Source organism: Saccopteryx bilineata, chromosome 3 (genome assembly GCF_036850765.1).
Source record: "Saccopteryx bilineata isolate mSacBil1 chromosome 3, mSacBil1_pri_phased_curated, whole genome shotgun sequence".
In the NCBI taxonomy this organism is placed as follows: Eukaryota; Metazoa; Chordata; class Mammalia; order Chiroptera; family Emballonuridae; genus Saccopteryx; species Saccopteryx bilineata.
The window spans coordinates 42,248,414-42,392,592 of NC_089492.1; the positions used below are offsets into that span (position 1 = coordinate 42,248,414).

The 144,179-nt window shown below is 40.8% G+C and overlaps 1 protein-coding gene, 1 non-coding gene and 3 pseudogenes across 7 annotated transcripts; 1 reads left to right on the top strand and 4 right to left on the bottom strand.

The window, feature by feature from the left end:
• Positions 1 to 219: 219 nt before the first annotated feature.
• On the bottom strand, positions 220 to 747 carry LOC136329762 (gamma-2-syntrophin pseudogene; annotated as a pseudogene).
• Positions 748 to 9,467: 8,720 nt separating this feature from the next.
• On the bottom strand, positions 9,468 to 93,757 carry ESRP1 (epithelial splicing regulatory protein 1). Of its 6 annotated transcripts, none has more exons than XM_066266044.1 (16): positions 93,495 to 93,757; positions 92,844 to 92,972; positions 91,518 to 91,631; positions 88,013 to 88,127; positions 71,583 to 71,678; positions 71,392 to 71,446; positions 70,120 to 70,230; positions 69,868 to 70,000; positions 69,735 to 69,777; positions 66,342 to 66,643; positions 63,809 to 64,027; positions 61,046 to 61,232; positions 57,486 to 57,654; positions 22,828 to 22,978; positions 16,936 to 17,045; positions 9,468 to 10,946 (listed from the first exon to the last, which is right to left on the bottom strand). In XM_066266044.1, the coding sequence occupies exons 1-15, from the start codon at positions 93,624 to 93,626 to the stop codon at positions 16,971 to 16,973; spliced, it is 2,031 nt and encodes a 676-aa protein (XP_066122141.1). In that variant the 5' UTR covers positions 93,627 to 93,757; the 3' UTR covers positions 9,468 to 10,946; positions 16,936 to 16,970. The 6 variants fall into 6 exon arrangements, with proteins under 6 accessions (XP_066122141.1, XP_066122140.1, XP_066122144.1 ...); XM_066266043.1 differs by having other exon boundaries at positions 61,034 to 61,232; XM_066266047.1 differs by lacking the exon at positions 22,828 to 22,978 and having other exon boundaries at positions 61,034 to 61,232.
• LOC136328576 (UV excision repair protein RAD23 homolog B pseudogene) lies at positions 45,900 to 47,104 on the top strand (annotated as a pseudogene).
• Positions 93,758 to 98,862: 5,105 nt separating the features above from the next.
• TRNAP-GGG (transfer RNA proline (anticodon GGG)) lies at positions 98,863 to 98,938 on the bottom strand. The gene has a single exon. It is a non-coding gene; the product is annotated as a tRNA-Pro (tRNA).
• A 13,440-nt stretch (positions 98,939 to 112,378) lies between these two features.
• Positions 112,379 to 112,700, bottom strand: LOC136328507 (replication protein A 14 kDa subunit pseudogene; annotated as a pseudogene).
• Between the last annotated feature and the right edge of the window lie 31,479 nt (positions 112,701 to 144,179).

Here is a 144,179-nt window from a genome sequence, read left to right on the forward strand (position 1 = left end):
CCACCTTAAGTAGAGGACAGCTCTCAGGTCCTGGGATTCAAGTTCCTTGATCTCAATTTGTTTGGTGTTAAGATTTGGAAACAGCAGCTTGAATTGAGCTTATCCATCATCTGAAGATCCCTGAAGCTTGAGAGAAATTAAATCTCCAGAGGACATTCTTGGTCCTGCTGCTGAACTAGGTGAATCCCAAAGCAAAGTCCATTGTGAAACACAGCGTTTCTACTTGTCAGCTGCACATACATGTTTTGAATCCAGTTCTCTGAACTTCCTGTCGAAGGAGGGCTAGGAGGCGCCGCTGCTGTGGTCACTAGGTGGCCCCAGGAATCCTAGTGACAGCTTCAGAAATGGTGGTACATCCCTGAAATACTCAACAGCAGTGGTCACTTCATCGCCGGCATTTCTTAGATGATGCATCGCTTACTTGTGGGTTGAGCTTATTACATTAGTGCAATTAACGTGCAGAATGGCGTCTCCTCTGAACAACATCCCTGTTTGGTCAGCTGCATGGTCTTTGAATATTTTCAATATGACTACAGGGACTCTGTGCTCAGCGCCTCCCTTTGTAATCAGGCCCAAGCCATCAATGGGCTGTCCATGAAGTATAACAGTTCTGTGATTTGCATGGGGATTGCTTCCACTAAAACAGATGATATCCTGTCTCTGAATTGTTAGTACCTCTTTAGTCAGCTTCAGCTGGACGTCATAGGCATTTCCAGACACTTCGTGGTGCAACAATGCAATGACGGGTTACCTCCACACAGGCACCAGCAGGCGGCAGGCGGCAGGCAGAGGGCAGGGATCTATCACGGCTAATCGCAGACCAGCGAAGGCCCGAGCGTCCCGAGCTCCCCGACCTGGGACCTCAGCGCTGCGACCCAGCATGAGTATCCGAGGGCCCCTCAGGCGCCACAGGTGTCTACCTCTCCGATGCGGCATGTGCGCTGCTGGCAGCAGCCCTAAGGGGCCAAGAGCTCCCCAGAACATTTTCTTGAGTACAACTGGGGTTTTTTTATTTTATTTTTTTATTGATTTTTAGAGGGGGGGTAGAGAGAGAGAGAGAGAGAAAGAGAAAGAAAGAAAGAGAGAGAGAAAGAAAGAAAGAAAAAAAGAAAAAGAAAAAGAAAGAAAGAAAGAAAGAAAGAAAGAAAGAAAGAAAGAAAGAAAGAAAGAAAGAAAGAAAGAAAGAAAAGACGGAGGGAGGGAGGGAGGGAGGGAGGGAGGGAGGGAGGGAGGGAGGGAGGGAGGGAGGAAGGAAGGAAGGAAGGAAGGAAGGAAGGAAGGAAGGAAGGAAGGAAGGAAGGAAGGAAGGAAGGAAAGGAAGGAGCATCAACTCCCATATGTGCCTTGACCCGGCAAGCCCAAGGTTTTGAACTGGCAACCTCAGCATTCCAGGTTGACGCTTTATCCCACTGCGCCACCACAGGTCAGGCTACAACTGTTTTTAAGAGTTAAAATTCCTCTAGGAAGTTTTATTGAATGGCCTGATTGAGATTTTTCCCAGGCAAAGCCTCTACTTTACTAGACAGTTCACTGACTCTGTGCCAAGAATCCTTCCTCTCTGCTTTCAGAGAGAAGCCCTCAAAATATTTGTGAAATGTAATTGAGTTGAATTATACTAGAGTTCCCAGATAAAAATGTAAGACCCTATATTATAATGCCCCATGCAATATTTGGGCCATACTTATGCTAAAAATTGTTATTTATCTGAAATTCCCATTTAACTGAGAATCCTGATTTTGGTTTGGTTTGATTTTTTTTTGTTTTTGCTGTCAACCCAATTTATGGATTGAGAATGCCCCAGTGGAAACAAATTATTACTTTCAGGACTTCTGGGCAAGTGTAAATAACAGATTGAATTCTTTCTTATGACAGAAGGAAGGCAGTTAGGTAGCAGGTGGACACTGAGTACCCCAATTGTATTCAGAATCTGCCCTTTCCTTTTTCTTTTCTTTTTTTAAATTTTTTTTTAAAATTCATTTTAGACAGGAGAGGGAGAGACAGAGAGAGAGAGAGAGACAGAGAGAGAGAGAGAGAGAGGAGAGACAGAGAGAGAGAAGGGGGGGAGGAGCTGAAAGCATCAACTCCCATATGTGCCTTGACCAGGCAAGCCCAGGGTTTCGAACCGGCGACCTCAGCATTTCCAGGTCGACGCTTTATCCACTGCGCCACCACAGGTCAGGCTGCCCTTTCCTTTTTCTTCCTTCCTTCCTTCCTTCCTTCCTTCCTTCCTTCCTTCCTTTTCTTTCTTTCTTTCTTTCTTTCTTTCTTTCTTTCTTTCTTTCTTTCTTTCTTTCTTTCTTTCTTTCTTTCTTTCAAGAGGAAGGGAGACAGTGAGAAAAACTCCCACATATGCCCCCACCAAGATCCACCCTGTTTGGAGCAGACACTGGAATTAACTGAGCTATTTTTAGTGCCTAAGGCTGACTGGGTTGAGCCAGCCAGCTATCTTCAGCAGCCCCCATGCTTGAACCAATGAAGCCACTGGCTGGAGGAGGAGGCAAAAAGGGAAGAGAAGGGGTAGAGAAGCAGATGGTTGCTCATGTGTGCCCTGACAGGGAATTGAACCTGGGACATCCACACCCAAGCTGATGCTCTATCCACTGACCTAACAGGCCAGAGCCAGGTTATGCCCTTTCTAAAGTCCTGACACATAATAGGACTTCTGCTGTTCTCCCATCTTACATAAGGCTCAGGCTAGACCTGGAGGGGGCACAGTGCAGTCCTGAAGCTGCTGCTGAGCCATTCAGTCAACCAGCTGCCAGTGCAGATGATTTACCAGCCATATACAGACCAACCCTGCTGAGGACTAATCACACTTCCGAATTTTAAAAATATTTATTTTATTGATTTTAGAGAGAAAGGAAGGGGTAGGAAGTGAAAGAGAGAGAGGGGAAACAGGGACATCAATCAGTTCCTGTATATGCCCTGACCAGGGATCTAACTGGCAACCTCTGCACTTCTGGACGATGCTTTAACCATCCTAGCTATCCAGCCAGGACCCAAATTTTAGGTTTCTTATTTATTTATTTATCTATATATTTTAACTGAGAGGAGAGGAAATAGACCACTGCATGCACCCGACTGGGATCCAACCGGCTGCCCCATCTAGGGCTGATGCTCGAGTACCAAGCTGTTTTTAGCACCTGAGTCTGATGTACTTGGACCAACCAAGCTATCCTCAGAGCTCAAGGCCATGGTGGAACCAATCAAGCCACTAGCTGTAGGAGAAGGAGAGGGAGAGAAGGGGGAGAGAAGCAGATGATCACTTCTCCTGTGTGCTCTGAGCTGGGATCAAACCTGGGACATCCATATGCCAGGTAGATCTCTATCCACTGAGCCACTAGCCAGGGCAATTTTAAGTACCTTAAAAGCAAAAAAGCGGGTATGCAACAGAACTAAATGACAAGATAACCTGGAAATGTTTTCTTTGAATGTATGTACCCTGATTTATTGATGTCACCCCATTAAAATAAAAATTTATTTATAAAAAAAAAAAGAGCAAAAAAGCACAGTAATTTTTTTGGGGGGGATGTTTCCAACCCAAATTGTGAATTATCACTATAAAAATATATGTCTAACCATTTTAAAAATGTGTTTTAGAATGTAATATAAATAATACACAATTTAAAAAGCAATTTATAGCCCTGGCCGGTTGGCTCAGCGGTAGAGCGTCGGCCTAGCGTGTGGAGGACCGGGGTTCGATTCCCGGCCAGGGCACACAGGAGAAGCACCCATTTGCTTCTCCACCCCTCCTCCGCGCTTTCCTCTCTGTCTCTCTCTTCCCCTCCCGCAGCCAAGGCTCCACTGGAGCAAAGATGGCCCAGGCGCTGGGGATGGCTCTGTGGCCTCTGCCTCAGGCACTAGAGTGGCTCTGGTCGCAACATGGCGATGCCCAGGATGGACAGAGCATCGCCCCCTGGTGGGCAGAGCTTCGCCCCTGGTGGGCGTGCCGGGTGGATCCCGGTCGGGCGCATGTGGGAGTCTGTCTGACTGTCTCTCCCTGTTTCCAGCTTCAGAAAAATGAAAAAAAATAAATAAATAAAAAATAAAAAACAATTTATGTGTAAAGGGAATTGTTATGACTTTGGCTTTTTAATGTAGTAATGAAAAACTGTTCATTAATTATGACATGATTTAAATATAAATTTTTAAAATCCTGTTAGAATCCTGGATAAGCACTCTGAGAATAGGACCCTGAGAAACTATTCTACATATCCAGTAGATGGCAGGAGCTGAAATCATTATGCTTAGGTAAATTTCAACAAAATTTTCTTTGGATGTATACTTCAATGTAAAATGTGATTCTCTGAATTTGTACAGTACTTCAATGTAAAAAACATACCATTAATAACTATATTAACTAAAATTTTGAATATTTTTTATTTTTTTTATTTATTTATTTTTTTTTAATTTTTTTAAAATCTAAGGACTCTTTTAAATTTATTTATTTATTCATTTTAGAGAGGAGAGGGAGAGACAGAGAAGAGAAGGAGCTGGAAGCATCAACTCCCATATGTGCCTTGACCGGGCAAGCCCAGGGTTTCGAACCAGCAACCTCAGCATTTCCGGGTCGACGCTTTATCCACTGCGCCATCACAGGTCAGGCTGAATATTTTTTAAATAGTGCCAAAGAAAAACAAGTTTTGCTGTTTCGCAAAATTTAATTTTTTTTTTTTTTTTTAACAGACACAGAGAAGGATAGACAGGGACAGACAGACAGGAACGGAGAGATGAGAAGCATCAATCATTAGTTTATTAGTTTTTCGTTGTGCATTTCGACACCTTAGTTATTCATTGATAGCTTTCTCATATGTGCCTTGACTGTGGGCCTTCAGCAGACCGAGTGACCCCTTGCTCAAGCCAGCAACCTTGGGTCTAAGCAGGTGAGCTTTTTGCTTGAGCCAGATGAGCCCGCGCTCAAGCTGGCAACCTCGGGGTCTCGAACCTGGGTCCTCTGCATCCCAATCCGATGCTCTATCCACTGTGCCACCGCCTGGTCAGGTGCAAAATTTAAATTTATAAAAATTTAAGAAAGAAAACTATGGAATCACATTAGATTTCACCTGCAGGAATGAATATAAATTTATATTTTCAACAAATATTTATTGTATATGTTGCAAGCCCTGGCTAGTCACTAAGGATACAATGGGGAATAGATACTGTGGGTGCTAAAAAATTAACAATATATTTCTTTTTACTTTCTAAATTCTAGCTGTCTAATAATCAAATTAATAGGGACAGATTAACAGGAGAAAATCAAAATCTTAATATAGGTACGTGGGGAGTTCACATAGCATGAAAATTTCAAAGACAGCACAGTAACATTGGGTATATCTGACATTTTTGGACAAAGGAGAAGGCAGGGAATGGGGTATTAGGTTTCAGAAGTGAGAATGGCCAATTTACATTTATCTAAGGAAGAGCAGAACATACCTGGCAGGAAAATTCTGAGGCAACTCAGAAACAATGGGACACAGGGTTACCTCACTAACTGGCCCCTGCTTGAAGTCCTATTTACCATACTTACTTCAACTTAGGCTACTGTATACATTCAAAGATTTTAACCTTTCTAAAGCTGGTTTTTCTATCTGAATCTCTGGAGCAGGAAAACGGGGGAGTGCCAAAGGTTCTTTGAGTCTTGTTTCTTCATATATAGCTTGAAATCAATATTTCAAAAGGCAGCTTCTGTGTAGCAAACTTTGGTTCCATTCAATACATACACACTGCCCTGACTGGAGTTACAACATGGGGAGCTGATTACTGGGAAATCTTAATGAGTCTAGTGAGTCAGAAGAGGCCTTCCTCAGAAAAATATTTCTGGGTAGCAGTTAGTGTTGAGTAACAGAAAAAAAAGTGTTTCAGGAAGAGAATACAAAGACTAAAGCACACTGCTCCTGCAAAGAACTGGAAAAAGTACAAAAAATTTAAAATGTAGAGTCATGAAGCAAAGAGAGCCTTGAAAAAAGCTCAAGAGGTAGGTAGAAGGCAGCACATGAAATAATGAAATATGCCGTTAGGTGTGGATATTTTCCTACAGCAAATGAGAATCTTTAATAAAAAGATAGTAAGGCCTGACCAGGTGGCGGTGCAGTGGATAGAACGTCAGACTGGGACTTGGAGGACCCAGGTTTGAGACCCCGAGGTCGCCAGCTTGAGCGCGGGCTCATCTGGCTTGAGCAAAGCTCACCAGCTTGGACCCAAGGTCACTGGCTTGAGCAAGGGGTTACTCGGTCTGCTAAAGCTCCACGAGAAAGCAATCAATGAACAACTAGGGTGTTGCAATGAAGAACTGATGATTGATGCTTCTCATCTCTCTCCGTTCCTGTCTGTCTCTCCCTGTCTATCCCTCTCTCTGACTCTCTCTCTGTCTCTGTAAAAAAAAAAAAAAAGTAAGTTAAGAGCACATATTTATGTTGTGTTCTTATCACACACACACAGAGGGTGGGAAGAAATTTTTGGAGGTGATGAATGCTGTGGTGTTGATTTTAGTGAGGATTTCACTGGTATACAGTGGTCCTTCATTTATCGCGGGGGTTAGGTTCCAGAATTCCCGCGATAGGTGAAAATCTGCGAAGTAGTGACCTTATATTTACTTTATTATTTATATATATTTTAAGGCTTTATAAACCCTTTCTACACTCTTATAAACCTTTCCTACACTCTTATAAACACTTTCTATGCTCTTAAACACTTTCTACACTCTTAAACGTGTGTAATTTTAAGAACATATAAAATTCTATATGGGTGTTCACCAGTGAATGTACAGTAATATTCTTTTAATATGTTTTTTACTTACTTTCTGCAGTACCTACTATAATGGGTCAGGACGATTTATTTTTCAATTATGATTTTTTAAAATTTATTGTTTACAAAGATTCTAGTGTTGCCCCAAATGCATCCCCCCTCCCCCGTAATCCCCTCAACTTCTCCCTTGCCCCCTTCCCAACATCTTCCTCCCCCCATCCCTTCAGGTTTATCCCATCCTATCATCTCCTTTCCCTCTGTCCTCTTTTCCTCTGCTCCCTTTGATCCCTCCTCTGCATAATGATTTATTTAACCAATGCAACGCAATGCAATGCAATGCTTATTATTGTTGGGCATACATGTTCTCAGTGGGTTTTTTGGGTATTTTTCTGAAGTGAGAAGCGGGGAGGCAGAGAGACTCCCATATGCCCCAACCAGGATCCACCCAGCAAGCCCACTACGGGGTGATGCTCTGCCCATCTGGGGCATTGCTCCGTTGCAATAGAAGCCATTTCAGTGACTGAGATGAGGCCATGGAGCCATCCTGAGGGCCCGGCCAACTTGCTCCACTGGAGCCTTAGCTGCCGGAGGGGAAGAGGTAGATAAAGAGAGAGGAGGAGGAGGGATGAATAAGCAGATGGTTGCCTCTCCTGTTTACTCTGACCAGGAATCAAACCTGGCACATCCAAGAGCTGGGCCGACACTCTACCACTGAGCAACCAGCCAGGACCAGTTTTCATATACCTTCCAACTTAACGATTACCAGCTTGGGTTTTGACCCCAAATATCCCTCCACCTCTCACATGAAGGAATTATACTGTAATACATTGAAATAAAGACATTTGCCTTTTAACGTAGGTCTAAGTTAGGGAAAGTCAAGTAGTTCTCTTCTGAACCATTTTTTCCTAGGCCCACACCTTAGAATCTTGGCATTCAAGATCTCAAAATAAAGAAGGCAGTACATGTAGAACACTTTTCTCCCTAAGACACCCACTTATTCAGTGCTTTTACTCCTGAATTCCATCCTGGTAGCTTTCTGGTCCTCAAATTTAGATGATCTTTTATTTAGTCTTTGTCTCCTCATATTAGTACATGGACTAGAGAATGAATTTGAGCAGTTAGTGATTCAACATAATTTTTTATTTATTTTTTTACAGAGACAGTCAGACAGAGGGATAGATAGGGACAGACAGAGATGAGAAGCATCATCATCAGTTTTTCATTGCGACACCTTAGTTGTTCATTGACTGCTTTCTCATATGTGCCCCGACTGTGGGCCTTCAGCAGACCAAGTAACCCCTTGCTCAAGCCAGCGACCTTGGGTCCAAGCTGGTGAGCTTTGCTCAAACCAGATGAGCCCATGCTCAAGCTGGCGACCTCGGGGTCTCGACCTGGGTCCTCTGCATCCCAGTCCGCCGCTCTATCCACTACGCCACCGCCTGGTCAGACATGATTCGACTTTAAATACAAGACATTCATAAACAGAATATTCCACCAGTTCAGTCCTTTTCTTCTCATTGAGAGCATCACCCCCTATAGTGGCTCAATTTTAAACCTGACCCAAGCACTTGCTTTAAAATAACGCAACAGTGTGGAAAGCAAGTTCAGCCTGGAGTTCATAATTGCTGAAGCTGGGTAAAAATGCATGCTCATTAGTCTACTTTTGTATATATTTTTAAAAATTTCCCAAGAGCAGAGGAAAGCAGGAAGAAATTGTGTAATTGAAAGTCTTATATATTCTGATCCTCTACTATCATTTTCTTTCTTCACATCACCTTTACTCCACACCCTTCTGACTGCCTGTTTCTTTTCTGTCACAAGAAGAGTAGCTACCAAGGTACTATTTCAAAGAGCTTAACAGGAAAACCAGCTTAGCTCAGGCAACTTTTTGGTGATGGCAGGGAAGAGCATAGGCAACGTTCAATGCCTGTCAGACATCAAAGGAATGAGGAACATGGGTTAGTTCAGCTGGACTAGAGAACTCTACCACCACCCTACAGACGATGGCAGAGACCCAAAGCTGAAGTACAAAACTGAAAGCAATTATCCCATTTTGTAAATAACATTGGCAAGGACTGGGACTGAAAAACTTTCCTAGGTAAACTAAACTCTATTCAGAAAATGCTTAACAAGGGCAAATCAAGTAAACAGAAACATGGCAGACATTGAGAGAAATACATGTATACTTCCTGTACCTGTGGTTATAATTGAAATTCAGAATTAATACACTTGAGGTCTTTAACAAGATTATATATGTCAAATAAGTGATATAATATATATATGAAATGGGAGCGCTAAAGACTTAACCATCGTCCAGAAAGTGGATAGAATTTGGACTAGGCAATATTGGAGAACTGAGCATGGACAGTGGTTAGAAAAAAAAGGAGTATGTAGAATTCAGAAACACTACCTTTCTATATCTTATTAGTTTTATGAGGCTTAAATAAGTATCAAGTTGTCAAGCAAATAGAGCTCCAGTAAATGCAAGGATCAAATATTAATATCTCTGACTGCCATAATAGTTAGAAATGTCAGAGTTTCAAATAATTAACCCTCTAAGGATGGTTTGTATTGTATCTGGAGTGCATTTATCATTGATAGCTTTTACAAATATTTATTGTAAACTTCGGGAAAATTTTTACCACCTCAGGAAAAACGGCTTACCCATACCCTTTCACCATTATTATAGCTCTTCTAATAGCAAAAATGAATGGAAACATTGAGATTGAACAAGCAAGTTTTATTATCAAATGTAAATAGTCTACAAAAACTCAGTAGTATTGTAAATATTACTGTCTATCAAAGTCTTTCAGAGCTTTGGGCAGACAGAATCTTAAGGCATCAAGTATAAAGAACGTTTTTCTGGTCTTAAGTGCCAGTTATCACCAATTTTCACACAAAAAATTTTTTTTTCCGACTGCAGTTAAAGGGCCATTCCTGGTCAGCTGAAGAGGGAATGTTTGACTAACAAGTCAAAGTAACGCAAAGTAAAGAAAAATTAGCAGCCACATAAATCTGCATGGATTGCATTCAAGCTAAGGACAATATGAGTAACTTAAAGAATCGTGCACGAGTTAAATCAAATCCTGTTTTCCTCTTTGGAGTTACACGAGGCAGCAGTACTAGCTAGCTAGTGTCTAATATTGCACTTTTGTAGCTAGCATAAACACAGCTAAAAACATAGTGCTAAATACTGACAGCATAAGTACCTGCTCTAACCACATCAGAGTTTACCTCTCAGTCTAGCATGCTGACTGTAATCCAATGCTTTAAAATTTTTTAATTATTTGATAGTTAAGGCATGAGAGGTTTAAGGCTATTTTAATATATACAAGCATTCACTTCAGTTAGCGCATAGGTTTCTAGACTATACTGTTCAAATAGTCTCATTTTTGTCATATTTAAAACTATGGGGAGTTGAAGTCCAAACCATCAATAATGGGAAAAGTACAATATAAAATAATACATATAAAGCCACAATATTCAGTTACAGACCAAACTAGAAGTCACTAACTACACATAGCTGCTTCATTTTTGGTTTCATATTTTGGCCCCTAGTTCACTCTTATTTACAACTGGTACCTGATAAGAAAAATGATCCAACTCTTAAACTGTGTATGTTTTGTGGTGAGTGTGTATTTCTAATTTATCCCAAGGTGTTTTAATAATTGTTTCCATTGTTTCTTTTTAACTATAAGACATCATGATGGCCAAGAGACTGAGAAAGTATTAGTTTTATATCTAAAGTTTATGATTTAAGTATTCCAAGACCTTATTCTTGAATTACTTAGAGTGCATGATTGTGTAGAAAGTAGGATGCTGAAAAGACTGGGAACACACAAAAACGAAGCTTCAATAACAGAGTTCCTGGTGGAGATAGTAGACATAAGTGGAGTATTTTTCCCCCAAGACATAAAACTTAAGAAACACCTATGATGCCACATTGGCTGGAAGTAATGGAGATACCCAATTTCCAATTCACATTTTAAATGCAATCAGCAAGGAGCCAGGCATACTTCTTGCTATAAGGATTTGGCTTCACTGGCTCAAATTTTTCACTACACCAAAGATAGGGCACAGGCCCCTTGTCCAATCAAGTTTGCTGAAAATACTGCAGCCTGAGTGTAGACAAGCTTCCCCTGAAGTTGCTAGAAGTTGTCTTATGTCCGATTGTTTTAGGTTCACCATACATCTTTCAAACACTGGGGAAAAAAAAGAATAAAAAATATTATAGTCTCTAAATTTTTCAATTGTTAGCAGCTATAAAAAATGATTTTGAATTCTAAAAAGTCTAAAAGCCTTAAGGTAGTCCAAAATTTTGTTTTCCACAGTTGGCATTTACACAGCAAATTCTTGGGGAGTACAGCATTGGCAAATGACGGTTATGTGATAATTTGCATTTCAACAACTTCCTACCTTATAAATAGTATTATCATACTTAGAATAATATGTATGTTTACAGCTCCCCACTTGATTCAACTCCTTTGTGGAGAGACTATTTTATTCATTCTTTAGTCTAGGTCCCTAAGTTATCACAGCATTCCTCTGGTATTAGACATTTAATACCATTATTCAAATAAATAAAACCATTAAGAGATATTTAAAATTAAATTCCAATGTAAAAAATTTTCAAATAATTTCAAAACAAAAATATTTGAATCAGTAAGAAGCACTAAGGGAGGACATTGTAGCAAACATGAGCTCTACATGTCAATGACTAAGTTGATTAGCAAGTTTATGTGGGTTAACTTATTTCACCTTCACAACTACCCTATTAGATTAACATGTTTTCCCTATATTACAGATGAGAAAATTGAGGCACAGAGCAATTAAACCAATAATTGGCAGATTTAGAACCTAAACACAGTATTGGTTCCATAAAGCTATTTCATTTATACACCACAAAAAACCTTTAAAATAAAGACTGCACACTTGCCTGACCAGGCAGTAACACAGTGGGTAGAGCATCTGCCTGGGATGCTGAGGACCCAGGTTTGAAACCCCATGGTCTCCAGCTTGAGCACAGGCTCATCCAGCTTGAGCATGAGATCATAGACATGACCCCATGGTCTCTGACTTGTGCCCAAGGTCTCTGGCTTCAGCAAGGGGTCACTGGCTCAGCTTGAGCCTCACAGTGAAGAGACATATGAGAAAGCAATCAATGAACAACTAAGGTGCCACAACTATGAGTTGATGCTTCTCATCTCTCTTCTTGTCTGTCTGTCCCAGTCTCTCTCTAAAAAGGAGACAAAAAACCACACTATGCATACTTCCATATGTAAATAAAAAACAGGAATAAAAATAAAATAAAAAATAGTTCTGGCCCTGGCTGGTTGGCTCAATGGTAGAGCGTCATTGCAGCATGTGGATGCCCCGGGTTTGATTCCTGGCTACGGCACACAGGAGAAGTGCCAATCTGCTTCTCCAGCTTCTCTCTCTTCTCTTCTCCTCCTGCAGCCATGGCTCGATTGGAGCAAGTTGGCCCCAGGTGCTGAGAATGGCTCCATGGCCTCCACCTCAGGTGCTAAAAAATGGCTCCAGTTGCAATGGAGCAAGGGCCCCAGATGGGCAGAGCATCACCCCCTAGTGGGTTGCTGGGTGGATCCAGGATAGGGTGCATGGGAGAGTCTGTCTCTGCCTTTCTTCCTCTCACTTAAAAAAAAAAAAAAAAAAAAAAGGAATAAAAGAAGAAAAAAAAATTTCTTCAGAGTTCAGTCCTATTCATGTGGCCAGTTTGAAATAGTGGTCAGGATTAGATTTGCTTCAATAATGTATACAAAAATTGGTACAAATTTAGAAACAGGTAATTAAAAATAGTAAAATATTATTGCTAGAATTCACTTTTTATTTTAGGATGAGAACTTTTAATTTATTCATTTTTAAAAATAATTTTTACTTATTTATTCATTTTAGAGGGCGGGAGAGAGAGAGAGAGAGAGAGAGAGAGAGAGAGAGAGAGAAAGGGGAGGAGCAGGAAGCATCAATTCCCATATGTGCCTTTGCCTTGACCAGGCAAGCCTGGGGTTTCGAACCGGTGACCTCAGCTTTCCAGGTCGACGCTTTTACTCACTGCGCCACCACAGGTCAGGCCACTTTTTATTTTAAGCGAGAGAGAGAGAGAAACTGATTGGGACAGCCAGAAGGAAGATGTGAAGCATCAATTCTTCCTTGCAATACCTTACTTGTTCATTGTCTGTTTTCTCATATGTACCTTGAGATGGGGTGGCTACAGCTGAGCCAGTGACCTCTTGCTCAAGCCAGCAATATTGGGCTTCAAGCCAGCAACCCCTACTTCAAGCCGGCGACCTCAGGGTTTTGAACCTGGGTCCTCTGCATTCCAGGCCAACACTCTATCCACTGCACCTTTGCCTGGTCAGGCTAGAATTCATTTTTAAAATGTGGTTTACAAAGTGACTGTTATTTAGCACTTAGTGTAAAATACTCTGTGTTCAAGCTTCTCCTTCAATATTAAATACAGATAAGACTATCTCTACCAATGACCCAACAACACTATTGTCCAATATCTATTTTACCTTTCTTTTGGCACTAACACCTGAATTTTCTGTAAATAACTGTATCCTCACCCAATCTCAAGACCATAAAAAGGCAACTTTAACATTGAGCCCAACAAAAGACCCTGATATTGTTAGAGCCCTGAGTCTACCTAGCCATAGCGATTTCAGATATGTAATTAAGCCAGGTCAGAGGACCTCAATTTCTGGATTGCTTCTGGATTTGAAATGAAAGCATGTATGCTAAAAGTTGCTGCAGTTACCTCATAGAAAGAATTTAACTGAGAGTGAACCCTTGGATCCAGCCAAGTCAGTTAACCCTGGGCCTCTCAGTTACCAGTCAATGAAGACAACCTTCCACATTCCCAGCCCATATTTTTTTTCTTTTTTTTTCAGCCCATATTTTTATTATTCCAATAGGTACCGTTATCACTGTAGATACAGAGAATTATATCTTCACACTCTGTGAAAATGTGAAAAAAGTCAGAAGAAATTTTAAAAATTTAACCTTCCCAAACCTGATTTTTATCCCAGTAGTATCCAATGAAATTTTAGTGTTTAACAATAAAACTGCAGATTTGTAGCTGCTAGGGGGGAAAAAACCCTCAAACCCATGAAGTATAAAATGTTTTCTATTTCTCTTCAACTGCTGAAAAATAAACACTATTATGCAAGATAATTTTGAAGTTATAACTGCATATATTTATGAAATCTCTTTACAGTATGTCTTTTATTTTTAATTTTTAAAAAAGGTTTTATTTATTCATTTATTCATTTATTTATTTATTTTAGAGAAAGAGAGAAAGTGAGAGGGAGAGAAGGGGGGAGGAGCAGGTAGCATCAACTCCCATAGGTGCCTTGACCAGGCGAGCCCTGGGTTTCGAACTGGTGACCTCAGCATTCCAGGTCAATGCCTTATCCACTGTGCCACCACAGGTCAAGCCCTCAGTACTGTTAATGACACTTTATTTTTTTATTTTTTTATTTTTTATTTATTCATTTTAGAGAGGAGAGATAGATAGATAGATAGATAGAGAGAGAGAGAGAGAGAGAGAGAGAAAAGGAGGGAGGAGCAGAAAGCATCAACTCCCCATATGTGCCTTGACCAGGCAAGCTCAGGGCTTCGAACTGGCGACCTCATTGTTTCCAGGTCAACGCTTTATCCACTGCGCCACCACAGGTCAGGCAATGACACTTTAGTACAAAATAAAATATTATGTTTTAAGACATCATACTGGATCCTGACCCTAGTCATACTACAACACTGTATTGGCAACCCATTTTCAATGAAGCCACAGGGTCCTCAGTCATGAAAATATTAACAAAATTTGAAAATGACATGCCAGCAAGCCAATTTCAGCAAACCCAGTAATAAAAAGGAAGCCATACCAATTCCTGAACATATCCTTAACAACTCTAACTCTTGAGGAGCCTCACCCAGAATGCAGTGTCATTTCAGAAAAGGCTATATATATCAATAGAAAGGAAAAAAACCACAACTAATTTCAAAGAAACTTTATCAGGGTTCCTTCCTCTAGCTTTAGTTTTAGAACAGGAAAAGATATTTAACAAAAACCTTGCAGTCATTTCAGAATAAATCACATATACCTAAATGGACCTAAAAAATGCCATGTTCAGTGAAAACTAGTCATGAAAGGACGAATGTGGTGAATTCCTTATGAGGCACCTAGAATAGCCAAATCCTTAACAACTAGAAGAAGGGTAGTTCTGGGGGCTGAAGAAGAGGGAAATCAGAACTTACTGTTTAATGTCAACAGAGTTTGAGAAGATAAAGTTCTGGGGCTAGGTAGTGATGGTTACACAACAATATGAAATGTACTTAATGCCACTGATCTGTATACTTAAAATGGTGAAGTTTTATGCTATGTATGTAATTTTTATTTATTTATTTTTATTAAAAAAAATTTTTTTTTTGTATTTTTCTGAAGCTGGAAACGGGGAGAGACAGTCAGACTCCCGCATGCGCCCAACCGGGATCCACCTGGCACGCTCACCAGGGGGCGACGCTCTGCCCCTTCGGGGCGTCTCTCTGTTGCAACCAGAGCCACTCTAGCGCCTGGGGCAGTGGCTAAGGAGCCATCCCCAGCGCCCAGGCCATCTTTGCTCCAATGGAGCCTCGGCTGTGGGAGGGGAAGAGAGAGACAGAGAGGAAGGAGAGGGGAAGGGGTGGAGAAGCAGATGGGCGCCTCCCCTGTGTGCCCTGGCTGGAAATCGAACCCAGGACCTCTGCATGCCAGGCCGACGCTCTACCTCTGAGCCAACCGGCTAGGGCTTATGTATGTAATTTTTTAAAAAAAGGAAACTAAAAAAAAAAAGTATACCTAACTCAATAGAATTACCATATAACTCAGCGATTTCACTAATAGATATATACTCCCAAATTAAAAACAGGTACTTAAATATTTGTGCATAAATGCTAGTATCAGCACTATTCACAACAACCAGAAGGTAGAAAGAACACAAATAGTCCATTAGTTAATAAATGTATAAGCAAAAGGTGTTGTATTTGTACAATGGAATATTATTCAGGCATAAAAAGGAATAATGTAATTATAAATAATGCAACATAGATGATCCTCAAAAACATATTATATAACTCCATTTATATGAACTATCCAAAAGAGGCAATTCCACAGAGACAAGAAGCAGATTAGTTGCCAGGGTTTATAAGGAGGGAAAATTGGCAGCAAAAAATGTTTTAGAACTAGATAGAGATGTTGTACAATGTTGTAAATACACTAAATACCTCTGAATTGTATACTTTAAAATGATTAATTTTATGTTATATGACTTTTACTTCAATTAAAAAATAAAGCATTAGCTTGACCAGGCAGTGGCACAGTGGATAAAGCATTGGACTGTGATGCCTAAGACCCAGGTTCAAAATCCTGAGGTCGCCAGCTTGAGCACGGACTCACCTAGCTTGAGCAAGAGGTCAATCTCTCTCCTGGAGCCCTTCAGTCAAGGCACATATGAGAAAGCAATCACTGAACAATTTTTTTTCTTTTCTTTTTTTTTTAATTTTTATTTATTTATTTATTCTTTTTTTTTTTTTTTTTAGAGAGGAGAGGGAGAGACAGAGAGAGAGAGAGAGAGAGAGAAAGAGAGAGAGAAGGGGGGGAGGAGCTGGAAGCATCAACTCCCATACGTGCCTTGACCAGGCAAGCCCAGGGTTTTGAACTAGCGACCTCAGCATTTCCAGGTTGATGCTTTTATCCACTGCGCCACCACAGGTCAGGCGCAATCACTGAACAATTAAGGAGCTTCAACGAAGAAGTAATGATTCTTATCTCTCTCCCTTCATGTCTGTCTGTTCCTATCTGTCCCTCTCTCTGTCAAAAAAAAAAGGCATTAAAAAATAATAAAAATAAAAAGCATTCCTAACCTATAGTCCACACGAGCTATAGAAAGTAAATTCTCAAATGAAAAAGTTTCTCCTAATTTCAAATAACATATTATTACCTATAAATGTTGCTTAGACACTATCTATTTAGATAAAAACATTAACTGCAGTCTCTGTCCCTTACAGGATTTCTGACACGTTTACATTATACTAGAGAGGAAACCTGATTCCTAAAAAAAAAACAACCACTTTTAGCTTCTTGACCTCTATTTGTTCGGCCCTTTAGAATTTACCTTTGATATCATAGAGCCTTACCTTCTTTTCTGAGGGTGGTCTAACTGCTGGGGCCCTTAAAAACAAACCCATTCTTTGGGTAGAGTCCTGGCCTGGTCATTTGTGTGTACAAGTCCATCCTCAGTTGCATACTAAAATGCAAGTTAAAACAAACAGGATCAAAAGATGGACAAACTGTCACTATGGATGGTCAGTATTTCAACTGAATAGATCTACCAACATAATTATAGGACATTTAGAAGATAGAAAACAACTTCACACTGGTACAAGCCGTAATATAACTATTCATCCCAGGTCTTCCTTTGTTACTTAACATGTCTAAATAACCTTAAAAATCTTTTCTAGGAGGGAAGTTAGATTGGACACATGGGTAAAGAAAGGAACACCATACCACAACAAATACCACCAAACACTTCAGATCCTGTAACATTATAGTTTCCATGATACCACAGGGATCACTAGCTGTCAAATATCTGAGTACCAACTATTTGCAAGGTATTGTAAAATAAGCCCAATATGTCCAAAAAACCCTGTGAACTTTAAGTTGTATTAGATGTAATTGTAATACTGATCTAATCTTCCAGTAGGATAGCAAGTAAAAAGGCATAAAGCAGTGAAAGGCATAAAGAGATAATGATTAAAGTCAGTACTTTGAGGAGAAACAAAAACTAGCACTTATTGAAAGCACAAAATCACTGACAGTAAAAGATAGTGCAAAGAGCAAATGAAAAACTTAAAAGGTATTCTTTAAGGAGTATTGAAAGTCTACTTCAGAATAACAGACCTATCAACTAAGATATAAATACAAGTTTATTTTCATTACTGAATAAGATTCTCATTACCACATATTTTCATGATAGTTTGTCTTTATAAATTCAGTCCTTGTTCTATTAATCTCATTTATCAAAATCTCACTTATCACAATGGCCCAAACTCAGACACTTGAACTTTATAAACTGCAGATTCGCTAGCAGAAGCCATTCTCTGCATCTTGCTTAGGCCATCAGAATTCTTCCCTTTGTGGAAATCTTGCCCTTTCAGCTTTATAGACCCACCCCTAATGAAGTATGAAAAACTTAAGTTTGAATAATTTTATAGAAGGAATTTTGCTGAGAGTAGGGGGAAACATACATCCAAAAATTATATTAAAGATAACATGTATAGAGAATGACAGATACCACTATGAGAGTAAGTGATATGTATATACATACATACATACATACATATAAGACAAAATCAAACTATTGAGAGATTTTATTCTCTCAACCAATTATACCAAGGATTTGCTTAATATAAGTAAATTATATAATTACATAAAATGAATGATAAATAACCAGAAATCAAATGAAAACCTCCCTTTAAATCAACAACAGCAATAACATATACAGTGGGTAAAGATAATTAAGAAAAAAATAAGAAAGCTTTGAACCTTAGAGACAGTAGAGCTTTTATATAAGAGTGACATGAAATTAGGGTAGATACAAAATATTTTGAATGCATGCATTGTAACCACCTTAAAGCTCAAATTACTGAAGGAAGACACTGGAATAATTAAATATACCGAATTAAAAAACTGAAGTTTCTATATAATCCTACTTAATTGTGCCAGTTCATGAATATCAAGCACTTCAGAAATGAAAGCCAAATGCATTGAGATGAAATCATTTGGCATAACCTTTCTGCTTCAGATGATAACAGACAACTACCTCAACCATCAATGATTCACTAGAAGCTAAAGGAAGATAAACTGCTCCAGACTGAAGTTATTTTATCTCAGTTTAGAAGTACAGTATGTCAATCTTTTAGCCACAAATCTAGAAATAACCACTATTACTGGTTTGTTTTCTGTTTTTGTTTTTGGGAGGGGGGGTAGGGGAGACAGAAGGGAGAGAGATGGGAAGCATCAACTCGTAGTTGCATCACTTTAGTTGTTTGTGCTTCTAATATGTGCCTTGACAGGGTGTGAGGGCCTCATGTCAAGCCAGTGACCTTGGGCTTCAAGGCAGCAATGTTTGGGCTCAAGCCAGCAACCACACATTCAAGCTGGCAAGCCTGCACTCAAGCCAGTGATCAAGTGCCCCGAGTCCTTGCTCTATCCACTGCACCACCACCAGCCAGGCCTCGCTATTACTTGTTTGTAATAAAATAGCCAGAGCCTGACTAGGCAGTGGCACAGTGGATAAAGTGACAGCCTGGGATGCTGAGGACCCAGGTTTGAAACCTGAGGTCACTGGCTTGAGCCCAAAGGTTGCTGGCTTGAGCAAATGGTCACCGGCTCGGCTGAAGCCCCGGCCAAGGTACATATGAGGAAGCAATCGAAGAACATTAGAAGTCCTGCAGCAAGTTGTTGCTTTTCATCTCTCTCCCTTCCTGTCTGTCTCGGCTGTCTTCTGTCTGTCTTGCTAAAGAGAAAACAGAAAAAGAATACCCACAAAAGCCAAGAGCCAGGTGGGGCACTCTTCATAATAGCATCAATTTTGCTTAATCTCATGGCCAACTTATGTATATAACTACTTAAGACTATTCAGTGTGAACATAAAAGTTGATGAGTCAAAAGTAAAAGAGCCTTAGTCAGATAGCTTGGTTGGTTAAAGCATCACCCCAAAGCACAGAGATTGCTGATTCAGTCCCTGGTCAGGGCACATAGAAGAACAGATTGATGTTCCAGTCTCTCTCTCTTCCTTCCTCTCTCTCTAAACTCCATAAATAAAAATTAAGAAAAATAAATTAATTAATTCAGCTGACCACTAAAACCTAAAACTTTGCTTGTACTTTCTAGAATTAAAAAACAGTGGGGAGCCCTGGCCAATTGGCTCAGCGGTAGAGCGTCGGCCTGGCGTGCAGGAGTCCCGGGTTCGATTACCAGCCAGGGCACACAGGAGAAGCGCCCATCTGCTTCTCCACCCCTCCCCCTCTCCTTCCTCTCTGTCTCTCTCTTCCCCTCCCCCAGCCAAGGCTCCATTGGAGCAAAGATAGCCCAGGTGCTGGGGATGTCTCTGTGGCCTCTGCCTCAGGCGCTAGAATGGCTCTGGATGCAACAGAGCGACGCCCCAGAGGGGCAGAGCATCGCCCCCTGGTGGGCATGCCAGGTGGATCCCGGTCGGGCATATGGGGGAGTCTGTCTGACTGCCTCCCCGTTTCCAGCTTCGGAAAAATGAAAAAAAAATAAATAAATAAAAAAATAAAAGAAAAACAGTGGGGAAAAATAAAAAACTCAAATGTTTACTCCATGAGATTAAGCAACTTTTTAAATAGCCTTTGATAAAATTCCCCATTCTTTTCATAATCTAATGAATCAGATAGGAAGTTTAGGAAAGTAAAAAAAAAATTTTTCCCTCTGCAAGGGCTTCCAATAAGCCACTTAGTTGTTTAGGGAAGAAGCAAAGTATCTACTGATCTCTGAAAGAAATTATACTTCTGATAAGAATGTCTATCTTCACTTAGTTTTTCACTATCAGACATAGATTTTCTTCATTTGTCAGAAAATACTTTGTATGTTAAAAGCCCTCAACACCATTACAGTAACTTGGTAGATTTGGGGCATCCCCGGTGAGGTAATCTTAGTTGAGCTCCACAATTCTCCATTATTCATGGACACCAACCTTATAAACCCATTCTAATAGTGAACTAGCCTCTGCAGGCACAACCCTTAAAATGCCGTACTGAAAATAATCAAGGGCTATTTTAGAATTTAACAATTTTATGTATAAAGGATTCTCAACTCTAAAAGATTCAAGCAAAGTTCATCTCCAAGAAGAAAGACAATTTTTACGATTAGTGAAATTAGGACTGGGCTAGCTGGCTCTGTGGATAGAGCATCTGCCCAGCATGCAGACGTCCGGGGTTCAATCCATGGTCAGGGCACACATGAGAAGCGACTATCTGCTTCTCTTCTGCCCCGGGCACTGATGATAGTTCAGTTGATTGAACCATCAGCCCCAGATGGGGGTTGACTGGTGGATCCTGGTCAAGGTACATGTGGGAGTCTATCCTTTTCTCACTTAAAAAAATAAAAGGCTGTATGATAATGATTTTTAGATATTGCAAGAAAGAAGAGTTTGGGTTCTAGGTATTATGTGATTTGAGGACGGAAAGCTGTCTGCTCAAATGAGATGGCAATGAGGAGATTTTGCTCATTGTTAAAGAGCTTTTACCAAGAATAATTTTATTTTTAAGCTTAAATCAGAAAATAACAAGCACTGGTAGAAAAAAAATCGACAAAAGTAATTATCAGTTTCACAAGAATTAACTGCAGGCCCTGGCCGGTTGGCTCAGTGGTAGAGCGTCGGCCTAGCGTGCGGAGGACCCGGGTTCGATTCCCTGCCAGGGCACACAGGAGAAGCGCCCATTTGCTTCTCCACCCCTCCGCCGCGCTTTCCTCTCTGTCTCTCTCTTCCCCTCCCGCAGCCAGGGCTCCATTGGAGCGGAGATGGCCCGGGCGCTGGGGATGGCTCTGTGGCCTCTGCCTCGGGTGCTGGAGTGGCTCTGGTCGCAATATGGCGACGCCCAGGATGGGCAGAGCGTCGCCCCTGGTGGGCGTGCTGGGTGGATCCCGGTCGGGCGCATGCGGGAGTCTGTCTGACTGTCTCTCCCCGTTTCCAGCTTCAGAAAAATGAAAAAATTAAAAAAAAAAAAAAAAAAAAAGAATTAACTGCAGATCATTACCATAAAAGGCTCACTGACTATCCTACAGCTCATTGTAAGAAGTTACCATCTAAAGATTCACTGAGTCTCCTTTGTTCCTTCCTTTCCAGGATAGGCAGAGAGCACTCTGACTACTTTTTGGTTTTTTTCATTTTTCTGAAGCTGGAAACGGGGAGAGACAGTCAGACAGACTCCTGCATGCGCCCGACCGGGATCCACCCGGCACGCCCACCATGGGGTGACGCTCTGCCCACCAGGGGGCGATGCTCTGCCCATCCTGGATATCCTCATGTTGCGACCAGAGCCACTCTAGCGCCTGAGGCAGAGGCCACAGAGCCATCCCCAGCGCCGGGGCCATCTTTGCTCCAATGGAGCCTTGGCTGTGGGAGGGGAAGAGAGAGACAGAGAGGAAAGCGCGGCGGAGGGATGGAGAAGCAAATGGGCGCTTCTTCTGTGTGCCCTGGCCGGGAATCGAACCCGGGTCCTCCGCACGCTAGGCCTACGCTCTACCGCTGAGCCAACCGGCCAGGGCTCTGACTACTTTTTAAATACTCTACTCCAGTGGTCCCCGGTACCGGTCCGTGGGCCATTTGGTACTGGTCCGCAGAGAAAGAATAAATAACTTACATTATTTCCATTTTATTTATATTTAAGTCTGAACGATGTTTTGTTTTTAAAAAATGACCAGATTCCCTCTGTTACATCTGTCTAAGACTCACTCTTGACACTTATAAGTTTGACAATTATATTTAAAAATACCACAGTTTTTACGCCGGTCACATAATTTTATTTTGTGCATTTATCCGTCCCACCCTAAAGGCAGTCCATGAAAATATTTTCTGACATTAAACCAGTCCGTGGCCCAAAAAAGGTTGGGGACCACTGCTCTACTCTATATCAGCACTATGTTTAAGTATTTTTAGTCAAGAAATTGATTTTGAAGAAAACTCCTTAGGCAATCCTATTCTAGATGGAAAGATCCACATTGCTGTGTGTCCTGAAGAGCTTATCCAAAAGCACCAGTAGATGAAACAAACAATAAAAGTAGGATGGAAAAACACTAATATTGTCAAAGGGATGAGTTTGAAGTTAGCACTTCCACTAGACCTCTTGACTTCGACTCTGGTTCTTCTTGCCTCCATAAGCAATCTAGTAGCACCTGTACACACATGAGTTTCAGAAAAGCAGCTTATTTCCTGGCTGCATTCTTTAGGCAAATCAACTAAAGTATTAAGGGGACTGAATATTTTTCTTCTTCAAGCTACTGACCTGGTAACCTTGGAAGAAGTTAAGAATTTCCTTAACTCCAGTATTGTAGGCCAGGCCCTGCATTCTGACCACCGCGCCAGGCTGTGGAGGGACACTGCTAAGATTAGCAGCTGCAGGGAAGTAGCCAAGATTATTGGGCGAACCTGGGGGGCTAAAGGAAGAGAAAGTACAGTGAACCAATAGGAATAGACAATTTCAAATATTGACTCTAAAAACATTTGTTACTTAAGGAAACAGACTCTGTCAAGGTGATCTTAGAATTCTCAGGGTTTAGCCCTGGCCGGTTGGCTCAGCGGTAGAGCGTCGGCCTAGCGTGCGGAGGACCCGGGTTCGATTCCCGGCCAGGGCACACAGGAGAAGCGCCCATTTGCTTCTCCACCCCTCCGCCGCGCTTTCCTCTCTGTCTCTCTCTTCCCCTCCCGCAGCCAAGGCTCCATTGGAGCAAAGATGGCCCGGGCGCTGGGGATGGCTCTGTGGCCTCTGCCTCAGGCACTAGAGTGGCTCTGGTCGCAACATGGCGACGCCCAGGATGGGCAGAGCATCGCCCCCTGGTGGGCAGAGCGTCGCCCCTGGTGGGCGTGCCGGGTGGATCCCGGTCGGGCGCATACGGGAGTCTGTCTGACTGTCTCTCCCCGTTTCCAGCTTCAGAAAAATGAAAAAAAAAAAAAAAAAAAAAAAAAGAATTCTCAGGGTTCTTTCTCCCACGCCAGGTAAGAACACCACAGCTGTTCTGTCCCTCATTTTCAGAAAAGCCACAAGTTGAAAGGTAGAAGGGTTAATGCAGAGTTAAACACAGAGCTTTCCCCAAAGATCTGGTTCTCCCTTAGATACTTAGAAGGGACAGGAAGGAGAGAATAAAGCTTTCAAGGTCACTCAACCACAAAGCACCACTTCCAAAGCCCAGCTCATTGATGATTAACTGGCTAGTTATCAGGAATACTAACTTATGAAAAGGCACAAATACAAAGGACTAATAGGAACCATAGCCACGGAGAACCAAAGTATTTGAAGTGACTTCTCCAAGAAACGGACTGTTCTACCCGTGTACACAAGAAAAGAAAGAGGTGATGGTAGATATATTGAAAGAGATTCACAACAAATTAAAATCAATCATCAACAAAAGGGGGAAATCGATGCACAAGTCCCTGTCGGTATATCTACAGCAACTACCTCCAAGGAGCACAAACCAAGTGATTCCTAATTATTCTTTACATGGCAATTCAAATGATTACCATGTTGTAAAATTAGTTTCATTTTGTCCCTAACCCAATCTGGTTTCTACCACAATTAGTGGCCAGAACCCAATAACTGAAAATATAGGGAAAATTTCAAAACAAGTTATTAGCTTAAAGAGCAATAAAAAACTCATGGTTTTAAGTGTCCGTCAGTGGAGGAGTGAATTAAAGATTTGGTACATATATACTATGGAATACTACTCAGCCGTAAGAAATGATGACATCGGATCATTTACAACAACATGGATGGACCTTGATAACATTATACTGAGCGAAAAAGTAAATAAAAAAAACTAAGAACTATATGATTCCATACATAGGTGGGACATAAAAATGAGACTCAGAGACGTGGACAAGAGTGTGGGGGTTACTGGGCTTGGGGAGAAGAGGGACTGGCTTGGGGGAGGGGAGGGGCACAAAGAAAACCAGTTAGAAGGTGATGGAAGACAATTTGACTTTGGGTGATGGGAATGCAGCATAATAAAATGTCAAAATAAACTGGAGATGTTCTCTCTGAACATATGTACCCTGATTGATCAATGTCACCCCATTAAAATTGATTAAAAAAACCCTCATGGTTTTAGATTGTTTAGATTATTACCCCTTATAAATCTAAGTAGGTAATTATCCCATTTCAAAGACAAGTAAACACAAAATAGAAGGGACTAAAAAAATCTTTCAGATTACCTAACCTATACAATCCTAACAGATGAGTTAACAGAATGGTACCAGATGTGTATCTAGGTCCAGATTTCATTATTTTTTATTAGCACAGTAACCTTGAGCAGGTCACTTAATTACTCTGATTTCAATAACATCATTTGGTAATTAGGAATAATAACATTTTTTAAGTATCACAAAATTGTTCTTCAGATTCAATGATTAAACATACCAAATTATTCCATAAACCATATGTAATAATTCATATTTCACTTTGCTATTTCCATAACCATAACTCTATTTCATAATTTTTTTTTTCTAACTTTAAAAATTTTTTGATTTTAGGGAGGGAGAGCAATACATTCACTTGTTCCACTTATTGATGCATCCCTTGGTTTATTCTCTTTTTTTTTTGGTATTTTTCTGAAGTGAGAAGTGGGGGGAGGCAGACAGACTCCTACATGTATACAACCAGGATCCACCCAGCATGCCCACTAGGAGGCGATGCTTGGCCCATCTGGGGCATTGCTCCATTGCAACAAGAGCCATTCTAGCACCTGAAGTGGAGGCTATGCAGCCATCCTCAGTGCCCAGGCCAACTTTGCTCCAGTGAAGCCTTGGCTGCAGGAGGGGAAGAGAGAGACAGAGAGAAAGGAGAGGGGGAAGGGTAGAGAAGCAGATGGGTGCTTCTCCTGTGTGCCCTGGCTGGGAATAAAACCTGGGACTTCCATATACTGGGTCGACGCTCTACTGCTGAGTCAACTGGCCAGGGCCTTCTATTCCATAATTTTTAAAATATGGGAGCCTTGCCCTGGTCAGGTTGCTCAGTCGGTTAGATAGAGCATTGTCATTATAAGCCAAGGCTGTGGGTTTGATTCCCGGTCAGAGCACATACAAGAATCAACCAATGAATGCATAAAATAACGTCTCCTACCCTAAAATCAATAAAATAAAACAATAGGAGACAGAACATATTATTTGACATCATATTGCCCTTAACCTTTTTAGTTTCAAAAGCACTAATCCTCAACTTGTTCGCCTATTATAGTCACATGGAAAGAATTTTAAAGCTCCCTCTGAGGACAGCCTGTTTAGAGACTAAAACTCAATCTACATGCAACTGTGAGATCAGAGTGAATGCCCTTTAGGCCTGAGTAGGGCTTAGCCATCATTCAGCCACACCTCATTTTTATAGAGATGAAAACAGAAACCAAGAGTGAAATAATTTCCTAAAGGCCACACACCAAACCAAAAGAACCAGTCAGACCTCTCAACTTCTAGTTTAATACTTTCCTCCATACAACCACCATTCATTCAAAGATCAGATCTGCTCGTGTCAAATGTCTTATAAATACTAACTCTAATACTCAAAGGCCATGAAGACTTCGTGTATTTTATTATAAGTAACTCAGATATTCCAAACTGGATCTGAAAGTCAGTTCATTTCCATAGTATACATCTTACTTCCATGGTTCTGTCCTGGTATATTCTATTCCTCTGGCTAAAGATTGCCTAGAAATTAAATGTAGGTATATAGCAACTTCAAACTACAACCAAGATAGAATAAAAAGATAAAAGTTATTCAACTGGAAATTTAAGGTTATGAAAATTACATTACTATCTATAAGGTACATATATTCTAATGAAGTCTAAACACAACACAACTTGGATTCATATCTTTATACTATGTACTAGGATTACTTGCTGTATACAAGGCATATTAAAGAAAATTAAATAATCTGTATTAGTACCTAAAAGGGCATAAGAAAAAGGATTTTCTATTAACCTAAATTACAAGGTGTTTCATATTATTGAAATAATAATCAGCAAAATTAAAGTAATTTATGGAATAACAGGAAAGAGACAAGGTAAGCTTATATATACAGAAAATAAGAATTTACTAAAAAAATACTAGAACTAATAAGCCAATTCAGCAAGGTTATAAGATACAATACCAATACACAAAATAAATCAACTGCATTTCTATACACTATGATGAATTACCCCAAATGAAATAAAACAATTCCATTCACAATAGCATCAAAATAATACTTAGGAAAAAAATTTACCAATGCTTGTACACTGAAAACACAAAACATTGTTAACATCATCTCAATAAATGGAAAGGAAGTCCATGTTCATAAACTCTCTAAAATTGTAGAGATTTGATACAATAGTTATCAAAATCCCAACTGGTTTTATTGCAGAATCGATGAAATGGAACCTAAAACACACATGAAAGTAAAAAGCCAAGCACCCAGAAAAGACAAACTCTCTTAAAAAAAAAAAAGAAAGAAAGAAAGAGCCTGACCAGGTGGTGGCGCAGTGGATAGAGCGTCGGACTGGGATGCAGAGGACCCGGGTTCAAGACCACGAGGTCACCAGCTTGAGCGCGGACTCATCTGGTTTGAGGAAAAGCCCACCAGCTTGAACCCAAGGTCGCTGGTTCCAGCAAGGGGTTACTTGGTCTGCTGAAGGTCCGTGGTCAAGGTACATATGAGAAAGCAATCAATGAACAACTAAGGTGTTGCAACGCGCAATGAAAAACTAATGATTGATGCTTCTCATCTCTCTCCGTTCCTGTCTCTCTGTCCCTGTCTATCACTCTCTCTGACTCACTCTCTGTCTCTGTAAAAAAAAAATAAATAAATAATTTTTTAAAAAAGGACTTAACATTGTGGAAATTCCAAACTTACTATAAGATTACAATAATCTCCAGGGGTCTCAAACTCAACTCAGCATGTGGGCCACAAAGCAAGATCACAGCCGTTTGGCGGCAGCACTAGGTCTACAAAAGGCAACTGTTATGCAACACTTTTATCACTGCAGTTGAAAAAAAAAAAAAAAATCAGTACAACAAGCACAATCGTACATGCAGTTTACTCAGTGTCACAAAACGACCAGAAACTGTAGTTCGCATCACAACTGCTGTTAACTAAGCTAATATCTAGCTAGGATCCTAGAGAAATGAAAAATACAAGTAGGCCCCTAGGCTTACTTAATTTTATCCAAAATATTTTGAACTTCATGGATTAGTCTGCGGGCTGCACAAAATTGTTCAGCGGGCCGCATGCGGCCCGCGGGCTGCGAGTTTGAGACCCCTGATCTAGATCATGTGATACTGCCTTAATGGTAGGTAATGATCAGTGGAATAGAATTGAAAGGCCAGAAAGAAACCCTCATATTTGTGGTCAGTTGATTTTGACAAGTGTTCCTAGGCAATTCGATGAATACAGAATAGTCTAAGGATGAATTTAGACCTCTACCTACATAAAAATATTAATTAAAATTAAGTAATATATCAAAATATGTACTAAAACCACAAGACTTGTTACAAGAATATATAATGAAAAATGTTTTTGAGTTTGACGGAGACAGAGAGAGACAGAGAGAGGGACAGACAGGAAGGGAGAGAGAAGGGAAGCATCAAGTCTTCGTTGTGGCACCTTAGTTGTTCATTGATTGCTTTTTCATATGTGCCTTGACTGGGGGGCTACAGCAGAGCAAGTGTCCCTTGCTCAAACCAGCGACTTTGGGCTAAAGCCAGAGACCATGGGGTCATGTCTATGATAGCATGCTGAAGACAGCAACCCTGCACTCAAGCTGGCGAGCCATGCTCAAGCCAGATGAGTCTGTGCTCAAAACAGCGACCTCAGGGTTTTGAACCTGGGTCCTCTGCATCCCAGTCCGATGTTCTATCCACTGCGCCATCGCCTAGTCAGGCTAGATAATTTTACAATTGAAAAACAGTGAGAAAAACAACCCAAAATTAAAATGTGCAAAGGATCTAAATAAACATTTCTTCAAAGAAAATAAATGAGTGGCTAATAAGTACATAAAAAATTGCTAAAAATCAATAGCCATTAAGGAAATATAAATCAAGCCATAACGAGATAACACGTCCATACATGAAAATAGAAAAAAAAAAGACAGTTAAGAGTTGAAATGTATATAAAGAAATTGGAACCTTCATGCACTGCTGATAGAAGTATAAAAGTATGAAGCCCTTTTGGAAAAAGTTTTGCTGTTTCTCAAAAGTTAAACATGGAGAGATACATGCAAAGAGATACAGAGATGAGAAATGAAACTAGAACACCTTTCAAAATGGATTAAAGATTTAAATATAAGACTTGAAGTCATAAAACTCCTAGAAAACATAAGCAGTAAATCTGACATTTCTTGTAGCAATATTTTTTCCTGATACATCTTCTCTGGTATGGAAAACAAAAATAAACAAATGGGACTACATCAAACTAAGAACTCATACATCTTGCGTGACCAGGAGGTGGTGTAGTGGATAGAGCACCCAACTGGGATGCTGAGAATCTAGGTTTGAAACCCTAAGGTCGCTGGCTTGAGCCCAAGCTCAATGGCATGAGCAAGGGGTGACTGGCTTGGCTGGAGCTCTCCTTACCCCATTAAGACACATATGAGAAAGCAATCAATGAACAACTAAGGTGCTGCAACAAGTTGATGCTTTCCCATCTCTCTCCCTTCCTGTCTGTCTGTCTGTCTCTCTCTCTTGGTTAAACAAACAAAAATCTCATACAGCTCAAGACCAAAATAGCCAAAAATCTCCATTAAAAAATGGGCATAGGACCTGAATAGACACTTCCTCAAAGAGGACATATAGATGGCCAATAAACATATAAATAGATGGTCAACATCACTAATCAGAGAAATGCAAATTCTTTTTATTTACTTTAGTATTTAAGTGAGAGGAGGGGAGACAAAGACATACTCCTGCATGCACCCTGATCAGGATCTAGCCAACAACCCGTCTGGGGCTGATGCTCTGCACATCTGGGGCTCATGCTCATAACCCAGCTATTTTTAGTGCTTAAGATGGAAGCTCCATGGGCAACCACAACAGGGACAACTGCACTCAAATTAATCGAGTTATGGCTGCGGGAGAAGAGGAGGGGTAGGGAGAAGCAGTTGGTTATTTCTGTGTGCCCTGATGGGGAAATGAACCTGGGATATTCACATGCCATGTAAACGCTCCACCACTGAGCTAATCAGCCAGGGGCAAAAAATGCAAATTAAAACAACAATGAGATATTACCTCACACCTGTCACAATGGCTATCATCAATAAATCAACAAACAAGCGTTGGAAAGAATGTAGAGAAAAAAAACCCGTCACGCACCCTGGATGGGAATGCATTTTGTTGCAGCTACAGTGGAAAGCAGTATGGAGTTACCCTAAAAAATTAAAAATGGAACTGCCTTATGACCCAACAATACCATGCCTGGGTATATTTCAAGAAACCCAAAACACTGATTTAAAGAATATATGCACCCCATGTTCATTGCAGCATTATACACAATAGCCAAGTGGGTAAGAAGGCTATGGTACATGTTATATACAATGGAATATTACTCAACCATAGAAAATGAAATCTTAATATCTGCAACAGCATAGTTGGCCTTAGAGGGTATTATGTTAAGTGAAGCATTGTATTTCCCCATGTATAAGACACACCTTAATTTTGGGGCCTGAAAAAAAAAGTATTACATAAAGCTATTGAACTCAAGTTTTACTCATCATAAAATTCATACAACTCCTCATCACTGTCAAAACTCCCATCCATTAGCTTGTCCTCATCTGTGTCTGATGATAAATCACTGTATTCATATATTGCCTTGTCCTCAGTTCCATCTATGGCATTTGAAATGCCACAATTAGTGAATAAGACTTACTCAGTTTTTAGACCTCAAATTTTTTGAAAACAATGTGCACCTTATAAATGGGGAAATACAGTAAGTCAGCAAATACAAATTTATATGTGGAATGTAAAGGACAAAATAAACAAAGAAAACTGAAACAGACACAGGTACAGAGAACAGACCAATGGCTCTCAGAGGGAGGGTGGTGGAGGGACTGGGTGAAAAGGTGAAGGGATTAAATACAAATTGGTAGGTATGAAATAGCCATGGGGATGTGTATTGACTAGCTTCGGTGCCAGGTGAGTACTGGAAGTGTGTGATTGACCACTGTGCTGTGTACCTAAAACTAACATAAAATAACATTGAATGTGAACTGTAATAAAAAAAATCATTTATTAAGCATTTCCTTCATGGAAAAATAAAAAGTTAAACATGGAGGTACCATATGGCCCAGCAATTCCATCTATAGGCACTGAAAATGTATGTACATGCAAAATCTTGAATTCAGATGTACACAGTAACATTACTAATAGCCAAAAAGTATAAACAATTCCAAATGTCCAACAACTGATGAATGGATTAACTAAATGTAGGATACTTATGATAGAATATTATTAGCCATAGAAAGGAATGAATTACTGATCCGTGTTACAAAATGAATCTCAAAAATTTACTAGCCCTGGCTGGTTGGCTCAGTGGTAGAGTGTCGGCCTGGCATGCAGGAGTCCTGGGTTTGATTCCCAGCCAGGGCACACAGGAGAGGCGCCCATCTGCTTCTCTACCCCTCCCCGTCTCCTCCTCTCTGTCACTCTCTTCCCCTCCTATAGCCAAGGCTCCATTGGAGCAAAGTTGGCCCAGGTGCTGAGGATGGCTCTGTGGCCTCTGCCTCAGGAGCTGGAATGGCTCTGGTTGCAAAAGAGCAATGCCCCACATGGGCAGAGTATCGCCCCCCTGGTGGGCATGCTGGGTGGATTCCAGTCGGGCGCATGCAGGAGTCTGCCTACCTGACTGCCTCCCCATTTCCAACTTCAGAAAAATACAAAAAAAATAAAAATTAAAAAAAATTTACTAAATAAAAGAATACAGTCATAGATGACTACATATGGTATATGTCCATTTATATTATAGATCCAGAACAGGCAAATCCACAGAAAGAGAAAATAGATTGGTAGTTGTTTACAGATTGAGGGAGGAGGCAGTATGGGGAAAGAAGGAAGGTGATGGCCCTAGTGGGCTGGTTCAGTGGATAGAGCATTGTCCCAGCATATGGATGTCCTGAATTCAATATCAGGTCAAGGCACACAGGAGAAGTGACAATCTCCTTCTCACCCCCTCCCTCAGGTAGTGGCTTGATTGGTTCAAGCATTGTGTGTGTGTGTGTGGGGGAGCTGAGAATAGCTTGATGGCCACCTCAGGTGCTAAAAATAGCTGTTGATTGAGCATTGGCCTCAGACAGGGGTTAACAGGTAGATCCTAGTTCAGTTGCATGCAACAGTCTGTCTTACTACCTCCCCTACTCTCAATTTATTAGAAGCAGCAGCAGTAGTGGACAAGGAGGAGGAAGAAAGAGGAGAAGGAAGAGGAGGAGGAGGAGGAGGAGGAGGAGGAGGAGGAGGAGGAGGGAGGGAGGGAGGGAAACAGGAAGGGAGGTGAATGGAAGTATCTTTCTTTTTTTTTTCCAAACAGAGAGATTTGATACAGGGGATTGATTACAAATGCATAAAAACCAGAAGAACAAAGAGGAATAAGTCATGTTGCCCACTGATGAACACTTCCTCTTCTATAGCTGGAGAATTAAAACAGGGAAGGTGGTATTATCAAAAGCTTAGGAGTCTGCCTGACCTCTGGTGGCTCAGTGGATAAAACATCGACCTGGAACGCTGAGGTTGCTGGTTCAAATCCCTGGGCTTGCCTGGTCAAGGCACATACAGGAAGCAACTACTATAAGTTGATGCTCCTGTTCTCTCTCTCTCTCTCTCCCCGCCTTTAAAAAATTAAAAAAAAAAAAAAAAAAAAAAAAAAAAGCTTAGGAGTCTGCATTCCTGCTGATACTATTGTCACGAGCAGAAAAATAGCTTTTACATTTTCCCTACAGGTTAATCCAGGCATGGCCAACATACAGCCCGCAGGCCGGATCCAGCCCACGTAATGAGTTTATCGGGCCCACGATTAAATTTTTTTTTTTTGTATTTTTCTGAAGGTGGAAATGAGGAGACAGTCAAGACTCCCACATGCGCCCGACTGGGATCCTCCGGCATGGCCACCAGGGGGCGATGCTCTGCCCATCTGGGGCGTCGCTCTGTTGCAACCAGAGCCATTCTAGCGCCTGAGGCAAAGGCCACAGAGCCATCCTCAGCACCTGGGCCAACTTTGCTCCAATGGAGCCTTGGCTGCGGGAGGGGAAGAGAGAGACAGAGAGGAAGGAGAGGGGGAGGGGTGGAGAAGCAGATGGGCGCTTCTCCTGTGTGCTCTGGCCGGGAATTGAACCCGGGACTCCTGCACACCAGGCCGATGCTCTACCACTGAGCCAACTGGCCAGGGCTCCAGGAATAAATTTTTAACATTCTACACTACTTTAAAATCTCAACTTCTCTGAAGCGGAAATGTCTTTGATTATTGGAAATCGAGATATTTAAGAAGATAGTGATATGCGGAAAAGAATTCCATGTGTGACTAGTCTAGGGTTAACTTCACGATACTTTTATATTTTTTAAAATTACATTATAAAGATTTACAACTTTTGTACTCATTTGTACTTGATACGACCTGTTTGATGTTTAGTGGCGATGTCAAACCCACATTCTTTTAGACAGAGTTTGCCAGTGCGCACCCAAGGTCAAACAATTCGTTATTTTTGTGGTCAAGTGTGCTGAATCAACTGGCATTATAGCATAGACAATAGCTGCAGTTGATAACTGAAAACGTGTCCAGGCTGTTCGTAAAACAAAATAATTGTTTTATTTGCAATATAACCCCTTCAAGCTCATTCTATTAATTAAATATTGTTTTGATTGATTGCAATACTGTATTGATATTTATATGGTATGTAATTATATTTTTATTAAAATAATATTGTAGCCTGACCAGGTGGTGGCACAGTGGATAGAGCGTCGAACTGGGATGCGGGAGACCCAGGTTCGAGACCCTGAGGTTGCCAGCTTGAGCCCAGCTCATCTGGTTTGAGCAAAAGCTCACCAGCTTTAGCCCAAGGTTGCTGGCTCGAGCAAGGGGTTACTCAGTCTGCTGAAGGCCCGTGGTCAAGGCACATGAGAATGCAATCAATGAACAACTAAGGTGTTGCAACGCGCAATGAAAAACTAATGATTGATGCTTCTCATCTCTCTGTTCCTGTCTGTCTATCACTCTCTCTGGAAATAAAAAGTTAAAATAATATTATATATTAAAATTTTTCACTCACATTTATTCACAAACAAATTACAAAATAAAATTTTGTTTACTTAAACGAATCATTTTTGTATTTAACATTTTTTAATTTTAATATTTCGTCCGGCCTGTGAACAAAGTTTTCTTTCTAATCTGGCCCGTGGGGCAAAAACTGTTGGCCACGCCTGGGTTCATCCCATGTGACTGTCTCACATTGGCAGAAATTAAACCAGCTGACAAAGAACTCTGAAAAAAGTAGCTTTCTAGGTTCTCACCTATAATGGTATAGATTATATAAGGACATGTGTGGGGCTGAGAGTCAAAAACAATACCTGGAACAAAAGAGTTGTTTGATAATGCTTTAAAAAGCAATTCATTAGCAATTCAGCAATACCAAACATTTTCACTTTGTGCTTTGTAACAAAATAAATTCTAAATGGTAGAAAGGATTTTAAACACATACTATACAGAACTCAAAGACAAAAAACAAACTAACAAAAAGTAATGAGAGAAATTCCACTTAAGGGTGGCAGAGAACTTTATAGATATAGAAGCAATGAAGGAGTCACAAAAGAAAAAATTCACATACTGCATTGGAATAAAAACAATCTCTAGTTATCAGAGATGCTACATAAATTTAGCAGCCAATATAATCTGAAATACATATTTACAACATATATTAGTAAAATGAACTTGAAACCTAACAAGTTACCAAATAAAAGCGAAGATATTTGTATATAAAATGACTCAATAATTCTATTAGAGAAACGTGCACACAATGCAACACTATTTAGTAGAAAAAAGGCATGAATTTTAGTATAACATTAACATAGGTGAGTATCAATTTGGGGCAAAATAACTTAAGAATACTTACATCATTATTTCATTTATATTAAGTTTATAAACCATATAAAAAAATTTCATTTTTAGAGATGCATGAATGGGTAGTACAACTAGAAGGTAAAATAAATAATTAGCACAAATATAAGAATTAGGCCCTGGCCGGTTGGCTCAGCGATAGAGCGTCGGCCTGGCGTGCAGGGGACCCAGGTTCGATTCCCGGCCAGGGCACATAGGAGAAGCGCCCATTTGCTTCTCCACCCCCTCCCCTCCTTCCTCTCTGTCTCTCTCTTCCCCTCCCGCAGCCTAGGCTCCATTGGAGCAAAGATGGCCCGGGCGCTGGGGATGGCTCCTTGGCCGCTGTCCCAGGCGCTAGAGTGGCTCTGGTCGCGACAGAGCGATGCCCCAGAGGGGCAGAGCATCGCCCCCTGGTGGGCAGAGTGTGGCCCCTGGTGGGCGTGCCGGGTGGATCCGGGTCGGGCGCATGCGGGAGCCTGTCTGTCTCTCCCCATTTCCAGCTTCAGAAAAATACAAAAAAAAAAAAAAGAAAAAAAAAAAAAGAAAAAAAAGAATTATAGTTACCTTAAAAAGAAGGAGGAAGATATAATTAGGAGGAACATACAGGAGACTTTGAAAAAATTTTTTTCTAATAATTTTTATTTATCGATTTTTAAATTTTTAAAAAGACTTTATTCATTTTAGAGAAGAGGGGGGGGAGAGAGAGAGAGAGAGAGAGAGAGGGAGGGAGGGAGGGAGAGAGAGAAGGCAGAGCGGAGGAGCAGGAAGCATCAAATCCCTTATGTGCCTTGACCGGGGAAGCCTGGGGTTTTGAACCAGTGACCTCAGCATTTCAGGTCAACACTTGATTTTGGATTTTTACAGAGAGGGTAAAGGAGAGAATGAGAGAGATGGGAATATAAAGCTATGTCTGTATGTGCCCCAACCAGGAATCAAACCAGCAACCTCTGCACTTTAAACAACAGAGCTGTCCAGCAGGGCAGGAGACTTCTTAAGATATGGAAATGATCTATTTCATAAACTGGATGGTGAAAACATTAGTATTCCATCATCATTATGTTGATTTAAATTATACATACACATACTTTTGATATATGCCATAATGATGTTGAAAAATAAAAATTTAGACAAAGAAAAATTATTAAATGATATGAATAAATATTCAATATTTTGGATCAAAGAATTGTAAATTTAAATAAGCTCATGAAAAAATTTTTAACAATTAACACTCTAAACCAGGGGTCCCCAAACTTTTTACACAGGGGGCCAGTTCACTGTCCCTCAGATCATTGGAGGGCCAGACTATAATTTAAATCAACAAACTGACTAGTATTTCAATGGGAACTACGGGTCTGCTTTTGGCTAATGAGATGGTCAATGTTCGGTTCCATATTTGTCACTGTTAGCCTTATCAAGTGATATGACGCACTTCCGGAGCCGTGACACATACATCTTGCGTCACCGGAAGTAGTACTGTGTTAGTGATGATGCCACATACAGTACTCCAGGAGCATCACTGACCACCAATGAAAGAGGTGCCCCTTCCAGAAGTGCGGCAGGCGCTGGATAAATGGCCTCAGGGGCCGTAGTTTGGAGACTCCTACTCTAAACCTTATAATTCTCATCATTGGCCTGGTTATAGTGAAAAATCTCATTTTAGGAATGTAACTTGGTTAAACTTTCCTGGAAAGCAAATTTGGCAAGTATATCTTGAGCCTTTAAAGATATCTATGTCTTATGGAAATGACTAGAAACTTGGATAAATTTTGTGCATGAAATTATGATCATCTTAGCAGGGTTTTTTTGTGTGTGTGTGTGTGTGACAGAGACAGAGAGATAGGGACAGATAGGAGTGAGATGAAAAGCATCAATTCTTCACTGTGGCTCCTTAGTTGTTCATTGATTGCTTGCTCAAACCAGAGTCTCCAGTGTCAATATTTATCAATGTCTCTTGTATACATGGTATCAATAATGTAACTTCTACTCAAAGCTTAAAAGGTTAAAAAATTGATAGTTCAAAGGAGCCCAAGGGAAGGAAGGGCCACTTGAGCAAGTCAATATAACTAACAATGAATTCGAAAGTCCAGTGTGCTGGAAAGATCATATCACATCACGTAAACTAACGAGCGGACTGCATTTGAGCTGGGTAAGAAACCTTGTTGGGACTGCCAAACAAAGAACCAAAGTGTGGGTGAGAGAAAACGAAGCAAAAAGAAAAATAGCATGAGGGGCTTTTCAAAGATTTATATTCGGAGCAGCACTGGAGTATTGCTGCTGTAAAGACAATACTTAGGACCCCTGCTGAGGCTCCTTCAGCAAGACACACTGAGAGCATGTTAAGAAACCTAGTAAGTTATACATAATTCTTTGTAGAACAGGCATACTTGAGGCCAGGATGCCTACCACATAACACTCATAATATACACTATAGTGTGAACAAGTGTTCATATTCCCTTTCTTCATTTACCCAGTATTATAAATTACTAAATATTGGTGACAATTATTAATATTATCAAGGTGGAATTCCAAAATAAAAAGTTATAGTATGACAGTATTCATCATTTGAGCACCTGTAATTATTTCTCTAAAGAGAGGATCACAGCATTATCTATCCTGTCAGAGAAATAGATTAAATAAAGATTAAAGAACTAAATTCCCCCTCTGGATAGTCACAACATATTAACAGGAAACAGTATGGTGAGTTCTGTAGAAAGACATCTGGTTTCCACTACTTTACAAAATTACTACACAGACCCTTTGTACTAACATTCATTTAAAACCCCCACAGTTAGCTGTTAAAGACCATATATTTGTAAAATGACTGAAGAAACTGATTTTAATCCTAGCAAGCATAAAGGCTGGAGTCTATTTTCTTTTTTTATAGTGTGAAACTGATTCCTGCATGCACAGCGACCAGGATCCACGCAGCAACACCCGTCTGGGGCTGATGCTGTCTGAGGCGAAGGCTCCATGGAGCCATCCTCAGCACCCTGCCAATGTGCTTGAATCAGTCGAGCCACAGTTGTGGGAAAGGAAGAGAGAAAGAGAGAGAAGGGAGAGAGAGAAGTAGGGGAGATAGAAGTGAAAGAGGGAGGGAAAAGCAGATGGTCACCTGTCCTGTGTGTCCTGACCAGGAGGAATTGAACCCGAAACTTCTACACGCAAGGTCCACGCTTTACCACTGAGCAAACCAGCCAGGGCCCGGAGTCAATTTTCATGTAAGAAAAATTTTAACTAGCTTTCAATTTTCATCTGAAATCAACCATCTCAGTGGGGTTAACTTTTTTGCATTATTTGTACGCTTAATACTGTGGCTGCCCATGGACTGATTACTATATCTAGATATCGGATTTGCTAGCTCTCTTGAAAGGCTATATGGTTATGCACTGCTTAACTCTGATAAGTGCATCATTAGCTTATTTTGTCATTGTGTGAACATCATAGAGAGCGCACTTAACCAAACCTAGATGGCGTTGCCCACTATAGTATATAACTTGTCTATGAGGTATAGCCCAGTTTTTCAAACACTGGTCTGCAGACCAGTGCCAGTCCATGGAAGAGTTAACCACCTGATGCCCATGAAAATTATAGGTCCATGATTATAATTTCCACATAACATCAGGGTGCTTAACTCTTTTCCAGACTGGCACAAATTTTGGCAGGCCAGAAATTGCTCTGTATAGAAAAAAAATTTTTTTTTCTTCTATTCTTTTGAGTTCTTGGCTGCATTAAAAGAAAAGCAAGGAAAAGCAAGGTTAGGTTGTTATGCAGATTTAAGATTGTTGTGTTCTGGCCTGACCAGTGGTGGTGCAGTGGATAACCAAGCCCTAGTCGGACAGCTCTGGAGCATCGTTGCAGAGCACAGAAGTTGCTGGTTTGATTCCCTGGTCAGGGCACATACAGGAGCAGCTCATTGTTCCTGCCTCTCTCTCTCTCTCTCAAAAAATGGAATGTGTAAAGAAATTTTCTAAGAATTTATTTCACCTAACCCATTAATTTATGTATTGTGAAAATAGTTTGGTAACTAAACTTAAATTTATTCCAACGTTGTCAAAGATTATAAAAAATAACCCGTTACTAGGGTAATCATGTTTCAAATACATAGCCAAGTGACAGACTACTTACTCATAACAAGGATAGCCCCACGAAGCTCCCCTTTTATTTATTTATTTATTTATTTATTTATTTATTTTCCTTTAAAAGTTTTCTAAGTATTTAATCATAAAGATCTATTTAGCTAAGATAAATGGGTAAAACACCAAGTAGTCACTGTAAAATTATAAAAGGAAATTAATGGCATGAAATGGAAGTGCATCAAATCAGAAGATACGGTCAATTGTTTGCTTATTTTATCCAGATGCTAATGATTGTTTTCCAAACACCTCATGGAAAATTTAGCATTATTTAAAAATGAAGAAAAGTATAATTTTAAAAGTGAAGAAAATTATAATAAATATGAAACTTTAAAATGGCATATTTAAAAATGTTTGTCACTTTGTAACAGGAGGGAGTTACTATCTCTTGCTCTCTCAGTGCGTCAGGTCCATATGTTCACATTTGGGTTAACAGGCTCCACAATGGTGTGTAGACAGGTGCAGAAATTCTGAGTCTCCCTGATGAAGCCAAGAGAAGAGATCCTTCCCCAAATCCTGCACCTGCACCCGAGTTATCCTGCTTGTAATGCTGGTGGTTGAGGCCGGGCAGTTTCCTACTGAATTCAGGCAGACGGTAGAACTATGCAGCTGGAAAGCATTGGGCCATGTTTATTGGAGGCTCGGAAAGACAGGCAAGAAAATTGAAGGGCAAGGAACCTGGGAAAACCACACGTCATGGTGCAGGGAGAGTGATCTGGGAGAATCACCCGAAGCCCCATTTTTAACATGAAAACTGAATCTTATACTAGATATTATTTTGAAAGCAATATTGTTGCTCCACTGAAAGTACAAAATCATAACACAGCCCTGGCTGGTTGGCTCAGAAGTAGAGCATTGGTCCGGCGTGTGGAAGTCGCCGGTTCAATTCCGGGTCAGGGCATACAGGAGAGGCGCCCATCTGCTTCTGCACCCTTACCCTTCTCCTTTCTCTCTCTCACTTCCCCTCCTGCAGCCATGGCTCCATTGGAGCAAGGTTGGCCCAGGCTCTGAGAATGGCCATATGGCCTCCGCCTAAGGCACTAGAATGGCTCCGCCTAGATGGGCGGGGTGTCGCCCCCTGGTGGGCATGCCAAGTGGATCCCTGTCCGGAGCCTGTGGGTGTCTGCTTCCCTAATTCTAACTTCGGAAAAATACAAAAAAACCCCACAAAAAAACATGATCATAACACAACTGATCCTCTTACACATGTCAAAAACTTACATTTTAAAAAGTAATATTTTGCTTAAAATTATAATGAAGAAATAAGCAAAACACACTGTGATTCATGGAAATTTGTACTTCTTGGCAAAGTAACAAAAGACAATGTTCACTGACAAGTTATTTTGAAGATTTCTATGGTCACTTTTAAATTACAGTTTTGTACATATTTTTGAATAGGAATAGAATACATTAAAAGGTATAAATATATAGCAAGTGTTATGACTCCATCATACTTCTCCCCCCCCAACAAATCTGAACCACTCTATAGAAGCAACCCTATTATGGTTTCTTGATTATTTATTGGCTATCTTTCCAGAGATAGTTTATTGACTATTTTTAATTTAAATAAAAATATCTATAAAATATATATATCTGCACTAATAGAGCATTTTGCTCTTTATGAAAATATTTTTAAAAAACTACATAACATTTTATGTTATGTAGTTTAAGAGACTACATAACATAAAAAAAATAAAAGTCAGTCTATATTGTTAAATAAAATTTGTATACAAATGTCAATTCTTCCATTGGGCCTATTTTAGTGTAATCCCTTAAAGATATACCAAGGAAATGCTTAAATAGGGCAGTCGATGTAAAACAGGGTTATTTCATTTGTTATGTTTGGCACATGTATTTTAATTAAGTTCTCTTTCTTTCAGCTAAAGTTATTAATGCTTTAAAAGTAAGGTGCTTAAAGATGAATTTGACACACGAAGAGTGGCAGGTGAAAGGATCTCTAGGTTTTGTTCTTTAAAGTGTTCTGGTAGTTGCCTTGGCTGGAGAGCTTAGTTGCCAGTTTGATCCCTGGTAAGGGCACACACAGGAACAGATACAGACTGATGTTTCTGTCGGACCCTCACTCTCTAAAATCAATCAATAAAAAATTTGTAAGTGTGTTCCAGTAATAGAGGTGTAGCCAGACACACAGTGTGAATAGATGAAACAAAATTGACAAAATATTGATAGTTACTATTGGGCAACAGAAATTCTCAGCTTATGTTTATTTGCAAATTTCTATAATACAGATTTTTAAACTTATGCTAGAAAACAACATAATTTCAACTCTGTAAGAAAAAAAAAAAAACTCTTAGAAAAACAAACCTATAACTAAAACCAACCTTATTAGGTTTTTGGAGTAATTATTTTTCCTTGAGGTGCCCCACGCTTCCTAATTCTCTGTAATGCTAAAAAGAATTTTAAGCATATTTCTATTCTAATTTCCTGAACTAGCCATTATATGAATAAGGTCTTTAGACTAGTAAATGACTATTTCTTACATGAAAGCTAGAATGAATTTTCACTGACTGATAGTAGACGAAAAATATATCCAAAGCAATTCTTGCTTACATCATTTAGCAATGTTACACAAACTGAAAAAAAAAACACAGAGTTGTAATCATTCCCACCAACAAAAATTATCTGGAGTTTCTCCGTTGTTACAATATTGTTTGATATAGCACTACTACAATATTCCAGTGCCATTACATTGTATGCTGAATTCCAGTTTATATTTGTGGCACTAATGTCTCCTTGTTTTATTAATCCTAACAGTCCCAATATGTCATACTCAGAGGTACTAAATAATAGTTTGACGCGGCCTATGGTGGCACAGTTGATAGAGTGCTGCCCTGGAATGCTGAGGTCGCCGGGGTTTGAAACCCTGGGCTTGCCCAGTCAGGGTACATACAAGAGGCAACTACTGAGTCAATGCTCCTTGTCCCCCCCCTGCCCTTCCTCTCCTCTCTTTCTATAAATCAATGAATATGATTTAGAAAAAATAATTAACAGTTTGCTTGGTAAAATTTAAAGTTAAAAATGTTTAACTTTTTTTGAGGGGCATGCTATTAGAAATCTGCAAAATACATTAGCATCTTGAAGATTTAAATTAATGACTACACTGCATTAATCTGAAGTCAAACTCACATATTTTATTTTTTTAAATGGAGGGAATTATAACCATTTTTTAATTAAAATAAAAACACAAAGTCAAGAGCTTCTAGTTTAATATTAATTTTTAAAGTAAAGTATGTGATCTCAGACTTTCCTACTTATCAAAGAATAAACCAAAATATACATGAATATGTACACAATGAAGTTTTCCAGTAGCCTCCAATGCCTCAATAATCATGTGAGGTTAGCCCTGACTAGTTGGCTCAGTGGTAGATGTAGGCCTGGCATGTGGAAGTCCCAGGTTCAATTCCTGGCTAGGGCACACAGAAGAAGCGCCCATCTGCTTCTCCACCCTTCCCCATCTCCTTCCTCTTTATCTCTCTCTTTCCCTCCTGCAGCCAAGGCTCCATGTGAGCAAAGTTGGCCGGGGTGCTGAGGATGGCTCCATGGCCTCTGCCTCAGGTGCTAGAATGGCTCGGTTGCAACAGAGCAGCACTGCAGATGGGCAGAGCATCGCCCCCTGGTGGGTATGCTGGGTAGATCCCTGTCAGGCATATGCGGGAGTCTGTCTCTCTGCCTCCCCGCTTCTCACTTAAGGAAAAAAAAAATCATGTGAGATTAGAAATTAATGGTGTCCTACCAAAACTGTAAAATATCTTCTTGTTTTTAGAATTTGCTTTTTATTTTATTCCTCCAGGTTATTAATATTCCTACAAATTATTATTTAATAAATTATCATTAAATTGTCCTACAAAAATATAGGGACTTAAAGGTCAATAGGAACTTGGTTTACTAGAGAAAATAAAATTAGATGTCTAAAAATAAAGAAATTGTTAAATTATCATGTATTTTCACTCTAGGGATATATCATGTAAAACTTAAAGAATGAGATAAATGTATATATAAAAATTCCTTAGGAAATAAGTCCATGACATACTGGAAAGCTTATACATATTAAACAGCATAAGTAGGCAATACATATTAGGTATGCCACATTACTTAGAAGCACAAATATGAATATGTTACCAAACTAATACTAGTGGCTACTTCCAGACTTGAAATGTGTAAATGGGAGTATCCTTTTCCTCACCATACTTTATACTCTTAGACATTACAAACTTTATAACTACTAGAGGGAAAAAATATTAACATATAAGCATGGCCCAAAATTACAGAAGCTATTAAGCCATATATATTAGTTCTTCCTGCCTTTGGGGCTTCAATTCAAGACCAGAGTTCTCATCTCACTATGATGGAAAACTATTTCTAAAAGATTTCTTCTTTTAATAGTACCCAGATAACAAGTCAATGGAGGAACTGGAATTTATTCTGCAAATAAATATATTCTACGCATGAGAAATTGCACCAGGACTCCAGTGGAACAATGCATTCCACTCCTGACACTGTGGTGATGTAAGGCAGGTAGACGAAGATCTTTGTTATATCCACAGCCCACTACCAGCAAATGACTGGTCACAGAATCCATAGGATTCTGGAATCCAGCTAGGTACCTACCATGGTACTCAACCACAAACGATTACTTACACATGCTTCTGAGCCTTTTCAAACCTTTAAAGTATGACCAGCAGACAACTATCATTGCTATCTCCCTACTTTTCTTTCCCTGTAGAATAAATAAGTTTCAATAATGTTAATGAAGTTTAAAAATAAATCCTAACAAAATAAACAAATGTAATTTACAGTGGCTACAAGCTTCAATGCTACTGATATTCCAAACTTCTTCCTTCCTACTAGAAAATTATAGGTAGAGCAGAAAGAAAAACATAATGTGATATAGCAACTATAGGAATCAGAAAGGTTAGCTCCAGGCCACTTATCAAACACCTCACATACTGTGGGATGTACTCAAAACATTTAGTCTAAATAGCTTGGGAAGAAAAAATAAGACCTGGAATAGTTTTTAAAATCCTAAGCAATATTGCTTGTGATAAAATTTTATTTTAATAAACAACTAGTTATTGGATAAACAAAGATTTTTAATAAATATTATGAAAAGAAAATGGAGACTGACAACTTTCCATTATACCGATTCTCCCAGAAATTGAGCACAACTAACAAGAATTTGAGATTACAAATTTATTGATACTAGAGACTGCCATTATTTGGCAGAGTACGAAGATGCTGAGCTCTCTTCCTCCTACAATTATATCAACATTACATACCATCATTAAGAACCACCTGAAGACTAGCGGAACAGAATTCCTATATCTAAAAATATAAACAAGCAACCCTGAGACTGTAAAGAAGGGTAGAGACTCATACTGGGCAGGTCCCACACCCAGTGTCACAGTGACCTGAAGAACTGGGACGGATATCTTGACTTAACACAAACAAACTCATACATCCAGTCTAAATGTCTTTCAGTGGCTTCTGTTCCCTTGCAGATCTTCCTAAAATGTCTCAAAATTCACAAACCCCATACATGCTGCAGTTAGATTTTGGCATTCCCTATACCTCTATTTAAGTGGCCCCAAGCTTGGGATAAGTGGCAGCTGAACTCGGTTCACAACATAGCCTCTCCCTGTGCCTCTAAGAATAGCAAAGGCAACTACCAAACACAGATCAGTTTGTAGCTCCTATGAGGTGGACTTAGTTCAGGTATAGGTAGTGGCTGACCTTGGCTGAATCAAAGCCCTTCCCAAGAGGCCCTAAAACCAACATGCCTGGTGGTCAACTTTAGAACACATGAGAGCACCATCCAACCAGCTCTACAAATGACAAAGGGCAGACCTGGCAGGCACCAGAGCCCCTCTAAAGTGAATCCTCCTTCATGGGGTCAGCCTGTGAACAATAGCTCATCCACTGCATGACAGCCAGTCCTCACAGCCAGTCAGCGTGAAGGCCAGTGCCACCCACTAATGTGCCAACAGCAATAAAGTCTCAACTACTACAGGAAGACAGACAAAACTCACAACATAAAAGACACCCCAGGCGACCCAGCTCAGGTGACCAGGGAGACTGCATCACTGGGCTCAAAAGATTATCTACTACATAAGGCCACTCTGACGGACAGACATAGCAGATTGACCTAATACATAGAAATAAGCACAGGGAGGGAGCCAAAATGAAGAGACAAAGAAATGTCCCAAACGAAAATACATGACAAAATGCTAAAAAAAGAAAACTAAACGTAAGAGATGCAAATAATCTACCAGATACAGAGTTAAAAACACTAGTGATGCCTCACTAGGGAGAGGTACAGTGTATAGAGCATCAGTCTGGGATGCTGAGGACCCAGGTTCGAAACCTCGAGGTTGTCGGCCTGAGAACAGGTTCACAAGCTTGAGCACGGGGTCACTGGCTTGAGTGTGTGATCATAGACGTGACCCCATGGTCACTGGCTTGAAGCCCAAGGTCCCTGGCTTAGCTGGAGCCCCTCATTCAAGACATATATGAGAAAGCAATCAATGAACAACTAAAGTACCACAAGTATGAGTTGATGCTTCTCATCTTTCTCTCTTCCTGTCTGTCCCTCTCTCACGCGTGTGCTAAAACACTGGTGGTAGGGATACTCACTGAATTTAGAAGAGGTGAACTCAGTGAGAACAAAGAAATAAAAATCATAAAATAGAACCAGTCAAAAATAGCAAATACAGCCTGACCAGGTGGTGGCGCAGTGGATAGACCGTCGGACTGGGATGAGGAAGACCCAAGTTCGAGACCCCCGAGGTTGCCAGCTTAAGTGTGGGCTCATCTTGTTTGAGCAAAAGAAGCTCACTGGCTTGAGCCCAAGGTCGCTGGCTCGAGCAAGGGGTTACTCAGTCTGCTGAAGGCCTGCGGTCAAGGCACATATGAAAAAGCAATCAATGAACAACTAAGGTGTTGCAATGTGCAATGAAAAACTAATGATTGATGCTTCTCATCTCTCCGTTCCTATGTGTCTGTCCCTGTCTATCCTTCTCTCTGACTCTCTGTCTCAAAAAAAAAAAAAAAAAGCAAACACAAGAACTAAAATGAAGAGTACATTAGGGAGCAGGCCCAGCAGAGCTTTGCGGCGGCACATGCAGGTCACTCTGGAGAACCTCCAGTGGCAGACCTCTCAGATGGCATCAACCCCGAGGAGATGACAAGAGCACTGAGAGAGAACACTGAATCTGTAAAGGGGAAAGATGCCTTTCCTGTAACAGGTCAAAAAGTTATGCAGGCAAAATCCTCAATGATACTACTCTAAAAGAACATGAAATTGATAAGAAACCCTTCGTGGTGGGTATGGTGACAAAATCCAAAGCAGTGACAACACCAGCGCTAACAACTCAGCAATCAAATCCTGCCACCAATACCATATGTAGTTTCTCTACAGCACCAGCTGTGGCTCAGGTCTCAACCTCCATGCCTGCTTTGGCTCCCACACCTGCACCTATCACCCCAGGATCACAGACAGCATCTTCTGAACCTGCACCTGCTGGTGCAACAAAACAGGTTTCTGCAGGAAAGCCAACAGAAGCACCGGTGGCTACTATCCCGACATCAACCGACAGTACGTCAGCAGATTCCTCTTGGTCAAACCTTTTTGAAGGTGCAACAAGTGCACTTATGGCCAGTGAGTTTTATGAGAATATGGTACCTGAGATGTTGATGGGCTGTGAACAAGAGCAAGTAATTGCAGCCCTGAGAGCCAGTTTCAGCACATTGACAGTGCAGTACAATACCTTGCAATGGGAATTCCTGAACAGAGAAAGTCAGGCTGATTGGTCCCCCTCCAGCAGCTAGCACTGAGGGGCTCGTTAGTCTTGAGTGGCTAAAGCTGCCACAACTATGACAGCAATGACAAGTCCTGAAGGACATCCCCTTGAATTTTTATGGACTTAGCTTCAGTTTCAACAGATGAGACAAATTCCTCAACAGAATTCTTCCCTGCCTCCAGCATTGCTACAACAGATAGTTGGAGAAATCCTGTTACTACAGCAAACTACCCAACACCAAGTGCATTTTATTCAGATGTTAAACGAACCAATTCAAGAAAACAGAGGTCAAGGAGGCTGCAGTGCAAAAGCTGAAAGTGGTCATATGTACTACATTCAAGTAACACCTTAGGAAAAAAAGAAGCTATTGAAAGGTTAAAGGCATCAAGATTGAAAGACTTGTGATATAAGCATATTTTGTTTGTGAGAAGAAGGAGAACTTGGCTGCAAATAATCTTCTACAGCAAAAATTTAAAGATACTTTATTGAAAAATCTCACACATAATACCAGTACATTACACTAACTTCTTTCACTGCTTGGTCTGGGTTGACTTGGGCTCTTATCCACAATACCAGATAAACAATGTAGACTGCTGGGAGTGGGGAGGAATCTTGCATATAGGGCAGGGATAAATACAGTGCACGTCTGCTTCAATTAGCAGGTGCTGCAAATTCACACGATGTGTAAAATATACAACCAAAAATCAGCTTTTTCAGGTTTTATTCCTTTCATAAAGTATTAGGCAACTTCCAAGGTTTCACATTTTATTGTATTAGATTCAGAAATTTAGTGAAATGTTCTGCTTTATATGTCCTTGATTTAACATTGGTTTCAGAAAAAAATCTGCTACCTAGAAACTACAATAGTGTTTTTCAACCACCGGTCTGTGAACTGGTGCCAGTCCACCAGATGTTTCATGTTGGTCCGTGAAAGAGTTAACCACATTGACGTTGTATGAAGATTATAGAGTCTACAATCATTGAGTTTATAATAGTATATATAAAATAATATATATACAACCTATATATTATATACATTATATATAATAAACATGAAAAGATGCTTAACATCACTAATCATCACAGAAATGCAAATTAAACTCACAATGAGATATTCCCTCAGACCAGTCAGAATGGTTATCACCAATTAATCACAAACAAGTGCTGGCAAGGATGTGGGAAACAGAAACTCTTGTGCACTGTTCATGGGAATTCAGATTGGTGCAATCAATATGGAAAACAGCACAGAGGGCCCTCAAAAAATTAAAAAATGGAACTGCCTTATGACCCAGCAATTCCACTTCTAGGAACATATCTGAAGAAAGTATACACACACCCCTATATTCATTGCAGCATTATTTACAATAGCTAATATTTGGAAGCAGCCCAATTGCCCACCAGTAGTTGAGAGGTTAAAAAAAGCTGTGGTACATTTACACAATGGAATATTACTCAGTCATTAAAAAAAGGGAGGGGGCACTTTCCTTTTTCAATATCTAAGATGGACCCAGAGCAGGGGTCGGGAAACTTTTTGGCTGAGAGAGCCATGAATGCCACATATTTTAAAATGTAATTCCATGAGAGCCATACAACGACCCGTGTACGTTAGGCATTATCCAATAAAAATTTTGTGGTGTTCCAGAGGACAGCTGGGATTGGCTCCAGTCACCCACAACCATGAACATGAGCGGTAGGAAATGAATGGATTGTAATACATGAGAATGTTTTATATTTTATATATTTAACGTTATTTTTTTTTATTAAAGATTTGTCTGTGAGCCAGATGTTCTAGACCCCTGACCTAGAGAGTATTTGCTAAGTGAAATCTATTGAACAAAAAAGAAACAGACTCATAGAGGCCCTAGCCTGTTAGTTAGCTCAGTTGGTTAAGAGCATCGTCCCAAAACAACAAGGTTGCAGATTCAATCCCCAGTCAGGGCACACATGGGAAGCAACCAAAGAACACACAACTGAGTTGAACAACAAATGAATGCCTCCCTTCCCTCTGCCCCCTCTCTCCTTTCCTCTCTCTGTCTCTCCAAAAATCAATAAAAATTAAGCCCTGGCTCGGAAGCTCAGTTGTTTGGAGCATCATCCCAGATCACAGAGGTTGCCATTCGATTCCCTGGTCAGGGCACATTCAGAAGCAGCTCGATGTTCCTGTCTCTCCCTGCCTTTCTCAAAAAAGAAACGAAACAGATTCATAGTTACAGAAAACAGACTGACAGTTGTAAAAGGGGAGGGTGGGCTAGGGGAGAAAAAAGTGAATGGATTAAGAAAAAAAAAGAAAAAAAATCTCAGAAATAGACAACAGTATAACAGTATGGTGACTACCAGAGGGAAAGGGTAGTGGGAGGGAAGGTGGAAGATAGTAAAGGGGAATAAATAATTGTGGGGTGGTGAATACACAATAGACTATACGGATGATGTGTTATAGAACTGTAAACTTGAAACCTATATAATTTTATTACCAATGTCACTCCAATAAGTTCATTAAAAATAAAAATTGAAGAGAGCAAAAATTTAACGAACAGAATAAAACTATAAAAACAATCAGAGCCTGACCAGTGGTGGTACAGTGGATCAAGTGTCCACCCAGAACATTGAGGGCCCTAGTCCAAACTCCATGGTTGCTGGCCTCAGTGATGGCTCATTGGCTTGAGTGCAGGATTGTTAACTTGAATGCAAGATCACTGATATGATCCCAAAGTTGCTGGCTTGAGCAAAGGGTCATTGGCTTGGCTTGAGTCAAAGCACATATGAAAATCAATCAATGAACAACTAAAGTAAAGCAACTGCAAAATGATGCTTCTCATCTCCCTCCTACCTTCCTGTCTGTCTCTATCTCTTTCTGTTAATAAAATAAATAAATTGCTTAAACTTAAAAATCAGAAAACAATAAAATGGCAGTAACTACATACCTATCTATAATTACTATAAATATAAACAAATCTCCAATCAAAAATTACTATCTATAATTACTATAAATATAAACAAATACTCCAATCAAAAGACACAGAGTGGCTGAATGTATATGAGAATAAGACCTGTATGTATGCTGCCTACAAATTACCCACTTCAGATCAAAAGACACACATAGATTGAGCGTAAAGGAAGGGGAAAAGATATTTCATGTAAATGGAAACAGAAATATGTAGCTAGAGTAGCATTACTGTGTGACACAAAATAAACTTTAAAATAAAGGCTATAACAAGACATAAGAAAAGACATTTCATAATAATAATGAAATCAATTCAACAAGGATATTATCTCTTGTAAACATGTACACACCCAAAGTACAAGCACCTAAATATATAAAACAAATATTGAAGGACATAAAAGAAAGATCTACAGTAATAGAGTCATAGTAGGGGACTTTAACAATCAACTGACATTAATGGATAAATCATCCAGATAGAAAATGAACAAGAAACAGTGGTCTTGAATGATACATTAGATTAGTTGGACTTAATTGAGTTTTTAAAGAACATTTCATCCCAAACAAGCAGAATATACATTTTTTTTCAAGTGCCCATGGACCATTTTCCAGGGTAGATCACATCTTAGGCCACAAAACAAATCTCAATAAATTTAAGAAGACAAAATAGCATAAAACTAGGAATCAATTAAAAGAAGCCAAGTGAAAATACTCAAACACATGGAGGCTAAATAACATGCTCTTATTAAATAATGAGTAGGTTAACAAAGAGATGGAAAAAAATTAAAATATATTTTGAAGCAAATGAAAAGAAAAAAAAAACTATGAGACACATCCAAAGTAGTCCTAACAGGAAAATTCATAGCTTATCTCAAGAAATATGAAAAATCCCAAATCAATACTCTAACTCAGTGGTTTTCAACTGTTTTACACTTGGAGACTTGTGAAAACAGGATAATTATTTTGGGGAATACTAAAACAGATATCACCATGAGCATAAGATCATTGGGTGTATAATCTTCATAAAACATCAGGGTGGTTAGCTCATTTGTGGACTGGCACAAAATTTTTGGCAGACCAGCAGTTGAAAAACACTGCTCAAACTTACAATTAAATGAACTAGAAGAAGAGAGAAACCCCAAAGTGAGTACAAAAAAAAAATGAGTCTTAAAAATTACAAAGGATAAAGAAACAACCAACCAACCAAAAAAAAGAAAGGAAGGAAGGAAGGAAGGAAGGAAGGAAGGAAGGAAGGAAGGAAAGAAGGAAAGAAGGAAGGAAGGGAGGGAGGGAGGGAAGAAGGAAAGAAAGAAAGAAAGAAAGAAAGAAAGAAAGAAAGAAAGAAAGAAAGAAAGAAAGAAAGGGCGAGCGAGCCTGGTCAATGGTGGTGCAGTATAGGGCATTGACTTGGAATGCTAATGTTTAGTTCAAAGCCCTGAGCTTGCCTGGTGAAGACACATATGAATGCTTTTCACTTCATCTCTCTTCCCTTTCACCCCTCTCCCCCCCAAAATCAATAGATAAAATCTTAAAAAATAAATAGAAAAGATCAGGTTGCAGGTTTGAAACCTGGAGGTTGCTGGTTTGAGCATAGGCTTATCAGGTTTTAGCACAGGTTCATCAGCTTCAGCATGGGATCATCAAAATGATTCAAAGGTCTCTGGCTTGAGCAAGGGGTCATCGGCTCGGCTTGAGCACCTTCCCCTCCCTCTGCCAAGTCAAAGCATGTATGAGAAGCAATCAATGAACAACTAAAGTAACTCAACAGTGAGTTGATGCCTCTCATCTCTCTCTCTCTCTCTCTCTCGATCAAGCTCTCTCTAAAAAGAAAAAAAAATGAAACGAAAGAGGACAAATGACAGCTGACCCCACAGAAATATAAAGGATTATAACAAAATACTATACACAATCACAGTGTTTTCTGATGTATAAGATACTTCCCTATAGTACGGTGATGGCGAACCTTTTTATAAAACCCGCCCACTTTTGCACTGCTGGTCAGGTTGATATAGTATATGACAGATATAGTAAATGACACACCTTAATTTTGGGGCCTGAAATTTGAAGGAAAAAAATGTATTACATAAAGTTATTGAACTCAAGTTTTATTCACCATAAAATTCATACAACTCCTCATCACTATCAAACTCCCATCGATTAGCTTGTTCTCATCTATGTCTGATAATGAAACACTATCTTCAACAATAAGTGTAAAAACGCCTGAAAAAAATCTACAACCATTCCTGACCAGGCGGTGGCACAGTGGATAGAGCGTCAGACTGGGATGTGGAAGGACCCAGGTTTGAGACCCCCAAGTCCGCCAGCTTGAGCGCGGGCTCATCTGGCTTGAGCAAATAGCTCACCAGCTTGGACCCAAGGTCGCTGGCTCCAGCAAGGAGTTACTTGGTCTGCTGAAGGCCCCCGGTCAAGGCACATATGAGAAAGTAATCAATGAACAACTAAGGTGTCGCAACAAAAAACTGATGATTGATGCTTCTCATCTCTCTCCATTCCTGTCTGTCTGTCCCTATCTATCCCTCTCTCTGACTCTCTCTCTGTCCCTGTAAAAAAAAAAAAAACTACAACCACTGTATAAGATGCACCCAGTTTTTAGACTCTAAATTTAAACAAAACAAAACAAAAACAAACAAAGAAACCCCACCAAAAAACAAAACAAAACAACAACAAAAATGTGCATGGGGAGATACGGTATATGCCAACAAATTGGAATACTTAGATGAAATGAATAAATTCCTAAAAACATACAATGTTTCAAGACTGAAATCAGGTAAAAACAGAAAATCTGAGCAGACCAGTAAGTACCAATGAAACTAAATTGGTAATCAAAAGACTCTCAACATAAGTCCTGTACCAGATGGCTTCACAGATTAATTTTACCATTCAGAAACGATATCTATTTTTTGAAAACTATTCCAAAAAACTGAAGAAAAGGAAGGCTCCCATACTCACTTTATGAAGCATTACCTCAACACCAAAAACAGAGAAACTTCAAAAAATAATAAATTAGCCCTGGCCGGTTGGGTCAGTGGTAGAGCGTCGGCCTGGCGTGCAGAAGTCCTGGGTTCGATTCCCGGCCAGGGCACACATGAGAAGCACCCATCTGCTTCTCCACCCCTCCCCCTCTCCTTCCTCTCTGTCTCTCTGTTCCCCTCCCGCAGCGAGGCTCCATTGGAGCAAAGATGGCCCGGGCGCTGGGGATGGCTCCCTGGCCTCTGCCCCAGGCGCTGGAGTGGCTCTAGTCGCGACAGAGCGACACCCAGGAGGGGCAGAGCACCGCCCCCTGGTGGGCATGTCAGATGGATCCCGGTCAGGCGTGTGCGGGAGGCTGTCTGACTATCTCTCCCTGTTTCCAGCTTCAGAAAAATACAAAAAATAAAAAATAAAAAAATTATACACCAGTATCCTTGATGAAAATTGAGACAAAATCCTCAACAAAATATTAGCAAACCAAATTCAGTAATACATTCAAAAGATCAAACACCAATCAAATAGTATTTATTACTGAGATAAAACATTGGAATTTAATATCTGAAAATCAACTAATGTGAGATACCTACAAACATGACTACACTAATAGGGACAGAAAAGGCATCTGACAAAATCCTACACCCATTTTTAATAAAAACTCTCAGAAAAGTTGGATAGGGGGGTACATATTTCAATATAATAAAGACCATGTAGGACCAAACCATAGCTAACATCATACTCAATGAATGGCGAAAGTTGAAAGCTTTTTCTTTAAGCTCAAAGACAAGAGAAGAATGTCCACTTTCACTATTTTTATTAAGCATAGTATTGGAAGTCCTAGTCACAGCAATGAGACAAGAAAAAGAAATAAAAGATACCTGATTTGGAAAGGATGTAAAACTCATTTGCAGATGACATGATACTTTATATAGATAACTAAAGATTCCACCAAAAAACTATTAGAACTGATAAATTAATTCAGTAAAATAGCAGAATACAAAATTAATATTCAGATATCAGTTGCATTTGTATATATCATACTAATAATTAACTATAAAAGAACTTAAGGAAACAACACATAATTACAAGCAAACAAACAAGCAAGCCCTGGCCAGATAGCTTGATATGTTAGAGTGCCGGCTCAAAGCACAAAGGTTGCCAGTTCTATCCCCCAGTCAGGACACATACAGGAACAAATTGATGTTCCTATCTCTGTCTCCCTTCCTCTCACTAAAATCAATAAGTAAAAGCTTTTAAAAATATTTTTTAAAACTCCTAGGAATAGCCCTGGCCGGTTGGCTCAGCGGTAGAGCGTCGGCCTAGCGTGCGGAGGACCCGGGTTCGATTCCCGGCCAGGGCACACAGGAGAAGCGCCCATTTGCTTCTCCACCCCTCCGCCGGGCTTTCCTCTCTGTCTCTCTCTTCCCCTCCCGCAGCCAAGGCTCCATAGGAGCAAAGATGGCCCGGGCGCTGGGAATGGCTCTGTGGCCTCTGCCTCAGGCGCTAGAGTGGCTCTGGTCACAACATGGCGATGCCCAGGATGGGCAGAGCATCGCCCCCTGGTGGGCAGAGCGTGGCGTGCCGGGTGGATCCGGTCGGGCGCATGCGGGAGTCTGTCTGACTGTCTTTCCCTGTTTCCAGCTTCAGGAAAAAAAAAACAAAAAAAAAAAACTCCTAGGAATAAATTTAACCAAGGAGATAAAAAAAAACTATACTCAAAAAATTTTAAGACAATTTAGAAAAACATTTAAGATACAAATAAAGGAAATCATTTACCTTGCTCATTGATAGGAAGAATTAAATAGTTAAAATACCTATAATACTCAAGGCAGTCTACAGATTTAAAGCAATACCTAGCAAAATATAAAAAATGGCATTTTTTTTACAGAGCTTGCACAAACAATCCTAAAGTTTATATGGAACAACAAAAGACCACTCAATAGCCAAAGTGATCCTGAGAAAAATAAAGTTGAAGTATCATACTGTCTGATATCAAACTATACTACTATAAGGCTAGAGTAATCAGAAAGACATGGTAGTGGCACAGAAACAGACATATTGATTAATGGAACAGAATAAATACCCCAGAAATAAAACCCACATCTATATGGTCAATTAATGTATGACAAAAGAGGCAAGAATATACTATGGGATAAAGACAGTCTCTTCAATAAATGGTGTTGGGAAAACTGGACAGATACATACAAAAAAATGGAGCCAAACCATTTTCTTATATCATATAGAAAAATAAACTCAAAATGGGTAAAAAATTTAGATATAATACTTGAACTCCTAGAAGAAAACATAGGCAATAAAGTCTGTAACATCCCTTTTATTTTTTTTAATTTATTTTTATTTTTTACAGAGACAGAGAGTCAGAGAGAGGGATAGATAGAGACAGACAGACAGGAACGGAAAGAGATGAGAAACATCAATCATTAGTTTTTTGTTGTGACACCTTAGTTGGTCATTGATTGCTTTTTCATATGTGCCGTAACTGCGGGCCTTCAGCAGACTGAGTAACCCCTTGCTTGAGCCAGCGACCTTGGGTCCAAGCTGGTGAGCTTTGCTCAAATCAGATGAGCCCACGCTCAAGGTGGCGACCTCGGGGTCTCAAACCTGAGTCCTCCGCATCCCACTGCGCCACCACCTGGTCAGGCTGTAACATCCCTTTTAATATATTTTAGGATATGTCTCCTCAGGCAAGGTAAATAAAAGAAAAAGTACACAAATAGGACTATTTCAAAAAGAACTGCACAAGGAAGGAAACCAACAAAACAAAAAAACAACCTACTGAATGGAGGAAAACATTTTCCAATGATACATGCAATAAAAGGTTGATATGCAAAATTCATAAAGAACTCATACAATTCAACACCAAAAAATCTAATTAAAAATGGGCAGAGGATTTGAACATTTCTCCAAAGAGAACATACAGATAGCCAACAGATATATGAAAAGATGCTCACTGTCACTACTCATCAGGGAAATACAAATTAAAACTATAATCAGATATCACCTCACATCTGCCAGAAGGGCTATCATCAATAAATCAATAAACAGTAAGTATTGACAAGGATGTGATGAAAAAGGAAACCCCATGAAGAGTTGGTGGGACTGCAAATTCAGGGTACCACTATGAGAAAAACTGGATGGAAGTTCTTTAAAATATTAAAAATAGAACTACCGTATCCACCAGCAATTCTACTTCTGGGTATTTATCCAAAGAAAACAAAAACACAAATTCAAAAAGATACATGCTTCCCTATAAGCACTGCAGCATTATTTACAAGAGCCAAGACATGGAAGCAAACCAAATGTCTATCAACAGAGAAATGGATAAAAAACTTGTGGTACAGCCTGGCCTGTGGTGGTGCAGTAGATAAAGCGTCGACCTGGAAATGCTGAGGTCGCCGGTTCAAAACCCTGGGCTTGCCTGGTCAAGGCACATATGGGAGTTGATGCTTCCAGCTCCTCCCCTCCTTCTCTGTCTGTCTCTTTCTCCTCTCTCTCCCTTTCTCTCTCCTCTCTAAAATGAATAAATAAAATTAAAAAAAAAACAAAAAACAAAAAAACTTGTGGTACATATATAAGAAATATCCTGTCATGGATGGGCCTAAAGAGTATTACGCTAAGTGAAATAAATTAGCCAAAGACAAATACAGAATGATTTCATTTTCATGTGGAATCTAAAAAAACAAAGTAAATGATCAACTGAAACACAAACAAACTCATATATACAGTAAACAAACTAATGATTATCAGATGGGAGGGGTTTTTAAGAAGTGGGTGAAAAAGGTAAAGAAATTAAGAACTACATATTCACAGTTATAGTACAGTTTATAATATTATAATAATTATGTATGGTGTCAGGTGGGTACTAGACATATTGGAGTGATTACTTTGTAAATTTTATAAATGGTTAATTACTATGATGTACATAAGAAACTAACATAATATTGAATATCAAATATAATTTTTAAAAAATTTATTTTCCTAGAAAACCAGGAAAAAAGTTCATTCTAAGGAAGTTCTAAATTAATCTCATTCTGGACATGTAAGTAAAGATTTAGGAGATAAAGAATACAAGTTGTGTACAATTAACACAATTGTTTTTATTTATTTTGGGGTAACATGAGTTAATGCTATTCAAAAATATAATTGTCGGCCCTGGCTGTTTCGCTCAGTGGTAGAGCATTAGCTCAGCATGTGGAAGTCCTAGTTCGATTCCCAGTCCAGGCACACAGAAGTGACCATCTGCTTCTCCACCGCCCCCCCTTCTCTCTCCCCCGCTCTCTGCTCTTTCTCCCCACTCCTGCAGCCATAGATCAAATGGTTGAAGCAAAGTTGGCCCTGGGTGCTGAGGATGACTCCATGGCCTCACCTCAGGCACTAAAAAAAAAAAAAATGATAACAATAAAAAAATTTAAAAAAAATTAAAAATAAAATAAAAGGAATTCGGAGCCGGTGGGGGTGGGTGGTGGTGAAAAAAAAAAAAATAGCCCAGTTGTCTAGCAACAGAGCTACGGCCCAGCCAGGCAGAGTATCCCGTTAGAGGCTTGCCAGGTGGATCCTAGTCCAGGAGCATATGGGAGTTCATCTCTGCCTCCCCACTACTCACTTAATAAAATATACATATAATTGTCATTAAGGATTTTCCTTTTTTTTAATTCATTCATAAGATATTGCCCCCATATTGTAATGATTATAATGTCTCTCACTTATGGTGCTAAGATAGAAGGAAGAAAAGTAAAGCTGTATACAAAAATAGCCTAAAAGATGCTATTAACACATGGTTCAAAAGTAAACTTATTTCGGTCTGTCTTGAAACAACCTTCTTGGTTAGAGATATGACCAGAGCTGTTGCCTGCTATGCTAACCTTCAATGTGGCACACAATCTTCTTTTATGAACTCAAGCATCGGCTATGAAAAGAGTCCTTTGTTTCTGTCCTTTATTTCCCTCCTGTCAGAACCTTACCTGGGATAGTACGCTGTGTAGTTCATGAAGAGCTGAGTGCCTGCTGGATAGTATGCTGTGGAGGGCTGCAGTGCTCGTGGATTCAGAAGCAGAGAGGGCTGATAAATGGCAGCTTCGGTAGGAATAACTGCTGCAGGAGCTGGAAATGTGTATGAAGGAGGAGACAGGCCTAAACAAACAGAGAGAGAGAGACTTTATGACATTTGCAACAGTTGACACGTATGTGCTAGCACTGAAGCCATAAAAGTTACTATTGCACATATACATTTTAAAGTAAGACAGCAATTCTTTACACTATCACAAGAAATCTAGAAGTCATCTCAAACTTCACAATCCATCAACCTAAAGAACTTCTCATTTTTGGTCTGAAATTTGGAAAAACCAGTATAGTATCATCAAACTTCTCATCTGGCCTGTGATGGTGCAGTGCATAAAGCATCCACTAAGAACACCGAGGTTACCAGATTGAAACTCCAGGCTTGCCTGGTCAAGGCCCATATGAGAAGCAATCAATGAACAAATAAAGTTAAGCAACTATGAGTTGATGCTCCTCATTCCCCTCTTTCAAAAATCAATAAAAATAATTTTCTTAGTCTTCTCAACCATTTCATGATGTGTGATATTTCTTCCCACTCCTGAGTGTCAGTTACCACGAACAAATACTTTGAGGAAAGAGGCACAAGACTGACATTTAGTTTAACTTCAAACAAAAAGCTGGACTTCTTTTCTGAGAGCTACACTGCTATCCCATCTTATCTACCCTGTAGCACAGCATGAAACAGAAATGGTTATTATGAAGACTCTTCACCAGTACCAATTATTATGCCAAAGCATAGATTGTTTCAGAGTAAAGTGACATAAAAGTAGATTAACTTTGCTTTATTCCCCCTAAAGGTAACCCAGAAGATGTGCTTTGAAGTTTATATACATCTTTAAACCTGTTTAAAAAAAAAATGCAGCTGGGGATTATGCCTGAGAAATAAAAGCCAAAGTCTTCCTGAGAGCCAGTGGATAAATTTTGACTTAAAGTATATAGAAAACAGAAAGAATGAAATTTCTTTGTCTCCTGGTTCTTCAACTCACTTAAGTCAGACCAGTTGATTGTTCCCTACCTTTAACATGTGGGATAAACACAGGCCATCTGTATCCAACAAAAGAGGCAACTGAGAAGTCTGAATTTGGGGTTCCTAACTCTCACTTTCACACCTAGAACAACCTAATCTATATTGCAAATGGCAGAGGCCCAAGGGATCATTTTTTTCATATGAAAATCTGTTCTGTTTTCTGAAATCCTTACGAGATTCTACATATGTACGGAAAGGAGCAGGCAGCTCACTGAACATGGGACACAGGGCAAAGTCCTCATATGGGTACACATACTGACCTCATATATACCTTTTGGGTACCTCATACATACTCACCGAAAATTGAGTTACCTGTAGATACCTAACATGTAGATGAATTTTAAAATTATGATTACTGGCCTTAAAGAGTCCACAAAAAAGGCAATCAGGACAAACTGAGGCATCAGAGTCATATAGAAAATTATAAAGCCTGTGTTCATATACTGCTTTCATAACTATCAAGCAATTCATTAAATGACAGTGTCTCATAGCACTAAGGCAAACATACATAGTAGGTATAAGTCTCCTTTGCCTCAAAACAAAGAATATTAGAAATTTTTGATAACTAAACAAATCACTCTGCTCAGATTTGGGAACTGCTCATATGAAAGAACAGCTATTCTCATATTCCTAAAAGAAAATACATGTATATATTCATAGACTAGAAAAATGGAGGTGACTTTAAAATGCTCAAATTTTTAAGTTACATTTCAATAAAAAAAAGTTTACAACGAGACTTTAGCAGCATTTCTTTCCAAAATTCACTAAGAAACTCCTCAGTGAGTCAGAACTAGTCTCTGTTTTTACTGTATTAGTCCTTGAGATTATACTTTTTAAAAATTCAATTTATGTAAAATTTTTGGTGTTGCATAAATAGGCAACCAACTAAAGTGAGTTGGCAGGAAAAAAACAGTCTAGTAGAACAAATATATAATAGCATTGCATAAATAGAAATTCTGATTTGAATGAAAAAATGAGTAAACTCTTCCATTAAAATGGCAAGTGGTCAAATTTTAGTTAAAATATCTGGGCAGTATTAAAAGGGAAGATATGGAAATATGATTTTATGTGAAAAATGCATTTAACATATTATTTTAGGGCTTGTGAAGGAGAAAAGGGAAGAAATGAAAAGTCTTATGAAGAAAATGAAATGACCAGTTTAGCATCAGGAAGAGAGAAGTAAAATTATATCACAGCAGAATTTGGGTTATACATGAAGAACAAATTCCCGTATCTCACAATACTTGATAGATTATCATTAAAGGAAATCGTAAAAGTTACTGATATTATCAGCGGCTTGTAGATAGAATACATATAACTAAGATTACTTTAAGATAACCACTTAAACCCAATCATAAATTTTTAAAACTTGATACTCATTAGTGATCAACTCTTAGAAATTCACCAACAGCAAGCAGCAGATAAATGGAATATTAGCATTTAGGAATTCCACGGGGGAAAAAAGGATTAAGCCCCACTGAATATTCTATGAATAATACTTATTCAAACAGGTATATTGTTATAGATTTCTCTTTACTAGCAAGTGATGTCCTATTACTCCCCATTTTATTGGAACCAATCATATAATCCAGTTTACAGCCCCAGTTATCTTTGGACTTTATTTCAAGTGCTACATGCTTTAAACACACCCAACATGCCTCCTAACAAGGTATGTCTTATTCAAAAGTGAAGACTGTGTCAAAAGATTCGGGTTTTAATATTAGATCCCAAGTGTTTCTTAGTCACCAACCAGAACTTGGCCTTCAAACTAAAGGGCTTATTCCTCTCAGACAAGATTCCAGATGGCTTGCACCCAGGTGCCAATGAGCAAGAGCATGGCTTGAAATTAAGCACTGATCCTGCGAGCCAATGGAAATTTTTGGCTAATATATTTACGCATTTATATATTTTTTACTAACTTGCTCATTCCAGATATTCTGGAGAGTGAGAGAAATGCTCTCCAGGTTATCCTATCCAAAAGTTACTTAATGCTCAATAACTTAAAATTGCAAAATGGACGTCAAATTATACTTCTAAAGAAAGCTTAATGTGTTACAGGAGAGAGAAAAAAAAGATTCGGCCATTTTATTTTACCTTTAAATGCGTATTAAAATACCTAAATAGCCAGGTTGCCTCCCAGAGTCAGTGCTTATCTTGAGCACACTAAGCTTCAGAAATCAAGGGCTTATCACTGGAAAAGCAAGAATATAATTTGAAAGGAGGTATTTGTAGCATCTCTAATTATGGGTGTCCACAACCAAGGTCTTAAATGATTACCAGATACTACCGATTTCAGATGGGAAAGCCTTATGTAACCACCTTGCCTGACTCAGAAAGAACCAGGAACACAGAAAGTTATGAAAGCAGCTTAAGCACCTACCAGCATATAGCGTAGAATAGCGCCAAGACCCAAGAAAAACTTACATGGTAACTTACATGGCGGTGGGGATAAGCCATTTCGATTTAAAGTGCCCCCCATAAACACAAAGTTCATCTCCTCAGCTGAACACTGAAAGACTTCAACATATCTGTCCTTCATGGTTTTTTTATGACACTTCTGTGCAGCCATAAATGCTCTGTCCGCAGACTTCATCTGGATAAAGGCATCTCCTGATGGGCGGCCCTGAGCGTGTGGGGGAAGAATAAAAACAAAAGGAGACTGTCTCCTTCAACAAGGAAATGGTTGCTTTCAAAACATGCAAAGTGACAATCACCCATAGTACAGACATTTTAGCCACAAAATCTGGGTGACAGCGTGATCCACTGAAATTGGACCTCCAATTCATCACCTAATCATCAGAATGGCCCACAAAATGTAGAAGAAACAGTTTTGAGAGCCCATAACAAAAAGTATTCCTTTTCGGTTCCTATTAGTATTAGATTTACAAGGTTTTAAAATGGTCTCCTTGCCCTGGCTGGTTTGCTCAGTGGTAGAGCGTCGGCCTGGTGTGCAGGAGTCCCGGGTTCGATTCCCGGCCAGGGCACACAGGAGAAGTGCCCATCTGCTTCTCCACCCCTCCCCCTCTCCTCTCTGTCTCTCTCTTCCCCTCCCGCAGCCAAGGCTCCATTGGAGCAAAGTTGGCCCGGGTGCTGAGGATGGCTCTGTGGCCTCTGCCCCAGGTGCTAGAATGGCTCTGGTTGCAACAGAGTGGTGCCCCAGATGGGCAGAGCATCACGCCCTGGTAAGAATGCTGGGTGGATCCCGGTTGGGCGCATGCGGGAGTCTGTCTGACTGCCTCCCCGTTTCCAACTTCAGAAAATACAAAGGAAAAAAAAGTTTTAAAAATAAAAAAGAAAGAAAAAAAAAATGGTCTCCTTCAAACTACAGTTTCAAAATAAAAATTGTATTCTGAAAAATCCAATTAAAACATTCAAATGAGAAAAACTGGTAACAGAACCAGTATTCAAGCTTATCCTATGAGAAACTGAATAAACTAGTGTTCCCTTTGTTTCTAAGTTCTGTTCATCACTGACCTGCAACATCCTTTTCCTTTCTTCTCCCTGCAGCCTAGCTGAATATGGCTTGGGGGTAGGGAAGGGAGACAGAAATCAGCAGTTGCAAAGCACTGTGAAGGTTGGTGACAGCTAGATCATCAGCCTTGCATGGGAGCCCTTCTCTCACCTACACCCATGCACTTCCATCTTAAATCTTGGCCAAAAATTGGTGTTTATAGTAATTTCCTCTATTACTTACAGCTTGCTAAAAATCTACTTAAAACCAAGCTGATAGATTTCTGTTCTATAGAACCTAAATGCCTTAAATTTAGCATGGACATTTTATGGGGGAGAAAACGATATAATTAGCTTATAAGACTTCTTTATTTATGAATTTCTTTCAGTTACTAAACAACTTTTTAGTGCAAATTATTACCATGCAAGTTACCATACCAGGGAAATTAGGGATAACAGGGAAACCCAGCCCAAGATGGAAACCTACCATTTTTGAGATAGCTAAGAGCTTAACCATCATTTAAGAAGCGTTTCTCCCAAGTGCAATGACAGTAGGTCATGTGGGTCAATGATAGGTAAATCTGTCTACTGTTGTTAATTAAAGAGTAATAATAACACCCAAGTTATTAGAAATGATGACTCAAAGAGAAACCTAACAAATCCCTGGTGGAGAATTGTGGGGAATTTTATTCAAAAGAACACCAGTAAAGCATGCTGAAAGGGTACCTACTCAGATAAAAAGGTGCATAGCTTAATATTGATGGAAGAGTTAAAATGAGCCTGTGCTCGTGTGGAGAATCATGCAGGGGTTCAGGATGTTTCCTAATTACCTGTACCCAGTGACATGCACTTTCCAGTGAGACAGGGCTGTAGTTATGAATATGACCAAATCTCCATGTGAAGAGAGACAGTAGAATATTAGCAGTTTAGAAAAACAAACCTATATTCAACTCATCATTCATCAAAAATATCTCCTTTTAAAAAATTAATACAACTTAGCTTTTAATAGAGTTCCAAAATTTTAATTAAGACTACTGGGTTTATAGGGTTTTAGGATGCTGTCCTTCTCATGCTAGCACAAAATACTGGCATATTGTCTAGCAACAAAGATGATTAACTTTATTTAACCAAAAGTCAACAAAAGTTAGTTAGTAACACTAACCCAGGAGTTACTTTTAATATGCTTAGAATATACACTTGCATACCACAGAACTTAGATTTTGATAGAGGTTTCTATTAAACAATTAATTCATTAATACATCTGAGTGCCTGTTATGACCAAATATTGTTCTAGGTGGTGCAGATACAAGTGCTTAATGGATTTGCACTTTGATGAAGGTAATTTAATGTCTAACATATAAAATAAATAATTTCTAAACACTCTGGATACAAACGACTCGAACACAAACAAGCTTATTGGTTTATGTATTGTCTATGATTGCTTTAACAACAGCAGAGTTGCAGAGCCAGTGGTTGCAATAGTGAGATGTTATATTAGACCGATAATGTACAATGATGCTATTGAGAATTGGATGGAAATGTGTGATGACAGAATCAGAACAAAACTGGAATGACCATACCAATGCTAGCATTCTTTCTGGAATTTATCTTAAAGACCTCTAGCATGTATAGTCACATCTTTTCTTTAAGACTTACTACACAACTGGTAAACATTTGCACTCTTTATTTGGAAGAGACTCTGATGGTAAGGATTAAGCAAATCAGTTTTCCAGCAAGCAACTTTCTTACCTGGTGATTCAATACCATGTGAACCCCATGAGTTCGAATATCTGTGGAAAACTCCCCCAGAAAGTCCAGGATGTCCTCAATTGTGGCCGCATAGGGAAGACCTCGAAGGCGTATACAGTCTCTAACATTTGTAGGGGGCACAAACTGCTGAGGTAGTACTGGAATAATGGGAGGGGTTGGAAGTGGAATAAGAGGGGCCGAGGAGAATCGATTCAGCACCTGTACTCAAAGGAAAACGGAAGTGATTTAGAGCCTTGCTTTGCCAACGCTGTCTGCAGATCGGCGCTGGCATCACTGGGGAGCCTGTTAGAAATGCAGGTTCCTCAGCTCTACCCCAGACCTAGTTAATATAAATCTGTATTTTAACAAGGTACCTGGGTGATTTATAGCAGATTGAAGTTTGAGAAGCACTCATGGAGAAAAGGATTCACTTTTCAGTGAGATGAGCATGATACCCATTTTTGAAAAATGCATGCTGAATCATATACCACACACAATGCAAATGCGCTTAGATTAAGGACTCGTCTACTAGACAAATGCACCTCTATCTGCCTTGGAACAAACATCCTTAAAGTCTGCCACTTTTCATAAATATTTTGAATTGCTAATCATGGACTACTGTAGCAATCTATTAGATTTTATTTTACCAAGTACAATATTCCCCTTAATATTGCTTCGTATTCCAACTCTGAAACCAAGAATTATAAAGAGAAGAATCCAGTAACAGAACTATAAGTAAAACAATGACTTTGGATTATATTAAAATATAATGCAACATTTATAAAATAAATATTATATATATAAAATGCAAAAAAGATAGAATGGCTAAATAATGTAAAAACTGGCCCTGGCCGGTTGGCTCAGCGGTAGAGCGTCAGCCTGGCGTGCGGGGGACCCGGGTTCGATTCCCAGCCAGGGCACATAGGAGATGCGCCCATTTGCTTCTCCACCCCCCCCCCCTTCCTCTCTGTCTCTCTCTTCCCCTCCCGCAGCCAAGGCTCCATTGGAGCAAAGATGGCCCGGGCGCTGGGGATGGCTCCTTGGCCTCTGCCCCAGGCGCTAGAGTGACTCTGGTCGCAACAGAGCGATGCCCGCCCGGGAGGGGCAGAGCATCGCCCCCTGGTGGGCATGCCGGGTGGATCCCGGTCGGGCGCATGCAGGAGTCTGTCTATCTCTCCCCGTTTCCAGCTTCAGAAAAATCCAAAAAAAAAAAAAAAAAAAAAAAAATGTAAAAACTAAAATAAAAAAATTTTAGTGACCATAAAAATAATCACTTAGTTTCTATGTGAACCTTAGACACTGGCAAAACAGAGGTTCTTGACTTTTAAATATGTATATGGAATTTAGATATCTTGAGAATGAATGAGGTCAAGTACATTTTTGAGAAAAAATTGCTTCCAGGCAAACTCAAAAGTTCTCATCTACGTTTGTCTTAGTTCAGAACATACCCACTAGCTGATAATACTATGAGGTCCTTGTGTAAATACCACATGTGGCATCGCTGGATTTGCTGAACAATTTACCATTGCAAACTTTATCATTCCATAAACTGAAAATATAGAGCAATCAAAGTTGAAAGAGCCTTGTGAAGCAGTCTCCATGATCTGTTACCAAGGAAACACTATCTGACTCTTAAGAGAAATGTTCAGCTGCTAAGGCAAAAAGAAAAACCAAAAGTCTTGAGACCCTATAGATGCCTAGATCTTAGAATGTTTTTAGGAACTGATTATCCCATTTGTATCTCAAAAACAACTCTGAATTCTGAGAGTAACAGGACAAAAGAAAATATTACATTGCCACCAAGAGCATGGAACTAATAAAGCTTACTGGGAAATTTGACAAAATATTAAAATTAAAAACCTTAAAAAGTTTACACCCTATACTCAGTTCTAAAGAAATCATCCAGAAATTGAGTTTTATAAACATGTTTCTCTAGAAATTCCTAATGGAGAAAACCAATCTAAATGTACAATAGAATTTCTAAATAAATTATGTACCTCCATGAGACATAATATTAACTTAAATATATAAAATTTCATGATATACAGTTTTGAAACAGACTAAAAACGTATATCTATAGCAGCATTCTAGTTATATAAAAACATAGTATTTTTTTGTTTGTATACCAGCTAATAGTGGCTAACACATTTGATTACACAGTAAGATTATTTTCAAGTTTTATTTTAACAATGAAAAATGTAGGGTTGTTTTCGGAAATAAAGAATAAAAATAGCTCTGGCTGGTTGGCTTAGTGGATAGAGTGTCGGCCTGGCATGTGGATGTCCTGGGTTTGATTCCTCGTCAGGGCACACAGGAGAAGTGGCTATCAGCCTCTCTCCCTCTCCCTCTCCCCTCCCTCTTTTTCTCCCGCAGCCAGTGGCTGAACTGGTTTGAGCATCAGCCCCAGACAGGGTATGCCGAGTAGATCCCAGTAGGGAGCTTGCGGGTATCTGTCTTTTTATCTCCCCTCCTCACTTAAAAAAAAAAGGAATAGAAATAATACAAAACCACCAATAATGTATTAAAAACCAACCTGCTGAACTTCAGCTGCTGTGCTCCTGAAGAGTTCAATGTATCTTTTACCCAACAAGTCCTTATGCTTCCTCAGTGCGTTCTGTGCATACTCCTCACAAGCAAAGAGGACAAAAGCATCCCCTGTTGGCCTACCATCTGGGTAAGTAACAAAGAGAATGCCTTCCTTGCCCCCAGTGATGGGGCAGTGCTGTCCAAAGAAGGTCACCACTTCATCAGCTGTGGCTGTAAATGGGAGCCCACGCATGCGGACAATGACTTGATTTTCCTTGGAGAGAAATTGGGCCACCTCATTGGATGTACCTAGGGAACACAAATATTATGACGCAGGGGGAGAAATGATTAAGACATCAATTTTACCAAATCAAAATGGTTAAAATTCATGACAATGTACTGAATTCATAATTAAGACCCACACTCCAAACTGAATTTATAATAACCATCCCAGGAAAAAAGAATTCTCTTCCCACAGACTACAGACTTTTCCTCTTAACATTTTCATAAAAAAAAATCTCTCAATTAGGAGAGCAGCCAGACAATTAAATTATCAACCAACCACCATATTCCTCTCATGGAGAAGCAATTAATCATCATAGTGGTTAAAGGCACAGGTCCTAATGCCAGAATACCTGGGTCCAGTTCTGGCTGTACCATTTTACTAGAGTATAACTTTAGTAAAGTTTAACTTCTGTGACTTAGTTTATCAATCTGTAAAATTAGGATAAAATTACCTACCTCATAAATTATGAGAGTAAGTTATTAAGTATAAAGTACTTTAGTGATTTTTTGCTATTATTTTTGATTACTTATTCTTAAAAAAAATTAAAACATACTCAAGTAGAGAGAATAGTATAATGAATATACTTGGAAGTTAGTTTCAACATGTATAAACATTCTGGTCTTAGCCAGTTGGCTTTGCAGTAGAGTGTTGGTACAGCATGTGGAAGTTCTAGGTTCGATTCAGTGAGACACACAGAAATGACCATCTGCTTCTCCACCCTACCCCCTCCTCTCTCTCTCTCTCTCTCTCTCTCTCTCTCTCTCTCTCCCTCTCCCACAGCCATGGCTCAAATAGTTTTAGCAAGTTGGCCTCAGATGCTGAGGATGGCTCCATGGCCTCGCCTCAGGTGCTAAAATAGGTTGGTTGCAGAGCAATGGAGCAGCAGCCCCAGATGGGCAGAGCATCCCAGTAGGGAGCTTGCCGGGTGGATCCCGGTCCTGACATATGAGGGGAGTCTGTCTCTCTGCCTTCCCACTTAATAATAATAATAATAATATTAGCAACAATAATGATGATGAAAATCTGCATAAACACAAAACATTTGGTACAATTACAACCATGTAGCAAATATTCAAATGCACATCCTTTAAGCTAACATACCAGGAACATTTTCCCTTAATGGTACTGCCCACATACCATGAAACCCCAGGCATTAACTTGAACATTAACTAACTTTGCCATCTGCAACTTATAGTATCTATCATGGAACCTCAAGATTATAGCAATTCAAAATATACTTTATCCCCGCCTGACCAGGCGGTGGCGCAGTGGATAGAGCATCAGACTGGGATGCGGAAGGACCCAGGTTCGAGACCCCGAGGTTGCCAGCTTGAGTGTGGGCTCATCTGGTTTGAGCAAGGCTCACCAGCTTGGCTCCAGCAAGGGGTTGCTTGGTCTGCTGAAGGCCCGCGGTCAAGGCACATATGAGAAAGCAATCAATGAACAACTAAGGTGTTGCAACGCGCAATGAACAATGAAAAACTGATTGATGCTTCTCATCTCTCTCCGTTCCTGTCTGTCTGTTCCTGTCTATCCCTCTCTCTGACTCACTCTCTGTCTCTGTAAAATATAAATAAGTAAATAAAACTTAAAAAAAAAAAAAGGCACTTTCAAAATATACTTTATCCCCAACCAGTATCAAATATTACCTTGGGAACTCTGGAAACACTATTAAACTTGAAGCTCTGAATTTGGAAACCTTGGTTTATCTCAAGAAATAAGTACTAGAACACAATTATACCAGGAAATTGTGTAAACAGGATGCTATTATTTCAGTTCTACAATTGCAAAAATGTCTTACCAGGGCTATATAATACAGGGATATAAATGTTCTCTGTATTTAAGTGAAAGTCACCTAGTATATTTTGGCAACAGGTATCAGAAGCCTCTTAAGACATCCACCCACATTACTTGATTCAGCTATCCTACTTTTAAACATTCATCCTAATGAGTGGCACATACAGAGATACAAAAATATTCACTGCAACATAGAGTAAAGAGTTGTAAATAAGGTCTAAATATTCAACAGGGATGTTTAATAAAAATGTATAGTATATAAAATACTGAATAGCAATTAACATTTAAGAAAATTGAGTAACAGCCTGGCCAGGAGGTGGTGCAGTAAATATAGCATCAATTTGGAACACTGAGTACTGGGGCTCAAAACCCCAAGGTTGCCAGCTTGAGTGCAAACACACTAGCTTGAGTGGGGGGTCACTGGCTTGAGCATGGGATCATAGCTATGATTCCATGGTTGTTGGCTTGAAGCCCAAGGTCACAGGCTTGAGCAAGGGGTCACTGGCTCAGCTGGAAATCCCCTGGTTAATGCAGATGAGAAGAAATCAATGAACAACTAAAATGCTGCAACTATGAATTAATGCTTCTCATCTCTCTCCCTTCTAGTCTTTTTCTCTCTTGCTTTAAAAAAAATTGAGTAACAGGAAGATATCCACTATATTAAAAGGAGCAAGGAAGTTATAAAGCAATCTGAACAGAGAAATAGAAACTTATATATATATGTTATAGATATATATATGTTACATACATATGTATATAAATCTGCTGAATAAATCATACGTGACATCAATTATTTTTAGGTTTTAAAGTTATAAATCACTTAAGAATTGGATAAAACTGTGTATGTTCCTGCTTCTTTCTGACCATATTATATCAAACACTACATATTCTAAAATACTAGAAACCAGAAAGCTACCATGGACATGGTGAATTAAGGAAATTCAGAGAAAAACTATAAGCAGATATGCAAAGTAATTTGGAGTATTTTAATGTAGCTGTTTAAAAGTAGTTTTCAGACTATTTAATTTCTTTCAAGTACTCTTTCCCTTTGTACATAACTTTATATGACCCTTTCATCTTTGTATAATACTATTTTTAATAGCTATTTAACTACAGTTGGTTGACTCAAGACTTAGGACAAGTATTATGTATTATACTTACTGATACTATTGAACACTTTCTTTCTCCTATTTAAAAAAAAGTCAATTCCTACGTTTCATTGGGAAATAAAAACAATTCAAGACCCTATTTATCTACCCTTGGTATAAGTAAAATTTTAGATTCTTATCATAGTCATATTTTATGAAAGGCACTCACCACCAGCAATTTTAAGAAAATCTTCACCCGTTGCTTTGTAAACCTAAGAAAAGAAAGTGAAATTAAAATATAATTTCTGAGTTTCTCATGGTCATACTCAAGATGTCAAGGGTCTCAGGTTCTGAGAACATACCTCAATGTACCGGGTTCCCATGTGATGTTTATGTCTCTGTAGTGCTAGGTCTCTGTGCTCCTCACTCACAAACCTAACCAGAGCTTCTCCATTCCTTCGACCCTGGGCATTTAGACAAAGTGCCGCACCGCCCCTTTGAACAGAACAGAACGGAGAGCAGAGTGAGGAAAAAAATACGGTCAGGAAAAAATGGTAAGAAACCCATTATCCCTTTGGGATTGTGAAGTAAAAAGGAGATTAAAGAAAACCAACTTGGCAATGTTAAGTCCTTTGAAGAATCTTGCAATATCTTGATCCGAAGACTGCCATGGTAAACCTCGGGCCCTGACTACCGTATTGTCATCAATAATTTCCATCTTGCTGCTGTGGATAAAGCAAAACTTCAGGTTGCAATGATTAATGCTAGTGAGTCTGACTGATTGCACCTTGTAAGATAATTTACCTATTTATACATGAAGATATTATTTATTTGGAATTCAAATTTTTATTACTGCCTGATTTACTTTGTAACCTAAAAATTTATCTGGGCACAATTGATAATTATCTTTAGGTGGGTCACTAGAGTAAGACACTGCCATACAGATCCAACATAGCTGGGCTTACACAGCAAACCATCGGTCAGGTGAGTTGCTGCTTGTTTGCCATAAACTCAAAGGGACCAAGGATCAATTCATAGGAAGCAAAGGTTTCCTATTATTCTGATGGCCTGTAAGTTCTAGAACTAAAGACAGGTTTAAATTCATTCTCAAAACTGGCCAGTAAGTCAGTAAGTTTTAAACCTAGTTTGACAACAAAGTTTCAGATCTGCATAAAGCTTGCAGTTAACCCACATCAGGTGTATGTATGCATAGTCCAAAGCCTGCCATTAAAATATTTTAAACATCTCCTCTATCAAACAGGGGAGCCATCACAGAGACTGTTTATGGAAATGCTTGGGAGTGCCCATATCTTAATGAGTCATTTGCAAATCATCTATGATATATTTTGACACCTTTTGATGTTCTATTCCTCCCACATTCATATTTTCAGTACTCTTAGGATATTTTCATGAGTCACTTTCTCCACAACTTAATAGGCTTCAAAGTCTCTCTGTGGGCAAAGATGTCAGAAGTTTCTGTTCACGTCAGGTATCAGGCATGTAGTGAATCTCATACAATTCACTCCAGTGATTTACAAACTTAAATAAGTCTACCTGTGATCACAAACAGAGAAATCACCATCTAATACTTCTCCCCAGTTGTTTCCTTTGCTTTAAAGTAGAAACTGATAAAACGTACTTTGGATAGTTCAGAGAGGCTAAAGAATCATAGACACAAACATATGATGTACCTAAGATCATTGTGACTAAGGATGCAAATATCTCATTAAATGTTAATATTGACATCTAAGCACACTTTAAGATACAACCGTTTTTTTATAAATGACCTAATATTGAAAAATAGCCAAAATACAAAGGGAGTTAAATACCACAAAACGAATAAAACAAATCAAAAGGCTCAAACAGAATAGTACTCAAGTACTTACCAAGTGCCACTTTCAAATTTGTAATTTACTCTCTCTGGATCTGAAAACCTGTGATCTATAAATGAGAACACACAAGTCATTAGTTTAGCTATTAAAGAGACAAAGCTGTGAAAGGAAATTCAAAAGTATAGGTGAGGGAAAGTGGGTGGGATCAAATTCTAGGTTTGTATTGTTACAACAGTGATACTTACTGTAAGGCTCTGAAATCATTGCTAAAATTATATTCCCCATATCTTCAACCTGAGAGGCTCCATACCGGGAGACTGAACTATTCTCCAAATTTAAACCTGGGAGGTCAAGTCAAGGAAACATTGGGGGAGGGGGGTAAAATGAAGTTGCTTTTAACCTCAAATAAACTCACACTGAGCTAAAAATCCAAGTAAAATGTATCTAGACTGACAATTCTTTGAAACCTCAGAGTAACTGCGTCACATCAGTCTGGATTTCACCCACACTTACTGAAGTCTCCAATGCTCTCTTAGATAAAACGTGCAAATCAACCTTGTCCTGATAAAATTTGTTTGTTGAGTAGTAGTAAATGCATGAATACTGAGACTTGTTTAGTTTCAAACCATAAAGTATTTAACAAAATTAATAGAATCTTTCATCCTATATATTGTTACAGCACACACAGGAAATGACCATCTGATTTAAAGATAGGACATCAGTTAAGGCCAAAAGGTATTAAATGACTTTTTTAGCCTAATATTGGAAAAAGACACCTCAAATTACTGATGACCTTATTTTTTTAAATTTTTGTTTTTTACTTATTCATTTTAGAGAGACAGACAGACAGACAGACAGAAAGGAGGAGCAGGAAGCATCAACTCCCATACGTGCCTTGACCAGGCAAGCCCAGGGTTTTTTGATTTGTTTTTTTTTTCCTTTTTGTATTTTTCTGAAGCTGGAAACAGGGAGAAACAGTCAGACAGACAGACTCCCGCATGCGCCTGACCAGGATCCACCCGGCACGCCCACCAGGGGCAACGCTCTACCCACCAGGGGGCGATGCTCTGCCCCTCCGGGGCTTCGCTCTGCCGCAACCAGAGCCACTCTAGCGCCTGGGGCAGAGGCCAAGGAGCCATCCCCAGCACCCGGGCCATCTTTGCTCCAATGGAGCCCTGGCTGCGGGAGGGGAAGAGAGAGACAGAGAGGAAAGCGCGGCGGAGGGGTGGAGAAGCAAATGGGCGCTTCTCCTGTGTGCCCTGGCCGGGAATCGAACCCGGTCCTCCGCACGCTAGGCCGACGCTCTACCACTGAGCCAACCGGCCAGGGCTTATTTTATAATTTTCTAACTGGTATTTTATAAGAATAAAAAAATGAAGGCAAATTATTAAGAATAAGTTCATAGGGCCTGACCTGTGGTGGCGCAGTGGATAAAGTGTCAACCTGGAAATGCTGAGGTTGCCGGTTCAAAACCTTGGACTTGCCTGGTCAAGGCACATATGGGAGTTGATGCTTCCTGCTCCTCCCCCCTTCTTCCTTCTCCCTCTCTCTCACCCTCTCTCTCTCTCTCTCCCCCCTATATATAATGAATAAATAAAATCTAAAAAAATAAGTTCATAGGTACTATTTTACCTCAAACAAAGAGGATATATAATGTTAAAACAATTCAGAGTGCTCCCTCCCACTAATCATTACAGCCAATCATCTGAAGTGAATTCAATGAGTAATAACCCCTTCCCAGTCTTAATTCAAAATCCCTTTCTATTTCATCCCCTCCTCCCCACCCCAGCCTTCTCCATCCTCCCTCCCTTCCATCACTTTCCCACCATGCTCAGCAAATGCATTTTTGTGTTGTCCCTCACCAGCTACTCTCTGCATTTAAACATACCACATGTACAAATGCAGCTATATGTTCCTTAGAAAATTACTTAAATTTCAGCTTATCTGTAAAGCCTAAACTGTGATCATCTTTAGTTCCCTGGGCTTTTTGTAAAGATCAAGTGAGCTACAATAAGCCCAGGGCACAAAGTAGGCATTTAATAAGTGATGCCCTTCCCCTTCTTCCTAGAACTCCCGGGCTACCTATTATACAATAGGTGTAACCTATTATACAATCATACTATGAGGGTCACATCTACGACTGAAAACATCTGAATTCACCAGATGCCTATTTATATACTTATAGGATAATCATCAGGCTAAAATGGTAGATAACTTCTGCAACGCACATGCAACAGCACTAGAGATAAAATAAATGTGCTGCTCACTGAAGGATTAGAAAAATCAATCCTAGGAGATATCTAAGCAACAGAGCAATAACCACCTCTTGGGTTCATTAAAATAGTTACCTGCTGGAAGGCTGTAATATAACATATTTATTAATTCAGTGTCACTTTCAAAGAATATGACAGGACAGAAAACCAGGACCAAAGGATAATAATACTTTGGGAAGACAACTGTCCTAAAATTTCTGTGGAGGAATGGGGGTGGGTTGCTGCTTTAGAGATCCTTATAGAACAAAGAAAAATTAGCTATGACTAGCCGTAACAATTCTAGTAACCTTTTCAGCTTTGTCAGAAATAGAGAATGGAGTTAAGAAAAATGTAACCAACAAAACCAATCCTATTGTATAAGTCAGAGTTTCTCAAGCTTGGCACTGTAGGGCATATAATTCTTTGTTGGGAGGGGATCTACTGTATACTATAGGATTTTTTGTAGTATACTGGCTCCTACCCACCCTGTTTATGATTAAAAATGTCTTCAGACATTGCCAAATGTCCACTGGTGGGCAAAACCACCCCAGGTTGAGAACCACTAGTGATAGCTAACAATTCCTAATAGCTCCTTACTTTCCCCCTTAACCATATAATGATGTCAGAAATGTTTACATATAAGAGACCATTACTGGAGAGAAATTTTAAAGAAAATTGGCCAAGCACCATCTATTTCCATAATAACCCTGCCAATAGTAAAACCAAATGAATGAAGAAACTAGAAGTTAGAGACATGCCATAACTCATTCACTCTCCCAGCTGGTAAGTAATAGAGCAAGAATGATATAATAAGCCCTGGCCGGTTGGCTCAGCGGTAGAGCGTCGGTCTAGCGTGCGGAGGACCCGGGTTCGATTCCCGGCCAGGGCACACAGGAGAAGCGCCCATTTGCTTCTCCACCCCTCCGCCGCGCTTTCCTCTCTGTCTCTCTCTTCCCCTCCCGCAGCCAAGGCTCCATTGGAGCAGAGATGGCCCGGGCTCGGGGCATGGCTCTGTGGCCTCTGCCTCAGGCGCTAGAGTGGCTCTGGTCGCAATATGGCGACGCCCAGGATGGGCAGAGCATCGCCCCCTGGGGGGCAGAGCACCGCCCCTGGTGGGCGTGCTGGGTGGATCCCCGTCGGGCGCATGCGGGAGTCTGTCTGACTGTCTCTCCCTGTTTCCAGCTTCAGAAAAATGAAAAAAAAAAAAAAAAAAAAAGAATGATATAATAAAGCTCTGATTTGAGTATGTGTACATAATTGCCTGTGCCGAGAGCTTTGCCTATTTGTTTGTGTGTGTGTGTGTGTGTGTGTGACAGAGACAAAAAGAGAAGGACAGGTAGGGACAGACAAACAGGAAGGGAGAGAGATGAGAGCATCAATTCTTTGTTGTGGCACCTTAGTTGTTCATTGATTGCTTTCTCATATGTGCCTTGACTAGGGAGCTACAGCAGAGTGAGTGACACCTTGCTCAAGCCAGTGACCATGGGGTCATGTTTATGATCCCATTCTCAAGCTGGTAAACCTATGCTCAAGTTGGTAACCTCGGGTTTAGAATCTGGGTCCTCCACGTTCCAGTCCGATGCTCCATCCACTGCGTCTCTGCCTGGTTAGGCCTAATTTGTTTTGAGCAAAACTCTGTGAGAAGCTTTCTAAGATCAAAAGTAAAAATGTAAAGTATCTTGTCTGTGTAAAGATACATCTGTAGATTAAATAGTTAATTTACTGAATTCTCCTGTATAATTAAGAATAATCATCCCTTGCCATATTGCAGTTCACTTTCCGCAGTGTTCCTGTATTGTGGATTTTTAAATTGTATGTATCTAATTTTGTATTGTGGATTTTTTGTTATATCATGGTATTTTGTGGTATATAGGTATTCTTATATATTCATTATTTCAATTATTTTTCTGGTAAAATAAGCATTTTCCAGCCTAAAAAAATTGGGAAAAAATTAAAAAATATAAAAAATATTAATTAAAATATATTAAAAGAATATTAAATCTGCCTGACCAGGCAGTGGCACAGTGGATAGAGCGTCGGACTGGGATGCAGAGGACCCAGGTTCGAGACCCCGAGGTCGCCAGCTTGAGCGCGGGCTCATCTGGTTTGAGTGGGGCTCACCAGCTTGAGCCCAGGGTCGCTGGCTTGAGCAAGGGGTCACTCGGTCTGCTGTAGCCCCCGGGGCCAAGGCACATATGAGAAATCAATCAGTGAACAACTAAGGAGCCACAACGAAGAATTGATGTTTCTCATCTCCCTTTCTGTCTGTCTGTCTGTCCCTCTCTCTGACTCTCTCTGTCTCTGCCACCAAAAAAATAAATAAATAAAATAAAAAATAATATTAAATCAAAATAAAATACTACTGGTGAGTACCATATAGAATTTTATATATTGTTAAAATTACATAGGTTTAAGAGTGTAGAAAGTGTTTAGGAGCATAGGAAGTGTTTATAAGAGTGTGGGAAAGGTTAATAACAGTGTGGGAAAGGTTTATAAGAGTGTGGGGAGGGTTTATAAAGCCTTAAAATATATATAAATTATAAAATAAATAAAGGTTGCAACTTTGCGGATTTTCCTATTGTGGGGGTTCTGGAACCTAACCCCTGCGATGGACAAGGGACCACTGTACATTCTACAGAGACATAAACTACAGCATAGAGAACACAGGCAATATAAGAACTGCATGGGGCTCTGTGGGTAGTTGAAACATTGGAGGGTGGTGGGACCCACTTTGTAAAGAACATCATTTCCTAACCACTGTGCCGTGGATCTGAAACTAATATAGAATAATATGGAATGTAAAATGTAATTGGGAATAAAAAGAGTATGTCCTAGACATTTGGATATTATGTTTCACATAACATGTTTCAACGTGTTTCACTTCAAGTCATCACATAGTAAAAGGCTTCAGCAGTTCTACATTCATAACTTTCAAGTCACCTAACCTCCTGCATATCCAAACCACCCCCCTTACACACACTCACACACACACCCCTCTCTTTGGAACATTTGTTCAATTCATAATCTTTACCATAATTTAACATGAACAACAAGTGAAAGGGAGAAAAATATTATAGTACCATTTCTCTTCCCTATCAATTTATAATTATATATTGAATTACCTGCTGCACGTCTGATCTTGAGGGAAGGCAAGATGAGTCTGTGCCTCCTGATTTATGGCTCGTCATGCAACTTACTCATCCTGCCCTTGAGGCAGCCACAACAGCACCAACAGGCTTAGCCAGCTTTACAAATGAGAAATGCCATGAGGAAATGAAAAGGTAAAGCCAACAGGTGGGAACAAAAGTAACATTTCTGGCTACAATTGAGCAAAGCGCTACATTTATACAGTTTAGAAGTCCAGACACTTTACCTATATTTGAATAAAAAGTTACTTTCTTTAGTGACTCTTTTAGTGAAACATGTTTAAGGATTTAACCCACACTTTTTTTTTTTAGCTGAAAGTAAAATTCAGAGAGAAAAATTTTACAAAGTTCATAAGCTTATCCATTCAAAAAGGTTATGTTTCCCAACTGCCTGAAAATGAACACATTTGGTTTCAGAAGGCCCAATGTTCACTTTTAAATAACTTTCTTAAACCATGTTTTTAGTTTATATCTAAGAGAATCAATCACACACAAAATAACAAATACACTATGGAACAATTAAGTGGAAATTATATTATTATAATTTAAATATCATATATTATAATTGCATCCCAATTCAGAAGTTTAACTCAAACCATTTTTCCCAGCTAGAGACTCCTCAAAAGACAAGTTTGTTTCTTCTTCTATTTTGCTTACTCTTTTATCTGTAGTAAACACAATTGCCTATACTGCCAGGCATATTACAATAAAATACTTATGGTATTGAACAAAGGAATAGCATACAAAATATGGCAAGAGAAAAGTTGAACTAGTGCGCCAACTAAGAGTTGAGTTTCCTACAATTATGTAAGGAAAGAAGCAAGTGACAAACTTTCTTTACATGAGTTGATAATTTAAAAAATAGGTTCTATAATAACCTGATATATTTAATTGATTTGAGAGAGAGAAACAGGAAGAGAGGGAAGAGAGAGATGAGAAGCATCAACTCGAAGCTGCTTCACTTTCGTTGTTTACTGACTGCTACTCATGTATGTGGATGGTAGGGGAAACTACTTAAGCGAAGCCAGTGACCTTGGGATCATGTAGCTCAGGGGTCCCCAAACTTTTTACACAGGGGGCCAGTTCACTGTCCCTCAGACCGTTGGAGGGCCAGACTATAAAAAAAACTATGAACAAATCCCTATGCACACTGCACAGATCTTATTTTAAAGTAAAAAAAACAAAACGGGAACAAATACAATATTTAAAATAAAGAACAAGTAAATTTAAATCAACCAAACTGACCAGTATTTCAATGGGAACTATGCTCCTCTCATTGACCACCAATGAAAGAGGTGCCCCTTCCGGAAGTGCGGCGGGGGCCGGATAAATGGCCTCAGGGGGCCGCATGTGGCCCGTGGGCCATAGTTTGGGGACCCCTGATGTAGATGATCTTGTACTCAAACCCGCCACCTCAGGTTTCAAACCAGGGACCTCAGCATTGCGGGTTGAGGTTCTTATCCACTGTGTCACCACCAGTCTGGCAACGATCTGCTATATTTTAGAGTTCTGAAAGAAGCCAATCAAGAATGTCTACATAAAAAAACATAACTAGGAGCCAAGGCAAGAAAAACAAAGAGAGAAGCAGGGAGGCAGAGAGTCAGACTGCTGCATGAGTCTGACCAGGAAGAACCCAGCAAGCCCACTAGGGGGCAATGCTCTGCCCATCTGGGTGTTGCTTAGTTGCAACCAGAGCCATACTAGCACTTGAGGCAAGGCCATGGAGCCATCCTCAGTGTCCGGGTCGATTTGGTCCAATGGAGCCTTGGCTGCGGGAGGAGAAGAGGGAGATAGAGAGAAGCAGGGTGGGGTGGAGAAGCAGAGGATCACTTCTCCCATGTGCCTTGAGGGGAATCAAACCTGGGACATCCACATGCTAGGCCAACGCTCTACCGTTGACCCAAACGGCCAGGGCAAGTAATAAGTTCTTGGAAAACAATCTAAAACCATAGTTTTAACTCTATTCCTCAGAAGCTTACTCTTTCCAAGAGGAAAAAAATGTTACCTACCCTAACAAATATTGCTTCATGGTGTGTTACTGTAATGAAACACTACATGAACCTCTCACAAAACTGACCAATTATACCCTAGAAGAAATAAGAATGGAAGTAGGGGCTAATGCAACAAAAGGGATGAAAAAGTTACTTTAGAAGACATATCTATGAAATAAATTAGGGAAGGGAGATTCCATGCTAACAAAGTAAGTCTTGTAAAGCCTTCTAAAAATATCATCCTGAAATTCATAACTCATATTTAAAAGTAAATTATAATTAAAATAAACCACAAACAAAATCAATATTTCTGAGTGCTGGTCAAGACTATACAATATTTCTTTTCTTTTTTAGCAAGCAAGACAGAGAGAGACAGACAATGACAACAAGAGAGGGAGAAAGATGAGAAGCATCAACGCGTAGTTGAGGCACTCTTAGTTGTTCACTCATTGTTTCTCATATGTGCCTTGATCCAGGGCTCTAACTGAGCCAGCTACTCATTGCTCAAGCCAGTGACCTTGGTCTAAAGCCAGCAATTTTAGGCTTCAAGCCGGCAACCATAGTGTGATGTCAGATGAAGTTTAAGTGACCCAAACTGGGAACCTCGGGGTTTAAAACCTTGCTCCTCAACATCCCAGGTGGATGTCTCTGTACTGCACCATCACCTGGACAGGCAATACAGTATTTCTAGTTCCTTATTAAAGACCACAAACCAGAGAATTTACCAATTTGTCTCACATTGCATCAGTGTGATGTCAAAGATATACTTTCTTCCTCCTTCTAGCTAACAAAGTCAAATACTAACTTAGCTTAACTGTATGTACAGCTGGTAATATTTAAAATCTCTTTCCTATGTAGAAAGTTACCAGGGAGGATTCAGCACTTCCTTACACTTTTCAAGCAGGGCAATGAAGTTTTGAGAGACTGCAAAGGCCCAGTTCTATTAGTCAGAACAAATAATTACATAAGAGGAGAATGAACCACATTCACAACATACAATATTTTACAAATGGAGAAAATTAACCTTGATGTTTACCTGTACTAAAACATAGTTGATGCTTTAAAAGGCCTATAACCAGTCTCATACAAAGTTTTTTTCATTTTTCTGAAGCTGGAAACAGGGAGGCAGTCAGACAGACTCCCGCATGCGCCCGACCGGGATCCACCTCACATGCCCACCAGGGGGCGATGCCCTGCCCCTCTGGGGCGTCGCTCTGTTGTGTCCAGAGCCATTCTAGCGCTTGAGGCAGAGGCCACAGAGCCATCCTCAGCGCCGGGGCCGACTTTGCTCCAGTGGAGCCTCGCTGCGGGAAGGGAAGAGAGAGACAGAGAGGAAGGAGAGGGGGAGGGGTGGAGAAGCAAATGGGCGCCTCCCCTGTGTGCCCTGGCCGGGAATCGAACCCGGGACTCCTGCATGCCAGGCCGACGCTCTACCGCTGAGCCAATTGGCCAGGGCCTCATACAAAGTTTTAAAAAAAAATTAAGTGTTGCCTGACCTGTGGTGGCACAGTGGATAAAGCGTTGACCTGGAAATGCTGAGGTCACCGGTTCGAAACCCTGGGCTTGCCTGGTCAAGGCACTTAAGGGAGGTGATGCTTCCAGCTTCTCCCCCATCTCTCTCTCTCTCTCTCAAATGAATAAATAAAATTTTAAAAAATTAAAAAAAAAATTAAGTATCAAGTAGTTTAAATATGGTCTTAAATCAAAAAGGAGCCTGACCAGGCGGTGGTGCAGTGGATAGAGCACCGGACTGGGATGTGGAGGAACCAGGTTCGAGACCCCGAGGTCACCAGCTTGAGTGTGGGCTCATCTGGTTTGAACAAAGCCCACCAGTTTGGACCCAAGGTCGCTGGCTTGAGCAAGGGGTTACTTGGTCTGCTGAAAACCCACGGTCAAGGCATGTATGAGAAAGCAATTAATGAACAACTAAGGTGTCGCAACAAAAAACTGATGATTGATGCTTCTCATTTCTCTCTATTCCTGTCTGTCTGTCCCTATCTATCCTTCTCTCTGACTCTGTCTCTGTAAAAAAAAAAAAAAAAAAAAATCAATAAGGAAGTCCTTTTCAAAGTCCCTGGCAGCTGTTTTTCTTCATCAGACACCCAACAACCTGGTAAGGTTAAAAAATTGTTGTCAACTTTGAAGAATGTGCAAGCAGGACAGGCACTGGCTAAATGGTTGAATATTCTGTCTCATTATTCCTTACAACAGTCATACCCATTTTAAGACAGGCAAACCAAGGCAGAGAAGTGCAGTAAATTCACCCCCAATAAATCCTGACTCTGGAGCTCATGTTTGTTTTTGTGGTTTTTTGTTTGTTTGTTTGTTTGAGAGATAGAGGGAGGGATGGACAGACAGGAAGGGAGATGAGAAGCATCAACTTCTAGTTACAGCACTTTAGTTGCTCATTGATTGCTTCTCATATGTGCCTTATCCAGGGACTCCAGCTGAGCCAGTGACCCCTTGCTCAAACCAGCAACCTTGGACCCAAGCCAGAAACCCTGCACCTCATACCAGAGACCCTTGGGCTCAAGCCAGCGACTATAGGATCATGTCCATTATCCCACACTTAAGCTGGTGACCCCAGGCTCAAGCCAGCGACCTTGGGGCTCCAAAACTGGTCTTCAGCATCCCATATCAATGCTCCATCCACTACCACCACCTGGTGAGGACAGAGCTCATTTTCTTAAACACTCTGCTATATATGAACATTTCAAATATAATATCAAAAACAAAAATGCAGGCCAATGTCACTGTGTTAGTAGTACACGCACACATATATATTCTTTACCCTCATGGAGAAATAGTGAAACACATATAAACACACAGACACACACTCACCTCCACTAATCCTTGGATGGGCAGGCAAGAGTACTTTAGTGATTTTGTATTTTTTACCCTAATAATGGAAAGCTGCATGAGAAAAATGATATTTGCTAATAATGTCAAACAGTACATACAGACACAATCCCTATAAGTGGCTAGAAATTTTATATAATCAACCTCTCTTTCCTGCTCAATAATTTAGTCAGTATTTAGTGCTCAGGAAACACAGATAGTAAATTTATAAGGGATAAAATTTACCTAAAATGCTGATCCCATTCTCAAATAATTTTTATACATTTTAAAATATTACCCCCTAGTTAATGAGTAGGGCTTTTATATCAAATTTAGGATCAAATGCTGGTGCTAACTTAAGACAAAACCTCTAAGCCTCAGTTTCCCCAGCTATAAAAAGGGTGAAACTACCTCCACTGGACTGTTGTGAGGCCACTACTGAGATATACTGTATCGTAAGCACCAATTAACAGCTCTCTCCTTTCAACTGCTAGTTGTACAAGGCCATACTTCATTAAAAATAGTCTTTAAGCCTGACCAGGCGGTGGCGCAGTGGATAGAGCATTGGACTGGGACGCGGAGGACCCAGGTTCGAGACCCCAAGGTCGCCAGCTTGAGCACAGGCTCATCTGGCTTCAGCAAGAAGCTTGCCGGCTTGGACCCAAGGTTGCTGGCTCGAGCAAGAGGTTGCTCAGTCTGCTGAAGGCTTGCGGTCAGGGCACATATGGGAAAGCAATCAATGAACTAAGGTCTCGCAACGAAAAACTGATGATTGATGGTTCTCATCTCTCTCCGTTCCTGTCTGTCTGTCCCTGTCTATCCCTCTCTCTGACTCTCTCTCAGTCCTGTTAAAAAAAAAAAAGAAAAAAAAAAGACTTTAGTGTCTGACCAGGTGGTGTTGCAGTGGATAGATTGTCAACATGGAATGCTGAGAATTCAGGTTCAAAACCCTGAGGTTGCGGGCTTGAGCATGGGCTCGCCCAACTTGAGTGCAGGGTCATAGACATGACCCCATGGTCATTGGCTTGAGCCCAAAGGTCGCTGGCTTGAAGCCCAAGATCGTTGGCTTGAACAAGGGGTCATTGGCTTGGCTAGAGCCTCCGGGGCAAGCAACATATAAAAAGCAATCAGTGAACAACTAAGGTGCCGCTACTACAAGTTGATGTTTCTCATCTCCCTTCCTGAGTCTCTCTCTTTAAAAAAAAAAAAATTCTTTAGTCAAGGTTTGGCAAAGTGAAGTTAAAACAAGGCAGGAAAGATCTTGATTGATAAAAATAAATCAGTTCATGAATAACAAAGCTTAAAAAAATAGGCCAAGAAACCTATTTCTGTTAACATGAGAAATATAAAATAGAGTTACTCTTTTTAAAAACTGGGTAACTTGTTTACCTTATTTTTCGCTCCATAAGATTCACCTTTCCCCCCAAAAAAAGTGGAGGGGGAAATGCCTATGTGTCTTGTGAAGCGAAAAGTACGGTATTTTATTTAATATTTTAACACACCATTTGGTTCAGAATATTTTTTATTTTTTATTTCAGAATATTTTATTTTCCTCCTTAAAACCCTAGGTGTGTCTTATGGTTAGCTGCATCTTATGGAGCGAAAATACGGTATATAGTCTCATCAAAATGTTCTGTCAGGAGACAATTAGTATTAATTTTCACAGATCTAAGATAATTTCTTCCTCAAAACAAATAACAACATATCACAAGGGCCCCAATCCCTAGCACCACACCCTCACCACCTCACCTGATTAAGTAAAGAGCTTACAAAATGCCACCCACAGTTCACCTACTAAATGAGGTCTTCTCTCCAGTTGGGACTGCATAATTCAAAAAGCAGGTAACAAAACCGCCACTGGCATAACTCAGAAAGCCGCAACACCAACAACAGAAGTGCTTTTAGAACCAACAGACTGACCACAGAGGGAAATAAGTGCTAAAATAAGAACCAGAATTGCATCCAAGAAATTCCTAAAACCAGTTCTTTTATCAAAGTGGTCATACTGTTTTGTTTATATTGCACCTGATAGTTTACCAAGCTTTCACTGGGAATACCTGAGATAAAATTGAGGCTTAGAGAAGGTTAAGTGACTTTCCCAGGAAAGCAAAGCTGCATATTCTCTTATTTGTCCCTTTCCAGGGTGAGCTGAGAGCCTTCCTCCCCTGCTGGTTTACCTGGTAGAACAAATAATCCCCTCAGGAGCAAGTGACTCTCCATCTATTTGGCAAAACCACCAAGGATGTGTAATGACCATATTTCTGTTTCCATATTTAGTGTCAATTTCCATATTGCAAAGGAAACTGTTTAGTGGTCTAAAATAGAACAACTCTTCAATTCAGACACTGTGGAAATTATTTGCATAAATAATGACATGTTGATGGTCAAACCTGGTATAATTGCTTTTGACCTTAGGAATTGGTTCGGTGGCCTACTCAGGGAACTAATGATTCCTCTGAATAGGAGTCAAAACAACTGATCACAGAAGCAACGTAAAACAAAAACCACTGCTAAGAAAGCTTAATAGTATTTCTTACCTGCTAAATGGGAGAAAAAACATACAAAAAACCATTAATAAAAACATTTCAGATTCAATCAAAAAACCCACTTTTTGATTAACAATGAAACTATAAATCTAAGATTTTTCCCAATATGAACCAAAAAAAAAAAAAGACAACTAGGCTGTAATTAAGCTATTTTTGGCCTGGCTGGTTTGCCCAGTGGTAGTGTGTCAACATGGTGTGTGGATGTCCCGGGTTCAATTCCTCCTGGCCAGGGCACATAGGAGAAGCACCCATCTTTTCTCCACGCCTCCCACTCTCACACGTCTCTTGCCTCTCTCTCTCTCTCTCTCTCTTCTCCTGTAGCCATGGCTCAATGAAGTGAGTTGGCCCTGGATAGCTGAGGATGGCTCAATCCATGGCCTGTGTCTCAGGTGCTGAGAGAAACTCGGTTGCTGAGCAACAAAGAAACACCCAGATGGGCAGAGCATCATCCCCTAGTGGGTTTGCCAGGTGTATCCTGGTCAGGGCACAAGTGGGACTGTTTCTACCTCCTCTCTTCTCACTGAATTTAAGAAAAAAAAAAAATTAAGCTATTTAAAAAATATATATAAAATTCCCAAATTTTTTAATGAATGCATTACTTAATAGCTATGAGGACCTTCCTAAAATTTCAGGTGAGATGTGCCTGAAATGGAGCCTGACTTTGCTTTATTCACAATTCATGTGTTATTTAATTTTCATCTACGTGGCATTTAAAAAAGAAACACAAACAGTTATAGAACTGGGACTAAAAGAAATAACCAGAAATAGTTGGCATAGCACCCTACACCTTCACTTAAAGTTCAGATATGCAACTTTTTATTTTAAAAAGTAACATACACTGGAGTGTGTAGATAACACAGCACAGAATAAGTAAAAAGTCCAGTTTACCATACTGAAAATGTTTTATAATCCCAAATCTTATATATGTGAAACTCTGAAGAAACCAAAAGAAAAAAAATAGTTTTAACAAGTTTTCCCCAGTCAACAAATTGAGAAAACCAAAGTACCTAAATATAAAAATCTGTTGTTTGTAGCTATAGAAATTTTTACTACTATCTGACCTATAATCACTAGGGAAAGATTTTCTTTGCTAAAAGAGGAAACTAAGACCCTGGCTGGTTGGCTCAGCGGTTAGAGCCTTGGTCCAGCTTGTGGAAGTCCCAGGTTTGATTACCGGTCAGGGCACACAGAAGCGACCATCTGGTTCTCCCCCCCTACTCACCTCACTTAAAAAAAAATAAAGAGGAAACTGAATAGTCAGGGATAAACTTTTTTTTTTTTTTTTTTTTTTTACACGAGAGGCAGGGGAGGCAGAGAGAAAGACTGTGGCATGCACCCTGACTGGATCCACACTGCAAGCCCACTAGGAGGAAATGCTCTGCCCACCTGAGCCCACGGATCCTTTGAGGAGAGCAATCAAGCTATTTTAATCCCTGAGGCAAGGCCATGGAGCCATTCTCAGTGCCCAGGGCCAACTTGCTCAAACCATTTATGGCTGTGGGAAAGAAAGAGAGAGGGAGAGGGAGAGAAGTAGATGGTCATTTCTCCTGTGTGCCCTGACAAAGAATCAAACCAAAACTTTCACATGCCTGGCCAACGCTCTACTGCTGAGCCAAATGGCCAGGGCCAACAATTCTTAATATACTGCTTTTCTTACCCAAATTGCCTTTTTCTATATTAAGATGATTTATTAGAGCTCCCCTCAGGTATCTACTGATCTTTTAGAATTTTTGGTTTTGTATTTTGTACTAATCCATCAAATAGTTTAGCATTTGCTATGGAATAAACTGTATACCTCCCCAAAATTCTTATGTTGAAGTTCTAACCCCCAATGTGACTGTATGTGGAGACAAGAGTATTCAAGAGGCAGTTAAGGCCATAAGGAAGGGACTTTAATTATTTTAGGCCTATGGCCTTACAGAGGAAAAGAAAGATATTTCCTCTTCTCCCCCAACCCCTGTGAAACACACTGAGGAGGTACAAAGAGTCTTCACCTGAAAATGAGCATGCTGGCATCCTGAGTTTAAGACTTCCCATACTCTAGCACTGTTACAATATAAATTTGTTCTTTAAGTCACCCACTCTATCGTATTTGTTATGACAGCCTAAGCTAAATAATATGGCATTCAAACCAATAAAAATTAAGAATTTTTCTGCTGTTCCAATATTCTCCCATCCAAGTACTAACCAGGCCTGACCCTGTTTAGCTTCCGAGATCAGATGAGATCGGGCGCGTTCAGGGTGGTATGGCCGTAGACGCCTAATCCCAATTTCCTAAAGAAATTCTTGTAAGAATTCCCTCAAAATGTGCTTAGTCCACCCCTCTCCCAGCACTACTGGGAGCTAAACCAGTAACTAACCAGTAGCCAAACTGGCTAAACCCAAATTACAGCTAACTTCTTCCATTAAGAAGACAAATATAATGGTTTCAGCTGCTTACTTGTGGGTAAAAAAAACATACAAGCCTTTTCCAATCAAGAAAAGAATTTTTTTGCCCTAGCCAGATAGCTTGGTTGGCTTGAGCACCATGCTGAAGCAGAGGTTGCTGGTTTGATTCCTGGTCAGGGCACATACAGGAACAGATCAATGTTCCTGTCTCTCTCTCTCTCTAAAATCAGTAAAATAAACATTTAAAAAAAAATAATTTTTTTTTTAAAAAAGAAACTTTGAAATAAAAGAAAAATCAGGCTTAAGCTCTTGAAAAAGAATGAGGAAGTTTAAGAATAAACATATATAACCCACAAGTTCCTGAAAGCAATTTGGCTTTGGGCGTGTCACCTAACCCTTCTACTACTCAGTATTCCATCTGATATGTTAGCACATGACTGATTAATTAGCACTTCAAAGATTTACTGGGTGAATGATGATGGGTCATTCCTGACTACAAGATCTGTGATTATTTTGTGTGTGTGTGTGTGTGTGTGTGTGTGTGTGTGTGTGTGTGTGTGTGTGTGAAACAGAGAGGGACAGACAGACAGGAAGGGAGAGAGATGAGATGCATCAATTCTTCATTGCGGTTCCTTAGTTGTTCATTAATTGCTTTCTCATATGTGCCTTGATGAGGGGTGGAGCATGCTACAGCAGAGCAAGTGACCCCTTGCTCAAGCCAGTGACCATGCGGTCATGTCTATGACCCCATGCTCAAGCTGGATGAGCCTGTGCTCAAGACGGCGACCTTGGGGTTTCAAACCTCAGCCCTCTGCATCCCAGTCCGACACTCTATCCATTGTGTCATGGCCTGGTCATGCAAATTACTTTTAAATACTTAATACTATCTTTTAGATATACTGTCCTTTCAGAAAATTGATTTTAGAGAGAAAAGAAAGAAGAGAAACATGATTTGTTGTTCTACATATTTATGCATCTATTGGTTGATTCTTGTATGTGCCCTAATGAGAGATTGAATATCTAACCTTGGTGTATTGGGACAATGCTCTAAACTGAGCTACCCGGACAGGGCACATATACTATCTTGGTAATAAAAAAATTGGGAGTAAAATTCCAACCTCACTTTACCTCAAATGATGGCTTATTGTAATCCTTACAATTTTATATGTACTTGACTATCTCAGGGAAGGTTAAAAGGATTACCAATTAACAGCTGTTTGAAGAACACACCCACTACTTTAAAAAACACAAACCACTCCTATAATATAAAATTGAATTCTATTCTAGATGTTTTTAATTCATAAAAATTCAACTAGCTTTTAAACTTTAGCAAATTACATTTACTTTAAAAGATGCCTATATAAATTAGGTCTTCATAACATCTACACAAGTTTTGGAAAGGCCATTTTCATCCATACACTGACAAAGTTAAAATATTTTAGTATTTCTTGAATAGCCATTTTTTCCTGCAGCTATCTTTTCAAACAATCCTGGAGTAATCAATTAAAGGATACATTCTGTCATTGCTGCAACATCCAGTTTATCAATATCAGATGAGCCAGGGCAACACTTCTTGAATTCTTTTCGAAGGTCAAAAAAGGAATAGAAGCATTCAGGCAATAATACATTCTGAGGAAGGACAAAGTATACATTATTAACTAGATGAATTTAGTTGGCCATTTCCCTAATAATTAGAATCTAAGAATTGAATATAAATATATTTTACCACAGTTTTTAAATACTTTTAAAAAAATCAATTGTTATTAGAGTGCTTCTATTTTCTGCTATTGTATTATATCCTATATATATATACACACACAAGTCTTATGGAAAAAAATATTCATCTTATTTTAAGGCAATGGATTTTAATGCTTGTGATCCATTATGCATTTCATTCAAAGCAGTTTTAAAGCTATAATATAGTATATTTGAGCTGTTGTATTTTATATCTTCTGATGACAAAACTGTACTCCTTTTCTAGCCGTAATCATTTAGACCACCTGTATTTTCACGCAGCAAATTAGCTCCCAGTTCCCATACAGATGCATACATTCACAATGTATATATAAGCATAGGATTCAGTTGTTGTTGGGAAAACAGCTGTGTTAGGCTTGCTCGATGATGTACCAGCTGCAAGCACTTTGCTTGACTGGTACATGAACGTGTGGCAGAGGCACATGTGCATAGCCTATGTATGGCTACCAGTGCTTGTGCTCATTAGATTGCAGAGGGTGGATTGCGAATTGCCTGTCTCCCTAACTGCCAGCCTGCCCACCAGCCACTGTGAGGGGCCATTTTGCTGTTCTTTTGCCTTAAAAGCAGTTTCCCACTGCCCTTGCAAGACTTTATTAAATGATAATGGCCAATGCTTTCCGCCTCCACAGTTCTTCTACCTTTTGCAGGAATCCAGTGGAAACCTGCCTGGCCTCGGCCACCAGCATTAGTTATAAAACATAGTAGTTTTAAATCCTGGGTTCTAATAACGCATTGTCATCTTTACTAAAATCCGAAAAGAGTAAATTCCTGAAAAGGATTTTTTTGGGGGGGGTGCCAAATTAGAGTCCAACATTATTTTTCACGAGAAGTCAAATTAGATTCAAGAAAAAAAAGATATCACAAATCTCAAAGGCAAAGGAGAAATAGCTTACCCACTGTTCTTAACTAGAGGCACCACTCTTATGGATATTAAACAAAGCAACTGGATGGGGAAATATTATGCCCCCCCCCCTTTTTTTTTTTTTTTAATTTTATTTATTCATTTTTAGAGAGGAGAGAGAGAGGGAGAGAGAGAGTCAGAGAGAGAGAAGGGGGGAGGAGCTGGAAGCATCAACTCCCATATGTGCCTTGACCAGGAAGCCTAGGGTTTCGAGCCAGCGACCTCAGCATTTCCAGGTCGATGCTTTATCCACTGTGCCACCACAGGTCAGGCAACCCCCCCCTTTTTTTCCTGGGGGGAAAAACCCTCACTGACTCATTGAATAACTTTTGAAGCTTTTTAAAAACTGAATTTAGATTTTTCTTAAAATTTAAAAATATTTTGTTCACTAATTGGGAATTTCCACTCATTTGTACATTAAAAATTTCCTCTATTAGATGTAATCTGCTCATGCTATATTTGAAATAGGTATCACTGTATCCTGGTCATGTTTTCAAAATAGTTACCAAAACTATCTAAATCCTCATGATTAATTACAAAAGAAATGCTCATTTAAAAGCTATTTATAATGACAACTCATTGTTCAACAATAAAAAAAATGGTTTAACTAGTTGTAGCCATTTAAAATATCAAGTGTTTTACTTAGAGGATAATGATGTTATATTAAGGTATACTAAAAGATTTGTGTACTGTGAATGCTTCTTATAAAACTAAAGCTCATCTACAAAAATCAGAAAGAATATATTCAGACATGTTTATATTAGAGAAAAACACGTTAATAATATATACTAAGTGACGGGATTATTTACTTTTATGTTTTACCATTTTCTATACTTTTTCTTAATGAATAAAGTAACTTTCATTATGGTATTAAATTGTTTTGGTTTCTTGTTTTATGATACTAAATTAATTTTTCTGTTTTCTTTATCAAAATCCTATAGAAATGACTCAGGAAAATGTTCAAGTTTTTCTCTGGTGGTTTTCTCATATCCAAAGTAGCCCCTTTAAAAATAACAAAACCAGGTGTTTCCTTCAGTCTAACAGGGAGAAGATTATATTTTACCCCTTATATGAGTTTGAGGGGGAAAAAATCCTCATATAGATCTATTTCTGGATCAAAGATATAGCAATTGGTCTAGCTTTTAACTAACAAAAAATACTCCCCCCTTTTAATCAAATAATTGTAAGGCTACTATAAAGGGAGTGGTTTTCTCAACCCTTAAGATATAGAAACTTGAGATTCTCCTTTAGACTTTTAAAATTATCAGTATACATTTAATTTATTTCTTCCCTTTCCCTACTGGAGTAAAAAGAAAACTGCGCTGACTATCCACTTGTGACATCAACTGTCAGTCTAAACCCTTCACTGCAAGAATTGCCTCATACAGTTTCCCTAGAATTACTTTACTTCCATCCTTTTCAAGTTACAGCTCAAGTTGATTAAGTTGATCAGATGAACTATATGTTAGCAATGATTGGCTACACTGGGTCTGCTATATTGCTCTCCATTTTCCCACTGACCCTCATTCTTCTCAGGGAGAGAAATCACATTATATCTACAGTAAGATTATTATTTTCTCACTCCATACTCTCTTCCATTATCAGAAAGATAAGCAAAGGTAAAAGATGCGTCTGACCCTATTGTTTTGGGACAGGATTCAATCAGTTTTGAACATTTATTTTAAGTCAGACAAAGCACAACATACCATAATTAACATTTCACTGGTTATATGGTAAAGTATTAGTTTCACAGTATATGTTTTTAATAAAATTAGAATTGCAATTTAAAAAGCTTAATTGAACTTTTTTTCTTTGCTCCTTCCTTTCTAGGATAAAGCATTTCCCATACATATCACAGTATATTAAAATACAAGTTATCTCCTTGTTATAGTTATTTTAAGTGTCAAAAATTCAGCTAATAAGCTTAGGGAAAAGGAGAGTGTCAAGCAATTCAAAAACTTAACAGAAACTGACAGAAAACTCCTATTAAGTCACCAAAGGGTTGTCTCTTAAATTATTTCACTCTCAAACATCTCTATGAAAGAGCTATGAATCTGTACTGTCCTAAAATATACATAACAATATTTAACATTTTAACAATCTATGCATACAGTTCAGTGGCATTAAGGACATTCATTCACACTGCTGCACAACCATCACTGCCATCCCTCTTGTCATCTTCTCAAAATGAAATTCTGTACTCATGAAATAATACCCCCCTCCCCAAAAACAGTAACTTCTCATGTGCAGCTATTTTAAATTGAGAAACTGGGATAAATCTTTCTTTAAAAAAAAAAAAAAAAAAAGCCTCTTGTCACCCAAAGGGTCCAATCCTCTTCCAACAACAAGCCAAGCACTCTCACCTTCTTGGAAGCCTCGGGATGCAGGATTTGCCTGACATGAAGCTGTCCATCAGTACAGAGACAGAAAGAGGTTTCTACCCCAATATTTAGTTCGTTGCTCACTGACTGGTTAAACTGAAAAGAACAAGACACAAGATACAATTCATGCAGGATTTACCGACTCTGCAAAGTGATAACCAGAGAAAACAGAACTAACCTGTGAAAAAGGACACAAGCACTGGGGGGGGGGGGGGGCAACATTTGAAAGACTAGGGTCCCACAAACTGTCTAGCTTCCTTTAGATAGAGCAGCTTTCCAGGCAGCCCGCAGTTACCAACAGGAGAATTCAGTAAACGCCTTCTTCTATCGTCCATGCCTAAACCCTTCCATTTTTGCGAAAAAATCCAAGACTTTTAAATCAGGTCTCGTTTTCAACAGCAGATTGCCTTCAGATTACATCATTCCCTGGTGTCACGTCTTTTACGGTTGGATGTTCTAGGCTTAAGAAAGATGCCAGTTGGGCAATGTGGGGTAATGACTACACAAACCTCTGGAAACTCTGTTAACACGTTTTCTGAAACACAGCTCAGAAACGATGACTTTTCCCCTACAGCTGGCAACTCGTGCGTTAGGGCAGCGGCCCTCAGAGCGCCCTGCCGGACTCACCTGTGCACAGGTGTTGAGCGTCCTCCTCCTAACTCCCATTAGGTCAGCACCCCCAAGCACCCGGTTTTCAGGTCATCTTAGTTCCAATCCAGGGATTCCAGTGACTTTCACAGTGACCCAACGAGCAGCCCTGCGTGTCCGAGCCCGCAAACCCTGCTCGGCGCGAAGACCATGGCCACTCAAGAAGTAATAATGGGACCGAAACCGAGCCTTTGGCAATTCAGAATCCCGAAAGCAAGCCCTCAGTACCGGGCCCGCCGGGCCGCGGGCCTACACCACAGCGCCCCCTGTCCCGGGGTGGGTCCAAACCCAAAACCCGGCACAGGACAGTGGCGTCTGGGGTCTGAGCCCGGGAACGGGGGCGCTCGGATTCAAACTCGGCTCAACACTCGATTGGTAAAACCTGGCCGTTTCTTAGGCCAAGGGAACGATTCAGGAAGCAATTCGGAAACTAGCGAATTTGGGCTCAAGACCCGGGGTTTGGGAAATTAAGAGGACCAGAGACCTCCTTCCAAAAGGTCCGACCCGGGCCTCCAGGCGGGTTTCCACCCACGCGGCTGAGCGTCTCGTCACCCCACCGCGGGAACGCTCGTGGAGCGCCAGGCGAGGGCGCGGGGTCCGGAGCCCGGGGGAGCTGGGCCGGCTGCGGGGGACCCTGGGCGGCCGGACCGGGGCTGTCACCTGTCGGAGGGCTTGGTCCAGCTGCGGCGCCGAGGACAGGCTTTCGGCGTCAATCTTCGTTTCTTCCTTACAATCCTCCGTCAGCTCCAACTGATCCGGTCTAACTAGTACTTCGTGCAACTGTCCCACCTGCGGGGAAAAGACGCAGGAGAGTCCGTTTTCCCCCTCAAGTTGAGGTCCCTGTTCTCCCCCTCCTCCCTCGCTTCCCTCCTGGGGCGGCCCACGCCTCGGGACCGGTCTGGCCTCAAAAATCAAAAACGCACTCGTCGCCCGCAGCCCCGAAGGCCGAGAGGTGGGCGCGGCCGTGCCCCCGACCCCACCCCCACCGGGATCAGGTCGGAAAAATCCTGGAAGCGGACCCTGGGGGGGCCCCACGGATTCCACCCTGCCTCCGCGGGGCGCCCCCAGACCGGCCGGGAACCCGGGTCGCCGGCACCCGGCCTCCCCACCTGAGCCAGGTTTGAGGGCTGAAATGGCTCCAAGGCTGTTGGCCAACAAGTTTGGTTTTACTCTGAATTCTCTAGGCCCCAGGTCTCGCCTCACGAGTGAACAAACTAAAGCACTTGTTTACCGACACCCCCCCCCCTCCCAACACCTACAACCAATTTCTTGCCCCACCCCTATCGTTTGGGCAGAAAAGTGGAGAAATACCTTCTTGTTGGTCAAATCAACGACTTTCCATAACAGCAGGATCAACTCTTTCTCATCCGAGCCCAGCTTGGCCCCAGTGGCCCCAGCAGTGATTCCAAAAAGCACCACCAAGTAATCCGGAGACGCCGTCATGACGATAGGTAGGGAGGGGGGAGAGGGGGGTCGGGAGGCGGCGAGGCGGAGTGGAAGCGAGAACAAGAAAACCTGTGCTGAGCCCTCTCCTGAGAGAAAAGTGAAGAGCGCCCACCCCCCCACCCCTCCTCGCCGCTGTTGGTGCAAAAGGCGGTAACCAGCCACCCCAGCCGACACCTGGCCGGCGCTCCACACCCTCGGCAGGAAGGGGGGTGGGAAGCAGGGCGCAGCAGAACTGCCCTTTTTGTATTCAATTGCCCGTGCGTCTATGCAAAAAGCTTGAGCAGGGCTGCACCCCCGGGAGGCGCGCGCAATGGCTGAAAGCTTTTCTGTTTTGGGATGTGGCTCTACCTGCCCGCCCCCTCCCCCTCCCCCACGTGGTGCAGGTAAGAGACACCTGGCGGCGCCAGCCCATTGGCTCCTTCAAACCACGACGTGGCAGCTGTGGGGGAGGAGGCCGCCTGGGGAAAGGAGTAGGAGGGGGCGGAAGACAATGGCTGGATGAATGGAGGGGGGCGGGAGGGGCGCAGAGAGAGGAGTGGGGGGAGACACGCAGGGCGGAGAGGAGGCGGTTGCCAGCCAGAGAGGGTAGCTGAGGCCAGACGGGATGAGGGTGAGGGGTGAAGGGCGCGGGAGGTGGGCTCACGCCTTTGGAGGTAACCGAGAGGCGTGGGGGGGCCTTGGAGAAATGCAGGCTGTGGGGGAACGAAGCCGGAGGTTCTGAAGGGTCAAGCGGAAAGGCCTGGCGCGGGGAGGTGAAAGGAGGCCAGAGGTGAGGCCCTGGGTGCGAAGCCGCTTAGGGCGCGGCGCCCCGAGAGGGCGAACCGCGGAAGGAGGGACCGCCAACGGCAGCCGGGAGGTGGCGGGGGCTGTTGCTAAGCTCGGAAAAGTCGCTCCCTAGCCCAGAACACCTTTCAGTGCAAACAGCAGGACCTGCTCTTTGCTCCCCGCCTTGCTGGAGCCTGGGCGCAAGCTCCTCCGCAACCCAAGGTGCTGCCCACCCTCGGAACCGAAACCCCGGCGCGCGGCGGAGTGGGGCTCCCGGGGCTCGACGCCCAGCCGCCAGTTACGTTCAGAGAAGCAGTGGCTGCGCGCTGGACGGCAGGACTCCTGCCCCTGGGAAATCCACTGACAGTGAACCGCACAAACTTTTCTCTCGCTACTCCCGTAATTTCTATTTTCTCTTTTTAAATTTTTTCATTGATTTGAGGAACGAGGGGAAGAGCATCAACTCATTCCACTTCGTTCCATCTCGTTACCCGTTGGCTGCTTCTCCGTACCCTGACCGGGACGGAACCTGCCGCCTGGGCGCGCGGGGACGACGCTCTCTTCACTGAGCCACCTGGCCAGGGCTCTACGTCTTGTTTGGTTCTGGCTGCTAGGTCCAGACTAGACCCTCCAGGGCAGGGGCCCACTTCCTTGGTTTGCCCCGGGTCCTAAATACGATGCACCCACCGGAGCACCTAATGATTTCGGACATTCGGCGAGAGCAGCTTTCCCTGTTACCCGCTCTGACCCCACGTCCTCGACTCGTACCTGTGCCTTTGTACTTGTGCCGATTTGGCAAAGTTCCCAAGCAGCTTCCCGACTCTAGCCCGGCTAGGTCTGCGCAGAAGCCGCGCGCCCACCACCACCACCAGGTCAGGTGGCAAGGTGGCAGGTCCTGTTGACATACTAGAGAGAAAAATAAGCTAAACGTGAAGTTTCCTCGAATTTTATATTTCAAACTCATCTGTTCTTGGGGACAGATTCCGTCAGAAGTATTACTATTTCTACCAGGGAGAAATACCTTCTTGTTCAGAATAGTATTACTATTTCGACTAGGGGTGTCCTTATATTTATGATGCGAAGTCAGGCAACCGTACACCTATCGTTACAGTAACCCACTCCGGATACAAAACCGAGAACCTTTCAGGACGCGAGTAAAGGGAAACTGGCGACGGAACTTTCCCGACGGGAAGGGAGCACGGCCCAACTGAAAACGGGGCCGAAGCTTCGGGGAGCAGAGCCGGGAGTGGGTTTGGGGGCCTGGCTCAGCCGCTGCGTTTCCCGGGTGGGGGTGGGGTTGTGGGCTGCGACGCCGCTTCCCGCCGCGCAGGGAGCAGCTCGCGCCCCCCGGGTGCGGACGGAGGCCGGGCTCTGCCAGCGCCGGCCAGGGTCCTCGGCACTGCCCTGCTCTGCAGCTCGGCTTCCAGCGGCGCGTGCTTCCAACTCGCGGACTGCGGGGTGCAGAACATGGAAGGGTCCCTGCAGCCCGTCGCTGGCTCGCAGCCCCGACTTCGCCCCGCCTAGTCCCGGTAACTCGGAGCCACCCTCAGGCCGGAGGCGCCGCGAGGGCTGGGACTGGGCGCGACGAGCAGGGAGGGACCTGGAAAAACCACCCAGATTGCATTGCAGTGGGCGAGGCCACCGGGAGGAGCTGGTTCCCTTGAGCCACCTCCCTGCGGGGCTTCCTCGGTTCGCCGTTCCCAGGTGCTCCGTCCTACCTGAGTCGGGAGGTGCCGCCCAGTAGGAGTGCAGAACACAGCAGCACTGGCTGGGCACGCTCAGGTGCGTGAGGCACCGCCCGGAGGTCCTGTGCCGCTGGGTGACTGTGGCTGAGAAGGTGGTTAGAAAGCTCAAGAAGTCCTGCTCCACCCCTCCTTTCAGGCCTATTGTGTTCAATTAATCATTAGTAAAGCGCGTTTGGAGAAACTGAGAATTTTAATATCAATGCCCCTGCAAGGGATTCCGTTGCCTTATTCATATTAGAATAGAATTTCAGGGCTCCCCCTTTTCACAGAGATTTATCTTCTTCCTGTTTAAGAAAGTCAGATCCTTAGTTTCTGATTTTTCTCTTTTAAATTTTAATTTGCCCAACTAGGTTAGAAGAACAAGAATTTTGTTTTATTCTGTTGTCAAGGTATTTCCAGAGCTTGGAACAGCCTGACATGTACTAGGCAATCAACAAATATTGGTTGAATGGTTTTAATGAATAACACTCACCCATTTTTGCAGCTCTGTCTCCTGATTTAGGGCATAGTTCATTACTGCGAAGGTGAAATTATGGAAATGGGAATCAACAGGTAATTTAAGTCTTAAGTACTTAAAAAGAGCAGGGGCTAATTCTTCGAGACAAACCGACTTCTGTTGAAGAAATGCAAGTCTTGTAAAATGCAGGAATGCCATGAGAAAAAAAAAATCTGTGTAGTACAAGCAGATCAGTTCTGAATAGAAAAGTGTTTTATTGTCTATCCCATCTATAAGTAATTTCCAATTTAAGAATAATCAGTATAAGGTGGCTGAGAATTTCGAGGAGAGAGCCTTATTCCATCTGTGCTCTTCACCGAAAACCACTCCTAAAACTTCTAGAACAAATACAATTTTTTTCAAGTACTAGAGACCCAAATTGAGGGAAGGTGCAAAGTAACTGGCCTGTACATTCTTAAAACTCTGAAGGTCATGAAAGACAAAGACTGAAGAACTATTCCAGATTAAAGGAATTTGAGACATCACAACTAAACATGGCAACATGTATCCTGGACCAGAAGAACTTTTGTTTCTTGCTGTAAAGGACATTATTGGGACAGTAGGAAAATTTGAACAAGGTCTGTAGATTAAATACCAGTAGTATATCAGTGTTAATTTCCTGATTTTTGTAATATGGTTTGGCGGGAGACCTTTCTTTGTTTTAAAAAATACCTAACCTTTAGGAATAAGAGAGAATCATATCTATAACACAAATGATTCTGACAAAATATGCATACATACATACATACCTATGTAGAGAGAGAGAGAACAAAGCAAATGTGGTAAAATGTTAACACCGGGAGATCTGAGTGAAGGAATTACTTATTTCTTTTTTGCAACTTTTTAATTTTTTTTTAATATCAGAGGACTTTTGCTGCCACCACCATTCTGTTGTTTAACAAGGTTCTGTCTCATGACCTTCTATGCTAACCTAATCCTTCATACTGTACAATGAATCCATTTTCTTTGTCTCTTCTTTAGTGAAAGAAGGAGAAAGAAAAGGTTACTATTTTTCTGTATAACAATCTTTTCATATACTGTAAGGTTCTTCTTAAATAACTTTTCTAGACTAAATTACTTCAAACTCTTTCATGTGAATCTAACTTTCCAGCTGTTTAAATATCTCTACTCTCCTTGGACCCTTTTCCTCTTACCACTTTTAGAGATCAGTTCTTAAACTGGACAAAATTCAAATGTGTCCTCTATGACCTGACCATTGACTCAGTGGTAACTATATGTCATATTCTTACTACTTGCAATGCAATTCCCTTTTTATAACTACTGTAGCAGCACTACACTTGCTGGTTCCAGTTGTTTTTGAGATCTCTGGATCTTTCTTGGGTTCTCGATTGCACATACTGTTGTTCTCTTGTACTTGTAGGAAAAGAGGCTTCGAAAATGTTCTCTAATTATATTGTGGCAATGGTTGCACAAACATAAAATACTAAAACCCAGCAAATTGTACACTTTAAAAGGATAGATATTATGGTATGTAAATTTTATCTGTTTTTATTTATTAATTTATTTATTTTGTATTTTTCTGAAGTTAGGAGCAGCAGTCAGACAGACTCCCACAAGCACCCAACCAGATTCACCAGGCATACCCACCAGGGGGCAATGCTGTGCCCATCTAGGGTGTGTTGCTCCATTGCGGCCAGAGCCATTCTAGCACCTGAGGTGGAGGCCACAGAGCCATCCTCAGCGCTTGGGCCAACTTTGCTCCAATGGAACTTTGGCTGTGGGAAGGGGAAGAGAGAGTGAGGAAGGAGAGGGGGAAGGGTGGAGAAGCAGATGGGCGCTTCTCCTGTGTGCCCTGATTGGGAATCGAACTTGGGACTTCCACAAACCAGGCAACACTGTACCACTGAGCCAACAGGCCAGGACCTTATCTGTTTTATTTATTTATTTATTTATTTTTAATTTCTGAAGCTGGAAACGGGGAGAGACAGTCAGACAGACTCCCGCATGCACCCGACCGGGATCCACCCGGCACGCCCACCAGGGGCAATGCTTTGCCCACCAGGGGGCGATGCTCTGCCCCTCCGGGGGGGGGGGGATCGCTCTGCCGTGACCAGAGCCACTCTAGCGCCTGGGGCAGAGGCCAAGGAGCCATCCCCAGCGCCGGGGCCATCTTTGCTCCAATGGAGCCTTGGCTGTGGGAGGGGAAGAGAGAGACAGAGAGGAAGGAGGGGGGGGGGTGGAGAAGCAAATGGGCGCTTCTCCTATGTGCCCTGGCCGGGAATCGAACCCGGGTCCCCCGCACCCCAGGCCGACGCTCTACCGCTGAGCCAACCGGCCAGGGCTCCTTATCTGTTTTAAAAAAAGTAAATCAGCTTTGCCCATGATGGCACAGTGGATAGATCCTCCACCTGGAACCCTGAGGTCACCAGTTTGAAGCCCCGGCTTGCCCGGTCAAGGCATATATGAAAAGGACTGAACAACTAAAGTGAATTAACTATAATTTCTCTCTCTCTCCTTCTCTCTCTTAAAATCAATAAATAAAATCTTTTAAAATCTTTTTTAAAAATAAAAGCAAAAGCCTGTATTGTGAAGCTACCACAAGCCATTAATATTTCTTTGTTATTCGTATTAGTTGCAGCTCTAAGAGAGATCACATTTTATTATATTCCCTGCACAAATCCAACCTCTTTGAAGTGAAGAGGTAGGGAAAAGTGATAGGATATCTACATACATTATATTTTTCTTTAAATTACTCTGTGAATTACACATTTAAACAAATTACCAGTCTGAATCTTTAGTATAGCAATTATTAAAGACAGTCTATATAGACAAAGTATGGGTTTTAGTAATCAGCCGTGCCATTTGCTACTGCATGCATGACCTTGGCTATGTTTTTTAGCCTCACAAGGACTCAGTTTCCCACATATAAAAATGGAGATGATAATAGTGTAAACTTTGTAGGTTTTAAGGGGAGAGGATATGTGTAAAGAAGTGTTTTCCTTAAAGAAAAAGAAACCTGAAACCTAGAAGGTCACTACTCAAAAGCAGCAAATTAGGCCCTGGCCGGTTGGCTCAATGGTAGAGTGTCGGCCTGGCGTGCAGGAGTCCCGGGTTCGATTCCCGGCCAGGGCACACAGGAGAGGCGCCCATCTGCTTCTCCACCCTTCCCCCTCTCCTTCCTCTCTGTCTCTCTCTTCCCCTCCAGCAGCCAAGGCTCCACTGGAGCAAAGTTTGCCCAGGCGCTGAGGATGGCTCTGTAGCCTCTGCCTCAGGCGCTAGAATGGCTCTGATTGCAGCAGAGCCACGCCCCAAGATGGGCAGAGCACCGCCCCCTGGTGGGCGTGCCGGGTGGATCCCGGTCTGGCACATGCGGGAGTCTGTCTGACTGCTTCCCCATTTCCAGCTTCGGAAAAATACAAAAAAAAAAAGGCAACAAATTCAACCAGGGTGCTTCAAGAATTTTTAAAACATGTAATACCTGACTATTTAGTCAGGGACACTAACCTCTTTCCTCTTATATTGTCAAATAGAAAAATGATAACTGCCAACACAACAACAGCCATTCAATGTGAATGAATCAAAATTATACCTATTTTTGGCCCTGGCCGGTTGGCTCAGTGGTAGAGCGTCGGCCTGGCGTACAGGAGTCCTGGGTTCGATTTCCAGCCAGGGCACACAGGAGAAGTGCCCATCTGCTTCTCCACTCCTCCCCCTTCTCCTTCCTCTCTGTCTCTCTCTTTCCCTCCCGCAGCCAAGGCTCCATTGGAGCAAAGTTGGCCCAGGCGCTGAGGATGGCTCTATGGTCTCTGACTCAGGTGCTAGAATGGCTCTGGTTGCAACACAGCAACGCCCCTGATGGGCAGAGCATCGCCCCCTGGTGGGCGTGCCCGGTGGATCCTGGTCAGGCGCATGTGGGAGTCTGTCTGACTGCCTCCCAGTTTCCAACTTCAGAAAAATACAAAAAAAAAAATTATACCTATTTTTGGTCGTATCAGCAAAAATATATTTTTTGATGTGCCACAGAATTTTGGTAATTATTTTATGTGTGCTGCAAGATGGAAAAGGTTGAACACTGCTACTCAAGAGGATTCTCAGCCCTGGCCTGTTGGCTTAGTGGTAGAGCGTCACCCAGCATGTGGATGTTGAGGGTTCAATTGCTGGTCAGGGCCCACAGGAGAAGTGACCATCTGCTTTTCTACCCCTCCCCCTACCCTCCTCCACCCTCCACATCCCCACAGCCATGGCTCGATTGGTTCCAGCACATCAGCCAGGTGCTGAGGATGGCTCCGTGGAGTTTCTACCTCAGGCACTAAAAATAGCTAGGTTGCAACCGTGGCCCAAGATGGGCAGAGCATCAGCCCCAGACAGAGGTTGCTGGGTGGATCCCAATTGGGGTGCATGCAGGCGTCTCTCTATCTCCACTCCTCTCATTTAGAAAAGAAGAAAAGAAAGGATTCTCCATGTGGGGAGGGGGTCTCTCCGGACAGCAACCACAAAAGCCATTAACCCTATGACAGTATCTTAGACTAAAGATCCCTCAAGACCCCTCTGACCCACTTGAACAAGACTTCACTGACCATGTGTCATAGGGAAATACACTATGAATCTGGACAAGATATACATTCTTTTTAGGGACAACAGAACTGATTTATTTAACTGGGCATCCAGGGAAATGATGCCACCCAGGGGAATTGTCCCTCCCTACTCATAGCTTTATGCCACTCCCAAAATTCACTGAGATGGAAGCAATAGCAAACCTTATCTTTTAAGTCAAGGTGGGTTGACAGAAATGGGCATTTATTTACTTGAGAGGGAGAGGGAGAAACATCAATCTGCCACTCTGCTCATCCATACATTTATTGGTTGATCCCCGCAGGTACCCTGACCAGGGATAGAACCCACAATTCTGGCATATTGGTGATGCTTCAACCAACTCAGCTACCAGGGCCAGAAGTGGGTATTTAAAGAAGGATTTTAAAAGTTTTGTTGCACTTATTTCTTAAGTTCCTCGGCTTCCCTGTAGTATTCTTCCTCATCCAGTCATTTGGCTAATAAAGGGCCAAGTTTGATATTCTGGCAAAATGCAACCCAGAAACCAGGAAATCATTGTTACCCTGTTTGTGTAGGAAGTATTTAAAGTGCTGTTAAGGTGAGATGATATACTTGGCAAATACTACCATTTGGAGTCAGTGAAGATAAGTTTTGTGGTGGCTTTTTTGCATGTCAGTTCATTTTCACCTATAGGTTTTGAAGTAACTCTAAAAGTCTATACAAAGTGTCAGATTTTTTATTTTTTTTTTTGTATTTTTCTGAAGCTGGAAACGGGGAGGCAGTCAGACAGACTCCCGCATGCGCCCCACCGGCATCCACCCGGCACGCCCACTAGGGGGCGATGCTCTGCCCATCCGGGGCGGTGCTCTGTCGTGACTAGAGCCACTCTAGCGCCTGGGGCAGAGGCCAAGGAGCCATCCCCAGCGCCCGGGTCATCTTTGTTCCAATGGAGCCTTGGCTGCGGGAGGGGAAGAGAGTGACAGAGAGGAAGGAGAAGGGGAGGGGTGGAGAAGCAGATGGGCGCTTCTCCTATGTGCCCTGGCCGGGAATCAAACCCGGGACCTCCGCATGCCAGGCCGACGCTCTACCACCGAGCCAACCGGCCAGGGCCACAAAGTGTCAGATTTGATGAATACATTTAGTTATGTATTTAACAATACTATTGGTGCTATACTATGCACCAGGCAAAAAAGGTATTAGGCACTGGAAACACAATAGTGAATAAAAACAAATTGGTTCTATCAGTAGACAGTGCTCTGGGGTTGTACAACAAAGGGAGATAAAAGCAACCAAGGAGACAGAAAAAAGTTCAGCGAGCAGTGATATTTGAATGAAAGTCCACAACAAAGATGAAAAGCAAGGAGGTAGGGAAGAGGTAAGGAAAGGGGAAAGAGCCTCTGCAGCAGGTTGTGAACAGGCCTGTGGTGTGAGGGCCATGGTAATGGAAATAACAGGAAAGGGCCCAAAGATGAAAATGCATGAGGAGATAAGACCTCTGGAATGTCCCTGGGCTTCCCCTATGCCCAGTTGCTTACCAAGTCCCTCAGAGATTTCCCCAGTGACACTATGCTTGGATTACTCCCTCCATTCTTTTTTTTTTTTTTTTAATCTTTCTGAAGCTGGAAACAGGGAGGCAGTCAGACAGACTCCTGCATGTGCCCGACCGGGATCCACCCGGCACGCCCACCAGGGGGCGATGCTCTGTTGCGACCATAGCCACTCTAGCGCCTGAGGCAGAGGCCACGGAGCCATCCCCAGTGCCTGGGCCATCTTTGCTGCAATGGAGCCTCGGCTGTAGGAGGGAAAGAGAGAGACAGAGAGGAAGGAGAGGGGGAGGGGCGGAGAAGCAGATGGGCGCTTCTCCTGTGTGCCCTGGCCGGGAATCGAACCCGGGACTTCCACACGCCAGGCCAAGGCTCTACCACTGAGCCAACCGGCCAGGGCCACTCCCCTCCATTCTTCATGTTACCAGTCTCACCCAAAACTACAGAATCTTAAAAAAAACAAACAAAAAAACTACAGAATCTTGCCAGTGGCTACAAGTGTCCTCCACTGCATGCACTAACCTTTTCCACACATCCAGTGGTTTCTGGGAATCCTGGATTTCACGGATCTTTAAAATTAAACCAAAAAGGAAGGGTGACCGCCACAGAAAATATTTCTTTTTCTTTTTTCTTTTTGTAATATATTGATTGATTTTAGAGTGAAAAGAAGGGAGAGAGAGAGAGAGAGAGAGAGAGAGAGAGAGAAAGAAACACTGATTCTCTTGTTCCACTTATTTATGCATTCATTGGTTGATTCTTGTATGTGCCCTGACCAGGGATGGAATCTGCAACCCTGGCATATTAGAATGATACTCTAACCAACTGAGCTGCCTGGCCGGGGCCCACCATAGAGAAAAATTCAATTATTAAAAAAATTTATTTATTGATTTTAGAGAGACAGACAGAAATATCAATCTGTTCCTGTATGTGACCTGACCCTGGATCCAACAGGCAACTTCGCACATTGGGGCAATACTCTAACCAAGGTTTCAATTTTTAATTTTGCTAAGAAGGATATGTCAAAACAAAACCAATTAACTGTTTACTGTTTTTTTCTTCCATTTCATAGAAGAAAATCTATTTTAACACGCCTGACCAGGCAGTGGCACAGTGGATGGAGCGTCAGACTGGGATGCAGAAGGACCCAGGTTCAAGACTCCGAGGTCACCAGCTTGAGCAAGGGCTCATCTGGTTTGAGCAAAAGCTCACCAGCTTGGACCCGAAGTCGCTGGCTTGAGCAAGGGGTTACTCGGTCTGCTGAAGGACCACGGTCAAGGCACATATGAGAAAGCAATCAATGAACAATAAGGTGTTGCAACGAAAAACTGATGATTGATGCTTCTCATCTCTCTCCGTTCCTGTCTATCTGTTCCTATCTATCCCTCTCTCTGACTCTCTCTCTGTCTCTGAGAAAAAAAAACCCCACAAAAACTACTTTAACACCAAAAATTTCAGAATAAAAGGCTGTTTTTATATTAGTTATATGTATCAGCTTTTTTTTTTTTTTTTTTTTACAGAGTCAGAGGGAGGGATAGATAGGGACAGACAGACAGGAACGGAGAGAGATGAGAAGCATCAATCATCAGTTCTTTGTTGCGACACCTTAGTTGTTCATTGATTGCTTTCTCATATGTGCCTTGACCGTGGGACTACAGCAGACCGAGTAACCCCTTGCTCGAGCCAGCGACCTTGGGTTCAACCTGGTGAACTTTGCTCAAACCAGATGAGCCCACGCTCAAGCTGGCAACCTCGGGGTCTCGAACCTGGGTCCTCGGCATCTCAGTCTGATGCTCTATCCACTGTGCCACCGCCTGGTCAGGCATGTATCAGCTTTATGAAAAATTTGCCACATTGTTTTTTTCCCTTGTTGAAAAAAATAGTAATCAGACACCAGGGTTTTGGATCCACTGCCTTTTCCTGTCTGGAAATTAACAAATTGATTTTCCTAAAACTCATTTGTATTTTTAAAATTCATATATAATTGTTTAAATCAAAGTAATACAAGGATATCATTTTATGTCTAATATTTCTACATGGCTTATAATAAAAAATTGTAGTTACCTGTCTGTCCTGCCCCTGAACTCATTTTGGCTTCCCAGAGGCAGCTACTATCCACTTTTAGCTGTCTTTTATTTTTGTGGTTACCTTTTCATTTGTCAATAACATGCACTTACTAATATTAAAAAAAGACTTTTTTTTTATTCTAAAAGCCTATTTCAATCTTGTTTCCCTATTTTCAAATGAAATTGGAGCTATGGAACAAAATATATACTCTTCAAATCCCAAATCTATCTGTGATGTTTCCCAGATGTCAAGCCCACAGTGATGACCACTATAGACTATATACTTAAAATACTGTGCTGTATTTATTTCAAGTAGGCAATGACATTTTTTCTTAAAATTCTAGACTCTCTCAATAAATTATCACTTTGCCTATGCCAGCTTTTATGTCCATTGTTAAATTCTCTCTTATGGGCAATTTAATAACCAGTAAAACTTGCTTGTGCTTAGAACTTGGAAAAAGGGTTTAGTGAGGGAATTTGTCAATAAATGATCACTTTGCCTATGCCTGCTTTTATGTCCATTGTTAAATTCTCTCTTATGGGCAACTTAATAACCAGTAGAACTTGCTTGTGCTTAGAACTTGGAAAAAGGGTTTAGTGAGGGAATTTATCAATTATGCTTGGCCTTTGAGGGAAGAATAAACACTTATGAAATAGAAGAAATTCCTTCAGCAATAGGTCATCTCTTTCTTGTCCAAATCTGTATCCCTGTTTTAAATAGTGGGGGACATATCTGATTTTAATAAGAATCCATTTCTGCAAACAACATTTTAAATCAGATCATCATTTTTGAGGACAATACAAAAAACCATTAGCACCTACTGCCTCTGAGGTGTGGGTTCATAGAGTTGATGGAAGAAAGAAGAGAAAGGAGGTCTTTCTTTTTACAGACATACATAATAACAACAATTAGTTAGCTTTGATTTATCGAATTGACACTACAGTGGTACCTTGAGATACGAGTTTACTTCATTCTGTCACCGAGCTCATAAGTCAGTCAACTCATATCAAACAAATTTCTCCCATTTAAAATAACTGAAATAGATTTAATTCATTCCAGTCCTGTGAAAAATCCCCAAACCATCCGAAATTATGAAAAAAGACATGTTTTTAATTAAGAAACACACATGTATACTTTACCAATGCATAACAAAATATATGAAATAAAAGAAAAAAATGTTATTTAGTACTGTATTCTTACCTTGGAGACAGATAAGTGCGGCTAACGGAGGTGAATGGCGGAGGAGGAGGGAGGGAGGAAATGATGCAGACACTGTCAACACGTAAACTAAAACTGCACTTTCTTAACACTAAATGTAAACTAAAACTGCATTTTCTTTACTTTAAACAGAACTAAAACTGCACTTTCATTACTTAAAATGAAACCACAAAAACTTAATTGTAAAAAAAATGCACTTTCTTAACTTTATACTTAACTGAAGCTTAACATTATGTATTTTTTATTTAATCATCACATGTTTTTGCCTTTTTAGCTGCACTTTCGGCACTTTCACTTGCAGGACTTTTTGAATAAAAATCTATCCGAAGAGGTTTGCTTTTGCCTGACTTTTAAAATGTTATGGAAATGTGACAAACAAGTGTCATTAAAAAGTGCTGAAGCATGACCAGTTGAAACTTTTTCTGGGTGTTTCTTTTTTTTTTTTTTTTTTAAATAATTTTATTTTTTTAATGGGGTGACATCAATAAATCAGGATACATATATTCAAAGATAACAAGACCAGGGTATCTTGTCGTTCAATTATGATGCATACCCGTCACCCAAAGTCAGATTGTCCTCTGTCACCTTCTATCTTGTTTTCTTTGTGCCCCTCCCCCTCCCCCTTTCCCTCTCCCATTCCCCCCTCCTCCCCCGTAACCACCACACTCTTATCAATGTCTCTTAGTTTCACTTTTATGTCTCTGGGTGTTTCTTTTCAATGAAACTTGAAAGCTTCTCCACATTGCCAGCATGTCTTCAATTTCACTTGTAGAAATCACTTCCTCCGACTCTACCTCCTCCTCACTACTAATCTCTTGCAGAAGCTCTGTATGTTGCATCATCTGTAGTTCCTTCAACTCCTCAGTTGAGAGTTTCTCCTCATGTTTCTCGACAAGTTCGTTTAAATTGCCCTCATCTACCTCCAGACCCATTGACTTTCCGAGGGACACAATCTCCTCCAATGCTTCTACCTCGGTCTCAGTCTCTGGTTCGAATCCTTCGAAGTCCCTGTCTGCAACAACATCAGGCCATAACATTTTCCATGCCGAGTTCAAGGTTCTTCTTGTAGCCTCTTGCAATGCCAAATCAATAATGCGTAAACATATCACAATGTTGTAGTGATCTTTCCAAAACTCTCTAAGGGTTAGATTTGTATTTTCAGTCACCTCAAAGCAGCAGTGGAACAAGTGCTTTGTGTAAAGCTTTTTAAAGTTGGAAATGACCCGCTGATTCATAGGTTGCAAGATTGAAGTCGTGTTGGGTGGGAGGTAGAGGACTTTCACGAATTTGAACTCATCAAGAATGTCATCTACAAGACCAGGTGGGTGGGCTGGGGCATTTTCAAGGATTAGTAATGTTTTCATCGGGAGTTTATTTTCTTGAAGATATTTCTTTTTTTTATATTAATTTTAATTGGGTGACATTGATAAATCAGGGTACATATGTTCAGAGTAAACATCTCCAGATTATTTTGACATTTGATTATGTTGCATACCCCTCACCCAAATTCAAATTGTCTTCCGTCACCTTCTATCTGGTTTTCTTTGTGCCCCTCCCCTCCCCCCACCCCCTCCCTCTCCTTCCTGCCCCCACTCCTCCCCTGGTTACCATCACATTCTTGTCCATGTCTCTGGGTCTCATTTTTATGTCCCATCTATGTATGGAATCATATAGTTCTTAGTTTTTTTCTGATTTACTTATTTCACTCTGTATAATGTTATCAAGGTCCATTCATGTTACTGTAAATGATCCAATGTCATCATTTCTTATAGCTGAGTAGTATTCCATAGTATATATGTACCAAAGCTTTTTAATCCACTCATCCACTGACGGATCAAAGACAAGATTTATCCATTCAATAAAAAACTGCCGCGTAACCCATGCCCTAGCATTGGCGCGCCACATAACCTACAGTTTTTCTGTAAGGATCTTGTGAGTCTTAAAGGCTCAAGAATTTTTGGAATGATACACTACCAGTGGCTTTACTTTACAGTCATCGCTAGCATTTGCACACAATGCAAGGGTCAGACGGTCCTTCATGGGTTTATGGCCTGGCAGCTTTTTCTCCTCTGTGGTGATGAAAGTCCTCCGGGGCATTTTTTCTAAAACAATCCTGTTTTGTCACAGTTGAACATTTGTTGGGGGATGTAGCCTTCTTTGCGATAGTGCAGCAAAACGTGCGATGTACTCCTCAGCTGCCTTAACGTCAGCACTCGCAGCTTCACCATGCTTCACCACCGGAGTGGATGGATGCCAGATCTCTTCTTGAAATTTTCAAACCAGCTGTGACTCACCTTAGACATATCTTCTGTTGCCTCTTTTGAGGTTGATGGTTCTTTCTTCTTCAAGTCGCCGTAAATAATACATGCCTTTTCGTATATTACAGTCTCCATCACTGTATCTCCTGCCAGCTCTTTCTCTTTCACCCATGCCAGCAGAAGCTTCTCCATTTCTTCATGGATATTTGTCCTTAATTGGGACAGAATTGTAGTTCCTTTCACTGGATTTGCGCTTTTGATGGCATCCTTTTGTTTAAGGATGGTACAAATTATAGATGTATTGTGGTTGTACAGCCTTGCCAGTTCTATCACTCGTACACCACACTCATGGTTTTCTATTATTTCTTGCTTTACTTCTATCGACATCATTCTCTTCTTCTCACCACTGTCCTTTACACTCACTTTCTTCGGCCCCATGATAGCACACAAAAAAAGTTAGTAAAAAATGCAAAAATGATGCAAGAATGAGTACAGTGCACAAGATTCAACTTGATTCTGTGGGTAACACGTGAGAAAGAAAGAGATGCTGGTGTTGTGCTGCCAATACTGGACCCGTGCCCCAACACACCAACTAGCGGCAACTTCCCGAATCACTACTTATATCTCAGAACTTCGTTCGGATCTCGAACAAAAATGCGGACCGAGTCGCAGCTCGTATCATAAAAATTCATATGTTGGTCTGTTTGTATCTCAAGGTACCACTGTATATAGTGTCATTCAAAGCCCTCACAAGCATTATTTTATTTAATTCTCACAACAATTAAATGAAATAAGTACCATTCTCCCCCTCAACCCCCCCTCCCCCAACACACTTTACAATTGAGGAAACTGAAGGTTAAGAATAACTTGCCGAAAATGACCTGGTGGCCTGACCTGTGGTGGTGCAGTGGATAAAGCATCGACCTGGAAATGCTGAGGTCACTGGTTCAAAACCCTGGGCTTGCCTGGTCAAGGCACATATGGGAGTTGATGCTTCCAGCTCCTTCCCCCTTCTCTCTCTGTCTTTCTCTCCTCTCTCTCCCTCTCTGTTTCTCTCTCTCCTCTCTAAAAAAAAAAAGAAAGAAAGAAAATGACCTGGTGGCATTTACAGAGCTGGGATTTATACCGAGGGAGTCTGACTGCAGCGACTGATTTGGCCTCTACACTGGACCTGTATACCACTTTTATACTTTAGAAATGTTATCAATAAACTGAAATAGGGTAGATTGTCACAAAGCAAAACATCTCCATGTGATAGCTTTAAAAAAAAATAGTTTATTTATTTTTTAGAGAAAGCAGAAAGGAGAGAGAAATATCAATTTGTTGTTCCACTTATTTATGTATTCATTGGTTGTTTCTTGTATGTGCCCTGACCAGGGATCGAACCTTGGCATATCAGAACAACACTTTAACCAATTAAGCCACCCAGCCAGGCCTGCCTGTGATAACTTGACTGCAATGCATACACATGACAACAGTGAGCCACAAAAGCAAAGATACGGTAAGCCAACTTAATACTTCAGTAAATCACACCTTAAATTTTATAAAATAACCTGTATCTTTATACCTCAGCTTGTTTGCAATGTAACCACGAATTATGAAATATCCTTGAGACCCATTAAAGTAGTAACTTTCTATAAGTTATAAATACCATGGTAGCTAAAATAAGCATGCATTAAATATGTCATCAAAGCTTATAATTTTCATATTTAGAAGAGACCTTTGTAAATCTTATTTCAACTCCCTCTTTTCAAAAGAGGCTAATGAAGTTAAGTAACTAACTTGCCCAACTAAGGTGACACAGCTAATCAGCAGCAGGACTGTACTCAGAGCTCAGGTCTCCTGGCTCCCAACCAGTGCTCTTTCCCTGTTGTGTCCATGACTACCCAGACAGTGTGCTCCCCCTGAGAAAATAATAGGCTTTCTAGATGGGACTCAGAGATGTCTGTGTAGCTAATTTTGGTTAAAATTACCTTTTTTAAAAAGTTTTTTTGTTGTTGTTATTGATTTTGGAGAGACAGTGAGGGGAAGGGAGAGGGAGAAGGAGGCAGAAAGGGTTCATTTGTTGTTCCAGTTAGTTGTACATTCATTACCTGCTTCTCAAATGTGCCCTGATCGGGGATTGAACCTGCAAACTTGTTGTTTGGAGACGTTTCTCTAACAGACAGAGCTAACTGGCCAAGGCAAAAATTATCCTTGTAAAGGTTTTGGTAAGGAAACATCTTGGTTGAGAGGTCTTCCCTGAAGCTTAGGGGATAAATAGAGAACTTTGGTGTTCCTCTCTCATGCTGGCACACCTTGCTGTCCTGGAGTCTGATTCTGGAGCTACTGCCTGACATATTGAGAATTTAGAAGAGGACAGGACATTGGGGCTGTGGATTTGGATGACCCATTTAAAAAATAAAAACTCTCCAATGAAATTTTAAGGGATGCATTCTTCTGATTTTGGTAAATCTGTCTGTAGAAAATACAGATACACAGGACATGCTCCCTGCTGTTAAGGAGCTTGAAATCCAATGAAAGAGGCAAAGCTCAAATAACTTGCCTGACTGGTGTGGTACAGACATCATAAGAACATGGCCCCACCCCAGAGCAAGCATAAGAAGAATGCTATAGCAGATGGTCATCACAGGAATGCTTTTCTGAGCCCCTGAGTCATCAATATGGCTAACCCCTTTCCATCTTTTTTATAGGACACTCAGACTTCAGTTACATTCTTCACCCTGAAGTGTTATCTTTACTGATTGACAGTTGGCTAGAAAAATTCTTCCCATGGTTTGGTCAGTGGCTCTTTTCATTTTTGGTTTAATGCCTTCAACAATAACCACATTGGAGGGATAACAGATTATGTTTGGTAAGGGTCTGGATCAGGTATTCAGTATCTTGCCTCATCTATATCCAGCCTGTCTTTCCAGCCCCTTTTCTTTTAGTCTTCATACCCTCAACATATCACCCATATAAATGAGACTCTTACTGTTTTATATTATTCTTTTCCCAGCTTGCTTAATGTTCTAGGCAGAGCTGGCCACCTGTTTCTCTGGCCTCCACAACTGTCAATACTTCCTATCATACAGTGTTTAAAGAAGGTTTCAGCCCAGGTGGCTAGACTGGTGATTCTGCCAAATATTTAAAAGAGAATTGGGACTAAAAATAGAAGAGGAAGGACTCTTTCCAAATTCATCCTATAAGGCCAGTATTACCCTGATAGCAAAGCCAGACAAAAACATAACAAGAAAAAAGAAACAAGTACAGACTAATATCCCTTTTTTTCTAAGAGAGAGAGAGATGCCTGACTGATGGTTGCACAGTGGCCAGAGCATTGACCTGGGACACTAAGGTCCCAGATTCAAAACCCTGAGGTCACTGGCTTGAACACAGGCTTACCACTTGGAGCCCAGGGTCATTGGCTTGAGTACAAGATCATCAACATGATCTCAAGGTCGCTGGCTTGAGCCCAAAGGTCACTGGCTTGAAGCCCAAGGTTGCTGCCTTGTGCCCAAGGCTTGAGCAAGGGGTCACTGGGTCAAACAACTAAAGTGAACCGACAATGAATTAATGCTTCAAATCTCTCTCCTCCCCTTCTCTGTCCCTTCCTGTCTCTCTCTCTCAAAAAAAAATTTTTTTTAAGGAAAGGTGAGTAAGAGGGGGAAAGGGAGACAGTGAAAAGCATCAATTCATTGTTCCACTTACTTGTGCATCATTAATTGCTTCTCATACATGCCCTGACCAGGGCTAAAACTGCGACCTCTGGGGTCAAGCAGGTGACCTCAGTACTCCAGGATGATGCTCTATTCCCTGTGTGACCAGCTAGGGCCCAATATCTCTTTTTTTTTTTTTCCATTTAAACTTTTATTAATAAAACACAAAACTAAACTCAGACAACTGCTTTGTTTTTGCATCTGATCTGACCATATGCCAGAGAATTCTTTATGAGGACATAGTAAGAACTGTCAATATATCAGTTCCATTAAAAATGGCATACTGAAATATCTAATGAAGTTAGGTAAATGAAATTAAAAAGAGAACAAATTACATCTTAAAAATAACAGGAATCTCTCTCTCAAATATCAGGAGACTTCTTTAATAGTTCAATGTAGCTCAATTATAGTCAAAATCAATCGGATTGCACAACCCCAAAAGGGAAAAACTAGGGGAATTTATGGATAGTTTTCACAGCTTCACTGTAAAGTCTAAGATCAAAAGGATGATTGTCTTCTTCAAACTGGACATAAGATGCACACATGATGGTTGCCTTGGCTTTTACTCTTTCAACTACTTCCACAATTTCAGAGATTTCTTCATCAAGAGGTTCCATCAACTCAATGGTTCTACCTTTGCCTTCTCCATCTGAAAGAATAAACATTTTTCCAGTGGGATGAATCTTTTCCAGCCTCCCTACGAAGCAGACGGGCCAGTGAATGAAGTGAGATAGCATGCTGGTGTTGACGCGTGACTTGGGCAATTCCATCACTTCCACAATCATTGCTCCAGTATCTCTTTTGAATATAGAAAATAAAGCAATGTATTAAATAGATTATACACTATGACCAAGTGGAATTTATCCCAGGAATGCAAGTTTGGCTCAATATACATAAATTATTGTAATACACCACGTTAATAGATTAAAGAACAAAAACTACATGAGCATCTCAATTAATACGGAGAAAACATTTAACAGAATCTAACACCCTTTTATGAAAAAAAACCCCTCAACATACTAGAAATAGAAGGGAACTTCTCAACCTGACAAAGAGTATCCATGAAAAATCCAGTTACTCTTATACTTAACGGTGAAAAACTGGATGTTTTCTCCCTAAGATTAGGAATAAATCAGGAATGTTTGCTCTTGCCATTTATTTTCAACACTATATTAGAAGTTCTAGCCCAAGAAATTAGGTAAGAAAATAAAAAGCACATTGATGGGAAAGAAAGAAATAAAACCATTTATAGATATATGATATTATATATTATATATAGATAATCCTACACAATCCAAAAAAATAGAACTAAAAAACATTCAATAAGATTGTAGAATATGAGATTAACATAAAAAAATCATTTGTATTTTTATACATTACCAAGGAACAATCCAAGATTGAAAGTAAAAACTATTGAAAATCACATCACAAAGAAAAAAATAATTAGGAATTAATTCAACAAAAGAAGTGCAAGGGCCCTGGCCGGTTGGCTCAGCGGTAGAGTGTCGGCCTGGCATGTGGGGGACCCGGGTTCGATTCCCGGCCAGGGCACATAGGAGAAGCGCCCATTTGCTTCTCCACCCCCCCTCCTTCCTCTCTGTCTCTCTCTTCCCCTCCCGCAGCCAAGGCTCCATTGGAGCAAAGATGGCCCGGGCGCTGGGGATGGCTCCTTGGCCTCTGCCCCAGGCGCTGGAGTGGCTCTGGTCGTGGCAGAGCAACGCCCCGGAGGGGCAGAGCATCGCCCCCTGGTGGGCAGAGCTTCGCCCCTGGTGGGCGTGCCAGGTGGATCCCGGTCAGGCGTATGCGGGAGTCTGTCTGACTGTCTCTCCCCGTTTCCAGCTTCAGAAAAATACAAAAAAAAAAAAAAAAAAAAAAAAAGAAGTGCAAGTACACTGAAAATGACAAAACACTGTTGAAAGAAATTAAAGAAGACCTATATAAATGGAAATACATTCCATGTTCATACATCAAAAGACTGAATATTGTTAAGATGGCAGAACTCCTTAAATTGATCTATGGATTCCATCCCTATCAAAATTCTAGTGGCCTTTTTTTGGAGAAACTGACAGTCTGATCCTACAATTTATATGGGAGGGCAAGGAACCAGAAACAGTTTAAAAAATTTTTTTATTCAGTGAGAGGAGGGGAGGCAGAGACAGAATCCTGCCTGCGCCCCAACCAGGATCCACCTGGCAAGCCCACTAGGGGGTGATGCTCTGCCCATCTAGAGGCATGCTTGCAACTGAGCTCTTTTCAGTGGTTGAGGTGGAGGCCATGGAGCCATCCTCAGTACCTGGGGCCAATTTGCTCCAATCGAGCCATGGCTGCAGGAGGAGGAGAAAGAGAAAAAAAGAAGAAAGGAGGGGAGGAATGGAGAAGCAGATGGGCGCTTCCACTGTATGCCCTGACCAGGAATCGAACCTGGGACATTCACATGCCGGGCTGACCCTCTACTACTGAGCCAACCAACCAGGGCCAGAATCAGAATATTTAAAACAATCTTGAAAAAGAAAAATATAGTTTAAGTACTCTCACTTTCTAATTTCAAAGCTTACTACTAAGCTATAGTAATTAATACAGTGTGGTACTGGTATATGGATAGATATATAGATTAATAGAATAGAATTGAGAGTCAAAAAAGAAACCCTTAAATTTATGGTCAGTTTGTCTTCTACAAGAGTGTTAAGACCATTTAATAGGGAAAGAATAGTCTTCACAAACGGTGCTGAGATGCCCTAGCCAGGTAACTCAGTTGGTTAGAACATCGTCCTGATACACCAAGTTTGTGGATTCCATCCCAATCAGGGCACATACAAGAATCAACAAATGAATGGATAGATAGGTGGAACAAGTCAATGTTTCTCTCTTTCTCTCTTCCTCTAAAATCAATAAATTATAAAATAATTTTAATAGTAATGGCACAATGGATAGTTATATGGAAAAGAATTAAATTGGACTGCTTCCAGTCTGACCAGGTGGTGCCACAGTGGGTAGAGCGTCAGACTGGGATGTGGAGGACCCAAGTTCGAGACCCTGAGGTCTCCAGCTTGAGTGCAGGCTCATCTGGTTTGAGCAAAGCTTGAGCCCAAGGTCGCTGGCTCGAGCAAGGGGTCACTCGGTCTGCTGTAGCCTCTCAGTCAACGCATGTATGAGAAATCAATCAATGAACAACTAAGGAGCCGCAACAAAGAACTGATGTTTCTCATCTCTCTCCCTTCCTGTCTGTCTGTCCGTATCTGCTGTCCCTCTCTTTGACTCTGTCTCTGCCACAAAAAAAAAAAAAAAAAAATTGGACTGCTTCCACACATTGAACACAAAATTAACTTAATTAATGGGCCATGAATCTATAAAAATTTTGTTATAGTCATAGCATGTAATATTATTTAGTTCTAAAAAGGAATGACATACTGATACAAGCTACAAAATGGGTAAAACTTGAAAGCATTATGCTAAATGAAAGAAGTCAGTCACAAAAGACCATATATTGTATGATTTTGTTTATATGAAGTGTCCATAATAGGCAAATCCATAGAGACAGAAAGTAGATTAGTGGTTATCAGGGCCTGGAAGGGAAGAGGGGAATGGGAAATTTCTGCTAATGAGCATAAATTTTTATCACGGGTAATGAAATGTTCTAAATTTAGATAGTGATGTTAGTTTTACAACTCTTATACAGTATATGAAAAACCACTGAACTGTACAGTGTAAAAGAATGGATTTTATGATGTGTGAATTAATGTCAATAACGCTGTTATATAATAAAAAGAACCTATCATGCCTGGCCTGTGGTGGCACATTGGACAAAACGTCAACCCAGAATGCTGAGGTTGCTGGTTCGAAACCCTGGGCTTGCCCCAGTCAAGACACATATGACAAGCCATCAACGAACAACTAAAGCAAAGCAACTATGAGTTGATACTTCTCATCCCCCCTCTTCTCTCTGTAAAATCAATAAATAAAATATTTATTTTTAAAACCTATCATATAGCATTAAAATTATGTCTGTATATGTATTTCTACTCCTACTAGAATTAGACTATGAACTCCTTTCATCCTTACATGTTGTGGGTACTCAATGAACAGAATAAATCCTTGTTGAGCCAGTTATTAATTCATTGACAGCGTTGAAAAAATGTTTAAGACTGGAAGTTGGAAGAAAAGATTATTGGTGACTGAGCAGAGGCTTGCGGAAGGAAAAGCACCAGGTTTGAGCAGTCAGGAACTCCAGTCTGGCTAGGAGACACAGGAAGGGTGTCCAGAGGTGAGTAGTAAGGTCAGTACAACCTATCGTGTTCCATTTTTAATTGTTGTTAAATATTGTTGTTAATTGATGGTGTTTTGCTAACTAAAAATATTTTTAGACAAAATGCTAATTGAACTGAACTCCCCTATGCCTTTTCCTAGCTCCTTAGTATAGTCAGAAATTAGAAGGGAGGTTGCTCCAATTGGAACAAAACAGGAAGAAAACAGTTTCATCTTTGGCTGCCACAGGCAGCTCTGCCCACTCTGGAAATACTGCTGTAAAAGCCTTAGGTGATCATCATGCTTCATTCACACAACTACTCTGTCCTACTTTCACACAGTTCCAAAGCCAGAAGCCTGCTTATACCTGCCTGCCCAGCTTCATTCCTTCCTTCTTTCATTCAACAAATATTTATCAAGCACTTACTTTTTGCCAGTATTGGTCCAGGCACTGGATATTTCTCTCAATATATGTCACAGTATCTGATGTTGACTTGAAGCATTTCTATTGGACTATTAGTAGTGTGGACCCTGAGAAAGAAAATACCTACTAAAAAAGGCTCCTGGTGGCTAACAGGGCTCAAATTAAATAAAACACCAGGCCCTGGCCAGTTAGCTCAGTTGGTTGGGAGTGTCATCCTGTAATGACAAGGTTGTGGGTTTGATCTCTAGTGAGGGCACACATAGGAAGCGAGGAAGGAATGCACAACTGAGTGGAACAACAGATGAATCTTCCCCCTTCCCCTCTCTCTCCCTTCCTCTGTCACTCAGAAAAATAAATAAATAAATAAAAATTACCGTATTTGCCCATGTATAAGATGCACTGTTCTTCGAAAAATCTGAGGTCTAAAAACTGGGTGTGTCTTATACAGTGGTTGTAGAAGCATGGCATTTCAAATGTCATAGATGGAACTGAGGACGAGGCAATATATCAGGGGTTGGGAGCCTATGGCTCGCGAGCCAGTTGTGGCTCTTTTGATGGCTGCATCTGGCTCACAAACAAATCTTTAATAAAAAAAAACGTTAAAAATGTAAAACATTCTCATGTATTACAATCCATTCATTTCCTACCGCTCATGTTCATGGTCGCAGGTGGCTGGAGCCAATCACAGCTGTACTCTGGGACAACACCAAATTTTTATTGGATAATGCGTAATGTACACGGGTCGATGTATGGGTCTCATGGAATTACATTTTAAAATATGTGGCGTTTATGGCTCCCTCAGCCAAAAAGTTTCCCAACCCCTGCAATATATGAAGACAGTGATTTGTCTTCAGACACAGAGGAGGACAAGCTAATGGATGGAGGCTTTGACAGTGATGAGGAGTTGTATGAGTTTTATGATGAATAAAACTTGAGATCAGGCCCTAGCCAGATGGCTCAGTGGTAGAGTGCCGGCCTGGCGTGCAGGAGTCCTGGGTTTGATTTACAGCCAGGGCACACAGGAGAAGCACCCATCTGCTTCTCCACCCCTCCCCCTCTCCATCCTCTCTCTCTCTCTCTCTCTCTCTCTCTCTCTTCCCCTCCTGCAGCCAAGGCTTCATTGGAGCAAAGTTGGCGCAGGCGCTGAGGATGGCTTTGTGGCCTCTGCCTCAGGCGCTAGAATGGCACTGGTTGCAACAGAGTGAAGCCCCAGATGGGCAGAGCATCGCCCCCTGGTGGGTGTGCCGGGTGGATCCCAGTCAGGAGCATGCGGGAGTCTGTCTGACTGCCTCCCCGTTTCCAACTTCAGAAAAATACAAAAAAAACAAAAACAAAACTTGAATTCAATAACTTTATGTGCCCTGGCCGGTTGGCTCAGCGGTAGAGCATCAGCCTGGCGTGCGGGGGACCCAGGTTTGATTCCCGGCCAGGGCAAATAGGAGAAGCACCCATTTGCTTCTCCACCCCCCCCCCTTCCTCTCTGTCTCTCTCTTCCCCTCCTGCAGCCAAGGCTCCGTTGGAGCAAAGATGGCCCGGGCCCTGGGGATGGCTCCTTGGCCTCTGCGCCAGGTGCTAGAGTGGCTCTGGTTGCGGCAGAGTGACTCCCCGGAGGGGCAGAGCATCGCCCCCTGGTGGGCAGAGCATCGCCCCTGGTGGGCGTGCCTGGTGGATCCTCGTCGGGCGCATGCGGGAGTCTGTCTGACTGTCTCTCCCCATTTCCAGCTTCAGAAAAATACAAAAAAAATAAATAAATAAGTTAAAAAAAATAACTTTATGAAATGCATTTTTTTTTTTCAAATTTCAGGCCCCAAAATTAAGGTGCATCTTATACATGGGAGCGTCTTATACATGGGGAAATATGGTAAGCCCTGTCTGCCGGATAGAGGATAGCGCAGTTGGTTGGAATGTCATCCCAGAGTGTGGTGGTTGCCTGTTCAATTCTCTGGTTAGGGCACATGCAGGAGCATCTTGATGTTCCAGTCTTTCTTTCTCCCAGTTGCTCTAAAAAAAAAAGTAAATAAATAAAATAAAACAACACCAGAGCCTAACAGCCATTTCTACACAGGGGCCTCCTATCATACAAACTGCACTTTAGGAGAAGCCTGCTCTGAACTACTTGCCTCTGTACTGAACTGCCTGTCTGCACTGTGTTTTTGCCATCCTCACCAGTCCTTATAAAGAAGTTCCTGGAATCCTATTTCAATCAATAGCACTGAGGCGGCCCTGGCCAGTTGGCTCAGCGGTAGAGCGTCCGCCTGGCGTGCGGGGGACCCGGGTTCGTTTCCCAGCCAGGGCACATACGAGAGGCGCCCATTTGCTTCTCCACCCCCCCCCCCCTTCCTCTCTGTCTCTCTCTTCCCCTCTCACAGCCAAGGCTCCATTGGAGCAAAGATGGCCCAGGCGCTGGGGATGGCTCCTTGGCCTCTGCCCCAGGCGCTAGAGTGGCTCTGGTCGCTGAGGAGCGACCCCCCAGAGGGGCAGAGCGTCGCCCCCTGGTGGGCAGAGCGTCTGCCCCTGGTGGGCGTGCCGGGTGGATCCCGGTTGGGCGCATGCGGGAGTCTGTCTGACTGTCTCTCCCCGTTTCCAGCTTCAGAAAAATACAAAAAAAAAAAATAGCACTGAGGCTTTCCCCATTCAGTCAGAGGTGCACACCTATATCCCCATCAGATTCTTCACTGACCAATCAGAGTGGCTCCATTCTGAGCTATCAGGACACTGCCTTTCAAACCAATCAAACTGCAGGGATTTGAAGTCCTCATTTGCATGAGGACAGACAGGAACAAATCAGAGGTGAGGGCCTCTGTCTTTTTTTTTTTCTTTTACAAGGACAGGGAGAGAGTCAGAGAGAGGGATAGATAGACAGGAATGGAGAGAGACGAGGTGAGCTTTTTTTTTTTTTTTTTCTCAAGCCAGATGAGCCCGCGCCCAAGCCGGCAACCTTGGGGTCTTGAACCTGGGTCCTTCCGCATCCCAGTCCAACGCTCTACCCACTGCGCCACCGCCTGGTCAGGCAGGGCCTCTGTCTTTATACTGTTAAGTCAGCTCCTCTCTGACTCTGAGAGTCACTTGAGCTTTTCCACAGCCTTGCTATATCATAAATGAGCTCTTTTGTACTGAATAAAGTTTCCTTCTTCACTGAACCACAAATTGGGGATTCCTGTTGGCCTTGAATTGGCACCAAAGACATACCATGTACTAGCATTAACAGGAACAACATTGGCCCTGGCCGGTTGGCTCAGCGGTAGAGCGTCGGCCTGGCGTGCAGGAGTCCCAGGTTCAATTCCCGGCCAGGGCACACAGGAGAGGTGCCCATTTGCTTCTCCACCCCTCCCCCTCTCCTTCCTCTCTCTCTCTCTCTCTCTCTTCCCCTCCTGCACCGAGGCTCCATTGGAGCAAAGATGACCCGGGCGCTGGGGATGGCTCTGTTGCCTCTGCCTCAGGTGCTAGAATGGCTCTGAATGCAACAGAGCAAGGCCCCAGAGGGGCAAAGCATCGCCCCCTGGTGGGCATGCCGGGTGGATCCCGGTCGGGCGCATGCGGGAGTCTGTCTGACTGCCTCCCCGTTTCCAACTTTGGAAAAATGAAAAAAAACACACACACACACACACAAAAAAACAAGAACAACATTTTAGGAAAAGCTTTAATTAAAAGCCAGGCTCCGTCAATAGATGACTGGGTAAAGAAGATGTGGCACATATACACTATGGAATACTACTCAGCCATAAGAAATGATGACATCGGAACATTTACAGCAAAATGGTGGGATCTTGATAACATGATACGAAGCGAAATAAGTAAATCAGAAAAAACCAGGAACTGCATTATTCCATACGTAGGTGGGACATAAAAGTGAAACTGAGAGACATTGATAAGGGTGTGGTGGTTACGGGGGGGGGGAGAGGGGGAATGGGAGAGGGAAAGGGGGAGGGGGAGGGGCACAGAGAGAACAAGATAGAGGGTGACGGAGGACAATCTGACTTTGGGTAGTGGGTATGCAACATGATTGAACGACAAGATACCCTGGACTTGTTATCTTTGAATATATGTATCCTGAGTTATTGATGTCACCCCATTAAAAAAATAAAATTATTAAAAAAAAAAAAAAAAAAAGCCAGGCTCCAGTTAATATGTAAGAATACTGTTTTGCATTTGAATATAATAGGACTACACAGCATTCAAAGATTTCACATGCACTATTCCATTTGATACACAAATCTATTTTTTAAAAGGGTGGGGGCATGTATTATCTTCATTTTTCAGATGGGACAAATGAGATTTGGGTAGGTTAAATGACTCCTTCAAGTTCACACAGCTAATAAGCAGAAATGTCAGTTTGGGAGCCTCGCTGTTCCTTCTAATTGGTTGTTTTTTCCTAATACCCCTTACTGAGTCAGAAAGGTCTGACTTCTTAAGTGTCAGCTGCCTCTGTCCGTATGTAAACAATAAGGCAGCAAAGAACTGTTAGGTTTGCTCTTTTAAAATATTTAATAAACTATGGCTACTTTTACAGTCATCAAGAAGCAAATCCATATTATAATATATCATAAGTTTTCTAAACAAGAATAAAAATATAAGATACCTAACAAATGCTAAGTCAACTTTAGAGGAAAGCCTCTGCTCTTAAATGCTTATAGTAGTAAAACATTTTTTTAAAAAGAAACATGATGGACTAAACTGTGGTGCAGAGTGGATAAAGCTGAGGTTGCCGGTTCAAAACCCTGGGCTTGCCTGGTTAAGGCACATATAGGAAGCAACTACTATGAGTTGATACTTCCTGCTTCTACCCCCTCTTTCTCTCTCTCTACTTCACTTGCTCTCTTTCCTTTCTCTAAATTTCAATAAATAAAATCTAAAAAAACCCCAAAACATGATAAATTAAGTTTCTGGCTAAAGACTATAAGAAGAAAGTATTTGTTTCTTTTACCAGTCAGTTCTGCCATATCTTAACATTTTGCCATATTTTATATAAGAGCATGGACTTGAAAAATCTGTTTTGGCAATTTTTAAAGAGCCACATAGGTTTGCTTATCAATTCTACTTTTTTACTTTATTTTATATAATTGATGATAAATCAATTCTTTGACTTGGGGGAAAAAATGAGAAACCACTTAGCTTAATTAATAAAAGGAAAATCCCAAAATAACAAAATCACGGACAGGAAAAAAGTGATATAAGTGAAACTTTTTATGATAGGAATGCTATTTTAAACCATAGGCTTATAAAATATGAAGCAGAAGAGGATAACTGCTTAATCTCTTGGTGTAAAAATACCAAACTCAAGGTAGCCAGAGAGAGAAATGATGAAAATACACGCAGCAGAGAAACAGATACTTATCAAATGATTAATAGAACAACAATAACAAAGCCTTGACTTTATGCGTTACTGCTGGGAGTGTAAAGTAGAAGAACTTTTCTGGAGTACCATTTAGAAATGTGAAGATTTCTTTTTACTACCATTTGACCCAGCAATTTTACGTTAGCTCTTTTTTACTAAGGAAGTGTTTACATATGAATGTAAACGAACCTATAATTCCTTCTCCAGAGACCATTCCAGTTCCAGGCGCCATTGGTGCTCAGTCTGCATCTCACACTGCAGCCCTTGAACCTGGTCGGCCTCCTTCTCCAGTACTCACTCCAGTTCATGCCGCTGCTGGTTCTCAATGTGTAGCCTAACCTGTTGTTCTTGGATCTGCAACTCTTTCTCCAGTGACTATTCCAGCTCATGCCGTTGTTGCCACTTGATCTGCAGCTCACCCTGGAGATCTCAACCTTGGGCAGCCTCTCACACAGAGCTCTTGGTTTCCTCTTGCAGGGCTGTAAAAACCACGCAGTCCACAGCCCCCAGAAGGACAGCCATGGGGAACCATACACTGGACAACAACAACCACTCCTCTACCCTATCCTTTAAAGCAGGGGTAGTCAACCTTTTTATACTTACTGCCCACTTTTGTATCTCTGTTAGTAGTAAAATTTTCTAACTGCCCACCGGCTCCACAATAATGGTGATTTATAAAGTAGGGAAGTAACTTTACTTTATAAAATCTATAAAGCAGAGTTACAGCAAGTTAAAGCATATAATAATGATTACTTACCAAGTACTTTATGTCGATTTTCACTAAGTTTGGCAGAATAAATCTTTATAAAACAACTTACTTATCTTACTTGAAAAAGATAGTTAAATCTATCTTTTTATACTTTGGTTGCTCCACTACCGCCCACCATGAAAGCTGGAATGCCCACTAGTGGGCGGTAGGGACCAGGTTGACTACCACTGCTTTAAAGGGTCTCGGATGCTCCATACCCATATGATCCAAATCCTGCCCGCTATTCCAGATCTAATGCTGGAGGTTGATGTCAGGCAGGTTCTCATAGAATTAGGGCAGATGGTAGAGGAACTGCAGAGCCGGAAAGCATTTGGCCATACCCATTTATTGGAGGCTCTCAAAGACAGGCGAGCGAAAAAAAAAAACAAAACACAAAAGGAAGAGAGCTAATAAACAAAGGAAAATCTGCTTTTTGCAGTGAAGGGCAAGGGAGGAGGAGAAGCCACACCTCAAGGTGGCAGGAGAGCAATCTGGGAGAATCGCGGTGGAGGGAGAGCACCGGCAGCCTTACATAGACCACACACACGTGGCACTGCCACGCACCCATCAGGCAAAGCGCTTGCAGCCAGTAAACCCGCAAGCGAGCCTAATACGGCTGTTTTCCCCACAGTTGCTCAAACTGGTTCTGTCCACTTAGCAGCTGTGGGATCTAGAACAAGTCACTTAACATCTCTGAGCCTCAAATTCCTCACCTATAAAATTAAAAATAATCCTAGGGTTGTTGTGAGGATTAAATGAGATACACTACTTTTATGGTAGTTAGCATAAGGTCCAGTACATAATAGGTATTTAATGAAAATGTTACTTTCAGTAAGAAATCTGGAAAGTTTGGAGGTTCTGAAAGATTTCAGATTTCAGATATAGAATCTAGGGATGGGGCCCTCCAGGTGATTTTGAAACATACGCTCAAATTTTGTGCACTACATAGGAATTACCTGGAGAGTTTGTCAAACTCTCATCTCAGACAGCACCCGAGACCTATTAAACCAGAATCTCTAACCTATTAAACCTGGAGCCAGCTCAGGCCTCAGTGTTACTGAGCTCCTCAGGTGATTCCAATGTGCAGCCAAGATAAAGAGTCACTTTGAGCTCACACTAACATAATTTAAGAGCTATCAATTATTAAGCACTTATGTGCCAAGCATGAGCATCTTCTTTTTTTTTTTTTTACGATTTTATTTATTGATTTTAGAGAGAGAATAGAAAGAGACAGAAAGGCGGGGGAAGGAGCAGGAAGCATCAATTCATATTAGTTGCTTCTTGTATATGTCTTGACCGCACAAACCTGAGGTTTCGAAGTGTCAACCTCAGCATTCCAGGTCAACACTTGATCCACTGCGCCACCACAGGTCAGACATAAGCTTCTGATTTAGACTTACATATAATCCTTGCAACACCTCTAGGATTTTGGTATTATCATTCCTACTTTAAAGAAATTAATATTCAGGTTTAAGGTTTTGCATCTTGCCCATAGGCACAAAGTTAGCAGAGCCAGAATTCAAAATCAGAATTTTCTGACTTCACATCAGGGCCACAGCTCCTTGCCCACTGCCAGATAATATGGCATTCTTAGATCTACCATTGGTGCATGGTTAGTGGCAAGGTGAGACTAGAGACCTCAGAGTAAGTGGTGGCTCAGGAGCTGCTAAAAAGAACCCACAAAGTTCAGGCCTAGGACTCAGACACACCCATTTTTAATGCTGGTTCTGCCAAACGTGCTACTTCGTGACTTAATCTCCCTCAGCCTCAGTTTTTACAGGTACAATATGGAGATATTAATGCTCTGTAGATTTGCTGTGAGGATGAAATAAGATAACACTCATAAAAGTGCCTGGCCCAGACTAAGAGCACAATAAATATTTGTATATTCCTCCCCAAAGATAAACTCCTCCACTTTGATCCTAATTTGTTAGGGCCTAGGAGTAGAGTGTTATTATTTCTATGGAAATCAGCCTTGGGAAGAGCAATTTCTCTTTCTTCAGTGTTTTCTACTCAATTTAACTTTTTTCTGTTCTTCACTTAGTCCCTAATAAGAGCCTTCTCTCTGCCACCATTTAAACCACTCCATGCAAACCTTTGTCTGGATGTGTGAAATGAGTCACCTCCCTTCATAGTTGGGCAGTTATTCTGCACAGGTCAGATCCCACCTTTTCTTCCTTCTTTGTGGTCCAACACCTACAGGTCTTCCTGCTATTAAGGGCTAAGTATAATAACAGTGTTGGCCTTCACAGCAGCCTTGGGTTGATGGCACATGGTTTGATGATAACTTCCTGGCCCATATGAATGCCCAGCCTCCAGGAAAAGACGCCCAGTGAAGTAACCTAACTTTTCATCCTCTATCAAGATTGGCCAGTCTTTTCCCAGCATTCCGCCACACCTGACCAGAAAGACTTGTTTCTCTAGACTCAGACAAAACTGAAAGTGACTTTGGAGAGGGAGTTTTGAGCCTGACCAGGCAGTGACGCAGTGGATAGAGTGTCAGCCTGGGAGGTAGCGCGAGCTTGAGCGTGGGATTATAGACCTGACCTCAGGGTTGCTGGCTTGAGCCCAAAGGTTGTTGGCTTGAGCAAGGAGTCACTGGCTTGGCTGAACCCCCCCAACCCCCAGTCAAGGCACATATGAGAAAGCAATCAATGAACAACTAGGGTGCTGCAGCTATGAGTTGATGCTTCTCATCTCTCTCCCTTCCTCTCTCTTTCCCTAAAAAAAAGAGAGAGGGAATTTAGAGTCCTTTCCTTTTGTTTCATAAGTGAGGAAACAAACTGCTTGAGGTCAGGTGGAAAGTTGGCAAAGCCCAGACTACAACTCAGGTTTTCTTATCCTCACTGAAAGCACTCCTGCATGAGGAAAATATTTCATAGTGTCTACTCTGGACTGGAGTTGCAGTCCTATGACCTTACAGCAACAAATATACTAGGCTTTAGCAACTGTCTTGCTATTTTTTTTAATACTTTAAAATTGTGTATTAATTAAAATGTGATTATAGTAAAACAATGTAGCAAAAAAGAAGAAGAAAAAACAAGGGAGAACGACTGAAAAGAAGCTGAGGTGGAGAGGGCAGAGATAGAGAGGCAGCTAAGGTTAAATGCAGGAGGAGAACAGAAGGAAAAGTGCAAATAAAGACCTAGGTATGGAATGGTGAGCATCCTGCACCAGCTTGGTTGGTCAGAAGCCAACACTCAGCATTTAGTTCTATCACACAAATAATTAGAGGACTTTGTCATTCCCACAATCAACCCTAATTGCCCCACCCCACAGATCTAAGGCTCTGTTACTGTCTCCTCCTTTCCCAACCTCAAGTACTGTCCCTCATCAGAAGTTGAGCCCCAAATGTCACGGAAAACTCAGGGTATATGCCTGAAATATACCCTGAAATAGCTGGCTCATAAAAATTAAAATGTTGCAATGCTCAGTATAAAATTTAGGCTTTCCTGGCTCTCAGTGTATGAAACATTCTGGGAATTTAATTATTCGGGAGAAACTGTTGCTGGCCTGATTTATAATAATGATTTCCAGGGTCATATTTGGGTACATCCCCATGTCTAACTTACTCAAAGGGCATTGAGTCAAACTGGCAATTCCAAGAACAAGGCCATATCTTTTTCCATTACACTTCGAGAAGGTAAATAGTATAATACATAGCTAAGAACCAGGAGCCAGAGATACACCCTGACTCATTTATTTTTTATAATTTAAATTTTTTATCATGATAATTATAGATTTATTTGCAGTTGTAAGAAATTAAGCAGAGAAATATAGTGTAACCTTTACCCGGTTTCTTTCAATGGTATTGTTGTGCAAAACTATAATACAATATCACAACTAGGATGTTGACATCAATGTAATCCATTATTCAAATTTTTCAGTTCTGCTTGTAAACCTTTGCCTGTGTGTATTTAGTGCTACACACTTTTAGTACTGGTTAAGGACACATCCACTATCACAGTGTAGATATTGAACTGTTTCTTTTGTGCGTGTGTGTGTGTGTGTATGACAGAGACAGAAAGAGAGACAGAGAAAGGGACAGATAGGAACAGAGATGATTGTGGCCCCTTAGTCTCCTTAGTTGTTCATTGATTGCTTTCTCATATGTGCCTTGAGCAGGGGGGCTGCAGCAGAGCAAGTGACCCCTTGCTCAATTCAGCAACCTTGGGCTCAAGCCAGCAACCTTGAGCTTCAAGCCAGCGACCTTTGGGCTCAAGTCAGTAACCATGGAGTCATGTCAATGATCCCACACTCAAGCTGGCAACCTCGGGGTTTTGAACCAGGATCCTCTTTATCCCAGTCTGACGCTCTATCCACTGCGCCACCGCCTGGTCAGGCAATACTAAACAGTTTCATTGCCACAAAGATCTTTTGTGTTGCTGTTACTTTATTATAACCACATCGACCTCCCTCCTTTCCCACTTCTTTCTACCATACCTAACCCCTAGCAATCACTATTGTGTTTCATTTCAAAAATTTTATATAAATGGAATCACAGAGTATTTAACCTTTGGCTTTTTTTTTCACTCAGCATAATTCCCCAGAGAGTCATCCAAATTGTTGTATATATCAATAGTTTGTTCTTTTTTATTGCTGAGTTTATTCATTTTTTTTTTTACTCTGTTATTGTGAACAAGCCTCTTAGAAGTTTGTACTTTTTTGCCTGAAGGACCCTGGAAATTACCTTAACTTTTCCAAGCCTCCATTTATTCATCTGCTTTTTTGTGTTTTTTTTTTTTTTTTAATGGTGGGAAGTTATTAAGAGCATAGTTTCTTCCAGGTGTGATATAAAGATCAAACAAAATAATAGACATAATGATGCATTGTGAACTGTAAAGTGATTACAGATATAAAATAGTATTATAAGGCCTCTTTGAGGGAAGCTTCTATTTAAATTTTCTTTTTCCTGCTTCATCCAGACAGATCAAATTACTAGCATTTTGGGATTTTCTCCCAGCTGACTGAACTTAAGGGATACAGAGATTTAGTTTTTAGGCCTTTCTTCCTGGAGGAAATTGCTTACCTGAGCAGGGATAGAGAGAGGTGGTAGGGGTGGGGAAGGAAAATGGAAGAAGGAAAGAGAGATATTAAGAGGAGGAGGGAAAAAGGAAGAGAGGGTAAAGAGAGGATGGAGATGGAGTGTATGAAGCATTCAGAATTCAATTCAAGCATTCTCTAACCCACTCTGATGGCAGAGTACCTAAAAGTTACATGCAATTTGCATAACACTGTCAAAATCACTAACCTCTCCCTCCAATTTCACTAGCAGAAAACCCGTATAATTCTGTGTATGTGGTGTCAGATCTCAGTCATGAGTACATATACCCATGAAAAAAGAGCAGAATGTCTAAGTATGGTCACCTGTTTCTGAGTTTTCCAATACTTTTTCATTTGTTTTGCTAAAGTTCATCAGAAGACAAGTGATAGCAAGCTCTAAATTTTCTATGAAGAAAAAATTTAGGGAGAATAACTTAAAATTTGAATGTTTTACCTATTAACTTTTTTTTTTTTAACCAGGGGAAAGATATTCATTTTGTTTTGGTGGGAATGTTTCTGTCCAGCTCTTCTACTCTAATTAGCTAAATCAGAATTACTCGAGGAACTTTTATTATTTATTTATTTAGTGGGGGGGGGGGCGGAGACAGGCCCCCTGTCTAGGAAGGGAGAGAGAGATGAGAAGCATCAACTCAGAGTTGTGGCACTTCAGTTGTTTATTGATTGCTTTCTCATATGTGCCTTGACTGGAGTGGAGCGAGAGAGCTTCAGCTGAGCCAGTGACCCCTTGCTCAAGCCATCGACCTTGGACTTCAAGCCAGCAATCTTTGGGCTCAAGGTAGCAACTCCTCACCCCCCTGCCCGTGCTCAGGCTGGTGAGCCCACCAACCAGATGAGCTCTCACTCAAGCCTGTTACTTTGAGGTTTTGAACCTAAGTCCTCAGCATCCCATGCTGATGCTCTATCCATTATGCCACTGCCTGGTCAGGTGAGCTTTTAAAAAATATAGATCCCATTAGTAAAAAAATTAAATTCAAAACTAATGACAGCCTGACCAGGCAGTGGCGCAGTGGATAGAGCGTCGGACTGGGATGCAGAGGACCAGGGTTCGAGACCCCGAGGTCGCCAGCTTGAGTGCGGGCTCATCTGGTTTGAGGAAAAGCCCACCAGCTTGAACCCAAGGTCGCTGGCTCCAGCAAGGGGTTACTTGGTCTGCTGAAGGCCCGTGGTCAAGGCACATATGAGAAAGCAATCAATGAACAACTAAGGTGTTGCAACGCGCAATGAAAAACTAATGATTGATGCTTCTCATCTCTCTTCGTTCCTGTCTGTCCCTGTCTCTCCCTCTCTCTGACTCACTCTCTGTCTCTGTAAAAAATAAATAAATAAATAAATAAAAATTAAAAACAAAACTAAACTAAGCCCTGGCTGGTTGGCTCAGCGGTAGAGCGTTGGCCTGGCGTGCGGGGCACCCGGGTTCGATTCCCGGCCAGGGCACATGGGAGAAGCGCCCATCTGCTTCTCCACCCCCCACCCCCTCCTTCCTCTCTGTCTCTCTCTTCCCCTCCCACAGCCAGGTCTCCATTGGAGCAATAATGGCCCGGGCGCTGGGGATGGCTCCTTGGCCTCTGCCCCAGGCGCTAGAGTGGCTCTGGTCGCGGCAAAGCGACGCCCCCGGAGGGGCAGAGCATCGCCCCCTGGTGGGCAGAGCGTCGCCCCTGGTGGGCGTGCTGGATGGATCCCGGTCGGGCGCACGCGGGAGTCTGTCTGACTGTCTCTCCCCGTTTCCAGCTTCAGAAAAATACAAAAAAAAAAACAACAAAAAAAAACTAAACTAAACTAAACTAATGACAATAAAAATAATAATTTATATAGATATATACAATAGTCCTCTTTCATCCACAGTTTCACTTTCTGTGGTTTCAGTTGCTCGTGGTTAATAGTGGTCCAAAGATATTAAATGAAAAATTCCATAAATAAACAATTCATAAGTTTTAAATTGTGTGTAGTTCTTAGTAGCATGATGAAATCTCATGCCTTCCTACTCCATCTCACCTGGGACGTAAATCATTCCTTTGTCCAGAGTATACCTACCCCTTAGTCACTTAGCAGCTCTCTAGGTTATCAGATCAACCGTCACAGAGTTCAAGTAACCTTTATTTTCAAAAATCATGGAATATGATTCTTGATGGACCACAGCATTAAAGTCACCCAGATGATCACCAAAGCATTGCAACCTCTGCAACAATACCTTGATGAGTTAAAAAGAATAGCAACTTCTGGTTACGATGTTCTTCCAAAAATTTTGGCAAAAAACAAACAAAAACTTCAACTATTGAGGAACCCCAACCATCAACATCATTTGATCCTAAAATCCAGTCATCAACACTGTCATGGCTCAATGATCCAGGGTCATCTGAAGCATATGATCCCCCTTCTGATAAATTGGCAGAAAGTCAATAGTAGCTTAATGTTATGTCACAAGACCTGTTATTCACCTCACTTTACTCATCTTGTTGGCATTGTATCACCTCACATCTTCATAACAAGGGTAAGTATAGTGCAATAAGGTACTCAGAGAGAGACCACATTCACATAACTTTTATTACAGTATATTGTTATATTGTCCTATTTTCTTATTGTTGTTGTTAGACTCTTACTATGCCTAATTTAAAAATTAAGCTTTGCCATAGGTATGCATGTATAGGAAAAAACATAGTATTTCTAGGGGTTGGTACTATCTGTGGTTTCAGGCATCCACCGGGAGGAGTCTTGGAATGTATGCCCCTTGGATATACTCCAGTTCCCGTTTCTATTAATTCAGTAGATCTGGGAGAAGACCGGAAACTTTTTTTTTGTTTGGTTTGTTTCATTTTTTAAGTTCCTCTGTGATTTTTACATTCAGCCAGAGTAGAAACTTAAATTATTTGGGATTTGTTTTTTGTGCCCTCAGTGGACTTTTTCTGACATATCTGGGTATGCTTCTCTTCTGGATAATCTGTTTTCACAAAAGTTTTCCTTATTATCAAAACCAGGCTTTCAGTGGATTTTCAACTTCCTCTCTCCTCGGAAGTACTGTTGTTGAGGTTATTATCACATCTCTTTCTCATCTTGTTCAGCAACATCAGACAAGTAGCTTGAAGTGCATTCAATTCCTCGTTTCTACCTCTCAGATCGGAACTTTTTTTCAGCTCCTTTGCTAGTGGGCTCCACTCCCCGGCCTCACTCCTCAAGGTCTCTTAGCTGGAACTCTAGCTGGGCTCTTTTCTGCCAGGTCTGCATTTGTCCCTAGGTGATCCCATTAAGGCAGCTGGCTTTAAATCCCATTTCTACTCTAATGACGTTTATAGTTCCACCCTGACCTTCTTCCAGAGATACTTACTTGACATCTCCATGGAATATCTTATAGGCACCTCAAACTTTACATGTCCAAAATAAAACTCTTGACCCTATCCCCTCTCCAAATGACCAGCTGGTCTATAGTATTCCTCGTTCCATTTAACAGCACCTTCACCCACAGAGTTGTTCAAGCTGAACACCTCGCAGTTGTCTTTGCTTTCCGTTTCCTCCATCACCCTCCTATAAAACTAAGTCAAAATCTCCTTACTTCTCACCATTCCTCAGCTACTTCCCTAGTCCATCCACCATTGTCTCCCTTGGAAACGACTGCAGTTGCTCCCTAATTGGACTCTTTGAATCAACCAATGCACAAAAATAAGTGGAACAACAAATCTCTCTCTCTCTCTCTCTCTCTCAACTCAATTTTAAAAAGATTTAATGTACATGAAGTGAGACCATTCTCCTGCTTTTCCTCTAATGACTTTCATAGCAGGTAGGAAAAATCTAACCCTTTATTCTGAAGCTTTAAATAACATAACCCTGAACCTTCCTTGCACTGACGTCCCCTCTGCCTGAAAGTTCTTTCCACAGATCTTTGCATTGCAAACTTCTCAGCACTTAGCTCTTGACACAAATATCAATCACTGTTAGAGAAAATTTCCTGAGCATCTATCTGATGATTCTCCCAACCTGCCTTGTTTTTGTCTTTCTTGGTATCTGATTCATTTTCTCCATTGCCCTTTCACTATTTGACAGTTTTATTTGTGTATTTGTTTACTTGTTTATTGCTGGTTCAGCCTGACTAGAAAGCAAACTGTAGCTCCACAAAGTAGGAGCTTATTAACATTTGTTTTTAAGTCACTTATTTGGACCATATCAAGTATTCCATTGGTGAGAGGCATTGTATTTTAACTGGGATCAAAGCTTTAAGATCAGGGAAAAGCAAGCTGGTGAAATTTTAATCATCAATTTACTGACCCAGTAGAATTTCTTCACCACACCCCTGAAAAACCACACCTCTATTTTACAGGACAGCCCCATTTTCTCTCTGGACTTGCTTTTGGATCCCTTGCAAGTTTCCTGGGAGGTTCCCTCGGAAAACTGTTCTTTCCTAGTTATATCCATTCCCCTCACCCTCACTAGATGTTTAAGTGTCCAGGCTTTCAGGTTCTTATTTGCAGTAGCTTACACCTTGGGTACCTGTGTCAGAGGCAACGCCAAGTTCTACAGGTCGGCTGAGCCTTTTGCAGCCTGCATCTCAGCAGTTTTCAGGAGCTTACTGCAACCTCAGCATTATGCTCCTGGTCGTCCACACCCTCATTCCTGCCTACCAGGGCTCTGCTGAGCCCATGCTTCCTGTGCCTTTTTAGGCCTGTACCTTTTCTTGCCTTTTTATTGGCTAGATGCCTAATTCTGCCTCCAGTTTCTCCATTTCTGGAAACATTCCACCATTACTGCTGCTGCAATTCTGCCCCCTAGTAGCTTAACCTGATAACACATTTCTATATTCAAGTCACACTCTGATATGTTCAATGATATGTTTCCCCCCTTTTTTCTCCACATCCCTTGTTCTTGAGAGAATCAGTAGTTACTCCCAGGGCTGGGTTGAGAATTTGGTACCCCTTTAAATTAACAGATATTCTGTAAATGTTCAACATTTATTTAATGAGAGTGGAGAGAAACTAGATTTTTTTATTGATAAAATTTTCTCAAACTAAAAGATATGACATGTAATTTTCTAAACCAGAACCCTTCCTGGGAAGAATAATTTTTTTGCCCTCCCAAGATAATCACAATTTTGACTTCTATTATCTCACATTAGATTTGCCTGTTGTTGGACTACATATAAATGAAATCACACAATATGTAATTTTCTTTTGGGGTGGGGAGCTGGCTCTTTTACTCAGCATGTTTTTAGTATTCATCCATGTTGCTGCATATAATATTTCGTCATCTTGCTAAATAATATATTATTGTATGGAAAGACCACTATTTGTATATTCACTCCTCTATTGATGGACATTTAGACTGTTTCAGATCTTTTCAGGCTATTATGAGTAAAGCTACTGTGAACATTTGTGTACAGTTCTTTTCATGGACATGTGTTTTATTTACTCTTGGGAAGTTACTTAGAATTGCTGGGTTGTAAGCCATATATCTATGTTGATTAGAAACTGCCCGTTTTCCAAAGATTGTGTCTTTTTATGTTTTGGGAGACATACAAAACTTTAAAATTTAGATAATAAAATAACTCACCCACTGTGACTAGCCCTTACACTACGAGAATTTCATCAGTTGTGACCACCAGACCCCAGGAAACTGTCAGCTAGCTGGAAGGTCTTGGGGCCAAAGGCTGATCTTTTAGTTGTATTGTACAAACTATGCATTCACGTCACCAAATTAGTCACTCAAGATTGGTCAGTTCTAGCAAAACATGGCTTTTTATTTCTCTAAAAACTGCTGTGTACTTTCCATCAGTTCTGGAAGGAGTCAGGTAAAATTCCAAGTTAACCGCTACGATATTTCTAATTTACCCCAGTGTGTGTAATGCCCCTTATGAGTCACTGCTTGAAAAAGTCAGGACATTTGGGTATGTTTCACTTATTGTTCTTTCTTTGTTTAGAGAGATGGAGATGGAAACACCTATATTTCACCATCTAAAACCTAAAATCCTTTTTTATTTTAATGCAAATATTTTTAAACTTTTAAAAAATTGATTTTAGAGAGAGAAGAATAGAGGGAGGAAAAGAGAGAGAGAGAGAAACACTGATTTGTTGTTCTAGCTATTTACACATTTATTGGTTGATTTTTGAATGCGCCCTGACGAGGGACTGAACCTGCAACCTTGGCATATCTGTATGTTGCTCTAACCCACAGAGCTACCCAGCCAGGGCCAATTACAAATATTCTTAAAAAGTACAAAACTAATATACAGCTTAATACATTATTATAAGTCAAGCACCTTTGTAATCACCCTCCATGCAAGAAGACAGCCACTCCAGAAGCTATTCTTGTGCCCATTTCAAAAACAAATCCTTTCTCACCACAAATAACAGCCCCTGTCTACTTTACCATCATTGTTATCTTCTTTTACTTGCAGTTATTGTATCCAACTATGCATCCCTAAACACCATAGCTTAATTTTTTTTGTAAAGTATGTCTTTTAGGTCTTCTAAATCTATAGGTTTTCCCTCTATATTTTTACCCCTTGCAAGTGTTTTGAAGAAACTGAATCATTTGTCCTGTTGAGTTTCTCAGTCAGAATTTTGTTGACTGCAACCTTATAATGTAGTTTATCATTATCCTCTGCCCTTTGTACTTCCTGTAAATTGATAGTGGCATCGACAGGTTTTATCAGATTCAGTTTTGACTTTGTAGGTCATGTGTCTTCTTCATCAAGAAGCACATAGTGTCCGGCAGCTCTCCTTTTGTGTTGCTAGCAGCCTTTGAGGCTCATTTCATGAGGAGCTGCAAAATGATGGTATTTCAATTCTATCATCCTTTCTTCATGTACTGCTGAAATGATTCTACAGAGAGAAACTTTCCCTCATTAGTTATTTGGCAACCACATGGTACATTCATGGGAAATGCAAGATACATTCTTTTTTTTATAAATAAATTTTTATTAATTTTAATGGGGTGACATCAATAAATCAGGGTACATATATTCAAAGGAAACATGTCCAGATTATCTTGTCATTTAATTATGTTGCATACCCATCACCTAAAGTCAGATTGTCCTCTGTCACCTTCTATCTAGTTTTCTTTGTGTCCCTCCCCCTCCCCGCCCCCTCTCCCTCCTCCCCTCCCCCCTCCAACCACCATACTCTTGCCCATGTCTCTTAGTCTCATTTTTATGTCCCACCAATGTATGGAATTATGCAGTTCTTGTTTTTTTCTGATTTACTTATTTCACTCCATATAATGTTATCAAGATCCCACCATTTTGTTGTAAATGATCTGATGTCATCATTTCTTATGGCTGAGTAGTATACCATAGCGTATATGTGCCACAACTTCTTTATCCAGTCTTCTATTTTTTTTTTTTACAGTGATTAAAGCCTTTAAGCAAAGTCTTGGCCAATACAGCAAGAATCCATAAAAGAATAGTGTCCTTAACATGTTCACCAAGTCCAAGTTGGCACCAACACCATTCCAAAACCCTGCAAATGCAACCCAACCCCAGTTCAGTCCGTTAGGAGCTGTCACAAGGAGCAGGAGTCCAGGAAAAGTCCACATCTAGGAAAAGTCCACATGGCACTGGAATTGTTGTCACAATTCTATACTTTGCAGCTCACATCCAAGTCCCAATGACCCTGCTTCTAGCTGGTAATGATTCAGGTAGACTGGAAAAGCCATCTGCAGCATGTGTGGAGATGGAGCTTCTGTTCTCTTCTGCCTGGAGAGATGAGACCAGGTTGCTTTTCCCTGGAGCTCTGCAACTATGGCATGGTAACGAGAACCTTGGGATACACTAAGCAGTCTTGGTGTGGCTTTTTCAGTGTTTCTTGGTTGAAGAGTCCTCTTAGTTTAGTCCAAAATTGGTTTTTCCAGATGATAGTTCTCAAAATTAGTTTGTAATCCACTTTGGTTCTGGGAGGTGGATGTTGGTACGTCTGCCTACTCCAGTGCCATCTTGTCTTCTCCAAGATATATTCTTGAGTTAATAAAATGTTTTGGTTCTGGCCAGTTGGTTACGTGGATAGACGTTGACCTGGTGTATGAATGTCTCAGTTTTAATTCCCAGTCAGTGTACATGAGAGAAGCAACCATCAGCTTCTCACCCACTCCCTCTTGGCCTTTTTACCCTCCTCCCCTCCTGTAACCAGTGACTTGGTTGATTTGAGCATCAGCCCCAAATGAGAGCTGCTGGATGGATCCCGACTGGGGTGCATGTGGGAGTCTGTCTCACTATCTTCCCTTTTCTCACTTAAAAAAAATTATTTACTAGTTTTCAAAATTTTGGTTTCCAAGCATCCTCCCAAGATGACCAAGTTTTTTTTTAATATTATTATGTATATATGGACTTAAATATATATATATTTTTTGGATTTAAATATATATATTTTTTAGATTTTATTTATTCATTTGAGAGACAGAGAGAGACAGAGAGAGAGAAGAGAGGAGGAGCAGGAAGCATCAACTCCCATATGTGCCTAGACCGGGTAAGCCCAGGGCTTCGAACCAGCAACCTCAGCATTTCCAGGTTGACACTTTATCCACTGTGCCACCACAGGTCAGGCTAAATATATTTTTTATTGATATGCAAACTGTCCCATCTTTGACCAATGGCAACCTCTTCAAGTTAGCTCCCAAATATTTTTAACATGACTCTGTCGATTATTTTTTAAATGTTTCCATTCATTTGAGAAAGAGATAGAGGAAGGGAGAGAGAGAGAGGGAAAGGGAGAAATAGAGAGAAAGCATCAACTCGTTCCACTTATTTGTTCCATTTAGTTGTATACTCATTGATTGGTTCTCGTTTATGCCCTGACCAAGATCAAACTGTTACTTCAGCACATTGGGACAATGCTCTATCCACTGAGACACCCAGCTAGGCTACTCTTTCAATTTTTAACAGATTTTTCCCCCTCTCTCTCTGATATCGCATGATTTTCTAGGCTCTTTTTACATATTTCCAGCCTTTATCCTGGAATCAGCTTTTCCCCCAAGAAGCTTTGTTTTTATTAGTGGGAAATGGTATTTCAAGACCACATTTCACTGTTAGAGTTGTTATTTGTTATTGGGTTGGTTATTGTTTCTTTTCTTTTCCTTCTTTTTTTTTTTTTTTAATAAAATATCTCCTGAGCCATACTGGTATTTTCAATTTAAATTAAGAACTATAAGATTTTAACGTAACCTATATTATATCTATACCTTATTTTCTCCACACTAAAAATTCTGGTTCTCAAGGACACTGGAATTAACAGAATTGGAATATCACATAATATTTTATTTGCTTTATTTAGTTTAAAAAAATCTTTAAGTATATTTGACATACAGTAAAATCCACCCTTCTTAGGTATATAATTTGGTGAGTTTTATCAAGTGAATATAGCTATTTAGCCATCACCACAATCAAGATATAGAACATTGCCAATTTAGATTCAGTGTTACAGGGAACTACACAAGGGCGTGGGTAGTGGGAAGCATGGTTTATTGGGGCCATTTTTTGAGACTGTGATACAACTCAGATTTCCTTTTGGGGCTCTCTTCTTTCCTTCTCACTCCATACATTCTCCAAGGCAATTCACCTGCTTCCATTCCTTTAATTACTGGCCTGTGACAGCTCCCACATCCATCTCTCCTGAGCTCTAGACCTGTAATGCCAACATAACCTCCTGAAGGTACCCCATTATCTTTTCCCAAACCTGCTGCTCCCCTGTGTGCCTTATCTCAGTTATTACAAATCACCCAGTGACTTATCCTCCATCTCAGGACATACTACCTCTCTTTCACCTCTTCCTCAATTTCTACAGCCAAAAGATTTCAAGTCTGTCAATTACTTTTTGCAGTATCTTTGGACTCCATCCTTCCCACTACAATATTTTTTTTGAGTTTGTGCTTTTTAAAAAAATCTCTTATCTTCTTTGTTTCTGTAGCCTCTTCTTCCAGTTTAATGCTTCCTTCCTCTACATCACTCCCTTCTTCTTCACACTTCTTCATTCCCAACTCTTTTTAAAAATTTGTTGATTTTAGAGAGAGAGGAAGGGAGAGAGAGAAAGAGAGAGATCAATTTGTTGTTCCACATATGCATTCATTGGTTGATTTTTTTTTTTTCTGAAGCTGGAAACGGGGAGAGACAGTCAGACAGACTCCCGCATGCGCCCGACCGGGATCCACCCGGCACGCCCACCAGGGGCTATGCTCTGCCCACCAGGGGACGATGCTCTGCCCCTCCGGGGAGTCGCTCTGCCTCAACCAGAGCCACTCTAGCGCCTGGGGCAGAAGCCAAGGAGCCATCCCCAGCGCCCGGGCCATCCTTGCTCCAATGGAGCCTTGGCTGCGGGAGAGGAAGAGAGAGACAGAGAGGAAGGAAGGGGGGTGGGGTGGAGAAGCAAATGGGCGCTTCTCCTATGTGCCCTGGCCGGGAATCGAACCTGGGTCCCCCGCACGCCAGGCCGATGCTCTACCGCTGAGCCAACCGGCCAGGGCCCATTGATTGATTCTTGTATGTGTCCTTACTAGGGATCACACTCACAACATTGGCATATCAGAACAACACTGTAACCAACTGAGCTCCTCAGCCAAGGCACCTCCTTCCCATATCTTGTCTTCTTTTAGTCTATCCTCAACAGTCTGCAATTATATTTCTAAATATAAATCAGGTCATGTAATTCCACTGCCTAAAATTCTTGAATAGCTTGTTACTGTTTGTAGAATAAAATACAAACATATTTTAATCGTATACAAGTTCTGTTTCACATTCTAATGTACCTGTATACTTGCAGTTCCCCCACATAAGCCATGAATTTTCTTCATTGCATATAGTTTTCTTTTCTTGGTGTGTCCTTTATATCAATACTTTGCTATCCATAAATCTCTGCCTCTCCTTTAGGAAATAGAGCAAGAGCTTCCTCTTCTGTGAAATCCATCTAGATTTTCCTAGACAGATTTAGGCACTCTTCTTATGCTCTCATTATACTTTTTATATAACTCAATTATGTTTGTATATATAATCCTCACTACTTCCCCACCCACTGATGGAAAATATACTTCTTCAGAGTAAGAACCACATCTTTTTTAGTTGTGTATTGTTATTGCTAAAATGGAGACTCGCTATACCAGTTAGAATCTTCTGCTATTAACAATGGAGGCATGACTATAATTAACCTAAACCAAAGAGAATTTACAAGAGAAATATTATAGAATCAAAGGTTTGGAAGTAAGAAGGATCCAGAGCTGCTCTTGAAAGACAGGAAACAGAAATGAAGAGAACAGTCTTGTATCTGGAGCAAACTAAATGAACTTCAACATTTCCTGTCTCTTTGAGTGGGCCTAGCCAGTAACCCCTTGCTCAAGCCAGCCGCCTTGGGCTTCAAACCAGCAATCTTTGGGCTCAAACCAGCAACCATGGAGTCATGTCTATGATCCCACACTCAAACTGGTGACCCCATGTTCAAGCTGGTGAGCCAGTGCTCAAGCCAGCAATCTTGGGGTTTCGAATCTGGATCCTCAGCATCCTAGATCAACACTCTATCCATTGCGCCACTGCCTGGTCAAGCAGGTGAGTTTATCTTTATTAACATAACTGTCTTTGTTTTGAGTTGTCTTAGTTTGTTTGCTTTCTTTTTTTAATGTTTAAAATTTTTAAATATTTTACTAACTTCTTTTTTTTGACACATTTTTTCTTTCTATGACTTAGATATTTTAATCTGTGTATTTCTCTGATGGCTTCCTTTATAATTATATAAAATGAAATTCTATCTTTAAAATAATTACCTCACCTCCATTGGCCAGTTATATGAAACTTCATTATAAACCTTGTTCTCATGGCTGCAAAGGAACATAGTTAGGATAATTAATTATATTTTCTTTAAAGAAAAAAATGTTTTTAGGTGAGAGCAGGGCAGATAGTGAGGCAGACTCCTGCATACACCCCAACTAGGATCCACTCAGCAACCCCATCTGGGACCAATGCTAAAGTACCAAGCCACTTTGAGTGCCTGAGACAGATATGATCAGACCAACTGAGCCATCCTCAGTGCCTGGGTGCCGCGGACCAGTGCGGCTCCTAATAATGGTGCGGAATTAAGGAAACACACTTATCAAAACAAAAACGATGGGACCGGGAGGACTCTTCAAAATGCCTGGCAGTATCGGAGTGCCCCATAGCCCCAGTTCGCTTTATTATATAGCCATATGCAAATCAAGGACCTTGATACAAAGTTGCACATCCAAGGCTAAGACAGGAACTCTCCCAAGGCATAAAACAGGATACATTAGTGAAATCTACCAACATCTGAAACAAACAAAAAGTCAGAGGAAGGGCATGTATATTGCTTCCAGCAACCCAAGGAAGCAAGTAGAGTGGGTGCAAAGACTCAGCATCATAGCCAAATATGGAGATGGAGGGGAGAGAACTTAGCCTTTTGCTAAGCCTGGAAGCTATAATGGCTTTTTGCCATTTACAGTCCACAACACCTGGGGGCATGCTCAAACCAATTGAGCCATTGGCTATGAAAAGGAAGAAGAAAGGAAGGGGGAGAGAAGCAGATGGTCGGTTCTCATGTCTATCCTGACTGGAAATAGAATCCAGGACATATGGGAAAGCAATTAATGAATAACCAAAGTGCCACAACTACCATTTTAAGCTTCTCATCTCTCTCCTTTCCTGTCTGTCTGTCTCTCTCTCTCTGTCTTTCTTGCTAATATATATATAACTATATATAACTATATATATATATATATATATATATGCTCATCTTTTTTAAAAAGAAATTCTCAAACTGGAACACAAAACCCATTTGTCTACATGCTCTATTTTAAAAACTCACCCACAATAAATAGATGCAGAAAGGTTGAACTTAAAAAATATAAAGATAAGGGCAATTAATGCAATTAAAAAAGAAATTATGTCCAGAAAATTAATAGCAAATGTTGTCTATATTCAGGGAGAAAAAATTTAAAAAATAAGAAATAAAATACCCAGATAAAATTTAAATGTAGAAATAAACCAAATAACACAACACCAAAATAAAGGGAATACAAGGGGAAAGAATCAGAAACAAAACATAAATAATTTGCCACTCTTGGCCTATGGTAGACCCATCAATTTTTTTTTTTGATGAACAAAACTGGAATAATCTGAGCAACAAAATAAAGTAGTATTGAATTATAACCTAAAGTATAAAATAAATACCCATGAATCCACATTGATAAAAATAAATGTGTCTTTTTTCTTTTTATCTTCTTCAAGCAGTCCCTTTAACATTTCTTGTAATACTGATTTGGTGGTGATGATCTCCTTTAGCTTTTCCTTGTCTGGGAAGCTCTTTGTTTCTCCTTCAGTTATAAATGACAGCTGTGCTGGGTAGAGTAATCTTGGTTGTAGGTCTTTGCTTTTCATCACTTTGAATATTTTGTGCCAATTCTTTCTGGCCTGCAAAGTTTCTGCTGAGAAATCAGCTGACAGAGATGAGGTAATTTCTTGAAAGGAATAAGATGGTGTTGGGGGAAAATAATGAACACCCAGTAGTTTAAAAGACAACATTAATTATACTAGCACATAGAAAACAGAAAACAGTCACATATTTTAATGTGAGTCAATGAATGCTTAAAATTTTTATTTCCTACTGTACTAAACTGCAGCCATTCACTGAATGCTTCAAATAATATATTAATTCCCCACTTTCACCTGGCTGCACCTGTATTTGGATGGTCCTTTCTATTCCTGTCTGCCTGGGAATGTATTTGTCCTCTCAGAGTCACCTTAAATGGACCAATCTCTTGGAAACTTTCCATGTCTCTTCCTTGTCTTGTACTCTTATAATCTGCTCTGTGTTTCTCTGTGACACTGCTTCATTGGTGTTCTTTTGTGATGTTCACAAAAGAGGCTTAATAAACTATTTCATGGCCCTGGCTGAAAAAATAGCCCTGGGTGGATCAATGGATAAAGCATTGTGTTGGTGCACCAAGGTCATGGGTTCGATCCCCAGTCAGGGCACTGGTTAGGACACATACAAGAAGAAATCAATGAGTACACAACTAAGTGGAACAACAAGTTGATGCTTCTCTCTCAATCAATAGGAACTTTTTAAAATTTCATTGATTCTCTAGTATAGAGACACTGCTTAATAGTACCTTAAAGGCCTCAGTAGAGATTAATAAAGACAAATGAGTTGTAAGTAAATATGTTCTTGAAATGTCATATAGTAATAGAGAAGATAATGCCTACCTGGCACCTTAAAATTTCAACTTGAGATTACTGCTAATGCCTTATGAGTCATGTTAAGTATAATATTGTCTCAGTACTGACACAGAAGGAAATTTTTTCTTACTAAATCTTACTCAATGTTATATCCCTGAGCACACTTGATTTCCCCTGAGGGTCTTCAGATACATCCAGTTAGTTACGCCTAGAAATAATATTAGTTTGGAAGAATAGCAAAATGGAGCAGGGTTCCATTTAGAATTTTTATATTTTTTTCATTTAGTTTTCTTTCTTTGTAAAATATTTCAAAAGAATGTAAGACACTGGCCAAGTAGCTTACTTGGTTAGAGTATCATCCTGATACACCAAGGATCAACCAATGAATGCATAAATAAGTGGAACAACAAATCAGTGTTTCTTTCTCTCCCTTCCTCTTTCTAAAATCAATAAATAAAAAATTAAAAAAGAATTATTTTGTATTTTTCAGAAGTGAGAAGCTGGGGTGGGGCAGACAGACAGACTCCCACATGCGTCCCACCAGGATCCACCTGGCATGTCCACCAGGGGCTGCAATTAGAGGCATTTTAGTACTGAGGCAGAGGCCATGGAGCCATCCTCAGCACCCAGGCCTAATTTGCTCTAATGGAGCCCTGGCTGCAATGGAGGGGGAGAGAGAGAGAGAGAGAGCGAGAGAGAGAGAGAGAGAAAGGAGAGGGGGAAGGGTGGACAAGCAGATGGGCGCTTCTTCTCTGTGCCCTGGCCAGGAATTGAACCTGGGATTTCCACACGCCAGGCCAACACTCTACCACTAAGCCAACTAGCCAGGGCCAAATTTTAAATTATTTTTTTAAATTAGAAAACATTTTTTTCCACTGATTTGAGAGAGAAAGAGAAAGGGAGAAGGGAAAGAAGAGAGAGAGAGAGACAGAGAGAGAGAGAGATAAAAACATGAACTTGTTCCATGTAGTTGTTCCATTTAGTTGTGTATTCATTGGTTGCTTCTCTTATGTGCTCTGACCAGAGACTGAACCCATGACCTCAACATACCAGGATGATACTTTATCCACTGACTCACCCAGCCAGGGACTAAATTTAAAATATTTTAAAATAATATTTTAAAAAATAATCAGTCCTGACCTGTGGTGGCACAGTGAATAAAACGTTGACCTGGAATGCTGAGGTACCTAGTTCAAAACCCCAGGCTTGCCTGGTCAGGCACATATGAAAAGCAACTGCTCATAAAAATTAGGGGATCAGGGATGTGCAGATATTCCAGTACTTTCAGCCTTTTGTATAGTGCATTTTCACCAATAAAATAAAAGTTAGTTTTGCATCTCATTTGCATAACTGAACAACTTTCTTTGAATTGTCATTTGCTTTTCTGATGTTCTTATTTAATAAAAATAATCAAATGGATTTTTTTTAGCATTATTTTATTTTGTTTGTTTTTTGTTTTTTATTTATTTTTTATTCATTTTAGAAAGGAGAGAGAGAGGGAGAGAGAGAGAAGGGGGGAGGAGCAGGAAGCATCAACTCCCATATGTGCCTTGACCAGGCAAGCCCAGGGTTTCGAACCAGCGACCTTAGCATTTCCAGGTCAACGCTTTATCCACTGCGCCACCACAGGTCAGGTCTCAAATGGATTTTTTATTGCTTTATATTCATTTTGAAATATCCCCTAATTTTTGTGAACAATATATTCAATAACACTTTGTAGAAACTGCTCCATTTAAAGACAGTAACTCACAGAGGTTAAGAAAGATAGATTCAATCTCCTCTAGGTCCTTAGAGTCAGAGCAGACACAGGGTTGTTGGCTTTCATAAGTAAAGGCACCTTGATGGAACCTGGACTGGGCTAGCCACAAATCACCTACATTTTGTGTGTGTGTGGTAAAACACATAAAATTTACCATTGTAATCATTTTTAAGTATATAATGAACTGGTATTAAATACATTAGCAATTTTGTGCAACCATCACCACTATCCATTTCCAAAACATTTTCATCAGCCCAAACAGAAACTCTATACCATTAAATACAAACTCCTCATATTTCATACTCCTCATTCCACAACCATGTTTCTACTTTCTGTCTTCTCCATGAATTTAACTACTCCAGGTGCTTCTTATAAGTAAAGTTATATAATATTTGTCCTTTTCTGCCTAGTGTAATGTTTCCAAGGTTTAGCCATGTTGTAGCATGTTTCAGAATTTCATTCCATTTTTTGGCTAATATTTAATTATATACATATATATATATATCATATTTTGTTCATCCATTCATCAGTT

Excerpts from the sequence above, each read along its gene's own strand:
- ESRP1 (XM_066266043.1), bottom strand. The coding sequence starts at position 93,626 with ATGACGGCGTCTCCGGATTACTTGGTGGTGCTTTTTGGAATCACTGCT. Across the intron at positions 92,973-93,494 it reads TTGATTTGACCAACAAGAAG|GTGGGACAGTTGCACGAAGT; the intron begins GTATTTCTCCAC and ends TTTTCCCCGCAG. Across the intron at positions 91,632-92,843 it reads TGGACCAAGCCCTCCGACAG|TTTAACCAGTCAGTGAGCAA; the intron begins GTGACAGCCCCG and ends TGTTCTTTTCAG.